Genomic DNA, 144,179 nt, shown 5'->3' on the forward strand with positions numbered 1-144,179 from the left:
TGATTTATTTTTCCCTTTCCTTTTTTTTTTTTTCCTTTTTTATTCTCCTCAGTGATTGTGCTGGTTTCTAAGCATCAAAACAGTAAGGGCATCAGGCTGAATCCTGATGTGACCTTGACTCTGTGGATGGAGCATCTCTTGTGTCTATGAGCTTGTTCGTTTGAGTGACTAACTGATTATGCTACTCCGGGTTAAGGAGAGACAGCACTGTCATGCTGGCTGAGAGCAACCACGGGTCTGTAGCTAGATTTGCTCACATTGAGTGGAATTCTTAGTCTCAGGCTAAAATAGGCACGGTGTTTCTTACAGATTATTTTGATTTTTGAATAAATTTATATTCATGCTGTCTATTAAAATGATCACAGGATATGCTGCTTTGTTGTTCATTGCAAACATATGTAAAGCAATTCATTATTAAAACTCTAGTAGATTGCTTATTTTTTCTTTAAAAAATTATTTTTAACAACTTTATTGAGGTATAGCTGATATATAAAATCTGCACATGTTTAGTGTATACAATTTGATGATAAAACCGATACTACAATCGAAGTGATATAGTCAATACATCTAAAAGTTACCTTATGATTCTTTGATTGTATTTATTTATGTAATTATGCATTTATTTATTCTGTGATGATAAGAACACAACATGAGACACATCCTCTGAACAAATTTTTAAGTGCACAATTCAGTGTTGTTAACTCTAGGCACTATGTTGTTTAGCAGAACTCTAGAACTTACTCATCTTGTGTTACAGAAGTTTTATACCCTTTGAACCACAACTCCTCATATCCTGCGTTCCTCCAGGCCCTGGCAACCACCATTCGACCTTCTACTTCCAGGAGTTTGGCTGTTGTAGATTCCCTTCTCTAAGTGGAAGTAGCAGTGCATGTTCATCGGTGACTGGCTTATTTCACTTACCATAATGTCCAGATTCATCTATGTTGTCACATATCGCAGGATTTCCTTCTTTTTTTTTAAAGATTGAATAATAGTCCATTATATGTATAAACTACCTCTTCCTTATCCATTAAGCTGTTGACGGACATTTGTATTGTCTCCAGGTCTTGGCTATTGTAGATAATGCTGCAGTGAACACGGGAGTGCAGATGTTTCTTTGAGACCCTGATTTTAATTCTTTTAGATAAATATCCTGAAATTGGTAGATTGCTTTTTGATTTTTAATCACTACAAAACTATCTTTAGAAAACTTGGTAGAACATGCAATACTTATAAGGAAATCAGTTTGACAAACTTCCGAAGAATCTGAATAGTTAGGTTTAGCCCCAAAGCTGGTCTTTCTCTGTTTTTTTTTATCTACAAGGCATCCAACTTCATAGTTTGTTGCATAGGTTTCTGTTGGTTATGTATTCACTTTAGTGACTAATGAATTTGTGAAATAGATAATTAAATTTTAAAAACTGTTGCATTTGTATCTTCGAACAGTTGGCTAATTGTCTTATTGGTCTGACCACAGAAAAAGCAAATTCTAAATAAAACACATAAATATATATGCATATATTATATTATAAATATTATGTATTATATTATATAAATATATAACTGTACATTATAAACATAATATAAATATGATATACAAATATATTCTAAATAGTATGTTTTATATATAATAAAGCATTCATATTATATATAGCATACTTATTTATATTATATGTTATATAAATATATACATATAAATCACATACAATTAATTACATATTATTTAAGTGATCTATCTTTGTGCTGCTCATTGAGTTAATAAAATGGATTATTTCACTGAATTAACACACATTTAAAGGAAGAGTGGAAAATTAACAATTTAATCTTTTAAACTGGATCTTTCTCTTGGATTTGTTTTTAATTGGTAGCTATTTCTCACACCTGTCTGTATTCAGATCACTTCCAACTCAAATGATTGAACTGAAAAAGCAAGACTTAATCACAGAGAAGCAAGTAATGTATCTCCTCTGCGCATTCCTGTATCCTTGGTTCACAGACAGTGCCTATTACACAAGAGGTGCTCAATGCATATTTGTTGAGTGATTAGAATGAATTCTGTTTCTTGTATGATTTAGATTCTTATCAAAAGCACTCTAGGTTTTTTAGCTGAGGTGAAGTAGTTGAATCCTCAGGTAGATATTACTTAGAAATAAGTAGGAAGTGTAAATGTGCCACATGAAAAAGAGTAACTGTACTGAAAATAAAGTTATTTTGCATCAGGACACTTCTATGAGCTTTTGAAAGCATTTGCAAGGCTGTGGTTTTGGTGAAAATATATATAAAGAGGTACAAAAATGAAGTTAAGTTGGACAGAATTTTGAAAGCATTTCAAAAATCAGTTTGCAATGGACTGAAGATAGCTAGCATCTGTTAGAGTGAATTGAAGGTTCCAATTTTTACTTTCCGAGTTTGAACGAGTCATTCTATAATGCTGGCATCACATTTCAAACAAAGTGTTACATCAATTAACTTCAAGCAATCTGTGCAATTTTTCTTAATCTTTCCAACAAGGCTACATAAATCCTATTGCTAACAAGGTCAAAGCGTGCTTCAAACTGAAAGCAAGACCACTGTCTTCAAACATAGGAGAGCATGAACAGATTTTCTACTCTCCATATTCACTACTATTTCATGATAGGATAATGTCTTGAAAACCTCTGTTACAGTGGGTAGGGGGTTTATCTCAGTGGTAGAGTGTGTGCTTGGTGTGCACGAGGTTCTGGGTTCAATCCCCAGTGCCTCTGTTAGGGGGAAAAAATAAAATAAAATGACCTTAAAAATAATTAAAGTCTATGACTCACTTGAAAAACAAGCACAAAAGTCTCAGTGGGAATCCTGGTTTACAGCTCAGATTTAGCAAGAAAGCAACCTGTCAGCAGATAGGAGGGATGTCTTGGAAAGCTAAATGTTGCCTGAAAAACATCAGATCTGCTTGTAAGTTGATTCATCCTTTCTCTCCCTCCATTCACTTTCTTCCCCTAGTGGGTTTCATATTGGTTCAAACATCAAGAGACATTCTATATCATCTAGGCCTACACTAGACTATTCTTGAAATTAAAGTTAAATTAAATTTGCATATCTGGCTTTTAGAGTTTCTCTTTCAATGTCCTCTGCCTATTTCATAAGGAATTTTGATCCCCAAGTGAAATTATTTTTCATATCTGTTAAATAATTTACTCTTTAACTGTTTTGGAAATGAAAGTAATGACGTAGAACCCAGGCTTAATTTCATCCTTACTGTGCTGACTGCTACCGATAATCAAATGAACTGATTACTTAACCTTCTAGAATGGTCTCTAAATTTGCCATTAATGGAGAATCTTTCATAAGCTAGTAAATCAGAAAGTTCTTATCATAAAGAGTTTGTGGAAAATGAAAATTGCCCTTAGTATTTCACTTCTGAATTACTTAGGAAGGCTGATCATTAACATAAATTAACTTATTTTCAGTGACTAATTGGGAACAGACTCATCCCTTCGTATCCCCTGGGGACTGGTTCCAGGCCCTCCTCAGATACCAAAATTTTTGTGTGCTTGAGTTCCATAGTTGGCTCTCTCAATCCACTGTTTGGCATCTGCAGATTCAACCAACTCCAGATCGGACCATGTAGAACTGTAGAATTTATTGAAAAAAACCCATGTGTAAGTGGATCTGTGAGGTTCAAATTTGTGTCATTCAAGGATCAACTCTACTTAAACAGACATTAAATATATGATCATATTTACTATGTGATTTCAAAAAAAAAGGACTAGAACACAAAGAAGAATGAGAAATTTTGATTTGTTTTTACATGTAAAAATGTACAATCTAAGGAGTTCCCTTCCATTTTCTTGTTGATTTCCTCCCATAAAATAACAGAACAATTTAAAAGCTAAATAAAAAAAGATGTGGATCAATACTGAAGGTCTTTTCAGAAGTATTATTAAATTTCAACTAAGTATTAAATCCCAAAATTGTGTTACTATTATTATCATCATTATTATTTAAAAATAGAAGTAAAATGTGAAAATAACATTAGTCATAAATAATCATTAGTAGCTAGGGCAATATTCACAATTTTTTGCTTTATGATTTTTCTTTAAAAAATATAACCCTGGATAAGATTTATTGTCTTCTCTAATTCTTCTCTAGAAGTCAATATTATCTGTTGCATGAAGAAATTCTTAAAATGCCAAGTTGTTTTTTTTCAGTCAATACACCTATATGTGTATATCCAGCTATTATTTTCACATGTGTTTGGTATATAGTGAACAACCGATTTAATTTCCCAGACTTCCCCTTTCTTTCACATGGGCTGAGGACTATTGTACCACTGGGGGGAGGAGTGGGATAAAATTAAATTGAAGAAGTTAATAGTGCTGGCTGAGTAAATCAGGTGGAGAGAAAATTGGTGGGGATGACAGCCAGAGTGACATCACTTCTTTGGTGTCTTTGCATAAACCACTCTGTTTTCAAGATTATAAACTTATGTATTTTAGGTTCCCTACTAATATTTAAATCACAATCCAATGCTTTATCGAAGTCTTATTAATTGCTCGTTTAAAATGTCTGAGTTTAATTGTATTTGTAGTATTATGAATACTAGCAATAATGGTAGGGATGGGAGTACATTCATAACAAAACTAGTAGTAGTAATATAAGTTATGATGTATTAAAAGTTCATCTTGGCCAAGAATTGTGCTAACTTTGGCATTCATTATTACTTGTATTCATTCACAATGCTTTGACAAGTGTTAATATTTAAATGAAAGCCATAACATATTTGAAAACCTAATGGCCACTGAGGAAACCAGCCTGACAAGATAAATATTCTGTATTGAGTAGAACTTTGATGCTTTAGATGGGTATGGCTTTGAGAATATTCTTGAAATCCAGAAACATCAGTTGACTACCCAAAGTCATTAGATAATTAGGGAAGATTTAGCAATGGAATTCCTGACCTGTGATCATCCCCTCTTACTGTTTCATAATCTCTGATGAATAGTGCAATGGTTACATTTTGTTTGAAGCCTGTTTATAAAACTTATTCTTCAGATTTGACTTTGGAAACATTACATTAAAACTCTTGTCTCCATTTCTTCATCTTTAAAATGCGTGTTATAATAGTATCCCCCTCATAAGATAATGCTAAGAATAAAACTGGTGATGATTTCATGACTATTAATTCACTAGAACAGTGTCAGACACAGAAAGTATTAGCCACTACTGTTCTACTGTGAACATTGCTTTAATTAAGTATACAGCTAATTAATATCCAGGATCATTTAGTGGTTATTTGCCCATAATAGTCAAATAACTACATTTGTTTATGTAACTGTCTAATGGCCTTAGATATTTAGCACATGTTAAATAAGTGGTAGGAATGGAAATACAGTCAATCCATTTTCTATTTTCACTGTCAGTGGCAAATGCAAAGGAAATGTAAGTAAGAATCACAAATGATTTTTGTTTTTAATTATTCTTTTCTAATTAGTTGTAGATTCAAGATTATAGTAGCATATAGTAAGGGTAATGTTACAAAAAGTAGCTGCTAACTCTGGTCAAATTATTAGTTCTTGATGTGCAAACTAAAATATCCAGGAGACAGAGAAAGCGCTAGCTATAGGGTAACCTCAGGCAACAGACCTTATGACTTGCTGTGAATTCTTAGCACATAAATTGAGAGAATTCCTCAAAGTATACGTATAGTGTTCTGCATAAGTGAGGGAAACTGCATCTTTAAAATATGGTGAAGGCACCTTTGTCTTCCTAATACAGCTGTTAAGCACTTCTTCTATATTAGGACAGATGTGATTTTTATGGAAAGGAACTGCAGGTCTCGTTTCTCAGGATCCCCATTAGTAAAATGGAATTTCTTTCTCAGAGTAAAGAAAAATTCCTCAGCAATTACCTTAATAATTTAAGCAAAAATCTACCTACCATTCTAAGCAGACAGGGGACTAAATTGCAAAGACAAAATTACAATGACGTCTAATTTTCTTGTGATCCTATATGATCCTTTGTATTTTCATGGGGGATAGTGCTGTGCTGAGTACTTGAGGAGTTTTCAGGAAAAGGAATGCCCAAGACCTATTTAAAGTTCAAATTTGATACCCACTTGAAAGAAGATTATAACAAGTTACTAAGTAACAGACTAATCACCATCTCACTTTAACTAAAATATTAAATTTGAGCTCCAAATGTGGCAGATTAGTTATTTTGGTTGGGGGGGGGGGAGGATATGGGATGACTGATTAGGGTCCTGTGGTTGGGAGGGTGGGCCAAAAGATCTACACTTTAGTTTTCTGACTTTCAGTAAGTATAACTTCACAGTTTTGATCTAAATATATTCAAAGATTCCCAGACCACCTTTTGCAAGTGCATTTATCTTGAGCAACCTATACTGGTTGCTTTGTTCCAGTTGCCTGTTCTCTCTCATGGCTCAGATTCCATGCATTGCAGGTAAATCAATGTAGGTTGGATCCTCTTTTCTCAAGGAATTTATTATCTAATTGGGGAACTAAAGATACAAGAAAGTAAATAAAATTTGTGAAATCACAATATATATCTGTAAAAAGTGGTGTTTATAGCACAGAAGAAAAAGAAGTCAATGCCAACGAGGAATGATTTCTTAGAGGAGAGGGTATCTGAAGGGGGAAAAAAAGCATTTAGACAGACCCTGGATAGCTTGTTCTATTTAGGCACCAAAACTTCTTAGAACTTAGTCTTTAAATAGTCCTATTATCTAATTTTGCTATGCAAATAATTCAAGCCAAAGTGTTGCCTTGTTCCAATACTAATTATTTTATTTTTCATTAAATATTTAATTGATGATTAAATCTCTCCATTGTAGTACATTAAATGTCACCTACTTAGTAACAAATACTTAGGTAATACATATTTTGTAAAATTTATATTTTTGTAGGTCTTTTTTATAGCAATATGGAAAATGAATATTGTTTCATATATTAGAGTTTTAAATATCTAGGCCTAATAAATATTTTTTAAAATTTAGTTATTAATTTGTATTATATATGCTTTTCAGTCTTGCTGTAATACAGACAAAAATGATTACCTTCTATATTTTTAGAAAAAAATAAAAAATATCATTTGCAAATTGTGTCACTAAAAACATTAATTTTTCTTCTAGAAATGGAATATTTGTAGGTAATAAAATATGTTATCATATGTTTCTTTGACTGAAATATGGGTCAAGAAAGTGGCTTGATATTAGATATTAAAAAGAATAAAAGAAGACAATTTTGACCACAGTCAGTTTTGTGGTACAAAGAATATCATTCAAAGGTACAGCTCTAATTTTTTCCACCAAAGTTGAGAAACTACTTTCAAAAATATAATTCTAAAATATTGCTTATTCTAGTTGAGTCTTGAGTCAAAAATAGATTAGAATTTTAAAGTAGGGAATAATTAAGGCTAATTTATGAAATCTTTCCTCCCTGCTCCAATTCCTCTTATCGATTCTTCTCCTTCTTTTCAAAATATGCAGTGGCTGAGTATAATTTCACTGAGAGTAATTTTGTCCATAACAAAGGCATCATGGTTTTTTGTTTGTTTGTTTGTTTGTTTGTGGACTGCTACTCAATGGTAAAGTTTTGTAAGTTCCTCTTTAAATATTACTTGTAAGAGGTTTTGTGTAATAAGCAGGATTGTCTAGAAATGACCTCTAATGTTACTATGGGTTGCTTGGGCAAGAGCCCAACTAGGACCGTGATTTACTCCAGTCTAGAGGCCTGATAGTCCCATTTCCCAAGGGTAATGAAGCTGTAGAGTAAACAACTTCCAGTTATTTCTCTCAATTTCCAAGATGCTATTTTACTAATTGGCTGGATTTCCCAGGTCTACAACTCATGTAGACAGCTGATACGCTAAATGCCTGGCTCCTTCACTTAAAGTTTTCATCGTATGTTTGCTTTTTAACAAGAGTTGTGGATGATCGGAGACCTCAAACTCACCCTCTTACTGGTTTGTAAATGTCTCCTATAAGGCTATGCTTGTTCCATGTCACATAATCTGGGAAGCACCCTGGTGCACATTAAGAGAAGATCAAGAAAGGATTCATCTCATAAGAGAGCAAGAGAAGTGTGTATTCTTTATATAAATAAGAATTTTTTTTAAAAAATTGAACAAAAGTATATTCTATATATAATATTAATAAATAGCCAATAGATATGATTTAATTAGAAATTAAAACTTGGGATATACATATATATATAATATATATTATATATTTGTAGATAATTATATATAAATATAACTATGTTTTATATATATATATATATAAACACACACACGTAGTATCTGAGAATATTGGTAAAACTAAAACCAAACCAAACCAAGCAAAGATTATACCAGATCCCTTTTAAGTGTCACACTCACTCCCATTCTTTGATTTTCTTGGGCTCACCAGCCCCCGAGCTTTCTTGGGGGCTCAGAGAGAGCTTTGTCCATCCTCACCACAGCCTCATTTTCTAACATCACTGACCATTTTAGCCTCTACCAGGGTGAAAGTGAGGCTTCGGTGAAACCTGCGTAAACACTGTGGACCACACACCTGGGCAAAGGCTGCTGTCAGACCCTAGAATAAGGTTCCTTCATCGCTTCCAAGACCTGATGAAATGCTGCTCTCCCTCCTTCTCTGCCTCACTTCCCTTTTGGCTTTGCTCTTTATGGAGTGATCTTTCTTCTTTATTCCATGATCACAATAATAAAAACCTTGGCTCGGACTAAACCAGGGCAAAGACAATGGATACCCAAGAAGAAAACCTGACGCTTTAAGTAGTCTATATTGAAAGACCCATGTCTGTTGAGAAGCAGGGGTCAAAGACATTTTGGGTTTACATCAAGCTTTTTCATCCAAATGTTCCCTTCTCTGATGACAAAATCCCATTTTTTTCCTTATCAGAGATCTATTTGACTTGGACCTAGAAGTAAGTCGAAAAATTTCATGCCAGATAAGAAAACAAAACAAAATAATTTGTGTAGTCATCAATAAGAAATGAGAAAGAAGGGAGTAGTAAGAGTGCATTTTGAAGCTTACCCTGAGTATTTCATTTTGTTTTCTCACCTGATTGCCTAAGGAATATGTGAAAGATAAGCAGAAAAAATAGCGTTTGTGGTTTATAATGACTTTTGCAATATACAGAGAACAGAGAACTTTTTTATGTTCTTGTAATTCTCTTAGGCTGCCCAAAAGCTTTAACTTAGATACTTCAATGACATTCTAAACTAAGCCAATTACAAAAATAAAGTTTCTAGAGAAAACACATAAAATGTTTCCCTTAAATTCACACCATTTAAATATACAAGATTTCCTATAGTTGGCAAAAAGTTAAGAAATTGAAAGGAAAAGATTTATGGATGAAAATCTATTTAAGGAGTTTTGGAAATATTATTCTTCCTTTTGCTAAATTCTTAAATCCTAATTAATGCAATATCAGATTAGCATTTTAAAGCAAATCATCACAAAGCAAAGAACTATTAAACAATGGTGAAGTCACATTAAACAAAACCGTATTTTAGTATACACATCATATGTCAGAGGGAAAGTTATCTTATGGAACATTTCTAAAATAAATAGTTTTGTTTCACTGCTATGACTAGTGAAATTTCCACCAAAAGTTTAAAATGTGATGTGATACATATTTCATGCATATGTGTTTATATACATATATATACACACACATACAGATATACATACATATGTTTGTGTATGGGAAATGAAACTATTTTTATGGTTTTTGGAAAATCATGGAAAAAACTTAAAATATTTTAAATTGAGTATTGTAAAATAACCTTGAATGATTATTTTGTGATATACTTTCAATCACATCTGCCTAGGACCACATTCTCCTTCAGTTTCTTTCTTTGAAATCAATGTCTGTGAATGCCCATTTTTCATGTAGAAAACTTTGAGGGAGAAGTTAATATTTTTAAAGAAAATGTATATCCCATAATAACTTAGATACTTGGTTCTAGAATGCCTAAAAATTAGGTGGAAAAGTATGTCATATGGCTGTTATGTAAGAAACTTCAGTTTTCATGGTTCAGGGTCCCTTTATTATATTTTCTTCCTAAAGTTTCTCTTAGGTTCCAGTAAGTACTTTAAGAAGTTCTTTCCACACTGTCTTAAGGCTGCTTATCTATTACGGTTAGCATAATTCTATTTTACATATTACCAATAGGACTTGAGAATTCCCGGGCTAGCCATCACAGGAAGAGACATTTGATTAATGGTCCACTGGGTCTCCAGGGTGAAAATTGCAACAACAGAAACAATCATTAAATCAAGAAGTTCATTTTCATCTACTGCCTCGTATGTATTGAGGTTACTTTGGAAAATACAATATGACAAAATAGAATATATCAATAAGTAGTAAGCAGACCAGAGTCATGAAAATAGGATGTATGAAATAAAAAGTTCTAAGTCTGAATTCCAATTTTCCTTTTACTCTAAATCTGTGCTTCACAGCTCAGTTTCCTCATTAATAAAATGGACTTTTAAAATATAAGTCTCCTTTGAGAATCTAAGAAAAATAACTGTAAAAAGTTATTTGAAACATTAGAAATGCAATAGATAGTATTTTCATGACAGAAAATAAAATCATAAAATATGACTTTAATATGGAATGCACTTCACAGTATATGACTAAGTTGCTAAAGAGAACTTCTAGAAGGTTTGTTTTGCAGAGAACACTTGGGAGTGCAGCCAATTCAAAGATGTACTGAGACTTCTCAAAATAAAATTCATTTTTTAAATTTTTACAGTGCTCATCTTAGAGCCCTTCTCTCTTTCTAAAGTGCTCTTGTGAGATTTGCCTGCCTTTCATCCAGCTAAAAAAAATTGGGTTACAGTCTTAATTGCTTGCTGTCCTCAGGCCATGATGGAATGAACATGTGGCAAGAAATCCCACTCTTCTAAGTAAGCAAGAGGCGGCTTAATAAAATGTTTTAAATAGTTGAGAAATGGTTTTGACTTTGAACACATGAAATTTTGTTTTGAATGTGATTATAATGTTTAATTATAATTAATTAGATTGCTGTTTCGATTTTTACTAATTGCTTTTTGTTAATTTGTTTCTTTTTTCTTAAAGAATTTATGAAGCAAAAATCTGTGACACTCTTTTAGGTGTTATGTCTCTGAAACTGATTGCGTAGGCACCAACTACCTCCTCAAAATAAAGAAAATAATTCAATAATGAAATACATTATGTCAACATAAGTGTGTGTGTGTATTCATGTGCGTGTATAATTCCAAATTAGGATTAGGGACTTAAAAGAGAGTTAAATTGATTGATACTAAAATCTGAAGATCCAGTTGAGGGTTTGTTTGATTGGATTGTAGAAAAACACTCCAAGTAGAGGGGACAATATCATCTTATAATAGAGTTGAGAAAGTAAAGGACACTTGGGTCTTCCAAGAACGAAGGAAATGATAAATAAGGTTGAAGTGCAGAGAGTGAATGAGGCAGTGGCAAAAGATGAGGCTGGAGAGGAAGTAGTTGTACAAACCCTCAAATTATCTTCTATTTTATTATGTTTCAAACAATGTAGAATGGAAAATTATATTTAATGATACATTTTATATATATGTGTGTGTGTGTATATATATGTGTGTGTGTGTATATATGTATGTGTATATATATATAATGTATATGTATATTTCAATGTCTCTGATGTTCCCATGCATTAAGAATAAAGGAGTGAGCTTAAAAGACAAAGTCCTGGACTTCAGGGATTTTACATTTTAGTGGGCTGGGACAGCAAGTAATAATAATTATAATAAATAAACAAATACATGATATCTCCGTTGCTGATGAGTTTCATGGAGAATGATAAGACAAGCAAAAGCAGAGAAAGGAGTTCAATTCTTGGGGAAGTTGCTCCTGACCCTTTGTCAGGGAAGCCCTAAAGGGGAAGGAAAGACTGAGATAAGGTCAGAGAGATGTGTAGGCGGCCGGTCCTATACGGCCATATAAACCATTTTATGGACTGTGGCTTTTACTCTGATGAAATAGGATGGCCTGGAGTCACTTTGAGCAGAGAATGACATACAGTGACAGATGTCTTCAAAGGTAATTTGACTGCTGTGATTCTCACTCTATCTGGACCCATGAGGCTCATTTTCAGGTCTAGGGCTGTGCTGAATTTAGCCAGGGATAGAGGGATGGAGGAGCATAATTGAATCTTCCATGGTTAGTATATTTGAGAGAAATCGTACCTAAAATCCTATACACATGCTCATCACATACACATACATTTTTAAGAGATAGCTATGTTGTTAAAATTTTTAAGAAATTCGTAATTAATAGTAGAATTTTGGTTTGGTAGACTACTTAAATTTCAATATCTAAAACAGATTCTAATAAAAGCAGGCATGAAATAAATTACATTTTGAAGAAAATGATAAATCCAACCCCACAGACAAATACATAATCATTTACACACATTATATTCTCAAGATTTGATTACTTTTTCACGCCCAAGACCTCTATTTCCTATGTTAGAAAAGACTCTAAAAGCATAAAAAGTAAAAACATTTACCAATTTTTATTTATATCCTATTCAAAAAGAAAAAGCTTAGAGACTGATGTTATTAGTGCAAGTTTTAATACCCTGGCCCTCCTCCTTCCAGACATATGGGAGGATTGCAATTTCCCAGTTTCTTAGCATGTCATAATCAAACGGCTTGCTTTGGCCAACAGAATGTGAATGGAAGTGTACTAGTTATCTACTGCTCTTTAACACATTTTTCTAAAACTTAGATATTTAAAACAGCAAACATTTAGTCTCTCACATTGTTATTGAGGATCAAGAAGCCAAGAGTAGCCAATATTCTGGCTCAGGGCCTCTCATGACATTGCAATCAATTCCTGAATCATCTGAAAATTGTCTGGGCTGGAGGATGTATGTACAAAAATGCCTCACATGGCTGTCAGCAGATCTCACTCCTTCACTGGCTCTTTGGAGGAGGCCTCATTTCTTTATCAAATGGGACTCTCCTGACACTGCAGCAAAATCTCTGAAAGCAAGGGATTGGAGAGAATGAGTCTGACCCAGATGGAAGCTGCAGTGACTCTTTATGACTTAATCTCTGGATGTGACCCACTATCATCAAAGTCTTTTTTGTTGGTTACCCGGCAAAGTGGTGCTGACCCCTTTAGACAGGGGCGATATACAGGGTATGGATGCTAGAAGACAGGGGTTTTATGGGGCCATGTTGGAGCCCGGCACTATCGGCATTGACCAGCTTTATCTATATGCTTAAGCATCAAAGAATAATTATAAATTTCCCTACACTGCCTTCCCTCTGTAAAGGCAATTACCCTTCAGGGTTGAAAAAGCATCAGCCTGGGGTTTTTAATGAGAATAATGCAAAGCAGAACCCTCTCCACTGTCCCATCCTGTGCACACTCTTATCACGAACATGTGGAGTGAAAGTAAATGTAATTTTCTTTTAAGCCACTGAAATTTTCACATTGTTACCTTAAAATTGCCTAGTCTATCCTATCAGATAACACACAGCAGGAGGTGAAATTTATTTTTTGTCAAGAGAAGTAAATAATATCTGCTTTGCAGACCATAGAGTTGGTCTCTGTCATGATTACTTAACTCTGATGTAGTATGAAATCGGTCATAGACAATATATAAACAAGTGGAAATAGCTATGTTCCCATAAAACTTTATCACGAAGGTGGTGGGGCAAATTTGGCCATCAGGCAGTGGTTTGCTGCCCACTGGATTAGAGTGTAAAGGAGCAGGGAAAGGAGTGGAATGCTTATTATTTTCTTTTTCCTGTTTACTCCCCATTTCTCTTCGTACTGTCACCAGATTTCAGTAGCAGGAGGAAATAGCCCTCCCTATTCTGTGAAATGTGTATTGTTAAGACATGCCATATTTTTCCAGATTAATAATTTGATAATACATTTTTCACATCATGAAAGACCAGATATTATGATTTTGCATATAATCGTAAGTACTATTCTTTTATTCATACCTGTTACCAGATTGGTTTGGAAGAGAGTTTCTTAAAAAAACATAAAAGCACAACAAACCAAGGAAACAACAATGAAACCGTAACTTGTGTTTTATTTCCTTATAGATAATTTTATTCTGGAAAAAAACAGTTTTCAAAATATGTTACTTTTTTTCACTAGCTATGGAAACCTAAAACTAACCTTTAGAGTGAATAAAAATAATTACAGAATCATCTAGTTTAATGATCAGAGATCAAATTACTTAATGATAAACAGTTCATTTGCTAATGATTATATTGCGTCTTTCAAACTCCTCTGAAACTTCCTCTTTCTGCACAAGACTCTTTGAAGATTTCCGGAAACTTTGGGGCCTAATATGTAGCCCTTTTCTTGAACTATTGTGCACAAAAATACAAGTCAGTATATACACAATAAATTATGATAGCAAACATTTATTGATGCTTACAATATGCCATATCCTAAGTGGATAAATTCATCTTTACTGTTATGTGAACTAGATACTGTTACCATCTCTATTTCACATTCAGGAAAACTAAAGCACAAAGGCTTGAAGTAATTTTCCCAAGCTACACAACCAGTGTGCCTTAGCTAAGGAGCTCCATGGGCCATGTTCTTCATTACTTCACTAGTGCAGACTCCCGCGCAGTGAAGCCTGATGTAACTGCTACTGGGTGTGTGTGTGTGTGTGTGTGTGTGTGTCTAGGAGTTATGGGGTAAATCAATCATCAATGGCACCAATTACAAAAAAGTACACTTACACTGAATCAAGAAGCCTTATATAAGTTTTGTGGATGGTAAGTTTTGTGGATGGTAAAATTCTCTATCAAAAATGATGGCATTTGATAAAATGCTCAACAAATTTTAATGCTCTGTTATTTGCTTAATTTTTCAAATTATAATCTGTAAGTCTTTATGAAAAAAACAAGCTAACTAAAAATCAAAACCTTGGGATTTCTAGCTCAGCCATAAGGAAATTGTAAACATCTAAGAATCTCAAACATCAAAAAGGTAAACTATACCATTAATCTATATTCTAAATTGTAATTAGCAAGTATAATTAGCAAGCAATATTGTAATGATAAGTATTTCCATTTTAGATTTATTTTATAAGGAATTATTTTACAAAAAAAGAGCACATTTTTTCAATACATAAAAATATTTAAAGTGTTTGGTTTAAACTTAAGTATAATTAAAATCATGTACCAAGAAGATAATAATGGCTTTCTCATTACTGTAATTTCATTATGTTTCTTATCATTTAAGAAAGTTCTTCTGACTATTTCATTAACACATTTCTATTACTTGCTTTTTAATAACTTTAAATATATAAACAATGTTGAAAGAAAGACAAATGTATATTTTCTTTTAGGTACTGCATATAAAAGAAAAATATTTTTGCATAATGCTTATTCACTTTATATTCAAAATCAGTGATTAGACAAAACTGAATGTTTAATCATTTATTGTTTTATACTGTAAAATATCTTTTATACACATGTGAAAGATATCACAGAATAAAATGACCACATGGCGTTTACTGCTCGTCTATGCTTTAATTTCCCCCACCCCTGAGCTGGTGTTATAGGAGGACATATCAATCACCATTACTTATTTTAATTATTGTATTTAGATATGGTTTAAATATTTAAACAGAAATATGGACCGGCTTCATAAAAAAAAGAGGAACTGATATAATAGTATATTTTAAAACAAAGGTGGAAACAAAGCAAACAAAACAAATTTCTATTAATCTATTTTTACACAATGAAGATTTCAGGGAAACTTAGTTCTTACTTAGAATTGATTTAGAATTCCAATTCTAATTAAATGCAGTTATATAATGAAAAAATATTGTTAATGATGGAAACTTCTAATTCATATAGTTGTGAACATTTTCTTTTCATCTGAAAACTAACTAGAGAGGGTCAACAAAATCCCTTCTCAAATTGTGTTTTCTTCCTTGAGTTGAAAATATTAGATTAGTTGTGAAAATCAAAGTGACTATTTTTTTATTTTTTAAAATACATTTGTAATTGGACGAATCTTATCTTTGAAAGTGATTAGTTCGTTCCAGATCCAAGGAGACTAATAAACACCATATGGAGAAATTCTTATACACTAATCAAAAAGAGACTGAAATTTAAACATGATGTAAAACTAGTCAACATGCAAAATCAACATTTTTTTTACAATTTTTTATTCAAAAATTGTTCAAGTAAGATTAAGAATGAATTAAGACTTTTAAAACATATTTATTTTTTCTCCATTTTTAAGAATATCAAGCCCTTATTGTGTCTAGCTCCTTCCTGTCACTGGACCCATGAAGTAGCATACTAGAGCTCACTTACCCTGGCTGATGGCAGCCAAACGTGTGCATTTCTTTTCAATTTCAGCTTCAAAGCTTTCAAATGTGCAAATTTCCATTGGCAATGGTGTTAATATGTACACCATGACATTCCCAATTCTGGGCTTTTTTCTTCCTCCAGAGAGCTGGCTTTCCAATATTTCCTCGCTTATCACTGGATACACTGCAGCAAACAAGATAGACAAGGATACCTTCATTCTGAAGCCTGTCTTCTAGTAGAGGGATATGCTAATTAATTAATTAACTTGAATTAATAAATGTTAACTTATTTGAATTTAAATTTAAATAGGCACATGTGGCTAGCTACTATCAAATTGGGTAACACAGATTTATATAAAGAAAGATGATACAACAGCATTCCAGATATGAACATAAAGGCACACACTAGAAGGCAGGAATCAGACTGGAACATTCTAGGACACATAAGGTAAATGCTGGGAAATCCTAGTGGGAGAAAAGGAATCGGTGAGAGATTAGGTGAGGACAGTTGGCTGGGCAATTTGAAGGCTCCTTTAAGGTTTTACATAATTGTTTGCTTCTGGCAGCTATATGTATCAAACTTTGCATTTAAAAGTTAGTAAGCATTTATGTCCCTCCAAATAGCACATTCTTGGCATCACTAGGAATTCAATTTGCTTTGCTCTATTTTCATAGAAAATGTACAGGAAATAATAAGATATTCTAACATGCAGAGATCTAAAATAAAAATCCAGTGCACCAGTAAAATCAGTTTGTTTATTATATATAATGCATAATGCTAACAGTGAAAATTCTGTTAAACTGTCATTTCTTGATCACAAATCATGACAATCTCTGTCTTGATCTCATTAAATGAGTTGAACGATCTTTTGAAAATATTATTATTATTCTTAATTAAAAGATGAGTCTGTGGTTCAGAGGTTAAGGTGTTCATGCTCATGAAACAAACTGTGGAAAGATTTATAACAGGCTTTCTGAAATTCAAGACATATGGATATAATGGAGAGGAAGGAGAAAAATATAGTTATAAATATAATTACAAATCAACCATTACAAGTTAAATTGTAAATAGCAGCTTAGATTTCATTTTAAAGCAAAACTATTAATATATTTAAATAATTGACTATTCATGTCTTTCCTTAATAAACAAAAATTTGGGATCTATTTTATATGTATGTATGTATTTATGTGCTTAATTATTCCTCCCTTCCTTCCCTTTCTCTCTCTGCCTTTCTCAATTGATAAATAGATGGCAGATAGACACACAGACAAATAGACTAGCTTTGGTACTAACAATAAGATGAGAAAAGATTTTTAAAAAGCTTATGAGTGGGTAATTAATAATGGACTTCTGGCTATTCTAAGAAATCTAGGGGCACATCTGTTATGTTGTAAGAAGAGATAACAAGCCATTATTGATGCTGGTTAGTTCTCACAAAGAATGGATATGAAGTTCAGTCGCTGATGATAGTCAATTAGAAGGTTAGTGTCTGTATGAAATAGTCAAACACTTTACAGAATATTAACACTGGAAAAATTAGAGGGAACAGAGAAGATCCTTAGAGAAAACTGATGGTGGACTGCATGTATAATTACTTTGACTGTGAAAGTAATTATTAATGGAAAGTTGAATAAGCAGAATTTAGGACATGGAAAAATTCATCACATATTTATTATTTCGATTTTTTTTGAAGATATCTTAATACATTTTGAGATCAGTTAAAAAAAAAGTTTGGGATTCTAATTTGCAGTTTTAATTCCCAAAGACCCAAATACAGTTGGCACATACTGGGAAAATGATGAATGCATTATCAGAAACTTCTATTTAAAAAAAGAGAAAACTTTATAAAAAGCAACTGTATTTGAAATTACTTTCACATCGGAGATAATTTGAACAGAGTCATGTTATGGTTGGCTTACAATGGGGCTGGCTAATCAAGAAACCCAAATTATAGAAGTAATGGAATTAACTAAGTATAATCCACTTGAAAGCTGAATCCCTGTGAGTTCTGTTTGTTACAAGCAAACAAAAATCTGTTTGAAAGAGGAACTTTTTTCTGTTGTAATATCAGAGAAATGAAGGTCAACTTATGTAATAATATATAAAAATGACTCTAAAAATCATCCTTTTTGTATATGGGTTATTGTAAAAACATTTCCATCTTTCAATGCTAGTTATGTTGTTGGTTCATATTGCTTTCCTTAATTAAAAAATGTTATTTATACTGTTCTTCAATATAGAACTTCATTGCACTGAACTCTTTATGTAAACTTTACATACAGGAAACCAAACCAAACAAACAAGATGAAGGGGCTATGGGCCAAGCATTTTCTTATTATTTTGTCTGGATTAAACCTGGGCATTCCACAATAGAGCTTTTCCATTCAAGATATCAAACTGTAAAAAAAAATTAAGTTATTATTATAGTCCTCACCTAATTCCTACATAAACTGACAGGCAAGAAGAGCTAAGGTTAAGCCTTCTGATTGATTTTTGGGAAGCAGGTTAGTAATAGTGTTTGTTCAATTCCTTATGAATAAGGATTGTTTTAATAAAAGTGTTTGCCTATAGATAAAACATTCTGCTCTATTTCCTTTCCTCTTTAGACTTGATGTGGCTCATCCTCTCATATTTGAACTGCTAAATGAGAAATTTGACATATTTAAGGTCAAGTATTTTTCAGTCATTAAAGATCATCTTCTTGCTCTCTGTGATTGTTAATTCATTAGTTTGAAATAATATGAGGGAGTTGGCAGATGATAGAAGTAATGCAAAAATTTGTCCTTTTTAGCAAAAAAGTACTTTGCAAATACTATATTGCTTCTCTCCATTATAACATATTTAATTTTTTGTATGTCTCTAATCAATTGCACTTTTAGTTTCTGAGACAATTCCTTTAAAAAGATAGTTTAAAATTACTGGAAAAGAAATAGAATTCTATTACCAGTAATAATACATTAGAAAACATTGTTACTAAAAAAAGTATTGTAACATGCAAAAGTAACAGTTCCTCAAGGTGATACTGATGAACATCCTTTATAAGAATGAGTAGCAGAGCATTTCTTGTCTTCAGTAAGTACCTGTGTTACTGAACTTCAGTTCAGCCGCTAACTATTCAAATCCAATACTCAAGAAACAAGTGTTGGTTGGAAAAGAAAGGCTGCTTTATTCAGGCCAACAACTGGGGGAGATGTTGGACTCATGTCCAGAAATAAACTCCATAGATTCTGCTGGACCATGAAAGTTTTTAAAGGGAGAATTATTCCAGGATGGGATCAGAAACTTTCCCATTTCCTACTGTATGTAGATTTTCTTCTGATCAGTTAGTGGTAAAGTAACAGGGCAGTGTTTCAGGAATCTTGTGCTCAGCCTTAAGTTACCACCCTCCACCTGGGTGAGGGTCTTAATTTCTACAAAATAACACAAAGGTGTTGTTACGTGTATTTATTGAGAAGGGAAGGAACCAGGACCCTGCCCCGAAGCTGCACTACTGTTTTTCGACTTCTCCTTTGTTTCTGCATCCCTTCCCTTCTCCGATTAACAGCTGTTTGAATCTACCCTTTGGAACTCAGAGAAGGTCAAGGAGGCTGAACAAAGCCTATTTCCTACAAACAAGAAATGGGGAACAGACAAAGGATTTGTACCCAGGAAGTCCCCACAAGATCTTGCTCCATTTCACTTATGTTGTGTCTGAAGAAAAAAAAAAAAGGCAGCGGCAAAGGTATATTAACGCAATATAATAAGGGCCATGGCATATTAATGCAGTATGATAAGGACAATGAACTGCCTTCTCTTCTCATTCATGTTCTATGACACTTCCTATGGACAGGAACTACTTTCATTTCAAAGTCCAGATGTGACTTTGAAATCTAGACTATAAGAGGAAGCACTGAACCCAACTGTAAGTCTCCAAGAAGGAAAAATGGAATGAGAAGTGACTCATAAGCATGTGAAAGCAAAATGACTAAACTTTCAAGAATGAGGAAACAAAAATTTAGCAGGATCAACTTCAGTTTAATCGAATACTTTAGATCTTTTTCAGTAACAGAAATCTTCTGGACAGTGATTGTCCATATACAATGAAGCAGTAAAGAGATTTTTTTCCTCACAATGAAATAATATGGAGAACTTTGGGAGGGAACAAAAAGTATGACATTGACTCCAAATTGTTTTCAATACAAATACACATCTTAAATTCAAAAGTTAAATTTGAAAAATGTTGCAATATTATTTCTTGAGGGAAACTTATATTCATTCTTGAAATAACTATTTCTTTAGAGATATAGAACTCTCAGAAGTTATTTTGTGATAGTATTTGTACTGTGTGGTAATCTTTTGGATCCCAGTTCTGGATCTAAAGATGCTATTACCCAAGTGTTTCATGGTTTTGCTACTTAAATCTTTATCAAGGATTCTTTATACATTCAACTTTTAGAAATTGATTTCATGTAAGTTTTACTGTCATCTACTCAATAAGGAAAGTTTAAAATGAGTTTCATAAATTTAAGACATCAGTGTTTTCAAAAATATTCTCACTACTCTTAGTGTAGAGAAACCTGTATGGACTCTCTCAAACACAGGAAGGAAATTGCATATTTTATGTCTTTAGCATATTGCTTTCTACCAGGTCGGGAGACTATATCAGAAAACAGAACATCTTAAAAAACAGTGAAAATCTATGACTACTTTATCCATTTACCATTGCATTAACCTGCATGTATCCAAATGTATTGGAATATTTGTTTATGTTATGGTCTAAACTAATTTAAAATTTATTGTTTCTAATAAAATCTTAAACTTGCCAAAGCTTTTGTAACATTTTGTCATTATACAAGATGGAGTAATGTGTCACTAAATGCTAGATTTGTCTTTTTAACTCAATTTAAAAATTGCAATGTGCATTCTGTGACAACAATGTTAAGAGTCTAGTGTAATATACTATCTGCTCAATTGTAATTTTGTTCAATGAAAATTTTAATCTGAAATAATTTTTCTAGGATTTATAGATCGATAATTCTGAATACCTAATATTGAATTTCACTTGAAGTCATCAGAGCACAATGAAAATTTTCAGCCAAATGATTGTCTGCATCACCTTCTTCAATCACCATTAGACCACAGATTAGTGTTTTCTTCTCAGATGCTCAGCTATGTTTTGTGGCTGATAGTTGACAGGAAAGTTAATGGTGCTGAGAATCTACCATATAGCAGGCCTATAATCCCAGGAGCCATAGCTATTAATTCCTTCACCCATGGCATATGGGTGAAGCTCCAAAGAACTGCATAAGAACAGGGTACTTTTTCACTCTTGCATCCCTAGCAACTATCAGTGTCTGAAAGCAGAAAGCACTCAATCAATTTATAAGTAGATGAATAAATAAATGAATGATTATGAATCTGATTGGTACCATTAGTTTCATGAAATTCACATATATAGTGGTCCATCGCAATAAACTTCCTAGAATAGTAAACTTTATATTCAGACTGCAGTTAATAAAAATAACCTTTTCATCTATGTTGATTAAGTGCATGCAATCATTGTGTTACTTCACGAAAATTCCTACAGAGTAAATTTGAAATTCAGATTCAAATGAAGAAATATCACTCTGTTAGTTATACTGATGAAACACAATTATAATATCATCTTATGAAAGGTGTCATAAAACGTTACTTATCACATTTAACTTATGTAAAGTTCTTCTGCTGTTGATAGCAGGGTCAAGTAATGTATGTTGATACTTCATATGCAAACAACTAATGCAATATTTTGAATGGCATTTAAGGGCAAATAAAGACAAACAATTACAAGGAAAATAAAAAAGATGAAGCCTGTTTTATCTAACCATGATGGCAACAGTTCTGTCTGGAGTTTTTACATGATAACACATTAGAAATGAAACAAATGTAGTCTCCACACAAGACATAATTTAGGAAAATGGAAATAATATTGATAGTATAAATATAATCCTGTAAATGATTGATGTTTTACTTCTTAAATTATGAAAAAATATATTCTTCTGGGCTTAAGTAAATTTGAGTCTGTCTATTTCTGGCTGAGACAAAATTAAGCAAAAATAACTTTATATCTTTCAAGTTTACTCTTCAACTGCTATTCAGCGCTCTACATTTCCCAGGTGTTTTTGCTAATCTATTAAAACTGGTAATTTTTGGACAACCTTTGGGGGAGAATTAACAGAAGTTATTCAAATTCTTTCTCATCTTTGTTATTGGATTAGAATGTATGTTAGTGGATACTAATAAGTTATTTACTGAAAGGTTCATTTTGAAGAAAGGGGACTGATTACAGTCAATGCTTTTCAAGTTCCTCGCTTGTATCACACAAAAAAGCAGAACGTAAAAGCTTAATCTCTGGATAAGGCTGTAATTGTTGGTGTTTCACTCTGACTTCAGTTGTCAATTGCTTCAGAATAAGTACTCCAAAATGCAGTGACTTAGAACACCATCATCTTACTATGCCCTGCGGTTCTGTGGGTCCAGTGGTGACAGCTCCCCTCTCCCTTTCATAATGGCTGCATGGCTACAACTTTCACTGTGACTTTTCTTATGTGCCTAGTGTCTTAGATGGGGTAGCTGGAAGGCCTGGGTCAGTGGGGTAGCTGAAATGTTTTTATTTAGATCACATGTCCAGAACCTTTCTCACTATCCACTCGATTCTTCTCTAAGTGATTTTTCCATGTGACTATGTGGGCTTCTTACAGCATGACAACTGGATTCCACCAGGCAGGAAGTGAAGCTTGCTACTCTCTCAAATGCTTGAGCTCAGAAATTCCAATTTATTTCTTGTAATCCATTCAGTTGGTCAAAGCCAGCCAGAAGGATGGTCCATATTCAACAAAAGGAAAAATTAAGGTTTATCTCTGGAAACTAGGTACAGAACACGTCCACAGTAGAGGGGAGGTGCTATTGGGCAAATTCTTTGGGGACTAATTTGCAAAACCCAAAGCAAAATTTTCATCAACTGTTCATTTGTATGATTTTGTGAAAACCTGAAAATTATTTAGCTTAATTTCATTAAAAAATATTTAGCAATATCTTACTTGTCTTGTATGTCTAGGCTAGCTTTTGAAAATTTGGCATAGAAGACAACAAATTTTGAATAAAAAATTTTTAAAATAAATTATGTGTTTATACTTATAGTTGTTTCTCACTATTACTTTTGGGAGTTTTAAAATTCACTTGCAAATAAAACGATAAAGCTTAATTGTTATTAATGTTAACATTTAATTTAGAAAAATCTACAAAATAAAAAGCAACATTTAAAAAATTAAGAACATCTCAGTTGCTTCAGTAGGTCAAAAGCAATTAAATTTCCACTTTTCACATGTCTACTCATTTTTTCTTATTTTTATAAAGCTCTTCAAAAATATTGCTCTTCATGGTCTTATAAGCATATAAAGACACATTGACATCAATGTCTTTTGCCCTTCAAACATTTTCCTTTATGATGAAGTCATTTTGGTAAGCTCTAAATAAATCGATGGACCATAAATATAAGGGCAACTGACCAACTGAAGAATTCTTTCTGTATTCAGTAGAAGTAGTTCCTAGGGTTTTGTGCTTAATTCACTCCATTTTGCTGGTTCATAAACCATGAAAACACCAATTTTATTCAATATTTTTCTTGGCACACTGACTGAATACGTTTCCAAGAAATTAGATATATGATTGAGTTATATCTGCTCTTTGAATGTTCCTTTTTTCATGAACATAATTTCATAAATTTCCAATAAGATTTTATTTTTAGACAAATATGAAAAATACCTATTGTACACGCTATCAATGCTTTTAAATCTTTGTATCTCTCACAATAAAATTAATAACAAAGGGAATATTAGCTAAACTCTTCTGCCTTTGCAAATCAGGACATTTTTAGGCAAATTTTAAAATGTTTCAGAGAAGACTTAATTATGAGTAAAATAATTCTTGCCACTTTTAGACTGCAGAAAATATAAATCCTCTTCAGCTCATGCCATTGGAAAAGTTAGTTCCTTCATTATGTTTCCTGACTTCTGTCTCCCTTTATGTTCCAATGTTTTTAGGCAGTGACTGTGTGCCTTTCTTTGCACAATCTTCAGTGTTAAGACTTGCTGAAGTGTGATAAGGTGAGAAAGGGCACCCAGACAGCATAAAGGTGGTCAATAGAGCAATCACTAGAGTATCATTAGTTGTTCATGGATGGAATTCAGAAGGATCATAAATTTGTCTACAAAAAAAAAAGTTCACTATTCTCTGATTGAAATTTCTCATTTCCTAAATAAAGGTAGGTAATAGATTACAAATGTATTATGACTAACTATTACTTTTCACAAGTATAAAACATATTTTTGTATAAAGTTATTGCCAATTGCAGATATCTCAAAATAATAAATTGACCACCACTTTGATATTATGGTAGGTTTTAGAAATACTATTTAACATTATTTAATATGTTAATGAAGAAATACATATATTAATATATTATGGTGTAGATATTTGCATAACTGTAGATTTTCTATAAAACGCATTTTTCATGAATTTACAAATCAAAGAAAGAGGCACATGGATGAAAAACAATTAAGAATTCCTGAAATTCTCTTTGAGCATTGTCATTAACTGATATTTATCATTCCTCTCTTCCATCATTTATTTTAGATTTCTTACTTGCCTTGTATAAATGCCTTTCCTGATGGAGTTACCTGGATTTTTATTTTTTACTTGCCTTGCCCTTGGCAGGACATATTTCCTGAAATTACCCTTTAAATATCATTTAACATAAAAATAAATCTTCTATCTTATCTCTAAGCAAAATTTATGAGATGTATTTTCAAAATATTTCCTGACACTGCACTTTCCTATACATCTTGTATTTTTCAATATAATATGTTACTAGCAACTATTCTAATTTTTATGGCATCCATTGTGAATTTTCATTATCCATGCCATATCAGGCATTAGGATTTTGTACATTATCCCTGATTCTCACCATCTTCAATGTTATTACTTTTGTATGAGATGCTCTCTTCTCTTACCTGGTTATTGCAAACAGAGGCCAAGCTGAGCTTCCTGTTTCCAGCCCTATCTTCTCCGTACAACTGCATAGCACCTAGAGATTTCCTTCTTCTGAATGAGTTGAGTCATGTCACTGCTTTCCAAAATCACTGCAGTGTATGCCCATCTCATTCATATCTAATAGCCAATTCTTGCAACAAGCAAGAACGTTTTACATAATTTAATTTTATGACTTCTGTCTGGGTAGCTGCAACAGTGTTTTCTGCCTGTGAGCTCACAAAGGTGAAATCAAAGTGTCAGTCTGGTGGGGTTCTTATCAGGCTTTGAGAAGAATTTGCATTCAAGCTCCCCCAGGTGACTGGCAGAATTCGGTTCCTTGTTGTTGAAGGACTGAGGTCCTTATTTCCTTGCTGGCTGTCAGAGAGGAGTCACTATTATCTTCTAAAGGCCAACTACATTCCTTGACATGTTATGCCCCTTCATCTTCAAGTGAGTGCTGTGATATCAAGTTCTCCTCATTCTTGGAATGACTTTGATTTTGTTTTATTATGTTGACCATTGCAAAAACAACAACAAACTCTGCTTTGAAAAAGCAGAATAAATTAGTTCTGCTCAGTTTCTCTTCTGAGAATTTACTAATTAAATCCTACTAATTAGTAAACTTTATTACATTTTCAAACTCTCTTTGCCATGTCACTTAATACAGTCAAGAGCTGTATGTCTCACCATAGTTATAGTCCTGGGAATTAGGGTTGGAAGTCTTAAGGCAGTCATTTTAGAATACTCCCTGACACAGATGGAAAATGATTAGGAAAAGGGATGTTTTTGCTTTCTATTGCTACATACCAATGTTGTCACAAACTTAACAGCTTGAAATAACACTCATTTATTTGTTCACAGCTTCTAAGAGTCAGGAGTCTAGCATAGCTTATCTGGGTTTTTTGCAAGGCTATAATCAACATCCACCATGACTGGACTTGAATCTGGAACTTGACTATAGAATGATCGGCTTCAAGTTTATGTTGTTGTTGATAGAATTTAATTCTTTATGGTTATAAGAATAAGACCGTATTTTCTTGCTGTCTATTGAGTGGAGACCATCCCCAGTTCCCAGAACCCATACTCAGTGTTTTGTGTCTTGTGTCTCCAGTATAGCTGTTTGCTTCATCAAGACAGGCAGGGGGAGTCTCTTCGCAGAATGGGCACTGCAATCTTATATAATGTAATCATGCATGTTAATCTCTACACCTCATCATTTGTACCTTATTCTATTGGTTAGAAGTAAATCACAAGTCGTATCTGCTCAAGAAAAGATCAAAAAAATACAGAATATACAGAAGGGACCATGGTAGGGGGGCACCTTAAGAGTGTTTTTGTGACAGAGGAACTTTGGAAAGCAAAAGTAAGAGAAGAGAGAGATGTGTGTGCACAGAAATAGTTTGTGTGTGTGTGTGTGTGTGTGTGTATGTGTGTGAGAGAGAGAGAGAGAAACAGAAGAGAAAAGAGAGAGAGGTAAATACATGTTGGGTGTTGGGGGCATATGAATAATTCTATTTGAACCACATCAATACATATGTATAAACCTGTTGTGCTGTTTTTCTCCTTGGTCATTAAACTCTAGATCTTTCATCTTCTCTTGCTTTGGGTAATATAGCTTGAGCTTGATTTCTGTCATTAGCAACTTCTGCCAGTTGGGAATCATAGTCCCATATCAGTAAAATGTTTTAAATAGTAACTGAATATTAAATGACAGCTTATCACTTATACTTGAGCAGAAATAAGAAATAAATCACAAAAGTACTAACTAGTTAACTTGCCATAAAATATTAAGAAGGCCATTTCCTCATTGAATTAAGCGTCTTGATGCCTCTTCTATTCAAAAAGTCATGTTAGAAATGTTAACTTTGCCGTGAGAAAGGATTTATATATTTTAGTCAATGAAAATTTAAATAACCTTCTTCATGTTCAATATTATTCTTGACACTGAAGATAATCCCTGAACACACTTCTAGTAAACATGAGTCTTTGTCTCACAGAGCTGGACATTCAGGAGGAAATTAAAGTGGTTTACTCTTATTCAGGTTAAGGGAGGGGGTTACACTCAGCAAATTCATTTCAGTTTAGAATCCATTTCAATTATCATAACCCATTATGAGAACAAAATGATTGAACTAAAAAGGCTATGGATAAGGTAAAATAATAGACTATTTTCTTTACCAAATTAACTTATTTAACATATATTAGGGAGAGTGTTTGAAAACTACTTACTAATAGTGAAACCCATGGCCCAAATCATCTTGTAGCAATTCTCTCCATCTTTAATGTACATAGGTTGAATGAAATTTTTGGTTTGATGGATCTGTGGTGAGACCCCAAATCATGAACTTCTAACAAGTTCTCGTGTTATCCCAATGCTGCTGAATCACTGTTTAATTAATTGACAAGGTCATCTTAGAGAACTGCTGAGTCACTATTTAATAAGTTTTCTTCAGAGAGTTACTTTTCCTAAAACATAAATGTTCTTGCCAGATACCTTTAAAAAATTCTTGGATATCTCTGTCCAGTGATTGTGTAAGTATCTGGTTAAGGCTTCTGTGTATGGCTTTTAAGGAGCTCATTTGCCCTGGATCTCTTACTGAAGTAGGATGAACCTTCTTTGTAAACTTTCCTCGTCAGGAAACTGTGTGATCACTGCCTGAGGTTACTATGTGAGCAGATGCATGCAATTCCTCTGCTTTGGAATAAAAAGCCAGATCAAGAAAACTAAATCCAAATTTTCTGTCTTTCACATTTTGTTACTGAAACACCTGACACCGTTTCAAAGAGGACAAAAGAAATATCAAGCACCCTAAATTTTATTTGAGAATAATTTATTTCTATAAGAACCACACGTATATAGAAAAGTGCAGTTAAAATCTTTACAAGCAAATCACACTGAAATAGCTTATTGTGTTGATGAAATATTCCTTTTCAGAACAGACTCACAGTTCTGTAAATAGGCTGTATTGTTAAAGATAAAGTCAGTATTTTTACCTTGGATAGCTCATACTGCCTGGCTGTTTGACTAAAATACATTTTATATATGTATACATACATATGTGTATATATATATATATATATATATATATATATATAAAATGTTGGCATTATGTATTAAAAATAGGCCCTTTTAATTATTCTTAAGTTCCATTAAAAACACAAATTAGAACTATAACAAAGGTGGATCTGTTTTAAGAAGATCCAGTTTAAATCTAAGCTCTTTTGTTTAAAATCATGAGATATGTAAAGTGCAAAATTTCTGTCTCAGCTTGTTTCGTGTCTGTGTCCCTTTGAGATTATGAGGATAAATTTAAAAGAGAACAAGTGTTTTATAAATTGTAAATAACTTTATAAGTGCAGAGCATTATCTTATTATTGTAATATTTGAAACTGGGGAAAATAAAATAACTCTTAACTTTAACACTAGCTAATTGCAAAATGCTGTACCAGTATGGATTCTAAATGTTATCGATTCACTTAAAAGATTCTGCTTCTGATTTCATGAATTTTTACATAATCTAAAAAAGTTATGCTTCTTTACAACTACTAGACATTGAACAAAAGCAACAAACTTTTTTTTGAAGCTTGTAATAAAATCAAGAAAAGTCTCAGGAACCAAAAGCAAAGCACAAACCAAAGAAAGTTTGGTAGCCATTGACTAAATAGAAACCCTCCTGAAAAAGTTTACCAATACCAGAATCTTAGCAGCCCAGAGTAAGGGAGATGCGACCTTATGACATAGTTCCCTATGGCAATATCACAAGGTTAAAAGTCTGAACAATAGCCTTTCAGAATTCATGGACTGCAAAAGGACACACTGGCAGCGAAAGGGTAAACATTAAAAATCTACCCACTACAAAGATGACAAAATAAGACCTTTATTAGTCTTAGCTGTGTGAGAGGAGGCTACTTTCCCAAGAGAATATGAAACTATAGCCATATTCTTAGTTATATTTGGGCTTTAAAATTTTACTGGAAAATCTAGGCCAACTAATAGTTTTTAAATGTTTTCAGATTGGTAGCACGCCGCAGCAACTTGGCAGCTGCAAACAGAAATCTTCTGTTAAGAAAAGTTCCTTATCAGTATAGGCCTTAGGAATTCATTTAAGATCATGCAAATATTAGCTGACAAGCCCAAATTTCAAAACATGAGAAACAGTCATAAAGGACTGAATTAATGTGCATAAACTGCAAAATACATTTAATTTAAAAGTCAAAGACAGAATTGAAAATATAAGCAAAGGAAAAGAATCTATAGCAGATTCTAGGACAGTTTTTAAATTACCCAATTAGAATTAGTAGAAATTAAAAGTATGTTCATTGAACTTAAAAGTTCAATCAATGGTTTAATCCAAGGATTAGACACAGCTGAGAATCAGTTCATTGGAAAATTTTTGATTACAAGAAGGATGGGCGCCCATAGTCCCTGCATTGTTCAAGGGTCAGCTGCACTACTAGCAGTAATATTCTGTACTAAGAGCAATAATTTAGGTTCTCAAAACTTAGCTTGCTTTGGAATCACTTGGTGGGCTTGATAAAACATAGACCGATTGCCTCACTTTCAGAGTTACTTTTTCAGTGAATCTGTGGTGGGGTCCAATAATTTACACCTCTAACAAGTTCCAGGTGATGCTGATGATGCTGGTCCAGAGATTAAATTTTGAAAATTGCTTTTCTACAACATTGTGAGGAACACGGTGTGATGCTAGGAGAAATGAATAAACATTGCAATAAGCGAGTGTCATGGTATATACATACATATGTACATATACAATGCACATATGTATGTGTGATCTCTATGTATACATACACACACATATATTATGATATTGAATTTTAGGTCTGTGAAAAAAATTGTTGATTCAAAAGTTTATTTTTCTTATTTTATGAGAGATTTGGGGCTAGAACTCATTAAGAGAAAGAATTATGAATAGTATATATTCCTATGATAGAAATCTAAACTAATTCATATTGATACTGCATTTATAATTATCGAATTGTTTAATAGTTCTAATACAGAATTCAAATCTAGATATTCCTCCCATTTTATAATATAGAAATGTTGGCCCCTTTAACCATATCTCTCAATTGTATCTTTTACAATATAGCTTTATAGCATGTTTCCTTCACCTCATCCCAGGATAGAAGATATGATCAATAAGCATGCTTCTTACTGCCTTTATAACATACATGCAAAACAGTAAAATCTTAAAAGTGTAAGAAGTAAATTTAGAGAGACTATTTTTAAAGTGTAGGGAAGAGACGACCCAGGATGCTTTAGCATGCACCGGGATGTTGTACGTAGTTTGAATTTTTGAGAAAATGCAATATAATGTTGACATCTATTGGGTATCTTATAAACTGCTCGCTTGAGGCACTTCAAAGTTTCAATATTAGATCACACTGCATTCAAATTCCTCTCAAACATCTCGTATCTGTGTGGTTTCAGGTTTCATATGCAGGTCTTTCCTCCAATGTGAGTTGATTTTTGCATGGGGTGTACGGTAGAATCCAATTTCAGTTTTTTGCTCATGGCATCCAGGTTTCCCACCACCGTTTGTAAAGAGAGTATTTATTCTCCACTCTTAATGCCCTTGTCAAATATCAGTTGACTGTAATATGCGTGGGTTTATTTCTGGGCTTTCTATTCTGTTCCATTGGTACGTATATCTGTCTTTATGCCAGTACCATATTGTTGTAATTATTATAGTGTTGTAATATTGTTAAAATCAGGAAGTATGATGCCTCCACATTTGTTCTTCTTTCTTAAGTTCACTTTAGATATTCTAGATCTTTTGTGGTTTCACATGAATTTTAGTATTTTTTTTTAAAATGCCATTGGGATTTTGAAAAGAATAATATTAAATCTGTACATAGTTTTTGGTAGTACAGACATTTTAACAATATTAAGTATTTCAATTTATGAACGTGGGATGGCTTTTTATTTATTTGAGTCTTCTTTAATTTTTCTTATCAAGGTTTTATAGTTTTCAGTGTACAAGCCTTTAACCTCCTTAAGTTTATTTCTAAGTATTTCATTTTTTTTGATGTTATTGTAAATGGGATTGTTTTCTTAATGAGTCAAAGGAGTTTTAGATTAGTGTTATCTCACAAAAAATGAGTTCTGAGAGTTATTTTAATTATACATTATAACTGTTCTCTAGAAGTACATATTAATCTATACTCTACACTTGTGACTTTTTTTCCTTCATGACATACACTTATTGATCAGATGAAGAGTAATTAAGATTGGGGAAATTATTTACCAATGTATATGCTAACCACTCAGCAATGCAATTGAAAATCTTGTACAATTATACAAATGTAAATAAATGGATCATTTATCCCATTACATTTGTAAGTTTGGAAATAATTTGCATGCTTTAAAATTTAACTCAGTAGTAGAGTGTGTGCCTAGCATGCACGAGGTCCTAGGTTCAATCTCCCATACGTTTGTTAAAATAAATAAATAAATAAATAAATAAATAAATAAATAAACAAACCTAATTACTTCTCCCAAATATAACTATAAAGGATCATATAAGTCAGTATAATTCAATATTTAAAAAAATATAACTTTATATTTATGGGAGAACAGTTACATATTAATATAATACTTTAAAACTTCTGTTGATACAAATTAAGGATTATATTAATTGTAATCCTTATATATAAATATAATATAATATATATAACTTATATATTGGTAAGTATTCATGTTGTATAAATATGAGTATCTTACGAAAATTACTAAAATGATAAGTGCAAAGGACATTCTATGATTTCTAAACTCCAAAATAGATTTAAGTTGTTTTAGAGCTATCTACATTAAGGAGAAGTATATCATAATTAAATTATGGAAATTCAAAAAACATTTAACAGTGGTATAAATATTTTAACTTAATAGTAAAGCTCAGTGGAAACTATGTGTATATCAATGTTTTGAATATAAAACAACTTTCCTTGCATAGCACTTACACACTATAAAAAAGCTAGAACATTAACCATTCCAGAAGTAGAGACATTCAGTCATACCAAAACACAGCCAATTACTTTGTTTTATTAATTAAAACTTTGTTTTTTGTGTTTCATAATTTCAGTTTTTCTCAAGATCATGAATGTAGAATTTTTAACGACTTTTGACATTTAAAATATCCTGTTTTCTTTACAACGAAAAAATTTGCTAATAAACAAAGATTTATGCCATACCATGTTATTTTACTGTCTCATTGAAATCAATGCTTGTTAAGGATTTCTTTAAATCATAAGGTACCATGGACATTGGTCTTGCTTGTTACATATCCTCTAATCAAATGTGGACTTGCTTGCATGAGATCTTTATCTGCTAGAACTTCACGGCCAATGTCGCATTTAGAGTTCATTATTAAAGAACGACACTGCCCTTCTTCACATGTTTCACTAGAGGAGCTGGAGCCTTTTAGTGCCCAAGTAGAACTCAGAGCCTTGTCTCTGACTGCACTTTTAAATGAAGATAAGATGTGTTTCAAATCACTGCTGCTTCACATCTTTACTTCAAACCTATGGTTCCAAACATTCTTAGTCATTGATATGAGACTATAAATCGTCAAATTCAAACCTCTTGTTTTATAGTTGAGAAGAACGATGCCAAGTAGAGAAAGGTATTTGTATAGAACACACATAATTTGATCACGGGACACAGATGTATGTGTGCTCTCCCTACTACCTCTTGATTTGGAGCTGCAGTTTCTGCTACCGGACTCAGTTTCCCTGATGCTTCATTTTGATCTGATTTTAATGATCTGATCCCCTAATTCCATCAGACTTCCTTTTTCATCCTGTCAGGACAGAATCCACCATGCCAGATAATTTCTATCCATTTAAATTTGGGAGTTTCAGTGACATCTTTGTTCCAACTAGTGCACAATGAACATATAATAACTCTTGTCATCTCTGAATATTTATTGAACAAATGAATAAATGCATCTAAATCACCAAATGGATTTGACTTTCTGCTAAATATTGGCTTCGAAACTGATCTTTCACAACATTAGGGAACTACTCTGTTGGAACTAAAGAAGATTGAACTATACAAGCACACATTTAAGTTGACTTAAAAAGCTCTGCAATTTTAGGTTAATTAGATACAATCTATTTCTTTTAAATATTTTTCTTTAAATTTTAATATGCTCAAAATTATTCTCAATGCTGTAATTTTCATTTAAATAACCTCAAGACGTTGAATTTATATTCCCAAACCCAGGCATATGCAAAGTGTTTTTTAAAAGTTATACTGTGCTTAATAAAATAAGTTTTATTCATATCTATCCATGTGAAGCTATTCGATTTTGGTGCAGTTTTTTTTTCTTTCTTGCAGTAAATAGTGTAGTTTTTAAAAGTATACTGTAATTAACTTTATATATTTATACTTAAGAATTTTTCATCTGGTAAGCAAAATTGCATTATACACACTGAATAGCAATAACTGTAAAATATTTTAAAAGGTGCATTCCTTTATGTAAATTAGAAATGGTGAAGTTTGCTAAATTTATGGTAGGCTAAAATGCATCTTCATAGTCTCCCTGTAATTCTATGAAAACTAATACCTGAAGAATATGCTTTGAAAAGAATCAACCCCTTAAATGAGATACTTTTTACCATGTATAAATATGAGAATTTCAAGCCTAGAATGCAGAGATTTTCAAGTATTTATATGATACTCTCATTTCTCCTAGAATTTGGCTCTCTAAATAAAATTAACTGTAAATGAGACAATGTGTGTGAAAATATGTGAAAGTATATATTATCTCATCAACATAAAATATCATTGTTGCTATTACTTTTATTATGATTTTTTTGCCTTGACAGAGCCACACTGACCCTATATAATACAAATGATGTGCATTATTCTTTCATCTTTGAAGCAACAATGTGCTCAAATCATGTTTTTTATAAGAGAAACCATCACATTTCAAACTTAGTGTAATGCCATGGCAGTAATAGTTCATCCATTCACTGAAATCCGAAATGAAGGCTATGGGTGCCATTAACTTTTATATCATATTATATTTCTTGCTTTTTGAAAACACCCAAATAAAGCCAAATATACCCCTGATATCGGGGATCATAGTCTCTTTTATTTTTTTCCTTTAATATGTGATGAATGGTCTAAAATCAGAAGTGTTTATGAATTCAGGAAAAAAAAATAACGTAGGAGCTTGATATGATGCAAGTTACCTGGAATAATAAAGTGATATTATGAGACAACACATTTTATAACTCAGATGAAATAGACCAATTTCTTGAAGAACACAAAAACTCAAACCATGGGAAACAGACAATCTGACTAGTCTTAGATCTATTGAAGATTTGAATTAGTGGTTAATGACCTTCAAAAAAGCAAGCACTATGCACTAAAGATGTCACTAATAAATTCTACTAAACAATAATATTTCATATTCTCCACAAACAGTTTCATAAAATAGAAGGAGAATAAACACATCCTATTGTATTTCATGTGGCTAGAATTACCCTCATACTAAAATCAGATAAAAACATTATGGGAAGGGGAAACTATATTCCATCATCTCTTATGAATGTAGATGCAATAATATTAAAAAAAATTAGTAAGTCAAATCTAACAATGTATAAAAATAATTTTATACCATGACCAAATGGGAAATATTTTAGTATGCAAGACTGGTTCAATGTTTGAAAATCTATCATGGTAATCTATCGTATCAACAGGATAAAAAATAAACATCACATGGCCATAAGAATTGATGTGAAAATAAAGCACTTGACAAAATGCAACACCCAGTCATAATGAAAATCTATTCTAAGGATAGAAGAGGACTTTCTCAGTCTGATAAAAACATCCACAAATAACCTACAGCTAATGTTAAATTGAATAGAGAGAAAATAGATACTTTTCCTTGAAAGACTGTGAAAAAGACAATGTTGTTCACTCACCACTCCTATTTAACATCCTACTGAAAGTCCTACTTAGTACAAGATAAGAAAAAAAAAAACAGTAAAATGTGTGCCTATTAGGAAGAGGCAAAACCCTGTCTTTGCAGATGACATGATGTCTATGTAGAAAATCTCAAAGAATCAACCAGAAAATTCCTGGAACTACCAGGCTAGTCTACCAGTCGCAGGGTACACAGTGTTAAGAGTTGATCTGTATTCCCTGAAAGACATGTTGAAATTCTAACTCACGTACCTGTGAATGTGACTGTGTTTGAAAAGAGGTTCTGTGCAGATATAATCAAGTGAAAAAATGAGGTCATTAGGGTGGACACTAATCCAAGATGATTGATATCTTTACAAAAAGAAGGAGATTTGGGCAGAGACAAATAGGAAGAACATTATGTGACAACAGAGACAGAGATGAGAGAAATGCTACCCCATTCCCAAGAACACCAAGGAGGGAAAGCTAACAACGGAAGCTGGAAGAAGCAAGGAATGATGCAACCCAGAGTCTGATGGAGGGAGCTTGGCTCTGCTGACACCTTCTAGCCTTCAGAACAGTGAGAGAATAAATTTTGGTGGCTTAAATAAATTTTATTTTAAGCCACCCAGTCTGTAGTAACTTTGTTATGGCAGCCGCAGGAAACTAATGAACATGGTTTAGATACAAAAGTCAATTATTTCCCTTTTTAAGAGCAATAAATGATTGGAATTTGAAGTTAAAATCCAAACAATTTATAATAGCACCAAAGGTAAAATACTTAGGCATAAATCAATCAAAATGTGGGCAGGTCTAAATGTAAAAGAAAACTGTAAAACTCAGAAGAAAGAAATCAAAGGAAATCTAAACATATAGAGTAATATTCTATGTGTGTAGATAAGACTATTGTTAAGATGCCCATCACTCCTAACTGGATCTCCAGATTCAGATTGATGCCCCAACCAAAATGCTACTGAGTTGTTTTATAGGTTGGACTTGGTAACAGTACACTAGGTAAAATCTAAGAAAATCTGAATAAAGTATGTACTTTAGTCAACAGAAGTTTATCAATATTGGTTTGTTAGCTGTAACAAGTATACTATACTAATGTTAGATATGAGTAAGAAAGGAAACTGGGGTGTATGAGTGCTCTCTGTGCTATCACCGCAAATAATCCATAAATCTAAAACGCTTGCAAAATGTATTAAAGTTTTTCAGAAATTGAAATGTTTGTATGAGCATTGCAAAAATGTTTCTATGATGTAAATCCCTTACGGAGATCTAAAGTTTTAAACACAGTGGAAAATTAGGTTGCACTAGATGAGAGAAGTATAGTTTAAAATATTTATGTAATACAAAAAATGTAGAGAAGAAAGCTTTTTAAAGGTTAAGCAAATAAAATTACAAAATTATATACTGACACCATATTGTACCAATAATCATATGAAGTATGAATGAACCAACCACTCTAATAAGCAGAGATTATCCAACTTTATGAATTTTTAGTTACCTTATAAATTTAAATGTAATGGTTTTCTTACTTCTTTCCTTACTTTTAACTTTTCTTACTTCTTACTGTGATCTATTTACAAATATTTATTAAGGGGGGGAAACTAACTCTGTAAGTATACAGCATGTAATAATGTACAAATTATCTAAAATGTATTTAATTAAATTGAAAAAACATGTTTCACATCAAGAGACTATTTCTAATAGAAATTTTTGCAAAATGCCACCATATTTAAGGCTATTATTAACACTAAGTATGGTTTAGTGATACAATTACTAGCCAAAACCCTGTTATAGGTGTGTTTAATATAAAAGCATATTTTTATGTTACTATTTCCATATACTATCAACCTAATTTCTATTTTAACAAAATGCTAGTGTTTAACTCCATCTACAGAACAGTTATATACATATATACATATATATATATATAATTACTAATTCAAAACTGAGATGAAAATGCTCTCTGTGGATGGTTTACATCTGTCTCACAGTTAAGCGTCCCAAGTCTTACCTAACACTGTAAGGGAGAGAGGTGGTGAGGCAGGCTTACTGACCCTGGGTGATTAACAGCAAGGGAAAGAAGATGCCGGGCTATTAAAAGACAGGTTGTTTCTCTTATCCCACAGCCGGCTCCTTGTTTCCAAGGACATAGCTGTGCAACAAGACATTTTATGTTCTACAACTGCTGCATTGATTCCCAAGGCCATCCCCCAGTGTCTCTTTCTTTGTTCTCTTTCTCCCGCCAAAGTCTCTGTGTTAGGGCTGAGCTCCATGAGAGGAAAGAGCCTATAATAGGACATGACTGACGCAACCCACGTGAAGATCACAATGGCAGAGCTTCCAGTTAAAGGCCCTGCAGCCTGATCTGGGGCTGGAGCTGTCTAGACCGGCTCCCTGGCTAATGGCTCCCTGCTCCAGTGTTTTCTTTTTTCCCTTTTTTTTTTTCTTTCCTTTCCTCTCTGAACAATAAAGCAGCTCTTTTTTTCACTTTGTCCCTCTGCCTCTACAGATAATTCTTTCTCAATTGGCGAGCAAGGACGTACACATTTCTAGGGGGGAGGCTTGCCCGCTCATTTGGTGTGCTTTCCAATTTTGGGTCCCCCTACCTGCTGTCATAACAACAGTACCTGAGCCAGAGTCTAGTACAGAGTAGTTTTTCTGTAAATGTTTGTTGACTGAAGAATTCAAAGACTTGACCAAACAAAGGAGGTATGATTCATATCTCTTCGTGAAATAGCTCAGGAATACAGGCAGATGCTTGGAGATTTTAGCTTTCCCCACCTCCAGTCTCTGTCAGTCTCTGACACCATCCAGTGTCAAAAATACTAACTTTCACAGTAACATGAATTGGAACTCACTAGATACACTCATTCTCGGTTTAAAAGAGCATTTTGTGTTTTTCCATTTATAGCCTTCAAAAGACAAATGAGTTGGATGAAACTGTCAATAATTTATGTACTCAATAGAATATTTATTAAGTACCTATAAAATGTAAGCCAAGTTACAAAAGCAGGAAGTGTATGAAAAGGGGGTCTGGACGGTTTGACTTAGTTTGGTGGCCAGGATGTCTGCTTGATCTGAGGAAGCTTTGACTGGAAACTGAGGAAAGAGAAGACTATAATTAATTTCATTAAGTATGTGAGTGTGTGGGTGTGTATGTGATGGAAGTAGGGAAGGTCTGTACACCGAGGCTAGGGCAGGGCAAAGCAGCACTGCCAGCAGGATGCTTCCAGGGAAATCGAAGAAGCCAGTGTGGTTGGAGAGGAAAACATTGCCTCATGCAAGAATCAACTCCTCCTAATTTTGTTCTCAAAGCATGGAGAACAGTGTCTTAGGCAGAACTCTGCACTGGCCCTTGGGGAACATTGGTTCCGACTTGGATCTCTGTTCCTGCTCAGCAGGTCCAGGGTGTCAGGGATACCGGAGGTGGCCATTGACTCACACAACAGCCACAATGAAGGAAATAAGTACATAGTAGCCAGATGTATAAAAGGCTTTTCAGCTGGTAATAAAAAGTATTAATCTTAAAGGAAGACAAAACCATTACTTACTACAACACTTTCCTCAAGAAACACAAGATATGGGTATGCTCTGTGTTATAAGACCCTCAGCCTCACATGAATGTTGCAAAATCATCAGCTCATGTGGTATTTTCTTACAGGCTTTGAAATAAGAATCTTTGTAAGTTGTATTTGTATCATTTAATAGTCATTTTAGTTCAATTTTTCCTACTGCCCAGATTTTTTTTTAAGCCAAGCCTTGGTGTTTATATGCTAAAATATCTGCTTAACCCACATTTGTCAATGGCTTTTACTCTGCTGCAGAAAAGTCACCAAAGCCCAGGGAACTGAGATCTCCCACACCTCGTTTTGAGTTTTGAGTCCAAACTCAAAAGAGAAGACATTTGTAAGGTGCAACACCTAGGTTTCTCAAAGTTACTAGTGTCAAATTGTAGAGACTAAACTATTGTGAGCTAGAAGAAGCAGTCAGTCAATCACAGAATCAAGAAACCCTTCCACTTAACGAGGTAACTCTCAAGTTTCTACATCTGGGAAAGGATACAAATAATCATGATTGAGTTTGAATGTCTCCCTGCACAGGTACATGGTACTGGAAGCACAAACTTCATAGAGCAAGTGGAGGTATTCCGTTCATTTTAAGAAGCTAATTCATGTAGCTTATATGATGTTTATTTTATTCCTGGGCCTTTGTCATGACTACTGTAAGTGCATACAGCCATGAAGGTCCTTTAATTTTACGTTCAATATTAAACTAATATTTGAGCTACTTATTTCTAAATCCAGCCGAATAAGTTTAGTTAATCTGAACCATCAGCAAAACTGCTCATTTGTTCACCTAAGATACACAGATCATAACCCTACACTGGGTATTTTTTCAGCATTGAGGGAGGTTACAACAGTGTATGTAACAGAAAAGATGGCTGCTCTCATGGACCTAATGTTGTTGTGAAGAATGGACAATAAACAGATGAGAACTTGAATGGGCAAGTAAATATTATGATAAGTGCTATAAGGAATAAAAATTAGTTGTCTGGAGACTACTCTACATTTGGTAGTCTGAAGACAATCTTAGTAAAATCAAGGACCAGTAAGCACATACAAACACCTACCGTATTTGGAAAGAGATGAATTAGAAAGAAAGTGGTAGGGGATGATATCAGAGACAGAAGGCTCAGCCAAACCACATCAGCCTTTTTAGGGCAAGGTGAGGTGCTTGCATTTTATCTTAAATGCATGTGAAAAACACTGGGTTTTATTTGGGTTATTTAAAGTAGTTTCTTTATGTTTCTTTATGACTGCTTTGTTAAAAAAATCATATTTGGGGTAGGAGGAAGTCATCAAAAATAGGAGCCAGAGCATACTTTTCAGGCTGTTACCCCTGGACTGCTGACAGATAATGGTAGCTTGAGCCAGGCTGGTTGAAATGGAAGGAAAGAAGAATATACCTATCAAGGCCAGATTTTAGGAAGAAGCATTAGGGAGTGTGTGAATCTGCAGAGTGAGTAAGTAAGTGGATCACTCTCCCCGAAGTGGACTGGCATCATCCAATCCCTTGAGGGCCTGCATAGAACCAAAAGGTGAAGATGGGAGGATCCACTCATTCTTTGCCAGAGTGTGACAACAATCTTCCTCTCCGGCCTTCAGTATCCCTGGTTCTCAGGCCCTCAGATGTGGACTGGAATCTACAACATTGGCTTTCTAGCTCTCAGGCCTTCAAATGTCACTCGTCTTCCTGGTTCTGCAGTTTGCAAAGGGCCAGTCATGGGACTTCTTGGTCTCCGTAATTTCATGGGCCAATACTTTATTATTATATAGCTCTTATTATATATTATATATATATTATTATGTATCTCTTTGTATACGTATTATAAATATGTCATATTCATATATATATGTAATTGGTTCTGTTTCTCTGTTGAACTCTGACAAATGCAGAGCACTATATATTAGAAAACTGAAAGATAGAAGAGTAAAGAATAAATAGGGTTTATTGGTAAAAATCATCATCTTATGGGAATGTAAATTTTGTGATGTTTATCAAAACACTCCTGTGAAGATACTCTGTAAAGTATAAAAGTCTGGGGTCCAGGGAAGAAAGGTCAAAGATACATGTGTGAGTCATTGACAAGCAGAAGGTAGGTGAACATCAAGTCTGCATATAATTATCTAGGACCCAGGCATGAGCCCTTCAGCATGCCACACATAAGAAATGCAAAGAGGAGAAGGCTCCAGTGAAAAGGATTTGGAATGTTTGACAGTGATGTAGAAGGAAAACTAAGAGACTGAAATGGCCTGATACGCAAGAGAAGAAAGTAAACCAAGATGGTTTGGTCAGTGGTGTCTAAGGCTCTTGTTCTGGTGAGAAATCTGAGCACAACAAACTTTCTATTGCAATATGGAGGCCACAGGTGACCTTGACCAGCAATCTTGCTGGTAGGGTGAGGATGAAGTTCCAACACACTGTGGCTTAAAAGAAGAATACGAGAATGAGGAAACTGAAGCAGTGATGGTGCACATTCCTTTCATAATATGTCCTGTGAATAGGAGGGAATAAGTAGCCTATTAACTGCAAAGGTGTAGAATTTTTTATTTTCTAATTTATTTATTGACATCATACACTATAATTTATTTTTTTCTGGTTGGAATAACCTAGAAGAAAGAGGTAAAAAATGAACTAGGACTTTGGTCCTGGATAAGGAAAATAGGAGATTACATTCAAAATTGAGAAATTAGAGAATTTTAAGGAAGAGGGATAGCTCATTTATAATAACAAGAAAGAGTCAGAGATTGCTGCCCTGACTGATGTTGGTCAGTAGATCCAGAGGCAAAAAGATCTGAAGTTTCTGTATCGATGTGTGCTCTTCAGACCAAAACTGATGTCAGTGGCCAGCTCGATTCTCAGGACCACGGGCTGTAAGAAGTTTGTACCTACCTTCTAGATGTAATGATCTCCATTCCAAACCCAAACCCCCACTCCTCTTCAATTTGCCTGTGTCAAACATTGGGTGCTAATATTTTCTAACTTTTTTTTCTATTTTTTTCTCATATTTAATTCGGTAAAGGTCAAGGGCTGACAAAGTTTAGGAAGTGATACAACAGACATTTCAAGATAAATAGCACCTGAAAATAAGAGTTCCAGCTTGTGTTTGTCGCTAAAGATTTGGTTGAAATGGACAGATTTTAAGCAGAAGATGGTATCTCAGATATGATGGAAGGAAATGATATTTTTAGCTCATTTTTGTATCCCCCACAGGACAAAATCTGTAACTTTACATTTCTTACTACTTCAAGAGTGTTGGAAATGTGATTATTAAAACTAAACTATTTTAACTCTGTGCCTTCAGAAGTTTTTCCTACCTTCTCCAACACAAAAGCAATCTTATGTATCTTTAGAAATACACGATTACAGAGCATGCACATAAATAGATCATTATCATTTTGTGGAGCATGAGGTCACTGATCTCTCCAGAAACTTCACAGATGAGATTTTTTTTCCCCTTGAGGTTTTGGGGATGAGAGATACAGCCTGCTGTGTTATTGTCCCAGTGACTGAAATAACAACAATTATAAAGAAGTTGTAGTAAATAAGCTCTTTAGCATAGAGATGTTCTCTCAAATCTGTTTCCATTGTAAAGATTAAAGATGGTTCCTTCTAGATTCATGGCTTCAAAGAACTGTAGTATTTAAGTCAATTAAGTTTATGTGCTCTTTATTCTAAAAATAAACACTGGCTATGTGATATTCTAATGGAATAACTGTCTAAGAATGGTTTGTTGGTACAATGCAATTCATTTTGGTTATTAAATTTCAGAATTGAAGCCATTTATGATTCTTGCCAAAATGAAATTTGACTTATTCTTGCTGTCAGCATGGCTTGTGCACCCAGGGCCAAGTGGTCAGAATAACTTAATATTTTTTAAATGAATAATTATATATTTCTCATCTTGTATTTTCAAAAGTTTTAAACTTTATTTACTATCAGTTTCCAAATGGCTGATTTAACCATGTATTCTTCCTATTGTAAATTATATTTCACACAGATTGTGGCAAATGGTATTTTCCCAATGGCATATCAATACCATAAATGTGAAAATTGTTGTCGAATCACAAAATGCTTTAATAAAACAAAAATAGAAGTTTTACTTTAGAGATAACTTCAAACTTCATTAGATTTGCAGACCCTTTGAATCTTCTGAAGCGTATGCATTTAGGATACAAAAACAAGACTTTTTCAGTTTTAGAAGGTGACATTAAATGATTAAATCACAATATGATTTTGCTTGCAGGAGACAGAAACCATTAATATTTATTTTCTTAGTTCCTCTTTCACTTGTCAGTTCAATTTCTTTTTCTTTCCATTTGTATTGTAAATCCAAAACACACTCACCCTGTCAGCTAGAAGTACAACTCAAATTAAGGATAAAATGCATGCAATAGGGAAATTTGTCTCTTCTGGACCATGGCTTCCTTTGTCCCCGACCCCTAACACATGCATTGGCTTGCTTTCGTGCTGTCTCTCTCTCTCTCTCTCCCTGCTGCGCCCTCATTCCTCACTAACTTGACTACTTTGAAACAAGGTCAGTGGAAGGATTAGTTTGAGGGCCATGTGGCACAGGCAGCCCACTTCATCTCCTTCCTCTTCAGATTAACTTGGAAAATACTGAAATATCAACATTTACTGACATTCAAAGGCCATCTCTGAATCTTTGAAAAGTCACCTTGTAAATGGTCACCTCATAAAAGGTAAGGATTGAAGATGCTCTGTTTTCATAGGAGGCATAACTCCAGGGCTCTGATAAATATTGTTACAGCTTGTGGCTCTGCAGGGAGGTGACAGGAGAGAGATACTTGTTTATTTCTCAGCTCAAGTTCTTTTATAATGACCACTGCTTTGTAGATCTAACAGCAATGAAATTTCAGGTCATCAGCTTCAAATGCCACAGCTAGCAACAGCTGCAGCCTGGTTTACAAAACAGTTAACATGCACATTTTTTCCAGGTGTATTGAAAATTTGGGTAACTCCACTGGCTTTCTTTGCCATAATACTCATGAAAGTAATATTACAGCAAATAATCATATGTATTACATTTAATAGCATAGTCTCATTTGCTATAAAAATAGTAGTTGTGTTCCTAGAATGTTAAAGTGCCCAGAAACATATTATAAAATGATTTTGGGGGAAAAGTTTAGAACCTAGTAAGATTCACACTTACAAAGCAAGACACTTGCCTTATAATAAAGGGAAAAAAGATTGTTTTTAATGTCTGTGTTTGGTTTTACTGATAGCAAAAAAACAATCTTCATCACTGCAAAAAATAATGTTACCGAGTTGGTCTCTAAAATCTCAATTAACACCAGGACCTCTTCCCTTTCTGCAAGCTACAGTGATGCTGGCAACACACTGCCAAAGCTTTATACTTAAAAATATTTCAAAAGAAAACAAACTCAGGATGTATTCCAAGGCTTTGGCCCCCAAATCTATTTTTTCCATTCCTGGGGTTCTGATCAAAATCATCATATTCAATAATAACCCTGCAAATTGCCGACCCTGTTTGACAGACCACTTAAATCCAACTTTTAAAATTTCTTGTGCTTGAATTTAATCATACAGAGTTCATTCCCTTGCCATTGGCTGGCCAACATATTCAGCTTTGAATTAAACCAACGTGTCCTTGAGCAAAATATATTATTTTATTAGGAAAATTCCTCTCAAAGAGCTCTGTTTTCTCTTATAGTGATTTAGTCAACAAACATAACATTCTCCAGAGCTTTCTGAATTGTTCTATACTTCTGTGCCACAAGGTTGCAAATTGCTCTGCTTGTAGAAACTTTTTGGAACTCTCTCCTTGTGAATGATTTTTCTATGGTTCCTCTAACAAATTACCAGAAATGTAGTGACTTAAAAAGATACAAATGCATGAAACTGCTATAGGGTCTCACTGGGGTAAAATCATTCCTTTCTGGAAGCTTTAGAGGAGAATCCATTTTCTTATGTTTCCAGCTTCTAGAGGCCTCCCGCATTTTTTGGTGGCTTCCTTATTCCATCTTCAAAGCTAGCACTGTTGCCTGCCCCTGATTATCCTTCTAAAGTCTCATCTCCACCTGAGTTTTGCTGCTATCTGCTTCCACTTTTAAGGACTTCTGTGATTACATTGCACATATCTGGACAATGCAGGACACTCTCTCTCTCTAAGAGCAGCTGATTGAAAACCTTCATTCCATCTGCAGCTTTAATTTCTCTTTGCCACGTAACCTCACATATTCATGGAGTCGGGGGATTTGGACTTGACATCTTGGGGAACCATTATTCTTCCTACCATTTCTTGCAAATTGATGAACTCCTTATTTGCATCTGTAGTTAACTACAACTTTCAAAGTAATCAAAAATAGAGCCAGGTGCTTTTTTCTCCCTGGCAAATTGGAGCAGTGAAGTGATGAAGAACCAAAAAAAAAAAAAGATAATTTACATATTCTGTCACAACCATGGAAAAAAAAATATTGGTGAACCAATACTTTGAATGCATCTCTCAATAAACAGACTGAACCTAACTGTTTATATTCTCTCTCTCTCATATCTTTTAGACATAATTAAAAATTTTTTCTTGATGTATTTGATGTTATTAATGTAAGATTGTTGCCTATGTTAGGGTAAATGTTACCACATTTGTTTATGTTCTTGTATATGATACTCTTAATTCTGTCAAATTCACATTTGACAGTACGTTTCTTGAAATAGGGCTATAAATTCATCTCCATGTTTATTGTGGCTTCCATATTATTATGTATTATGTTAATTGAGTTGATGAGTGGATGTATAATTGCCCACCAGTAAAGTTATTTCCACAGCAGTTTGTCCATTAATAAGCCTTTACAAGCTGTGGTCAATATTTATCCTGTCATTGGATACATTTCTGTTTCTCCCCATCTCTTTCAAATAACATTTCAAAGCTCAATGACTTTAGACTAATTTAGGAAATGTTAAGCCAGTCATCTTTACTTTTCATTTCAAGCTTATACACTAAGTGGAAAAAGAGAAAACGAATATATATATATAAAATATTGCTTATATATATTACATATAGACACATATATAGCTGAATTTGAAGGCAGTTGCAGTAAATTTTTATAACATATATTTCATTCTACTTTGCTAGGTAGTCATTTTATGTTCTCAAACATTTAGCAAATAATTTTAAAATTAAAGGACCAGAGTTGCATCTAGGATTGGTAATGATGAATGGGGACTGCCACAGTCTGATGTACAACTGAGATGCTTCTGCACTCAGGCCAGCTGCACTCTTTATTATGCTATATCCTATTGGCAAGGGAGACGTTTTTGAACGTCTTTACTCGTGTCAGTTATAGAGTCTGAAATGGGTGTCTCAGGCTGGAGAAGCACAGTGTCTCAGGGTTGGGCACTGGATTTCAGTGAGAACTGATTAGCAAGCCAATTAGCTGCTTTTTGAAAAAGCGTGTGCCCAGTAGCTTTGTCAAGCCCAGGTGTAAACCTCTTGCAGAGGGTAACTCCAGCTGCGTGCTGCTTCCCTTTTTCATGGTAAGGGAGTAAAAAGACAGCAATTTTTCCTGGGCTACCAGACCTCAGAGATTAGAGGCACTCGTATTAAATCCTAACTCATCTGCTGGTTATAAATGTCAGGGGAGTTTGTCCCACTAAAGTACTTCTCTAACTAGAATTTCCCTTATTGAGATATTGGGATGGTCCCCTCTGGAATTTATGAGACGAGAAATTAGAAATTACAAGCAAATAACGTAATCCACCAATTCCTAGCACGCGTTCAGATGAAGCAGAAATGGACTAATATATACAACATTTTAACTTTTTTCTTTATTATAAGCTTTGCTCAAAGCCCTAGCAGTTAAATTCTCTGTTTCAAAGATTCAGTTACAACTACCAGGAGATCTTATTTACTCATGGCTACTGGATTGAAAAAGCGAAGCTGGAACTGAACTGACGACGGCTAGGTGAGGGATGGTTAAAGCAGCCAGACTTTCCCCTTTCCCTCTCTCTGTCCTTTGATCCTTTGTCCCAGAATTTGTTGTCATCTATGTCTCAGCATCGGGGGCACATGAGGTTCAAGGGATTATTTACTCTCCCCCTTCACATATTACCACAATTCTACCTGACATCTCTTGGCACCTTTTGTCACCTTGATACCCAGCATCCATAAGATACCAGGTGTTTGGGTACCTGTATCCAATACAGCTCTAACAATTCAAAGACTTATTTCTCCAAAGTGCCTAAGTGTATTCAGATGGGCTACGTTTAAAATGAGATCTTGGCTCCACCTCTAATCTTTAAAGTGCTGAGGTCTCGGGACCTGATTTTTTTTTCTCTTATCCATTACCTCATCATGTATATTACAAACTATGAATTTTTCAGTATGTAGTTATTAAATATGTACTATGTGCCAACACAGAGGACAAAGCAATAAACAAGAGAGAAAAAATGTCTGCCTTCATGGCATGATAGTGGAATAAGAAAATAACAGAATTGAGAAAACAAATAAAGCCAATGGTCTATTAATGGGAGAAGCTAACAAGAAAAAAAAAATCAGAGAAGGGCTTGGGAATTATGGGGATTTGGGGATTTTAGGAAGGATGCCCAGAGAAGGTCATCTTAATGAGAAAATGGCACTAGAATGGAAGAATCTAAAAGTGAGGGAGAAAACACTGAGGATGACAGAGGGAAGGAGATCAGACAGTGATATCGTGAAAAACAAAAACCAGATGGTGGGGTCGTGTCTGGACTATTTGATGAACAGCAAGGAAACAGTATGGCTAAGACAGCAAGTGGAAGGCAGAATACAAGGTAAAGTTACGCTGGCTCTGATGAAATATATCCATGGTCATGTCATTACGTAAGTTCAGTTAATATATAATCAAATGCTAACGTATTGAATATGGTATATCATAAAATTAGAGAGTGTCATGAAGAGCTGGAAACAGAACTTCTGTGAAAGAAACTTGAATTTGATATACTGAGAGTAGAGACTGCAAAGCAATTCAAGCAAAAGCTTTGTAATCAAATCCCTCAAGTGATCACCACATTTCATTCTCCTCTTCTTCAACAGAGGTGGTTACATTTGGGCACATGGCAGGCCAGCTAGATTATCTTTCCCCTACTCCTTTATTATTAAGTGTGGCCATACAATTAAATTATCAAAAAAAGGCAGGTATATGGGAGCTAAATAAGCCCTGAGACATACAGAATGCATTATTTCTCATATCTTCCACCATCCTGTATGTCAAACAAACTTGCAAGGGCTTCTTTCTTCTTTCCTCCCTTTATTCTTTACGCCTTCCATTCTTTCTTTACATCCTTCCTCCACCTCTTCCTACTTTTCTTTTACGAATAATTCATCCACTCTGCATGCCAGGTACTTTATTAGCCACCAGAGTTTCAGTTATAAGCCAAACCAGGATCAGTCTTACCTCTACTCAATCTTATAATCACATAGATGAATAGACCATGAAAAAAGAATTAGAGTTAAATGTTACTTTACAACTATAACTAGTAATGAAGAAAAGACATAAAAGATACAATTTTTAGGGTTTATATGAAAATGTCATTAGAAACAAATATGCTCCCTATGACTACTAAGCTGATGACCTCCCTCATCACTTGGTTTGTCCCTATTGCACGTTTATGGCTTCTATTCAGACAGATGAATAGCTTTCATAGATAACAGTTATATAATCGCCTTGCATCTTCATTGTACTACAATGCCATTCCCTGCACAACAGCCAATGTGAAAACGCTGAAGGGAAAACAATGTTAGTTTCATGCAAATTTGACATGAAAGGGCCAAACAGGGGCAGACAACGTGGATTCTTTCAATGTTGAATATAAGTATGGATATCAGTTTCTCCTGGATTCTACCATCTAATCAGGTGTACGATGAAATATCTTAGCGTATTTTTGTCTGTCAAAATATTCTCCATGATATGCAGAAGTAAGGGTCAACAATGGCTGAAGCCTCAGCCATATGAATTGCATGGCTGAAACAAACCACTTGTGAGAAATACGGCTGAGAAAACAAGGGGTCAAGGCTTGGAGGTGATGCTAGTCACCCAGCGTTAGCCTAAGGTCAGTAGATCATTAGAAGTGCCTTAAACTAGAAAGTGACCTGATGACAATAATGTAGCAGCAGCACCAGAAGATGAACATGAAGAAACTGAGTGGGAGAAGGAACTGACCCATGGTGGACCAGCAGGGGAGGAGAGGAGGTGTCAGAACTATTGACGAAACAGGATGTGCCGACTTACACAAGTATGGAGTGTCAGAGAAAACACAGAAGGGAGGGTCTACAGAAACTAGCAATTCCTGTCTTTGGCAATGTGGTGGCTTGTGTAACCTACATCTTATTGGGAGTGTTTAAAAGGAGAAAAATATTTCCTCGCTCATTTATTCTTCAGAAAATTGTTACCCTGAGTGCTCATGTTCATAAACCAAATCTTTGTAGACGTAAATGGGAGATGCTATTATGTATCACCTGGTACAGCCTCTCATCCTGTTATTGTTCTGTTTACATGAATGAACAGTTTAATGTACCATAAAATCCCAGCACATAGACAGAAACATCACCAATCTGAGAGTCAAACAGGAGTTTTAGAATAGTTTTACCTTTGGCTTTAAATTAAAAGCCTAATGTGTTTTCTTCTCCAATTAAGCACAATTGCCAAGCATAATTGACCACAGTAATGTAACTAGTAATTTGGGGACATTCTAACATACATGTGCTGTACACATTTTTAAGTGGGTTTAACTTATTTTTTTTAGAGCTTTAAGCTTAAAAACTGCTTCATGAAAGATCTAATAGAATCCTTCTTCTGAGAAGAGGAGAAAGAATTATAAAATACAGATATGTGCTCAGGAACTGTAAGGTACAACCAAACGGAGAGACCAAACCTAACCCTTACATGGAGCAAGATCAGGCTACAGCTTTGTCCACTGGACTTTGTTTTCAGAATTCACATGAATTGACTAGCATCCCTGTCTAACCTCCTTTCACTCCCCCTCACTCCCCACCAACAGTTAATACTTTTCTTCATTCTGTCCTCTGGCTGCACTTGTCCCAGGAAGTTCCAGCCAATGGTTGAACTGAAGGTCCTAGAGTCTGGCGACTTCTTGTCAGTGTAAGACTCTCATAGGCAGTCGGCTCCGGAGCTCCCTGAAGAACCATCTGAACCGTGGTCTGAGCCTCTCCTTGCCCACCCTGCTTCCATACTCATTTCTCTTTCCAGGTATCAGGTCTGCACTGCAGTTTGAAAAATTGCTTTGCTCCACTCTGTTTTGTCTGCATTTTCTATTTCATAGGCATTAGCCCCAAATAGACTTCTCCAACTCCTCACCCATCTCAGCATCTGCTTCCTAGGTAATTAAGATGTTCATCTTTCACCCACTGCCAATGTGAAGGCATGACATTCCCTAAGAAATTCATGAAACTGTAGTGTATCTCCATAGTTGACAACTTGTACAAGCAGTTATCACTAGCACAATGATAATCACAGAACTTCATAAACTCTCCAATTTAAAATCAACTCTGGAGGAAAGAAGAAAAAGAAAATCTCCTGAGAACGGTTGAGCTGAACTAAAAAGTCTTAAGATTATGTCTTCTTCCCCAGATAGAATGGAGACTTAAATGAATCATTAAACCGAGTTAAATAATAGAAAAGCAAATTTCCAATGCATGCATATGTGAGATTTTATATTGAAAATCTTGTTTTGGAAATAATAGCATTCATCTTTTTTATTGAAAATTATTTTGGAAATAAATGATTGTTCTTGTCAATAAGAAAAAATGAGTATTCTAAAATATAATTTAGAGTTTTAAAAGTATTTATTAAAAGTGTCTTATATTTTTGAAATTTAGTTACCTAATGTATTTTTTTGGTATATAATAAAATTAGATTTTCAGTTGTTTCATATCTCTAATTCATCATAATCTGATAGATGCATAGAAAACAGTTTTTAAAGAATACTTATTGTTAAATCTAAAGTATAGTAGGAACAATTTCATTTTTAACATTGCAGTACACTTTTTTTTTCTATATTTTATAATTTTGTATTATGCCAAAGGCAAAGAAGATTGTCATTTATGTTAGATTTTTTCACCATCATATTGATTTCAAAGTAACCCAAATATAATATTCTAAAATACATTTAAACTATAAATGTTTGGATCAAAAAAGAAAGTTTTGCTTAATATTACTTAAACTACTATGTGTAATTTGGGGCTGATGTTTAATATGCTTTCTAGAAAGACTGTTCATTAGAATATTGGTTTATAATTTTTATTTAGGTATTCATATTCCTAAACCTGATACAGTCAATTATCTCTTATCCATGTGTGGATTCATTTTATCACGTTAGTAGGTTAATTTACTAACTAAAACTGGGACTAATTATTTTAGGAAATATACTTCAATTATTCAGTTAATGGCTGTTTTCCAATATTAATTCACCATAAGCCCCTATCCTTCACTAGAGATTGGTCAATATAAAGATTGTCATTGGCAGTGAAGATAGAGTGGTCCCTTGTGCCCTTTCAACCTTAAATAGGTGTTTCATCATTATCTTAGCACAAATGCAGTCAGGCTAGACTATTTTTGATGCCTAACCATTTGCATAGGGAGCACCATTGGGAAAACATATGGTAGTCAGGATATAGTTGCATTCTCTTGGTCAAAATACTATTTGGTACCATCTAGTTCTTCATGATTCCATGTTGTAACAGATTTTGAAAAAGTGGTGCGAAAGAAATGGTTGACATCTCTTTGTTTTTTGCACTAGCTTCTTAAGAAGTACTGGTTTATTCCTGAATTTTGTCTATCTCTAACATTAAGAAATCAAGCATCAGACTTGGGCTCTTGGTGCCAGTTTAAGTGATTAAGCCATGAAATAACTGTACTTGTTTACCTGAGGGACATTTGATCCGGTTCAGCTCTGCATGCGAGCCTTCTCAATGGCGATGATAAGGGGCCTGGTGAAAAAAATAAACACATAGACAGACAACATCTATATAGATAACAACCTGCCAACTGTGAGGTTGGACAGAACTGTGGTCCTACATCAAGGGGCAATTGTGGATCTCTGGTAGGGCAGTGAGTTAAAAGATAAGGATGCTAGAGGACACCAGATTATATTATCCCTCACATCTACTTCCCTGTAAACACATATGGTGTGTCAAGGTGTCAATTAGAACACAAAGTGGACTGGGGGAGAAGGAGCAGGAATGAACTTTCCATAATGATGGAGTACTTAGGACCTTGCCTTTTCTTTTTCTTTCTTTCTTTTTTTTTTTTTTTTAGATCAGTATTTAGGTTCACTCTCTGATTTAATACCCAGTGGAGGCCAGGGGTCTGTGAATTTGAGTTCCACTGAAAAAACATTGCTACAAGTCAGGCCTAATGACTCCAGAGAAACCAGCTGTATTAATATTCAGGTTCTGAGCTGAGGAAAGGTAATATGCAGGTGAAATGTTGGAGAAATTGGCAGTCGTTCTTCAGTGGTGTGCAGTTTTCTCTAGCTCTTCACTAATGTGTTTGCCTTTCGAATCAAGGAACCTAGTGTATTTTTAGGATGCAATTGTGGTGCAGGTACCTGAGCAGGCTTTCTCAGGAGAGACCCTTTTTTGAGCAAGATGTGATATTTGAGTTAAGATGTGAAGATATAGCATCGCTAGGGGAAAGCAGTCAGAGAAGAGGCAGGTGACAGTATCAAGCCAAGAGATAACTTGGCATCTTCAGTGAACTAAAAGATGAAAAGTAAAATTAGAACACTGCCTATAAACTAGGGAGTTTTCAGGGCTCAGGCTACAAAGAGAAGCAGGGGCCAGGTGATGAAGTGTCTTGCTTGGACATGTTTTAAGCAGCAGAGTAGTGAATAACTTGGTTAGATTTATGTTGTGGAGGCAGCAAATCAATAAGAAGGTGCTTGTAGTAATTGGAAAAAAAAAGACATGATGCTTGTCTGAACTAGAAAACTAGAAAAGGGAATGGAAAGTGAGAACTCCAAGATTTAAGAGTGATCTAACCGATAGCCTGTGTACTGGAGAAGACTCCGAACTAAAGTAGATCTGGTTTCAAATAGCATCTTCATCATTGAATGACATTTGCACTTTGGCCAAGATGTTTAATCTCTGTAGTTGACAATTTACATTGGGAAATTGAAGGTAAAAGCAGTACTTCTCACATTCTTGAAGGAATTCATTGTGATATTGTCTGCAAAGCTCTCGGCACAGTGCCTGGTATAAGTCCTTAAAGCACAATAACTATTTTTACCGTAATCCACTGAATATGGCTATTGATCAGAGGTCTCCATTCAATTTAATGATATTTTATCAGCAGTCATTCTATCTAAATGTCCCTTCATGTGATCTTGTTTGTGGTTTTAATAGAGCAGCATTCGTAATACTATATAAATTATAAAGGGATGGATAATATTTTCCTAAACTGAATAAATATTTACTCCAGTGTTTCTCAGAAATACTTAATTTTATACAATCTGTAGTATTGATTCTCTTTTGCAGTTTAAGTACCTATGTATGGAACAGATTCATAAATCATGCATAGGAGGGTTGATGGTTACAAAACCTACTCCTTAATCTTGAAATAAAAATGTTACTGACACAATTTTGAAAATAACAATAATGGATGGTAAGATACGTAGAGAGTAAAATAATCTTTAAACATTATTTTCTAAAATGGATTAACCATTAATAGGATTGTATTGCTTGTACAGTACTGCCTTGGATCCTTGTTTTGGGGACACTGGGCAGAGAAATATGTATTATTTTTGCCACAGCTGATAAAATGCAGCCTTTTGTTTTGAAAGCTTTCTAGCTTTTACTCTGGGGTTAAAATTTTAAATATGATTTTTAAGTTACGTTCTCCTCATGGGTTGAATACTCTCAAATAAATCCAGAAGTACTGATTACTTGCATTTTGTGCATGTGAGGCCTCTTGCTATGACAAAGATGAGTTTATGAAACCATTTATCTCAGTTGGCAGCTGAGCATTGCCTTCCTCTTTGGCTAATCCAGAGCTGTTCATTCAGGGGGAACAGTATTTGTAATGCTGTTGCATTTACATATTAAAGGAAGGACTTCCTAAATAGGAGATGATTGTTTGCGAATCAAATTGGGGTAGCTACCTTTCCCTTCTGGAACCACAAAGACCATACATGTACTTCTTGGTGGATGATTCTGATTGTTTATTGCAGACTAGCAAAAACACTTATGAATATTATTATAGAGTATAATCCTAAACTGTAAATTTTATTATTTGACATCCATTTTACATATGGTATGCCTTTTTTTACATTCTAAAGGAAAACTTACAGTCTAAATTTGTGGCTCTATTAAAGTTTTTGTCTAATATGACAATAAACCATAATATTAATATCTAATATTTGCCCAAATCAGTTTATATGTTAGAGACAATTCTAAGTGCATTTCATGGATTATGTCACCCAACTGCCAATGTGACCTCATGCAGAATACTATTTCTTTCGCCATGAGACAGCTGGAGACTTGAATGGCTGAGTATATTTCCCTTTGTTAATCTCCAACTACATGATACAACATACATTTCAAAAGGACCATTCTGGCTTCAAATCTTGTGTCCTAAAATATTCCCTATTGCTGCCCAGGAATTATGCAATCACTGTTGTCTAAAAGACTGATAGAAGAGATTCCTATAACCTGAAAGATTTCAAGGCACATTACCAAGTCTATGTTAATTATTTCTATAATATAGATAGGAATATAGATAGGTAAATTTTTCTCAAATAAAATATATAGGAGACTCAGTATTTCAAAACAATTTTGATGTTTTAATTGAAGCTGAGATGAGCCAGCTAATCTTTTCCCCTAGAGCTCAGGCTCAGAAATCTTTGGAAACCAAGGAAAATAGAGTTTTAGCAAATCTTGAGACTGGCCTCTTATTTATCTTCCCTTCTTTAGGAATCTGCCAGTTATGTTCAAAATGGTTGTCCTGCAAAAGTGGATTTGAAAATATAACCTAAATATTTATTGCCCAATTTCCAGTATCATAATCTAAGATGTCTAGTTAAAATCAAACATTCAATGTGTTTTTGTAGCCTATTTGAAAATAGAATGGTGGCCATTCAAAATATTAATTCCTCTAACTTGATACATCTTAAGAAAATTAAATTAAATCTCAAAAGAAGTTCTTATATAATGTAAATATTATTGAAATACTGGATAGTAACAATTCAGAAGAGAACTATATTTAATAAATCCATATCATTTGCCTATCTACTATAAACTTATGTAATCAAGAGAGTAAAGTATCAAAACAAAAAATATCTATGAAACAGAATAGGTTGTGTGTGTGTGCACACGGGCATGTGCATGTGTATGGGAGAGGGGGTGGGTGATGGTGGAGATGGGTGTGGTGTGGCCATCTCTATAAGTATATACACATACACATATAATATGTATGATATACATAAGACATCATATATACATGTTTACAACATTTTATTATTATTATTATTACGGTTTCATCAGTTATAAAATCTATTGTAATTGATGCTTTTTCTCATGCTAGGGAATCATAATAGGTAGAAATGCATTCAGAAAGGCACAAAGATGCTGGTGTAGTCTCAGAAAGGGAACAATGCTGTACTGTACGGACTGACTCCAAAGATGGTGGGAGCAAAAAACTCCAAACAAACAAATAGCAACAAGAGCAAATAATGAGGGCATACCATGACCCAGGTGCATTTTCCCTGGGTCCTTTCCCCAAATTACTCCATCTGATCTCAAAACAACCTTTGATTTGAATAAGGGATAATATTATCCTTACAACTTAAAAATGGAGCAAACTAAGAGCAGAAAGATTAAGACATTTATTTAACGCAAACAAAGTTAAGTTCAGACTTGACATTTAAATCAAGAATGCTTCCCTCTAGAGGTTATAGTCCTTTTTTTAAAAATGAAGTGTAGTTGATTTACAATGTTAGTTTCAGGTGAACAGCAAAGCGATTCAGTTATACATATACACACATACGTATTTTTTTAGATTCTTTTCCATTGTGTTATTACAAGAAATTGAATTTAGTCCTCTGTGCTTATACAGTAGGTCCGAGAAGTTATAGTCTTAAACATGTGGAATCTTGTCGACATCTTAAGGAAGCATTAGTAAAGTAGTAGATAGATATTTTTTAAAATATATAATTCCCAGTGCTGAAAGAGTTTTAAGTAATCTATAAATTGATAAATAGATTCACCATCTTTTTCTTTTTTTGAATCATTTCTGATTCATCTGCCTAGTGAAGCAGGCAGAAATACTCTAAAAGTTTCATCTGTGTTTTCATAGACAATTAGTGGCATATTTAGAACTATGAGTCTAGTAATTTTTATATTATGCACTACCTATAAAATTCTCACCATCTGCCATGGGATCTGAAATACAGTGGTGATGAAACACAAGAATATGAGGAAAATATTTCTGATCTCTTTCGTTGTTTATTTATAACTTTAGTGCAATCCTGAAATTCTAAATCCCAAAGTACTTTGCAAATATTTGCAAAAATACTGTTTGCAAATATTTTCTCCCTTTCCTATAGGCTGCCTTTTCACTGTGTTGATGGTTTCCTTTGCTGTGCAGAATTTTCTTACCTGTTCAGATTTGACTATTTTCTCAGTTGCCTGATGTGTGGGAGTCTCTCTGTTAGTTTCTGGATTTCTCCCAGAGGGACTTGATCAATGTGTAGCTACTCATTTCCTGCATCCAATCCATGGGAAGAGGGTAAGTCAGGAGCCTCCTACCCCACTACCTTGCTGACAGTCATGTCTTTGTTTCCCAAATAGGCAAATATGTCAGAGTTTATATATCTCTTTGTAAATATTTTCAGAGTGGTATTAATAGATGTTATTACAATTCAAGCTTGCCACCAACAACATATAAAGTAACTGCCTTCCTCCAATAGTTTCAGTTCCACTATCGATCATAGATCATTGAGTCACCAAGGACCAGGATAGGCTAGGTGTGCCTAAGTGACAAACAACTCCCAAATCCCTGGAGTTTACATCAAACAAGTTTCGTTTTTTGATCCTGCTATGTATCTACCATGGGTCAGCTGTGATTTTTTTGGTACACTATCTTCACTAAAGGGTTCAAGCTGAAGGAGCAGCCAAGCGCAGCACAACTGTTAGTCTTCACAGAAAAAGGAGAGAAAATATGCCGATTCTTTCCCAGAAGTGATTTACATTACTTCCTCTCCCGTGTCATCAGATTAAACAAGCCATGTAGTTGAGCCTAATTTTTGCGGGGTAAGGAAGTAAAATCTTCTCCCAGGAGGGAGCAGCAGATATAGGCGGGAAGTAACACAGCCCACCACAGATAGCAAAAAAGTACATGATGACCATTTTTTTTTGTTGGGTATATATGAATGTGTTCTTATATTTTTTTATGTGTTCTTTGCTGGTTGTATTTTTCCTTTATAAATGTTTATTCATATCATCTGTGGCATATAAGGCTCTTATTATTCCTTGAGCAGAGTTCATGGCCATATGAATTTTCCCAAGTGCTATCTGGGGACCCTCAGGAGTCTCAGGATGTATTTTAGCAAGGATCCCAGGGGCAGAATTGCCTAGCATGCTGATTTCAGTCGGCTACTTGGCTGCAGAGAAATTGATAATAGCTCCTCAGTGCAGCCTCTTCCCCTGTGAATGATTTCAGGTTGCAGGGAGATTTTGAATGTATCCAGGTCAAAACAAAAACACACCTCTATGTACACTTCCTGACAAACTGCAGGTGATACTAACATATAAAGAAAATCTAATGAAGAATAAAAACCAGACCCAGAATATGGCAGATCATAATTCTGAGCTGTACTAATTCAAATCCAGTTTTTACTGAGGAGACTATGGAAGTCGCCCAGGGTAATTGTGTCATCAAAGAATTTGCTTTCTGAGCAGAAAAGTTTTCTATATTTTGAGTATTGAACACCTCTGCCATAATTTAAAGATTCAACTTAATTTTTTCTACATTTCTAATGTGTTACATTATTTCATGCTCAAATATGGATATTTCAATGTTACAAATTTTCAGATTATTGATAATGGGAGATGTCAAAAAGTACCATGCTTTTTGAAAGTGTTAGTTCTTGTTAGTAACTTTAGTAACTTGTATTTAATTACAGCTGGTTTTATTTTCCTAGATGAAAATATAGTAAACTTTTATTAGAAAATGGAACTTTAAAGCACTAAATGGGAATTAGTAGTAGAAATTGGAATATAATACCTAGGTGCCATTTATTAATACTGATGGTTTTATGATGATGGTATAAAATGTCCCTTGCCAAAATATGCACATTTAATTTTTGAAGCATATAATTTGCAATTGTAATATTTATTGTGACTCTTTTTAGAAGTAATCATCTGTTTTTCACTTAACAATTTTTTCATCCCACCGGTAATTACTGTCACCTTCTTGGTGACAGACCCAGAGTATAGTCTACTGTAGAACACATCTGAAAATGTGTTCTCTGTGAGCATCCCACCTAGTGTGTGAAGGCAAATGATAAATAAGTGAACACAAATATGTAATACATCAGGTAGTGGTAAGCTTTGAAAAACAAACAAAAAAGCATTATAAGGGCAGAAAATGGAGTGATTACTATTTTTATAGCTAGTAAACACTTCTTTGAAGAGAAGATACTTTAGCAGAAAAATAGATGGATTATATCTTGTATGCATTTTCATCTTTACTAAAAATGAATAAAATGACAGCAGAAATAATAGAATGATAATGTCATCTGTTAGGTAAAAATTCATTATTCCATTTTAGTCTATGTTTCCTACAGCTTAATTATGTTGTCTATTTCTTCACAGGAAGCTTTCATCAACATATTGCAAACAAAAATGGTATGTAAATATACATTTGGAATAACTTGATGGTATATAATGTGTGCTGATTCAAATGTTTGAACACGTAATATTTGGAATATTATGTAGAATATAATGAGACCTTGACTGGTATAACTAAAGAGGTGAGAATCAGAATTAATTAGATTTTTACAGTTAAAAAATTCTGTTCAGTATAAGGAATACCTACCTAGTCCTGGTAAAGTTTTGACTGTTCAGAGATGATATGGACATTTATGTTGTTCTTTGCTTAAGACATCTGTTTTCTTTGAAGAACATCTTATGCTATTCTAAATAAGCCACTTGAATGGTAGCAACCAGGATCTACAGACTTTTTAAGGGGAAGCCAGAAAAGTGATGTTTTAAAGTGTTCTTCTCCACTTCTGAGCTACGTTATGAAAGAGACTTGATGAACTGCAAGATTTAATGAGTCTATGATTTGAATGAGGTTTAGATTTAAAAAAAAACTTACTGTCCCTTATGGATAAATGATTTGACAAACATTGCACAGCTAGTTAATTGAATTTATAGGGATGCAAGTTTCAGACACTAGTTAATTGAATTAATAAGGACACTTGGTTCAGAGGTCTTTTTTACAAATGAGTTCTCAGAAAGGCTGGAGGTAAAATTTATGCTTGAAGGAGTCCTGAGTGTGAAAACATTTTATCACTTTATAATAAAACTTTAATTTGTGTGCATTTCTTTCATCATTAAGTTCAGCACGTGGTTCTGCAAGTAAAGACACGTGGTGTACTATTTCCTGAACAAATCTTGAATTATTTAGCAATAATACTCTTGTGCTATAGTTAAAAACGGGGCTTTGCAAAGTACTCGTTATGATTTGAATTGTGTCCCCCCCAAAAGATCTTGGAGTCCTAACCGCCAGTACCTGTGAAGGTGATCTTACTTTTAAACAAGATCTTTGCAACTGATCAAATTAAGATGAAGTCATTAGAGTCAACCCTATTCCATTATGACTGGTGTCATAAAAAGTGGGCATTTTGGACACAGAGACAGATACGGAAAGAGAAGACAAGTTAAAGACACAGAGAAAAAAACATCATCTCCAAGCCACGTTAATTCCTGATGCTGCCAGCAGCTAGGAACAGCATACTGCAGATTTTCCCTCCCAGCCCTCGGGAGGAACCAGCTCTGCCCACACTTTGATTTCAGACTTCTAAATTCTAACCTTCAGAAGTAGAATGTATGAAATCACACATTTCTGTTGTGTTAGTTACCCAGTTTCTGTTACTTTGCTATGGCAACCCCAGGACACTATTAAAGTATTCTTTTAATATTCCAGATGTTTTTCCCTTTACAGCATGTGTTTTCTTTTTGAATATGGCATCTCTTTCAAAACCTTAAAAATTTATACAACAATGATATTGTGCTAAGCGCTATGCTTTCTATTTTGCCCCAACAATTTATTTTTTATTGAAGTTTTAATGCTCACGACTATTTCACAATGGGTAGGCATTCTGAAATACCCTTCTCTTATTAAAACAATATGCTGTATATAGGGTTTTAAAATTCAAAGATTATCAGCCACTTTCTTTTGGAATCCAGCAGGTTTATTTTATTCTTTACCTTTTTATTATCATAAGTTTAATTGGGTAAATGTATTTTGTCCATAATTTTAGAAATTTTAATACCACTTCAAATTCAAGGCATGCTCAATTGAACTTCAATTTCAAAGTAGTATTTCTGAGACTGGGAAAACTCTCTTATTTCTATTACCATGATGGCAGATAATTTATTTTTGTCCACATAGTAAATCTCCCCCCAATGCAATTTTTCATACTTTTTGGCAATGCATCCCTCCCTCTGCCCCTGGACTCAGCAATACTTCCTGTCGCTGCAAATTAATTTGCATTTTATATACATTATTTTGTTTCTGCCTTCTTTCATTTAGCATTGACTTTGAGATTCATCCATGGGGTTGTGTTTATCACTAATGGGTTTCCTTTTGTTACTGAGAAGGATTCCATTGAAAGACATAAGACATTTTATTCATCCATTTATAGGTTGATGGACATTCAGGTTATTTTCAGTTTTTAACTATTGTGAATTTTGCTGCTATGGGTGTTAGTATACATGTCATTGTGTGGAAATATGTTTTCATTTCTTTTGGATGAGTATCTAGGAGTGTAAAGGCTGAGTCATATAGGAATATGCTTAAACTATTTAAGAAACTGACAAAACATTTTCCAAAGAGGTTGTGTAATTATATACTCTAAGCATGCATGAGAGTTTCAGTTGCTCCAAAGCCTCACCAAATACCCGATCATTGTAGCATTAATCATTCTAGAAGGAATCTAGTAGAATCTCGCTTAGGGAGATTTTAATTTGTATTCACCTTATTTCTATTTTTGTTGAACATATTTTTATTGCTTAATGACTGGTTTTACAGTTATTTTGTCTAATGCTTATGCAGACATTGCTTTTATTGAGTTGTTTCCCGTTTTATGATTGAGTTGCAAAAGCCCTTTACACATTTTTGCCTATAAAACCTTTCTCAGACATGTATATTGTAAGTATTTCTCCCACTTTGTAACTTGCATTTTTATTTTCTAAATTTTTAAAAATTTTGATAGAGTCCAGTTTATCGTTTTAATTTCATTTAGCATGACTGACTTTTTGTCCTAAAACATGTTTGCCTACTCTAATATAAAAAGTATATATTTTTTAATTTTTGTCTAGAAGTCGTAGTATTCTAACTTTTGTACTAAAGTGTATGATACGTTTTGAGTTAATTTTGTGTGTGATGTGAAGGAAAGACAATGTTCTCCATATTCCACATAGATACATTCCACATAGATATTTGTTCCAACACCACTGGTTAAAAAAATTATTTCTCCTTAATTGACATGGTGTCTTTGTTGAGAATCAATTGACCACTTATGTGTAAACCTATTTCTGTATTCTCTATTGTGTTCTATGTATTTATCATATTTTACTTATTGGAACACTATTGTAAGTAGTTTAAATCCTCCAATATTTATTCACTTTATAAGTTGCTCAAAAAATTAATAACTATGTAAGGTAATGGAAATGTTAATTAGTTTGATTGTGGTCATTATTTCCCAATGTATACGTATACTAAGACATCAAGCTGTACACTTTAAGTATATAAAATTTTTACTAGTGAGTTATATCTCAATAAAGCTGGAGAAACATTGCTTGTTTTTTGGTAACTTGTCATTTTATACCAAAATAAGAAAAACCTGCTGACTTTTTTAGTGACATTGTATTGGATCTATAATCTATTGATCCCTTTTGTAGGAATTGTCATTTTGGTCATATTAACTCTTCCAGACTATGAACATGCTTTATCCCACTATTTATTTAGGTCTTTTAAAATTTTCATTATCAGCTTTCAGTAGTTTTCAGTTTAAAAATCATTCATGCCCTTTGTTAAATGCATTTCCAAGTACTACATGTTGGTGATACTGTAAACAGAATTTTACAACATAATCTTATGACATTTCATAGAATGCTATGTGCATCCACTTACATAATACACAGAAATTTACAGTCTGTGTTATGTAGGAGGGAAGATGGGCTTTGTAATCTGACAGACTTAAATTTAATTTTGATAATTACTAGCTATGTGTTTTATTCAACTCTAAGATGATCATGATGATAATATCTATTCATTTAATTTGAGAATTAAAGGCAACTTCATGGACACAGAGAATGCCACTATATTTTAAACCCCTAGTTGCAAATGAAGAGGGGGGAAAAGCTTTCCTTTATCACTTCCATAGAAAAGAAAAGTATGTTTTCTTTTTCTGATTCATGAAACAATTCCCATCTCTGCCAACACAGCACTCTCCCCTCTCCATGTCCTGTACAAACTCTCTTACCATTATTTGGATACCATAGCTATCCACATAATCACAGAAAGACTCCTTTTTATGCACATGTAAAACATTATCCCAGCTTCAACGATTTCTACTGCGCACATTCTAAACAAGCATTTTAAAATAATCTGAAAATTTTCATTCTAATGCCTGCTTTTTATCAAACAGAAAAAGTAGACAAGACAAATCATAGGACATATTATAGAAACTATACCTTAGCCCTTTCAATCAATTGATGAGAAAAATAACAAAACATTCTCACTTTTTCTATAAATTGTGTTTTTTGAAGCAACAGTGAATTAATTGAGCCATGGAAACATACAGCACTTCATTGAACTGAAAGGCAAACCATCAATGTGGAAACCAATACAAAGAAAAAAACCCCAAAAACATGTTTTCTAATCCCTGCTTTTATGCCTCCTTTTGCCTTTGATAGAAGACGAAAAACTGAATTTTAAATAAAAATGCCACAGGTATTGCAATATAATATTTCAACCTGTTTTGCATACCAGCAAGGGTTACTAAAAAATAAATATAACTGTATGAGATGCTATCCAAATGGAAGTGGGAAGACAGTGAGGGAAAGAATTCTATCAAGTCTATTATTCAGTAGCTCCTATTCTCATGCCAAAAATGACTTTTATTTCACAGTCATTCAATTTATTTATGAAAGATGTGCTAAAATATATTCTGAGACTGTCCATATCTTATCACTAATTTGTCTTCAAGTCCTGGATCTTTCCTCAGCTTCTCCAAGTCCTGGGTCACACACATGTGCCATTATGTGTGTGTTGGCTACACAATAAAGGGCCTTGGTTTCTTCAGGGCCTTCACTCCACTACGATCAGGGGAGCCAAAATTGACAGGGGTTTTAATCCGTCTTTACCGGCTGCAACTCATGCTCATTGGTTCCAGCTCACACTTGATCTTGCCAGCCTTGCATCTATTTGCCCATCCCAGGTGCTTGCCCTGGGGTAGTCAAGCTTCAGCACCAGTCAGACAGGAAGGCAACCTCCTTACAGAGATGGCCTAACTGGCTCCCACAACTGCCTTGGGTCAAGTCCTTCCAATAAATCTCTCGTTGAACCTTGGCTAATCTACCATATTCATCATAGAAAGAAATTACATCTTTGTAGAAAGTTGTCAAGGATGAGTTTCTAAGATCTGACTGTGTATGTAGTGATTTTAGTTATCTGTATTTTTCTTCTTATCTTTTCCTCAGAGTGCCTACTTAGTAAAAATGACTTTTAACCCTTAAAAGAAGCAATATTTTGTAAATGTATAGGATTTTTCTATATCATTATTAAGTAGAATTTAATATTCTCTGAAATAACTGAATGCTTATGCTTATTCTACTAAAATGTAGATGAAATTAGAAGCATTTTTTTTGTTTTGTTTTTCTGTTAGGTAGACATTTTACTAAATTATGTAAGATCTAATACAGTCTTGCATTGCAATTTCATCCAAAGGGTTAATAGTTTTATTGAACAGATTCACTATAGTTTACTTACTTAGACTTCTAAGAATTAAACTTTGAATGGTCATAGAAAAGATATCATTTCTTTCTCTTTAATATTTTTCAAAGAATATGTTATCATTTTGTGTCATTCTTTTTCCTTGGAGGAGATACATTGTTTTGATTTCATATTGAAAATGAAAGAGGCACACTAGAAAACAAAATGAATTTTGACATATTCTACTCTTGAGAAGAATACTGGACTTTGGTGTCATTGAATCTTATCAGAACAGTTCACTGTGGAAGGCTAAACTCTGAAATTGAGACAGAATTTCAGAACTCTATAGATTTGGGGAAAAATAATATATAAAGAAGCCCCGAAGTATCCCTGTGCTACACCATACTTCTACTGCATGTTCGATCTAGGTTTGCTAACCACACTAAAAATGAGTCTTATATGACAAATTGTTACAGTTAAGAAGCTCTTCAACTACTGTCCCATACAACTAAACTAAACAACCCAGATTATTAACTTACATTGTTAATAAGTGAGACCTCAAAATTTAGAAACTTGGCTTAACTTGAAATTTATGGGAAAAAGAACAAATAAAAACCGTGGCAGAGGTCTATCCTTTTTTCTCCTTATTTCTCTCCCCCATCTCTACACAGTTGGCCTTCCATAATTGCAGATTCTGCATCCATGAAATTCAACCCACCTCAGATCAAGAGTATTCTTTAGAAGTTTCCAGAACATTCTGAAAAGCAAAATTTAAATGTTTCATGATCCAGCAACTATTTACATAGCATTTACATTGTATTAGGTATTATAAGTAACTTAGTGATGATTTAAAGGATAATATGCCTAGGTTATATAGAAATATCATGCCCTTTATATAAGGAACTTTACCATTCAGCAGGACTGGGTTGTCCAATGTCTGCACATTCCAAAGAACGGTTTAGCTCTTGAACAGCTTTTGGGAGATAATCTCTTAAGTCCTTGAAATATCTTGCCTGAGAAGAAAGTCTTTGCTTACCTGGGACCATGGGTGGTGCCAGATAGTAGATGACAACCATGTGATTTATGATAAGGGTCTTGGGCTGTGTGATATTACTTGACCTAGAGAGGAGCTGGATACTGAGCAACTAAGGTCAGCCATGGGGACACTCATTGCATACATGCCAAACCTTACATTATGTCCTATTACTTTGTGATCTATTAATCTTCACTAAGAAGTTAGCTGGTAACAACATGGTTTGTCTTTCCCAATAATACTCACATTTTAAGAGATCCTTTAAAGTTGAAAAGCTCTGAATATTTACTGAAAATGGAAATCCACCCAAGATGAACAACAAAGACGGTGTTGGAAATTAATTCTACAGCGGTAGAGCATTTGGGAATGCCTGGAGAAATTTTTGGTTGTCAAAATTGTGGTGGAGTTACTATTAGAAGAGGGGATAAATGCTAGGGACCTTACTCAGCTTACTACCCCACAACAAGGAGGTATCCAGCCCCAAATGTCCACTGTGCAATGTTGAGAAGATACCTGCTCTACAGTTATCTATAATCATTTGGTCTGAAAGTACTGAATTCCACACTATTTCAGAGAACAGAAGAGCACTAACATATTTCTTATCTAAGACAGAAGTCAGCATATGAGGTTTACAGTTTCTAATGAATAAGCACAAACCTACAACACAGAGAATATTGGAACTACACGAAGCTTAATCACAGGTAAAATCAGCTGATAGGACTTGAGATATGAGCTTAAATATATCCTAATATTTTATTTGGTTTAATGTTGTTATTACAATTTAAAAAATTTCTACTTACTAGGTGAAAATTTCCTATTGTTCATTATTGATAATTAATTTAATTGAAAAAAATGCAGTATTTGCTTACGTGCATCTGGACTATGATTTTAATAAAACAGTGCTTTGTATAAAAAGAACTATCTCAGCTGAAAAGACATTCACATCACTTTAAATCCCATTGGTACTTAGGATGTTTCAGTTAATTTCGCTACGACCTTCAAATTGCAAATTTAAAAATTCCTTTCAAGTTTTTAAATTGTGAAATTAAACTAGTATTGCCCACCATATTTAGACAGGTGGTGAGCTTTTGAAAGGAAGTGTCCTTGCAGAGTATAAAGTAGGCACAGTGAATTTCAGACAATTTTTTTTTTGTCATCAAACACATTGCCGTTCATATAAACGGTTATCCCTTGCCCTCAGTCCATGCACATAAAATTCTGATTGATGTCAACGGGAGCCATGCGAGGCTTTTGAGGGCACTGAAGTTTGAAACTTTATGGTGTTTTCAGAATATCTTTGAAGTCCAGTTTCGGAGGAGAAATACGACGTTTAAAGAATAGTTCTTCAGGGCTTATACTTATCCATTGGGAACAAGTTGAGATCACCTATTTTAAATGCAGTGTTAGGCTGGAATTGCAAAACACAATATGGGTAGTGAGTAGCTGATTTCTAATGGATTGTCTCAGTTGATTTCAATTCTAGATTTATAGCCTTGGGGGCCCACAGTAGCAAACCATCCACCATTCTTTCTGAATATTAATATTCATGAGTTTCTTTCATGCAGTTGCAATAGTGGTAGACTTTATTTTATCCATAGCATTGCTATAAATTATATGCATCACTTTCATTAACATAGTCTACAAAATTCATTAACCTAACAAGTGAGATCCCCTTTGCATCAACAAATTCATTAGTGAATTTCACTTTTATGTTGTGACTAAGTATGTTTTCTAAAACTTCTTCATTTTTTATTGGTGCATATCTTGATAAATATATTTAAGTACTCAACAAATAAAACTCCACGAACTTATAGCAAAAGATGGGGTCATAGAGTAATTATAAGCAACCACACAACTGATGGCAAGTGATGGTTTGTCTCAGAAGATCTTAAGTAAGTCTACTCTGTAGCATATAACACTTATCATTTATAACATAAAATTAAATAAATCAATTGTTTTAATGTGAAGCAGAATTTTTGAATAATCTGTATTTCTTATGTAGCAAGGCTAAAAATATCTAAGCATTCAGTTACTAAACGAAATATAACAAATAAAGAAAAGGAAGGGTTGCTTAATCCCATTCATCAAACTATTTAGTTAAGTTCACAGCTTTTTAAATAAAATGCATATCCTGTATAGGAATAATCAAACTTTTTAAATAAGAAAGAAATTGTCTGTTATCTGATCCCTCTGTATTTCCCCATTTGAAGAGTTAAGTGCCATAAACCAAGTTAAATGTCCTAAATTTTATCTTTCTTAGCCACCACTGGTTTTCATTTTGAAGCATAATTCAGTTGTGCTTAGCTCTCTTGAATCTGTGAAGCTTCTCAGAAAAAAATCTTTGTCATTTTGCTGCTTTAGTCTTATTACTTGCAGGCAAAGCTCAACACTCTTACAATCTCATCCAGAATAAGCCTGACAGTCCATCTCAACCATAACTGAAGGGAAGTGCTGCGGTAGCAGTCAAGAGAAGGGATGTTTCACAGAAGGAAATGAAATGACAGCCTTTCCACCAGGAGCTAACCTTTACATTCTGGAAGATTTCAGGGTGCGTATGCAGAAATCGATATTCAAACAACTGGAAGTTAGAAGACATGAAGTAGAATATAGAAATGGAACCAAGAGATGGAAGCAAGAAGAGAGTGAGATACAATTTAATAACCTTTAATTTTTCTTGATAAAAGAAAGATCGAAAGGTTTTAAGTAGGCACATGATTCATTAGATTCACATGCTAAGTGCTGGATCTAGTTTTATTGAAAGAATGCATTGAAATGAAGGCAGAAGTCTCTGAGACAAGTTAGAATCATCCAACTGAGAGATGATACTGTTCTGAGGTGATGCAGAAGATGAAGTTAACACCTCTAAGAGAAATAGACAGTAGTGAATATCCAGGTGGTAGAGCTGAATGTATTTATTAATTAATTGGATGAAGAAAAAGAAGGAATAAAAGAATCAAAGATAATCTTAGGTCTTTGGCTTGGGCCACATTATAGACAGAAATGTCATTCAATGAGAAAAACAATACAGATGTTTAAATAAATTGGTATTTTGGAGAGTAAAATAAACTTAGTTTTAGACAAATGGGGCTTTGGGACTTCTACAGACATGCAAGCATGAAAGCGTATAACTGAGTACCGTACCAGAGAACACAGAACTGCAAAGCCCATTTCCTTGAGTAATGACTCGTCTCTTAGGTTCTGCTAGGAAGGTCTCATTTGTTCCATCAAATCTACTCCAGTCTTTGCCATTATGCTCTGTGCTCTGGGACTGTATCAGTGGATCCCTTGTGCTCTGGCTTCTTATCAGCTTAAGCTAATAGTAAGAGATCAAAATGGGGGAGAAGCCTGAGGGCCTCCCTTTTTGTGGAACTGACATTAGCTGGTTGCATTGGACTGAATGTGCCCTCCTCCTCCAAATTCATGTGCTGAAACTTCCATCGCCTATGTAATGATATTTAGAGGTGGGGACTTTGAGAGGAGATTAGGTCATCAGAGTGGAGCCCTCATTATAAGATGCGTGCCCTTATAAAAGAGGAAGAGACGGGACATCTCCCACTCTCTCTGAGTGCATGTACTAAGGAATGGCCATGCAAAGACATGACCAGGAAGAGAGCCCTCACCAAGAACCTGACTGTACTAGCACCCATCTCCCCTCCAGAAGGATGAGAAAAACAAAAACAAAAAAATGTTTGTTGTGTAAACCACCTGGTCTATGGTATTTTTCTTATAGCAGCCTGAATGGACTGACGCTGGCTACTGGAAGGCCAGCCTCTTCACCCAGGCACTCTTGTTCCAGGTTTTGATAGCCAACCCTTCCTCTTTTTGTCTTATCAAGTCTAAATTTTATCAGCCACCAGCCAGCACCCCGTTTCTAGCCAACACACACTCCCACCAAATTGCCTCAGGTTTTCTTTTGACATCTTTGTAAATAGTCCCTTTATTACACTTCCCAGATTGCCCAGCTTGAGAGCACCACCTTATTTCTGCCAGGATGTGACAAAACAGAGGCTGAGGTCTGTGTCGTTTTGATTTCTCCAATATCTCCCTTAACAGAACTCAGTTGTCTTCATTTCAGGAGGGAAAGTAACGGGGGAAATATTAGTAATAGAAAACTACATAATACAGAGAATTGCCCGTGGGCTGACATTTTTCTCCTTGTTTCACTAATGTCTGCAACATTTAAAAATTTTACTGTTTCTCAAAGGGAATTAATTATGAAAACAGAATTAGTTCCACTCCACTTGAATGGAGTATAATTTACCCTCCAACCTGTGTAAGGCCAGATGTCCACATGAGGAGGTATATATTGTTTATAAAGTAAGAAACTACCTAGGGAAGACATTTCTTTTATTACAGAATCATAATTGAATGCCACTGAATGTACAAGTCCAATGGAAATCAAAGTTACTGTTTTTAATCCTTCTAGAAATTAACGGATGTCTCTACCATGCTTCAGTCCAACATTTACTGTTTGTTTAAAATATAGTTTAACATTACATAATAATCAATTATATAATATGACAGAATAAAAATCTCTGCACTTATAAGACCAAGGTCAGATCAGTATACCATCAGTATGGCCATTTTTTTCCAGGTTATTTATTTATTTATTTATTTTGGTATTTTTTTTTAATTGAAGTACAGTCAGTTTATAATGTTGTGTCAATTTCTGTTGTACAGCACAATGCTTCAGTCACATGAGTATACATATATTCGTTTTCATATTCTTTTTCACCATAAGCTACTACAAGATACCAAATATAGTTCCCTGTGCTATACAGCATGAACTTGTTGTTTATCTATTTTATACATACTGGTCAGTACCTGCAAATCTCGAACTCTCAATTTATCCCTTCCCACCTCCTTCCCCCTGGTAACCATAAGTTTTTTTCCAATGTCTGTGAGTCTGTTTCTGTTTTGTAAATAAGTTTGTTTGTCTTTTTTTTTCTTTAGATTCCACATTTGAGTGATATCATATAGTATTTTTTTCTCTTCCTAGCTACTTCACTTAGAATGACATTCTCCAGGGCCATCCATGTTGCTGCAAATGGCATTATTTTTTATGGCTGAGTAGTATTCCATTGTATAAATAGACCACAACTTCTTTATCCAGTCATCTGTCAATAGACATTTAGGTTGTTTCCACATCTGGCTGTTGTAAATAATGCTGCTATGAATATTGGGGTGCAGGTATCTTTTTGGATTAGGTTCCCTAAGTGTCTCGACTACAATATTTATAGGCATTGCTATTTTTAAATGTCCATCAAGACATACAAGGTTTGTAAGTTTCTCTCCTCAACTTATCCTTTGACTTGCACTCCCTGAGAATTGTGTGTATTTGTCAGCTTCCCAGCTCTTTTTCAGTGTCCTTGTCATCAATTCCTCTGGGCCCCCATTCCCTGTCACGCTATCCACAGATACTTTCCCATTGGTATTTCAAGATGAGAAGCAATTTATAAATTTGGTTAAATTGAAGTCTTATAAAAACCACATTTTAAAACGTATATGTTGTGTGTATAAAAAGATAACAAATCCTTACAAAACCCCCTATAATGTCAGTATTTCCACATATTTACAAATGAACAAATAGTGTTAGTTTTCTGCAGTGTCTTGATATCCAAAGCACCCAGCTAGAAAGATGTTTATCTGCTCTCCAGGCCAGAGTAATCTTCCAACTAACATTATTCTCAAAGGCACTTCCCTTTTTCATATCCCCTCTAGGATACCAATCTTCAAAGAATTTCAGTTAAAAAAATACATTTAAAGTCATTGGCATACAGCAACTTCTCTCTGATCTTTGAGAGGTCTTAGGAAATACAGAGGTGTTGGCTATATTCTTGTGCTTGGAGGGTATATGGAAGTGGGAAGTGAGTCTGTGGGGCAAAAATATAGGCGCAATAACAAAACTATGCCTCTTAAATAATCCAGTTACAGATAAGATAAATGGTTTGTCAAACTTTGACATAGATGGAAAAAAAGACTTCTGTATAACAGGCTCTTATGATATAGGAATTGCCAGGAAAAATAGTAACTTCAAAGACATGTTACACTGATTACAGGACACTAAACATAAGGATAGACGTAAGTTTGATTTTAAAATGGGGGACCAATTAGGAAATTAGCCATGAGCATCTGCTTTGATTTGTGTATGTGTGTGTGTGTGTGTGTGTGTGGTCTCGCTCTCCTCTATCCATCTTTATTCCATCCCTGTAAAACATACCTAGGGATTAGCTTAGCAACATGCTTCTGACCAGTATACTCATCACAGAGCATGAATAAGGCTCAGTGTGACTTGAAACAGCACTGCCAGACCAGGTCCAAGACAGGATTTCTCAACCTCAGAACAACTGACATTTTCATCCAGGTAATTCTTTGAACAGGGCTGTCACACACGTTGTAGAATGTTGAGCAGCATCCCTGCCCTCCAGCACACGAGAACTACTGGCATTCCTTTCTCCCTCACCACCCATTTGTCACCATCAAAAATATCCCACCGGCTGGGGATGGGAGAGGACACAATCACCCCAGATGAGAACCATGGGTTATAGGATAAAAATATTATTGATAAAGACCTATGCTGTCCTCATTCTATAACATTTGAATGAAAATATTTAAATTCTGCAAAATGAAACATACATGACTAGTCATGCTGCCAGTCAATAAAGCTTTTTTATTGTCTAAATAAAGTCTCATTTTTCAGTTTTAACATTATGAGCAAATAAGAGGCAGCATAACTGAATGGTTGAAGAACCTGCTTTTTGGATCCATATTACCACTTACTGACTGACCCTGGGGAGATCAGCATTTCTGTCTCACAGTCTCCTCACTGGGAAATGGGGACAGTTAATAACCATTATATAATGTAGTTGAAGGATAAAATCAGGTAGCATCTGTAAAGAGCTTAGGATATTGTTGGGATTATAAAGATGCACTCATTGTTTCAAAATAGAGGAACGGATTTGGAGAAGGGCTTAAGATTGCTGACCTGTGTGCAGTTCCAGCCCCACCACTATTTGCATAGAAAAATCACATCACTTCCTTCAGCCTCAGTTTCTTCATGTATAAAACATGGGCTTGAATGATATCCTACAAGTCATCATGTTCCAAATTCTGAGTCTTTGATCATGAAGTCATATTTTTCCAGCAGTCTTTAAAACAAAAGGAAGGATTGCATTGTTATATACCCCATAGAAAAAATATGCATCCGCATGAATATCGCTGCCTTATCCAACATTTTATTGTAACACGCATAATTTCTAGCCACACAGAACATGTCTCAGCTGTATTTACCACTGATGCACTTTTTTCTATTTGCTGCCATTTGCCTTCAGCAACCATTACTCAGATGGGCCTGCTGCTCATAATACTGTCAGGAATGAATACCAAACTTGAAAATAATGCTAGTAGCTGAATTCTCTCCAAGCTGTTGGTAGCTTTTGGTCTTAGTGGTATATCAGCTAAGTCATAAGCAGACAAAGGAAATGGAGAAGTAGTAAATCCAGAAAAATGAGATTCTAAACGGAACACACACTAAACTAAGGTGGGTTGCATGGCAATTTCCAAGTTTAAAGCACGAACTCTAAGTTCTCAAAACTAAAAGGGGGGGGAATAATTATATCTGTTATGTTTCTAGATAAAACAGAACATTTCTGGAGCGTAACCAGCCAGACACCTAGAGAGAGAACATCTTAGATACTAGGAGGTAAGAGAAGGGTGAGAGGAAGACATTAATAATATTTCTTTCCAATAGTAGTAATTTTAACTGCAACTGGGTTTTCTACCCCCCAGTAATGACAACTACGAAAAACCCTCTGAATATGATTTGATTTTCATTCTGCTCAACCTTTCTGAGATACCAGAAAGTCTATTGGAGTTAGATGGTCCAAGACATCACACCTCCCATGGAAAACACCAGCACTTCTAGTTTTCTGCCACGTTCTCACCCGCAAAGCCATCACTTAGCATTCCCCTGGAGCGGGATGCCACCCAGTTGGTGCCTCTGCACAAAGGACAGATTAGAGTAACTTCTCTTAAGTGGTCTGGCCAAAACCAAAAAGATTTGACTCAGTTTGAAAGAAACTGGGGACCCTAAGTGTCTCCCAACCAGCCTGGGTGCCATGCTGGAGGCAGTGTGGACTTTTGTCCACCAACCGATGTAGGTCTCACGTGAGGAGTCCCAGCAATTCTAAACGTTTTATTTTTTTCAGGGGCACTGTTCCTAACTAGTCCCCTTCCTCAAATACTGTAAGTTGTCCCTTAAGGGCAGTCTTAGGAGACCTAAAAGTGTCGAAGGAGAGACTAGCCCTCAGATGAATGTGATGATTTTTCTCAAATCAGGCTTCCCTAGGTTGTGTGGAGTTTCCCAAAGAATAACTGAAGCCTAAGGCATGTGCAAACTGTGAACATTTAGCACCACCATGCGTGTTGAATTAGCAAGTTGGATGAAATTTGTCTCTGACTCTATTTGAAGTGATCAGTGATATCCATTCAGTTCTCAGAAACATTCGATTTGGCATCGACTAATGGGCCGAAACCTAGGGAAGATAGAATTATCTGAGACATCCTGTCTGTGGATCAAGGCAGAGTATATGCAGTTGTTCTTTCCATACCCGGATTAATGCCTCAGGGAATTAGAAAGGTCAATATAAAATATTAAAGAGAAAACTACATAGATTTCTAAGGTGTGCACTGATGGTCAGGAGATCAGTTCCACTGTGGGTTTGGAGCTCTAGAGCATTTTTGAGATTCGTACTTCAGGTTGCCACATTCTGCTGTTTGGAGTCTTGTTGGAGACAGTCTTAATGAACTAAATGCTCTATAAAGGAAATGGGTCTCATCCCAGTCTCTGTTGGTCAGAGTAATCCAAGTGGCCAATGCAGTGTCATATTCACAGGCAGAAGGCAAGACAGTGTAGAAACGGGGAGCAGATGTTGGAGCAATTCACATGTTTCAGCACATCTCGCGAGAAGAGGCACTGCTCTTTGGTTCCAGACTATCTTTCCAAGGATGTGTTTGTAGCGAAAAGCCCTAGTGGACAGAGATAGTGTCTCTTTCCTCAGCAAAGGGAAGATTTTTTTAAACTGTGTCCCTCTTTGCCAAAGGTCAGGTAGGTTTGCCTGAAGCCTATTTTAAAAGATCAGGATTTCTTAAACTCAGGATTTGTTTCCTGTAATGCAACCCCTTACATGTCCAGGTGTCATGTGACACTTCGTTAGTTACCCTTTAGAAACAGGGGCTCAGTGAAACATCGTAAGAGACTGCTGATGCTCTGGGTACCCCTCCTGCTACGAGTAACAAATCATCTTTTGTTACTGGCCTGGCAGTCTTGTTTTCTCCCAGCATCTGTGAAACTATGGTAGACTAATTTGTTAGCATGAAGCAGAATAAAATCTCAGTCTAATTCTTGAGCAGAAGTATTCTTCTGTCCTTCAACCATTAAAGTAGCTTTAATACTAGTGTTTTCTATGTTCCCTTGTGACATGGGACACTCTTCTGCTTGTTCCCTGTTCTTCTCTAACCATTCCGCTGCCACAAGAGTCCAAGATCCAAGGACACCATGGACAGTTACACCACATGTAGACAGAAGAAGCAATCACTACCATATGCACCCACTTTTACTTTTGTCTGATCTTGTCTGTGTTTTGTCTCTTCCACTCACACCTTGGCCCTGTACACCTTCTTACTCTATAAAATTGGTGATACCTCTCCAACTTAAAAGTGACTTAATAAGTATGACAAGTAAATGTAAATTGAAAAGAACTCAATGTTTATAAATACCAAACAATTTATAAGAATTAAAGAAAAAATAAAATGTGCTTCAGAAAGAAAATTTCAAAATTTAATCAAGCTCTTAGGAAACTTGATTCTCGGCTCCTGTATTACCTTATTGAGAAAATCAATTTTTCTGGGAACACCATTTGGGGGTGCATTTTTTTTTTTTGGTGACGTTCATTATGGCAACAATCTAAGCTAATTCTTTCTGAGGTTCTACCACTACTCAGCCTCTGGAGGAGAAAATTTGTACCCTAAAACTTTAGTAGATTGTTCATTTCACATATCCAGAATCAAAACCTGTTTGAACCTGAAATAAAATACTGTTGGTGGTGTTAATTTTGTAAGACAAAAATATCAAAAACAAAGAAAATGTCATGTCCTAGGTTTTGTTTGTTTGTTTGTTCTTACACATGTGTGTCCGTGAGTCTACAATTCAAGTAAATTTAATAGAAACTAGACACAAATAGAAATTTTTACTACATTTGAGTATCATATTTAAATGTTTATATGCATTTATTCACTGTCTTCAATTAAATAGCAAGGTATCTGGGAGCCTCAGGACTGGCTCCTCTTTTGTCTACATAGAAATCTTATATTTTTGACAAACTACTTAGTTTTTAGATTAAACATATTGATTTAGCCACATTTCTTTTATCCAATAGGATATGCTTTTACATAAACATTTATGTCAAAGGAGACACAAACTTCTAAACATCCTGGGGTAAAAGTAAAAGAAAATGTACATTAACATTAGAGATGGTCTTATGTCTTAGTTCAATTATTCTTTGTACAATGTTATCATGTTTTTTTATTGAACAGTCCCAGAGGGGAGACTCATAACCTTTCAAGTTTCTCAAGATCATCTACAAAAGAGCAATTTTAAAAGCATTTTTATCTGTGACACTGTACAGTGCAACAAAATGTAAAATTCAGAAATTACATCCTATGATAAATCTCCCAAGATGTTCCTTTATCACATTCATTGACATTTCTGCAGTACACAGATGAATTTATTATAGAACTGTGCCCAGTAAAACTGAATTAGATTAATGGAAGAGAAAAGGAATCCTAATTCTGTAGAGGCATATTTTGTGAAACTATATCGACTCAACTTTTTGATGGCAGTGTTAGGCAGTTAGATAAAATTGAGCACCGGGCAAGGGGAGAGGAAGGTGGAGGGAGCAACCGAAAATAATAGCACACCTGCGCTCAATATAAGGGGCTCCAAGAACTTTTACTTTCTCTAAATGAGGGCCAGCAAAGAAGCCGGCTAGAATCAAACACTACGGCTTCACAGTAGTGAGAAGGACCAGGCTTAACTGGACCCAATGCACATTATAATATAATTAACATAGCAGTTTGAGCTTCCTCCCGTAGGTTTCTCTGTGTGCATCCTGGGTAAAAGCATGCATAAAAGAGATGAGCGTGCCTGAGCCCAAGGAATGTGAGCTGTCAGTCAGCTTGAGCACAAGGAACCTGAGCCATCAATAATCAATCACAAAAAACGCCCCTAAGCCAGGATATAAGAGGAAAAACAAAGGAGTGGTGCCATTTTTCTTCTCTTGGATTGGCCCGCTCCCAATTCTTGGGGGTTACTATGTTTTACTACCATTTTACTTCACTAATAAAATCTTCTGTTTGTGTCAAGCTGTCTCCCGTTAGACATTCATTTTTTTTCGGATGACTAAGAGCCGAGGTAACTTTTATTCCCCTCCTCCCAGTAACAGCAGGTGTTCTTTTATTTAATGTCATGCTAGAAACTAAAGCAATTAGATTTTGTTATCTAGATATGTGTACAAGTTTTTTTTATCCATTTGAAATGAAATGTATTGTTTAATTGTATTATAATTAATTATGTTACTCTGATACATAATTTAAGATTGATTGCAGGCAAAAAGGCCAATTCTATTTGTGTTATATAAAAATGAAATCCTTCTTCCTAGCTATGTGATATTTTGTCAATAGCATATTTTTAAACGCAAGCTAAGAAAGGATATTATTCAGTACAGATTTATTTTTCTATTTATATGAAGAACATTTTTGATGCAAAAGGAACTGTCAATTTGCCTTTATTGTACAAAAGAAGAATGAGATTCTGTTATATAATTTGCCTAGTGGACCAGAAATAGTTATGGCAGGCCTGGTAAGGGGCTGGTGATCAGTGAAATCATTTTTCTCATTAATCTTTGTGCTTACTTTTGAGGAAATAATTATTTACCTCTGTGTCTAGTGAATTTTAACATAGGCTCCTGAAACTGAACAAGAAAATTTCTAAGCAACTTCCAGAGTCTAACATATATATTTCTCACTAGTCTTCATTTTTTAAAGGTTTTCTAGGTTTTATTTTGAAAGTCTGAAATACTCCTGTGGGTACAGATACATTCAATCTGAAACAAATGAACAATGAAAAACGTTTTAAACATACACAGGAGCTGAATCAGTCACTCAAAACTACACATGCTAAATTGGTGGATAATTCCTTCAAGGAAAATATTCAATCATTAAACAAATGAAAAAAAAAAGCTTCTAAGGCAAGTATTTCAATAGCCATTCTTGACAGCAAAGCAGTGAGCCCAGTTTAGATCATTATTTTAATATTTAGCTTAAACTGGCATCTTCTATTTGAAAATACAAGATCAAAATATTTGCAGCCAAAAGTTATGTTTTAATTCTCTGGAGTATAACTTGTGATTAGTTTATTATATCTAAGCAGAAATTATTACAAAATGCTCACCAAGACCAGCATTATTTTCAAGTAATGTATTTTCCCTGATACATCAGACATAATTAAAACTCAAGAAGAAATGTCCCTGGGAGGATATGTATGTGGCTCCCACTTCGCTGTTCTGCATACAAGCAGCTTGGGAGACATCACTTTCTATGAACCAATAAAAATCTGAACAGACTGAAAACTCAACAGCTTTTTTGGATCTATAGAAGAGGGGAGGACACGTGGCAAACCTCTGCCCCCAAGACTGGAGAGACAGATGGGAATGCAGGGAATCTCAGCCTTCCCAGACAGAGACTCCAGAGCAGAAACCGTGGAGGAAGCAGGGTGGTGGGGAGAGGCTGGCAGGAGATGGTATTAGAGCAGGCAGATAGCTAGATATGAGCGAGAAAGGGGGACGCAGGCCAAATGGCAGGAACTGGGCGAAAAGGAGGGGCACAGGCCAAGTGCAGGAAACTAGACGTCATGTAAACAACAGGGATCCCTGGGCAGAGGAAGAAAAGCAGGAACCTCCCAGTAGATAGGTGGTCTCATATTTTGGAGTGACAAGTGGCCTGGAGACTGACCAAGAAAAGGTAGGAAAAGGCAGGAATCTCCAGTTTCTGAGTAACCTTTTGCTCATTATGCCTCATTACAATAAAATTAGCCTTGCAGAAGTACCCATCGTGCACCGACGCCATAACACTTCTGATCTAGACTAAATAAGGACAAAAATCCCTCCTCCCTTTGAGAAGGTGGAGTTGGGATGATAATCAGGGAACACTACCCCAGACCCTTCCCTCCCCAATGAATATTCCGCCCATTCATGTTTACACCCTAGTAACCAACTTGCCAAAGAAACTCAGGGCAGCCGCTGACCTGAGCCTGCCCGCTCTCCCGTTGAGAGTGTACTTATCCATCCCTTAATAAATCCTCACTTTACTTTCTTAACCTCTGCGTCCTGTCTCTGAATTCTTTCTGCAGTGGGAAAAGAACCTAGTCACTGGCAACAACAGGACAGAACTGAAATGGATGAATTACAGGAGGCTCCATGCAGACAACTCCCAGAGCCAAAACAAGAGGGGGACCTCGTCACAGGGGCCCCTACAATATTACGAGATTGATCTCCAGGAACTCAACCAGGCTCTCATCATGAACGTCAGAGAAAAATCCTCTCCGGCTTCTGGCAGGGGGAGGGAAAAGGAACCATTCTGAAAGACTTCAGATCATTCTGTTCTTAATAAGGCTTGCCCTCAGGGTATTCTAATTAACCAGGGCTGAACCAGCTGCATTTTACCAGAACCCAACTGACCTGAGGGAAGGAAAATACCCAACTCCAGCCATCCTGTCCCACCAAAGGGAGGAGGGGAAAAAATAAAAAAACTGAGAAACCCTTGTGAATGTCACAGTGCAGAGATGCAGTTTCACCAAAAGACTGAAATCAAATCATTAGGTCGTAGGACATTTTCTCATCCTGATCACCTCACCACTGCATCACTAAAAGCCTGCTTACAGCAGTTCCTCTTACCCAGTGCATCATGTCCTGGTACCAAGGAAAAATTTCAAGGCACACCAAGAAGCAAAAGACACAATTTGAAGAGAACAAGCATCAGAAGCAGATGTGGCAAGGACTTGGGAATTATCAGACCAGGAATTTAAAACAGTTTTGATTAATATGCTAAGGGCTCCAATGGATAAAGTAAGCCGCGTTCAAGAGCAGATGGACACTGTAAGCAGAGAGATGGAAGTCCAGGAAGACTGAAAAGAGATGCTAGAGATCAAAAACACCGTTACAAAAGCAAAGAATGCCTGTAATGGGCTGATTGGTAAACTGAAAACACTTGAGGAAAGAATCTCTGGGCTTGAGGATATCTAAGTAGAAACCTTCCGAATTGAAAAGCAAGATTATATGTTCTAGAACTGATCGTATGTGAGAGGTATTTTTAAAAAAGCCGAATACAGTATCAGGCTAATTGGGAAATGGATACGGAAATTTTTTTCTTCCTAATGGTCCCTTGGATCTGTGACTTTCAAAAGACAATAAATATTCTAAGAAGATAACAATTTCCAGAAGAACTGGAGAAAGCAGCTTCACTGCCCAGAAAAAAATGTATGTTTTGGTGTATTATTACATTTGAATTGCTCCACAATACTTAACAACTTAAATTTCTGATTTTGCTAACCTATTTAATTTTTAATTTTATATTGTGATAATGAAAAATTAATCAGGTGGTCTAAGAAAGAAATGGAAAATTTTAGTTGAGCTAAATTTGAGGATTATAACCTGGGAAAAGCATCTCAGAAAGTTCTGAGAACTGTTCCTCCGGTTTGAAATCAAGGCACAGATATAGATGGTTTTTGAGGCAGAGGACTGTACATCAAATAACGTATTCTGGACAGTTTACATAATTCAGGTCTAAGCATCATTGAGGGGGGTCTTCTGACCCCTTACAAAATCCAGGAGGAAGGTTATCTTTTAAGGAGTTGTCTTGTTAACGCTAGGAGAATGTTGCTCTTTTTGGTGGAGCGGGTGTTCCCGCCTGTGGGGGAGGTTTGATTAATAAATACTGCAGATACACAATGCACGGTAAGAGGAGAGAGGAGGCCAAAAGGCAGAGAAGATTTTTCTCTTTAAATTTTTCTTGTCTTGCCATAAAATATAAATTTTATTTTGCAATTGTATTAATATGTCTTTTCCCCTTTTTATACTAAATTATAAATCCTTTGAGAGCGAGATTAGCTCTGTCTTTAACCCTCAGTACCCTCGACATGCCTTAGTTTACGTTAGTCAACCTAACAGATGCTCCTTTCTCTAGATCTAATTCGTAAACATACTTCTCCGATTCTTTATTCCAAAATTTCCATGTTTTTCTCATATGGGCAAACTTTTGTGTTTATAGTCTGTTAAATGTTTATTCTAGTAATTTTATAAAGGAAGCTTTAAAAAGTGTATTATAATAAAGTGAAAATAGTTTAAAACTCTTTATAAAGACAGATAAAATATTTTTAATAGCTTAGACTAAAAATATCAATTAGTATGTCAAAAATTCTCATAGTTTTTTGCTCACTTTTGTATGAATTGGCAGTTAGAATTTTTAAATTTGGACTCCGGAAATATGAAAGATAAAAGTGAGACTTGTGAGGTGTTTTAGAAAATAACTTTCACCACAAAAGACCAAACCTGTAAGATCTTGATGTTTGTCGTGTGAAAATATTTTATTTTCTGAAAAAAAAGGGTAAAATGTAAGAACGCTAAGACTTGAAAAGTGCAACTCATAAGATATAATTTCTATAAATAAAAATGAGGGGTGAAACACCAAATGTTGGTGAGTATGTGGAACAAAAGGAACTCTCATTCATTGCTGATGAGAATGCAGAAGGGTCCAGCCACTTTAGAAGATAGTTTCATAGTTTTTTATAAAACTAAACATGCTCTTAATGATACGATCCTGCAATTTCACACCATGGTATTTACTAAAGTGGGCTGAAAACCAAAGTCTGCACAAAGTTGTGCACATAAGCATTAACAGCATTTTTGTTTATAATTTCCAGCACTTGAAAGCAACCAAGATGTCCTTTAATAGGTCAATGGATAGACACATTTTGGTACATTCATACTATGGATTATTATTCATAATTCAAAATAAATAATGCTTCTATTAAGCTACAGAAAAACAAGAAGTAAACCCAAATACATATTTTCAAGTGAAAAAGGACAATCGGAAAAGGCATCATACCACATGATTCCCACCATATGACATAATGGAAAAGGAAACCTACAGAAACAGGAAAAGGAGAGTGGTTGCTAAGGGTTGGAGGCGGAGCGAGGAAGGACAAATAGGTGGAACTCAGGAGATTTTTAACTCAGTGAAACTACTTTGTAAAATTGTAAAATAGTGAATACCTGTCATTATAAATTTGTCAAAAGCCATAGAGTGTACTACACAGAGTGAATCCTAGCATATATTATGAACTTTAGCAGCTCATCAATTGTAACAGAAGTACCAAACTTATGCAAGACACTGTAATGTAATAGGGGAAACTGGGTTGATGGTAAGGGGATAGGTGGGAGGTCTGTACCTTCCACTCAAATTTCCTGTTTTAAAAAAGGCTATTAATTTTAAACCTTTGCGGTAGAAACAAATGCACAGGATTGTGAAAGAAGATATTTGTATTTTCTTTTAGAAGAATATAATTTTGCATACTTCCATGACTATTGAAAATGAAATTAATTATCTTTTCTCATTGGTTAAGAATCTAGGATCAGATTGTGTCAAGAGGTCTTAACCCTGAATATAACAGAAGACATGGACTTCTCTGTCAGTTCCCTTCAGACTTAAAAAATGACTCAACAAAGGAAAATCAACAAGAAAGAACTAAGAAGTGTTTAAAATATCCAATATTATGTAAATATTCTTCAAACAATAGTAACAGAACGATGAACCTTGAAGTTTCTGTCTTAAAAGTGTAGCTAGAGATCAAAGTAGAATCTTGGACAACAGTGAGGATTCTACCGATATTTGTCCAAAAGTCCCACTAAAACAATCATAATATTACAAACATCTATTGATTAACTACTAGAATATGTTAAATATATTGTAAAAATAGTGTAACTGTGAGGATTGTCTCTGTTTTGTGATTAGAATTATTTAATAGAAATAAACAGCACCCACTAGATTCCATGGTTAACTCCACAAAAATCCTTGATCATTCAGGCCACTTGCTCAAATCCTTTTGTGACTCCTAGAGGCTTACTGAAATGAGCACTTGTATCTATGTAACTAAGGCTTACCATAAACAGTTTGCTATTATGTATCCGTCTAATTCATGATGCCAAAGTGCCATACATATTTAAAAAGTATATTTAATGGCTCTTTAAATACACAGTTAACATTTCAGATTATTATAGTTGTAATAAAGAATCTGACTCTATTTTTGATGTTTGGTTGCTGACAGCCTTCAAGCTCACCCTTGTCCCTTTCTGTTTGTTGACCTCATATCTGGAGAGACCAATAAGAAAGCCCGATCCCTCCCTTGGTGACAGCCCACAAACTCAAACACTGAGACGTCTCTAAAATTCATCCCAGCCTCATACTCTAATTACACAGACATACACAACAGAAGCTGCCAGCAATCCCACAGGCTCCCTTGTTTCATTTTAGTCTAAACCTGAGCCCTTCTGTTTGAGGAGTCCTTTTAATGTTCAGTCTGGGTAGTAAAGTTTATTACACTTTCACTGGTGCCAGTGCATCATTTATCCTGACATCCGCTAATTCTTGCATGGGTGCTGCCCTATATTGATTGCATTTATGATTTGTTTGATGCTCATTATTAAACAAGGAATAAAATGAAAAGCTTTGTCATCTTTCAAGGTAAATTATGAATTCTCTGATGCATGTTAGCTTACATTCTTGTCTTCCTTCCTTTCTTCTTTCCTTTCTCTTTCCTTTTTCCTAATATTTTTCTCTCCTTCCATCCTTCCACATATAGGTAGTAACCTTGACTGCACACAATTATGATAGATATTTGCATGTGAAGTGGAGAGAGCCCAGATACAAATAAAACAACACACTTGCTTTCAGGAAATGCAAAATCTGGAGTGGGGGATAGTTTCATAAGAAGAAAGAAATGAGGACAAAGGCCAAATACATAGTTCTTTTTATAAATCACAGTATCACAGTTGTTCTATTCTTATTTACCCACTTTATCCTCTCATCTTTTAGATTAAAATTTTGTGATCAGAAGTAGAGTTATGTTCACCTTTTTGTAGCCAGTAATAATAATAGCAAAAGTTTTTGCTATGTTATGACCATTCTAAGTGATTTTATTTATTAAATAATTTAATATTTAAAACAACTCTATAAAGGAGACATTATTAATGTTATATGATTAAAATTATGTTATATATTAAAAGCTATTCAATTGTCTTATAGATGAAGAAGAAGTGGGACAGAGAAGCATAGGGTCCCAGGGCTAGTAAATTGCAGAGACAAGATTGGAAGCAGGCAGTCTGACTGCAGACCCTGTGTGCCCACCTGGCAAATTATACAGTCTTAATCTAGACCTCTGGTTCCCAGTTATCCTTTCTCTCTGTCACATAGACATTTTAGTTGACCAAAACATTTTATTTGTATATAACTTGACTGCATTCTTGATTGTATCCTTAATTCATTATTCAGTCATTTTCTAGAAGTCTATATCACTTAATAGGTATTAAGGCTTTGGAATGATGATATTGACTATTTGTGATCTTATTCTTTGTTCATATTTATTACTAAATCAGAACAAACATGCAGAATTCTGTTTAAATGCATATGATCAATATGGAAACATTTAACACAGTTGTCAGGGAGAGAAAAGGTTTCAAATAACTTAAGGTTGTACACATTGGCCCTGGTTTTTAACCAGGCTGCATATAAAATATTCACTGAATTTGTATTCATTATAGAGAATTCTAAATTTCATATTTTATTATCACAGGTTTAATCTAGACAATACATGCAAAAAGTATATAAAAAGTCTGTAAACGCTAAAAGGTGAAATTAACAAGGATTTGATACAAAGACTTGAATTTTTATATTCGTTTTTGTTTTTTTAATCTTGACTAGTACTGTGTTGACACACAAATTACAGCAGCAACTCAAAATCATAAAGTAAAACTAATTTTTAGATTTCTAAAAAATTTCTTGATTAGAATTCACTCCCTGAGAAGATTCAAAACATCTCTATGTGCAGTGCAAATTAATTATGGGAATTCTTATTACTCTTGAAACTAGAAGATGAAAGCATCAAAAAATTAATTGATTAATAAATATCACAATAGGGAAATAACATTATTTGAATATCCTCCTGGCTTGAATCCCAGAGCCCAGTAAACCGATGAGTTTTCATAAATATCAAAAACAATGCACAGGTTTTGTTTTCAATAATCTTTTTATTCCATTCCACACACGAAGCACTCAATTTTTGAAATACCACTAATCATTTTGCCATCATCTGAAATTCTGCAGGAAATACCAGGAATACCAAAGTAGCAGAATATATATATTTTTTCTTTTCTCCAATGTAGTATATATGAGTCCCATCTGCAAAATGTCATAAAAATATTTCAGCACTGATTCCAACATTTGGACAGCCCATCCTCATAATAATTTGCACTAGCTGGTCATCACAAATTCAAAGGAAAAAACTCAGGCCAAATAAATGGTACTTTTTTTTGAACTATTTCCATCAGTAAAATATAAGATGAAGTCGCTCACTCATTTAGTTTCTAGGTAACATCTCGTTTTGAAAAGCTACCTGGTATGTCTTCTGGAGATTAAACCTACAAGAAATTTACACAAATATGAGACCTAAAGTAAAATCGTGAAGCCTCTATTGATCAATATGTGGAGCGTGTTAACAAGACACAGGAGGTAGTTATGCTGAAGACTCTCTCCATTCAGGAGCTTCATGCGAAAGAGAGGCCATTGCAATTTTACCTACTGGCCGTCTTCCACCATTGCAATTTGTAAACTCATGCTCCTGCTCACCTCTGGAGTATGATCTGGTGTCATTTCTGCAATTCCGCACTACCCAAAGAGCACTGTTACTTGGCAACAGAAAATACTGCCTTTCTTCAGTATGGGCATACCCACTTTTTATCCTCTTTGCTCTGTGGTATTCCCTCAGTCTCAATCACCCTGTGTAGTGTGCCCAATCCTAGAACCTTCTGATTAAGGCTTGCCCTTCATCTCAATCACTTTTTTTTTCCCCAAAAATACACTTACTGATCACTGCTCGATCCCATCCATTTTGATTAAATAGGTTAAATGTCACTAATCTGGACTTTCATGGTAATCTTCAGCTGTAATTTTAGAATGCCTCAATTTTACTGAACTTGTTTCTGTTTGTTTCCTCAACCCTCAAAATTGTAAGTTTGGTGGAATTTTAGTGTGAGGGCTCTTTATATCTCTAGTACCTAGCATTTTTGCATGGCATAACTTCTCAATGAATATGACCTTGAATTGGCTATTTATACAATTTCTCTCTCCCTTTTTTTCCTCCTGAAAAAGCTTACTTTCAGGTTTTCATATACAGTAGAGTGTCTTACAAGTAGAAATTCTGTTGAATAGTTTCTATTTAGTCTTAGTTTCATTTACCCAACAAGATAGCAATGTGTAGTTATCCATATACTCTCTCAGATATTAAAAAGTTGAAAATTACAGGCAATGCAAAAGTATTTAAAGATTATTTATATTTTTAACTATATATACTTTTTTATGTTCTCTGTGTGGGGGGTGCTACGAGTTTGTAAGCATGTCATGTGACTGTAAAGCAATACACAAAGCTTATAAAAATGAGAAACTATAACAGATTCATAAAAATAAGTTAAAAAATATAGATTTTAGCCATACTGTATCCCGCAAGGATCTGTGGGACTTAATAGTTTGTTAAAGCAACAGCAACTTGCTGATGATCAAAAGGTAACAGGGTCAATTTAAAAATTAAATCTGAGTAATATCAAAAAGCAAACCTCTTTCAACATTCAGGACCCACCAGGAGACTTTGCATTTTACAAAACCACAAGGCTTCAGATAAGAGCAATTACTCAAGATGTTAGCAAGGTATATTTACGTGAGGCTTCATAATAGTAAAAAGGATAAAATACAGTAGAAGGGAGAAAAAACACTGGAAAATTCCAAGATGTGAGAGACATTTAATCACAGATCCTAGGGTTTGTTCCCAGTCACATAGGTTATAGTTTGTCTCTAGATCCTGATCCACCAATATCTGTGTACAGTATCTTGATTTCAGGAAGGACCCAGTCTTACTCAAAAAGGTATCCTTTATAACCCTCTGCCTTCATGACCAAACTTCATCCTAGAAATCAAGAGACCAAAACAGAAATCAGGTACAAAGTATCATTCTGGATATTTTCTATACAAACTGGATTGGCGGGGTTCCATTCTTTTTGGAAGATGTAGAAGAGAACCATTACATTGGCTGCCTGTCTTCTAGAGGCTGCATGCATTCCTTGACTTGTGTTCCTTCATCCCTGCAACCTCGGCTTCTCTCATCACATCTTTTTCTCTGACACTGACCCTTTTACTCCATTCTGTATGAGCCCTCTGATTACATTGGGCCCATTCAGATAATACAGGATAATCTCTCCAACTAAAGGCCCTTAATTTAGTAATATTTGCAAAATCCCATATACAACATAAGGTAATGTATTCATAGGTTCTAGAGATTAAGGGGTGGATATCTTTGGGGAACTATTCACAGCTGGTTTTTAATTTGTGCATTGGGCATTGACAGAGAGCTCACATACAAATTATATTTTCCATTTTTGAATTCCTATAGACCGGTAGGGCCCTAATTATCCTATACATTTATTTATTGTACTTCTTCTGCCAAGATCCCAGGCCATCTTACTCGACCTATGCCTACTTTTATCTGCAGAGATGTGTTTAATTGCTCATCTTGGAATAGTGTTCACAACCTGTCCCAACCTTCTCCTCCAGCAAGCTGTTCACCTATTTGCTGAGTTTGTGTAATTCATTTTTCTCTCAGAAGATCACTGACCTTCACCTTTTAGGTCTTTTTGCCATCCACAAATCATTTTTGTTTTACTTTGATTTTTACTTGAAAGTGCAATCAACTATAGGTCTGAGTACTTCCTTTTCAACAGAAACAGACTATCTCAAAGGCCCATGGAAAGAACCATGATGGGTAATTTAGGATACAGGTTTCTGATGACAATAACTTTGAGACCACACCCTTGGATTGAGGAAGGATTTCCAGTACTCAAGTGGAGAACCTGCTACTCAAGATCAAGCAGAACAAAAAATTAATTACATAAGAATGAGTAAACTGATTAAGGATAATCATTATTTTATTTGAAACAATTTTTTAATGTTCTCTTTTCTGGACAAAATGAATCTTTTTTTCTTAAGTTATAGCTACAATTTAATAGATTGCATTTTGTACACAGAAGTAAAATATTTTTTCTCTCTGCCAGACACCTCCAGAACTTGGAAAATCTTATTGAGTATTCTTATTTCCATGACAATATAATTATTTGCATAGATTCAATAAGACTCTGTCTTTCTTGTAATAGAGCATAATTGAAAAAATTAATAGTGTAGACAGGGCTTTGAAATGTTATTTTTAAGAATGATTCCTAGACTTAGATATGGTCAGGCAGTTTTATGAAACTAAGGTTGATATTATGGAGCCAATGATTACAAAGCTTTCTTGAAAAAATAAATAAATAAAGTGATCTGGTATATTACAGGGTTTACTTACAGGCTTACAGGGTTCTGAGCCTTATGGGTGAGTAAGGTAAGTTACTTTCTGGCAGGCATAAGAACATTAAACCACTTGAGAGACCCTGAGCTATTAATGCTAGATCTCTGGTAGCATGAAAGACACCACTTTTTGTTCCGTCTATTGAGTGGATTTATCTTGTCTTTTCACAAAGTGCAACTATCAACCAGCTTTAATGCAGCTGTTTCCAGACTGAATGCCAGCCCTCTACCCTTGAATTGTAAACTGTGCTCTTCAGTCACTGACAATGTGTAGGAGTCCGTCTGGCAGTGAGATTAGGTAACTTCTCAGGAGGATGTAGGGTAAGACACAAAGGTATGGCAGCAACATCTTCATGGATGCAATATGTACCCCCCAGGGGTCCCCAGACACAGGTTCCCCAACATTTAATTATGACACATTTTTGTAACATTGTCTGTTAGAATGTTGTTCTGACATATTCTGTAACTTAACAGGTTTTTCAGGTCTCAAAATAATTTTATGTCTTCTCATAACAGTAACTCTTTTAATTAAACACATGCACTAGTTAAATGGCTGAGGGAATGTATTTAGCAGCAGCCTTAAGTAACTTTCTTGCAGAATTCTACCAGTTATTTATTAATGGTTGTCATGGGCTTATTCCAAAGTCTGTGGTCAACCTACATACAAGTGACTGACATTTCAAATATCATTGAGCTTTGCAATACACAACTTCAAAGAAACTGACTGTCGAGTAGATGAAGCTCCAAGAGACATGTTGTTGCTCAGAGTTCCATTTCAAATCAGACATTAAGAGAAATAAATTTATGAATAGAGGGCTATAGAGGACTATGAACATTGCTGGTTGTGGTATACAGATTCTCTAAAATCCAAAGATTTAATAAGTCTTTATATTATTTATTTTGCTTTGGAACTTGCAGAGGAATAGCTGTGGAAGATCTTTAGTATCAATGACCCAAGTAATTCTTAATATTTAAAATCTTATTTTTTGCTGGGCCTAGTATTTTAACCAAGTTTATTAGCCTCCCTTTGAAGATCATATAATGAATCAAAGATAATAAATAACATTGTTTTCCAATTGAATCAAATTTAAGCATTTCAGTATCAGATTGTGGTGATGAACAAGGTAGTTTAAATATTTCTATGGGTGCATAGTAAACATGTATTGAAATCTGTCCCACATAAATGTGTATTTGTTTTTATTACTTTCTCTTGAAAAAAAGAAATACATTAGCCAAAAAGTTAATAGAATATAATGATTCTGACTTTGTTGGTTGATGCTGGAATAACCTGTTACCCATATTTAAAAGAATAACAAATACAACAGTGACAAAAACTTCCTTGATCACTTGATCACACTAATTTAATAAAAAAATTAACTTCAAACATCTATCATAGTAAGTACAAAAATGAACTTGAAATTTGATTATAGAAAAAAACAATAAAACATATAAGAAAAATATATTCCAACCTGAAGGAGATAAAGGTTACATAGCCAGAATACAAAAGCACTGCATATAAATAATAATAGGATAAAAATGGGCTTTGTCAAATTAACAAAGACATGCGTTTCATGGTACTATTTTCAGGAAAAAAAATGGCACACTACATAAATTAAGAGAAAATATCTAGAAATATATTTCTTACTATGTACTCGTATATAGAACAACAACAACAAAACTGTAACAATTGAATAAGATGACATCCTAATAAAACAATGAAAAAAGACTGAACCAGACAATTCGCAACAGAAGACAGGTGTATGGCAAAGACGCAGAAAGATGTTCAATATCATCAGTCATCAAGGGAACGCGAACTTAAAAGCCTATGATTCCACCTTTAGTCCATTAGAACGACTTAAATAAAAAGAAAGGCAATACCAAATGTTGGTGAGGATTATGACACAACTGAACTTCGTTATGTTGGAAAGATTGTAAAATTGTGTATGTACCTTATAATTTATGTGACAAAAATCACGTTAAAAACATGTTATCCTGTAACCCAGAAATTCACTATTAGGTATTCACCTAAGAGAAATGAAAATACATGCTCACAGAAAAACTTTACATACGTGTTTATAGAAGACTTTTTAAATATCAGAAAATATAAATAACCTAAATCATGGTATAGCAATATGATAAATTGCTACTCAGCTGCAAAAAAAAAGGGCAAAAATTGTTTATAATAAAACACTGTGGAAGAATGTCACAGTTTATAATTAATGAAAAAAGACAGATTCAAATAGCAAATATTGTATAATTCCACTTCCCTAAAGTTCTAGAACACACACAACTGTAATAATAAAAATCAAATTAGTGTTTGTTTTGGGTATGAGTTGGGAGGGATCACCTGAAAAGGACAGAAAAAGATATTTCAAAGGCAATGGGAATGGTCTATAGCTTGAATGACTTGGCGATTACATGGATATTTACCTGTGTTAAACTCACTGAACTGTATGCTAAAGATCTACACATTTTATTGTATGTGAAATAAATAATAATAAAATTGACTAAACATACTTCCTAATGAGACACAAATAAGAAGTTGTATATAAATATGCTTCTGCTAATCAAATAACACAGCATAATGGATAAAATTAATTATACATCTTCAGATTATAAGATGATAGCGATCATTCAGCAAAATACTATATCAAAAATAAAAGTAATTCCTTCTTCTACAACCTTAAAAAGGAACAGGGTCACCAGTTGTCTCCCCATGTCAGCCCTCCCCGTTATGGGAAATCATTTTATCACAGCGTGGTAAAAGTTCCCACGACTGCAAAGATATTGATATGATCGATGAAACTGCCTCTGTAACATTCTCCCTTTAGTGTTGACCTTTGGATTGTGTGAAGTAGGATGCATTTCTCCTCATGAGACAACCTTTAAATACAAGATGATATGTGTTAATTGCGGTTTATAGTTTTCCACGTTGAAGGATGTTTAATTCCACTACACCACACATGTACCTTCAAATAGCTAATCCTCTTGGTTTATCTCCAACTTGTCAATATTCTTCTATGAAAACTGGTCTTAAAAATAAACGGCTCAGTCAATATGTGTTCTGAGGAGCAGAGCTCCATTGCTCTGCACTAAACTTCTGTCATCATAATTTTAGACTGCATTAGCTTCTTGACTACCACTGTGTCTGCTCATTGATTAGTAGATTTGCATCAGCAGAAACCCTGCCTACCAGGTAGTGCACTGTTGATCTGTTCTGAGCTAAATATTAGATTTAAGTTTTATCCTTTTACATTCTATTTGATGTTCACAAGTCATTTTTCTGCATTATAATTTAAATATTTGATAAGCTGGATTGTGAAAAACAAGTTTTATATATAAATTCATTTTTTTTAAAGCTATTGTATCAGAAACCTATCCTATCTAGAAAATCAACTTAGAAGAGTAGTCAGCAATTTGGGAGTTGTCTGCATTTTATTTTATATCAGAGGAAATAAAATACATGATTGATTCTTCTCAAACTTTCACTCCCACTTTTTATATAATGCATTTTAAGCAAGTACTTATTTAAACATTTTTCCTGGTGTTGTTCCATTAATAATAATAGAAAAAACTATAGGCTTTTTACCAATCTCAAAGCAGATGTATAATAAATTTTTATAAGCTCTTAACTCTATGCAGTACTTGACTGAAAACTGGCAAATGACTAAATAGGCATCTCTGAGATGCAGCAAATAATAACGCCATCTTTGGCGATTTGCCTATGACAGATATCCACTAAATACATTTTTATTTATTGTTTCTGTTTTTCAAGACTGGATGTAAGAATTATAGAAAATAGAATTTCTGCTTGGTAAATCGATTGCATACATCTGACATTTAGTAATTTTGTGTATGAACCCACAATCTCTCATAATTAATTAAATTATTCAAACTCATTCTTTCCAAATTATACCTTGAGAAAGACTGCAGATAATTTATTCCGTACTTGGAGAAGTGTCTATAAAATAATTATTTTTTATCACAAAGATGACCTGACATTGATATGTTATTAAAAAAAAATTGATACAAATAAAAATCAGTACTAAAGCATTGCATGAACTGAATGTTTGTGTACCCTCACAATTCATATTTTGAAGCTCTAGGCCTCGGTGTGATGGTATTAGGAGGTAGGGACTTTGAAAGCTCACTAAATTAGATGAGTTTATGAAGTGGAGCCTGCGTGTTGGGATCAGTGCCCTTAGGAGAAGAGGAAGAGATGCCAGAGCTTCCTCTCTCTGCCATGTGAGGACACAGGGAGAAGGCAGCCATCTGCACACCAGGAAGAGAGCCCTCATCAGGAACTGATTCTATCTAACACCATCTTGTTATTGGGAATTCCCAGCCTCTAGAATGAAGAGAAATAAACACCTGTTGTTTAAGCCACCCAGTGTATGGCATTTTGTTACAGCAGCCTATGCTTAGACAGTGATTTGTACTAAGCAGTGGGGGTACAGTTGTGACAAAGACCTAAAATTGCGGAAATTACTTTGGAACTGGATAATGTGTAGAGGTTGGAAGTATTTAGAGGTGCATGTTAGAAAAGGCTGAGATTTAGCTGTGAAGGGACTGCTATAGGCCATTCCGGTGAGAGCTCAGAAAAGAAGAGAGCTGAAAAGAAAACTTTATTTTTTTAAGAATACATAAATAATCCCAGCCAGGATGTTGGTAAAAGTGGTAAAAGCCATTCTGATGAGATCTCAAATGGAAATTAGAAACATCTTAGTGCAGAACTGAGCTCACTTCTGAACACAATGAGAACAAATAGGAGTAGCGGACTACTTTAATTTAAAAATAAATAAATAAATAAATAAATAAATAAAAATTTTTAAAAATAAAAAAAAGAACAAATGGGAATGGTTGGGAATCTGTGGATGGAAAGGTCGTAAGAGGAGACATCGAGGGTAGGAAGGAACTCTTGCTAAACCGACTGAATAGAATTCTTGGTGAAGGCAGGACCGGACCATCAGGTATAAAAGGTGGGGAATGAGTAATCGATCAGATATTGAAGTGGCTCAGTTATCAAGTGTCGGGATTCTCTTTAAAGTGACTTATCAGGATTCTTGCTAAAACTGAACTATGCAGATTCAAAAAGGACTAGGGTGAAGGTCAAAAAGAGATCTTAGAGGAGCTTGACTAAAGTTTAGTCAAGGAGAGAATCTTCGTACAAACCAAGTCCTTAATGATACAAGACTTTTTTTCATTAGGGCACTTTTTTTTTTTTCCCATTAAGGACCAGCTCAACCAATCTGCTGAGACTTGGTAGTACTGGATATTTGCCATATGGTGACATTTGGCAAATGATCAGATATTTAAAGAATGACCAATCTATACATTTCCATATGAGTATAAAATTGTTCTCTAATTCCATATAAATATACAATTGTTCTCTATTGATTCTTGTTTGCAAAATAAGTCTGATCTCACTACATTTGCCTTGATTATCTAAATAAATATAACAATAAAAAAAGTAGAAATAGACCACATAGGCCTTTTAAAGTTTGCTTTGCTAAAACTTTTCTTAAGGAATCTCAGATTGAACTTCTAAGAGTTCTTCCAGATTAAAAAGCCAAGCCAAGAACTTACTACCAGACTTCACTTGTAGCATTAATAGATTTGGATGAATTCTTTGCTCAGGGTGTCCAAAAAGGCCTAAGTCTCTCATGCCTGCCAGAAAGTGACCTACCTTACTCACCTATAAGGCTCAGAACCCGGTAAGCCTGTAAGAAAACCCCGTAGGATACCAGGTCACTTTATTATTTTTTTTTCCAAGAAAGCTTTATAATCATTGGCTCCATAATATCAACCTTAGTTTCATAAAACTGCCTGATCATATCTAAGTCTAGGACTCAGGCTTAAATATGACATTTCAAAGCCCTGCCTACACTGTCAATTTTTCTAACTATGCTCTATTATAAGAGAAACAAAGTCTTATTGAAGCTATGCAAATAATTACATTGTCATGGAAATAAGAATACCCAGTAAGATTTTCCAAATTCTGGAGGTGTCTGGCAGAGAGAAAAAAGAAGTATTTGCTTCTGTTTACAAAATGCAATCTATTGAATTGTAGCTAGTTATAGATAACTTAAGAAAAAAGAAAAATGATTCATTTTGTCCAGAAAAGAGAATATCAAAAAAAATAGTTTCAAACAAAATAATAATCATCCTTAATCAGTTTACTCATTCTCATATAATTAATTTTTTGTTCTGCTTTATCTTGAGTTAGCGGGTTTATGACCCATCAGCGTCTTCATCTGAGTTCTGGAAGTCCTTCCTTAGTCCAAGGGTGTGGTCTCAAAGTTATTGCCATCAAAAGCATGTATCCTAAATTACCCATCATAGTTCTTTCCATGGGCCTCTGAGATAGTCTGTTTCTGTTGAAAAGGAAGTACTCCGACCTGTAGTTGATTGCACTTTCAAATATGAATCACAGTAAAACAAAAATGATGTGTGTATGACAAAAAACCTAAAAGGTGAAGGTTAAAGATCTTCTGAGAGTTATTTGACAAGGACATTAGGGTATTTCAGTGGCATATGATATTTTAAAATGTGAAAATGATTTATGTCTGATAACATTATACCAGACATCACAGATAGTCTGGGTGTTAACAAATTTCTAGGAAGTTTATATACTTTCTGAAATATTTATGTTGATAAGATTTATCCATGCACATATATAACCAAGGAAAAGGTAAGCATCTCATTATTTTCATGCAATTTTACATATCAAACAAACCGAATTATTTTTAACATTTTTTTTATAAGGTAAAAGCACAAATCTTTTGAGATTTTCTAGATGCCCTCTGGAAAGCCTCAAGATCAAGATCTAGGCTTCATCTGGAATTTGATTTTGGAAAGGGAAAATTGTCAAAAACATAAATAAAAATTTAAGCTCTTTAAAAGTGAAACATGTTGATTTCCCTAAATAATCAAAGATATTATAAGGCTAACATAAAACACTGAGTATTTATCAGTGCCTGGCATTAATTTAGGGGAAGCTCTTAATCATTATGGCTCTGTTCTTTCCCCCCCTTTTTTATTTTCCTCCCCATATTCCCATTCCTTGTATGTTACACTTTTTGTAGTTATCCCATAGTTTTTGGATACTCTGTTTTGTTTTTCAGTCTTTCTTCTCTTTGCTCTTCAGCTTTGGAAGGTACTCTTATCACACCCTTAAGTTCAGAGAAGCTTTCCCCAGCTATGTCCTTGTACTGATGAGTCCATCAAAGATGTTCTTGGTTTCTGTTAGGGTGCTTTTGATCTCTAGCATTTATTTTTGATTCTTCCTTAAGTTGCCATCTCTCAGCTTACATTGTCTGTATGTTCATGTATGTTGTCTACTCTCGCATTTAATCCCTTAACATACTAATTGCAGGTTTTATTTTTTTCCAGATTCTTGCTCTGATGAATCCAACATTCCTTTCATATCTGATTTCAATTCTGCTATTTGTTCAAAATGTCTTCAAACTGTGTTTTTGCCTTTTAGTATGGCTTGTATATTTTTGTTGAAATGTGAACATAGTGGACTGGCTAAAATGGCAAAACAATTAGGCACCTGTAGAATACATCATTTGTGTACAAAGGTTTAATATATTTAACTTCAGTTATTAAAATTATGTTTCATAATTAATAATATATTTAATCCTATTTATTAGAATTACATTTTCAACAATAATTCAAACTTTGAATTAAGATGTAATATACGCTTTCAGGAAGCCTGATCAACTTTTGAAGTATAATAGCACTATGAAAAATTAATTTCAATTTTCAAAAACAGTGACTATAAATAACTCTCTCTGTTATTTGAAACCCTTTTATCTTTTTTAGCTAACCGCAGCCTGACTTTATTACTAACAACACAATAGACCACTAATCATTCTCAGTGAGAAAAGACTATGAGTGACAAAATGGGGCACATTTTTTGCTGAATAAATAAATAAGAATATTATTTGATAGTACAAATTGCAGTTTTTTTGTTCTAGTAAGATAATAGTTCAATAAAGATCTCAAAAAATTTACTTGATGTTTAATATGTTTGAAAACATAGATAACAATGAAAACAATACATTCTATTTAGCATTTTAGTGTAATTTTCCCAGTAGATCTTCTAAATAAACCAGATGAGTTAGTGAGCAAGAAAAGAAAAAGTCACAGAAAGTTTTGCTTATAAACTTCTCAAGAAAAATGGCCAGATATAAGAGCGATCTGGCTGTGACATCTGTCACCCCATTGATCACCAAGGTTGATTCGGCTGATCTGGCTGGCTAGGCGGGTGTCCCCTTCCTCCCTCACCACTCCATGTGCATCCTTCCCAAAGCTGCACGCTGGTTCGAAGAGGACGACCATCCCCGATAGAGGAGGACCGTTCTTCCCGGTCAAGGGTGTAGGAGTAGCTGCATTCCCCTGCTAAAATCTCCAACAAGCTCTCAAGTAAAATGACCTGTACCAAGTCAATTGTTGCTAAGGCTAATATTGCTAAATATTGTTCAACATGGCCACATTTGTCATGTTAATCCCTGATACTAACATAAAAACTTTACAACCTTACAGAGAACTTCTTGCTAAATATGTTAAATATGTTTTCAGATTAACCTGGTGATATATGATTATTAACAAGTTCTAAAACATTCTTTCAGGAAGCTAAAAGGAAAAGAAAACCTAGTATGATTTGGTTCACAGAATTGTTCGTTAGATAGCAAAGATAGCTTACATAAATTTAAGCCTCTACTTTGTGTAATGGCAGCTTGGGGAATGTTAATCATTTTCAGTTCAGAGAAACCATTTATAAAGTAAAAACAATTACTTTAAAGATACAAATAACAAAGGAACATTTTTAAAAAAATAACAATTTCAACAATTTTAAATTTGAAAACTCCCAAAGGCAATCAACAACTTGAAAGGGATGCATGAAAATAGTTACTTTATGAGTAACTATGGCAAGTTTTGTTGCCTTTTTGATAGGGGTATGAAAGAGGAACTTAAAAGTAACTGGGAAATTATTAAAGTGAAAGATCTTAGAAGGACTAAGATAATAAATTCTTTACGCATTCTGGGATGGAAAAGCCAGGAGCCCAGTGAAAATTGAAAGCCTGGGAGGCTTGAAAACTTGCTGTGGCTGTGAATGTATCCTTTAATCCACATGTTTCTCAACTGGAGGAAAGCCTAAGTGACTTGAAGAGTCTGAGCACAGTCTCTGAAAATCCTTGCCTAACCCTGAACCATACCCGCGCAGGGGCCATCACTGTGGAGTCCATCAACAGAGACATCAACCAATGAGTGTAAACATGAGGGATGTAAATTGAAAAATTTGAGTCCAGACATGTTGATTGCATAAGCCAATGAGAATTTGATTACCTTCAAAGAAAGCAGAATAAATTTATTAAAAAATGCCCAATCTTCAACAAAAAAAATTACTAGACCTGTAAAGCAATGAGGAAGTGTGACTCTTATTCTGAAAAGCAGCAGTCAACATTAACTTTACTGAGGCCCAGATGCTAAGTTTAAGAGCCGATACTTCAGAGTTTGTGTTAGTAATTGAAAGAATCAAAGTAAAAAAATGGTGAAAATTAATTCACAGATCAGAAATCTCAATTTAATAAGGCAACTAATCTTATTGAAAATTTAAAGATGAAAAATACAATACATTATATTAAATTGAGTGAAAGTACAATAATGACATATTTATTAGATAAGTCTAATAAAGATTTAAGATGACAGAATAAAAAATGCATTCTCTCCAAGAATATAAGATCCCCTGATGCATAGTAAGGTCTTAAAAATATGTCTTTATTGAATGGATGAATGATTAATAAAGGCCTAAGGAATTTTACTGGGGTGGCGTTTACTTAGTAAGCACACTGTTCTTCCTTAGAGTGTAAACTCATTGCATGCATATTCATGGAGTTGAGAAGGTAACTAATGGTACATGAGCACTACCACCAAGGACATCCTTTGTCCTGTCATATGTATAGAAAGAAAAGAATGTTTTTGCCCAACTCTAATTTTCTGTACTATTCTCCATTTAAAGACTACCAGTAATATCATTTCATGGGTATGTTTCAAGAAAATTTAATGCATGTATTTGCATCTAAAGTTCATTTCTTTCAGCTTTACTGTAGCAAAATTTACGTAAAATAAAATTCATTCATATAAAGTGCTCAGTTTGATGAATTCTGATAGATGTAGAAGTGTGACCACCACCACGATCCAGTTTTAGAGGACTGCCATCACCCCCGGGTGTTCTTTCATACGCCTTTGCAGTCAATTCATCCTCTGAACCCCAGTCCCTAGTGACGAATCACCAGATTTCTGTCAGTATAGTTATCCTCATATGGTTTTATCTAAAGGAAAGCATACAATATGTAGCTCTTGGTGTCTGGCTTCTCACTTAGTATCAGTTTGTTTAGATGTATCATGTTATTGTTGATCAGCAGACTGGTTTTTACTTCTGGGTAGTATTCCATGGTGTGGATATACCACATTCTGTTTGTCCACTTATTAGTTGGACACTTCAGCTGATTCTTTTGGGGCAGAGCTCTTATGGATGCAATTTCAATGAATATTCATTTGCATATCCTTATATGAACATAGAGTTTTATTTCTCTTGATTATATAGGTTAAGAGTACAAACGCTTAGTCATGTAGTAATTTTGTGTCTAAATTAAAAACCACAAGCGCCAAACTGTTTTCAAAATCATGCTACCATTCTCATCTGAATCAGCTAAGTGGAAACAGCCAATATGACATCTTAAGGCAGTTCCTGATGGTGTCAGATTTGTTCAGCGGGAAAACTGGAGTGGGAGGTCTGGATTCAACCAAGTCGGCACTGCAGATTTGCGTTATTCTGATGCTTAGAATACTTTGATAGTGGCCTAATTAAATACTGCATGGATCAAATTTGACAGCTATGGTTTAATTCCACGTCAGTCAAATCCGCTGGAGGTCTGATGTATTCATGAGGAAATTTCCAGGAGCCAAGACCATAGAAACGAGGGAATGAGTATTAGGGGGGAGATGATTTCCTATTTGTCTTTCATGTTACTGCGTGTCTTCCCAGCCAGGGGCATCGGCAACTTTATTCCAGACTATTTTTTGAATCATATTTGGTGTAGCAAACAGCCTTGGAAGGTAGAGGTAACGCCTCCCTCAGGGACAGAGGCAGATGTGTATCCTGACCAGGATGATACAGATGATGTCTCTGTCCAGGGCAAAGATTGAGCACGTTGGCCAGCAGCACGTTATAAGACTGGAGATTAGGCATTAGGGGCTCCTCAGCTGTGACACAAACCTGCTGTGTGTTTGGCATCACCTGTACCACTTTACATCATCCCCATGACACTTGGAGGCAAAGAGAACAGATGAAACATGAAACTTAGGTTGTCTACTGTGTTGTGAGTAAAAATGTCTTTATCTCTGACCCAGGGGTCTAAGTCTTCTGCCAGCACCTATGGACCCAATGTCACAGTAACTTACCAGCATGTCAGTAAAGGAGATTCTCAGACCTGTCACAGTTCTTGACATCCTGATATCATTTTCTTCCCGAATGGGGAGATAGACACTTATACACGAATGAATTGGATATTAGTCTTTCAAGTGACACAATACTGTGAAAAAGAATAATGCATAATAAGGAGGATTGAATGATGGCAGTGCTATTTTATATAAGATGGTCCAACACTGAACAGAGGCTTAAAGAAATAAGAGTATGAGTTATGAGAATATTCCAAACAGATGGCTGCTTCTTTATGTAAATCCTCAGATTGTTTTAGTTGGAAATATTTTGTACTGTTTGAATTTGGTTAATCTGAGGCATGTATATTAGCTTTCTCAAAAACAAACTAAACTAAAATTAAACTTAGTGGCAAAAAATAAAACAGACTGAAAAGGCTTCGTGGAGGGTCAGCTAAAATGCAGTCATTCTAGATGGATAACTACTTAGAAATCTAAGCAAATACATAATGAAATTGATTTTGCCATTGTTAAAAATAAAATATTTTTCTTAGATATTTTCTCTATGTCCTAGTTTATATCCTCAGGTTTCAGTTTATATTTAGTTGATAAATTTGTGTCTTCAAAATGATGTGATTAACATGTGTGGTCTTATTTTGAGTATATGAAATTACCACACTGATACAAGTCACACTCTGCTCCTCCTATTCTTATTAGGTGAAATTGCACTTTTTGGAATAAGTCTCAGTAAGAATATTTTCCCTCTGTTTTGTAGAAGGAAGAAGAGTGATTATTGGACAAAACCTCAGATCCCAGGGCATAGAAGCTATTGGATTACAGTTGTAAATTTCACTACATTTTCTGCATTCTGATATACATAAGATATTGCCAGATCATTATTACTGTTTTGAGCAAGTGAGTTTTCATAGGGTTAATGGTATTTTGTACCATATATGCTATTTGTCATGACTGTTTTTTGTTTTGCTTTGATTTAAGAAAGTAAATGTACAGGGAGATGGTATAGGTCAAGTGGTAGAGCATATACTTAGCATGTACAAGGTCCTGGGTTCAATTCCCAGTACCTCCTCTAAAAATTAATAAGTAAGCTGAATTACTCACTCCCCCCAAAATATATAATAAAAGCCGTATTTCCACATACTTAAAAAAACAGCAAAAAATTAAGTGTATAAGATATTTTATAATCTTAGTTATATTGTTCTATAAATTCTAAGATTATTTAGCATTTTATCATATTCACAATGCATTTATTCACTAATTTTACATTCCTTTTTATAAAGACTTGTAAATGTATTGATCTATTTATCTTCCACTGCAAAGCTTTAGATATTTAAAATTCTTCTTGCTTATTTCCTTAAAACTGAAGATCATTTTTCATATAAAACATGAGATGATAAGAATATAATGAGAATTTGAAGAAATAAGCAGTTTGTTTTTAAGAGGAAATGCTTTATAACTTATATTGAATCTGTTATCCTAAAATACATGCTTTTGGCTGAAATGAACATGGATGATGAATGACAAATCTCATTCACCGTGGGCCACTTACATATTTCAATCCTGGGTATCTTAATGATATATAAAAAAAAAACTGTTTAAATCTGTTTTGCTTTTTAAAGATGTCCTATTAAATATGTTACAGAATTTGGAAGTTTTAGTATTTGAGTAGAACACACAGATCCCTTTCCTCTAACACACACATGCACACAATTTAAATTTTTTAACAATATTAACAGAAATGACCAATTAGTATTTTACCAATGCAAACTAGCAGACTTCAAGTGCTTTGGATGTCACCTAGCTGATTCAGCTGGAAATAGGCTGGCATGGATATATATGTTTTCTGCCCTAAAGTGGTGAAGAAGTAGACTACTCAGGGCAATTTGGTGGGAAAAAAAAGTGAAGAACTGGAAAACTCTTGCCAAGACCCCCTGACCTGTGGAGCTGACATGCTTCAGCTCTTGGTGAACTTTCCTCTCTGCTCTCCATACATCAAACAATGGCTGAACATCTCCTGCATCTCAGAGTATCTTCATGCTTTTATTAAATTTTGGAGTCTATCAAACTCTCTCTTTTCTCTGTGGTAAATGCCTATTCTGGGTTTTTGTAGTTGTAAAAGGATGTCACTCTCAATAGCTAATGGATCTGGTCACCTGATTATAAGTCATATTGGATGCTAAGTCTACTAGCCCCTAAGGAGCAGTCTGATCCCAGAACTCTGTCACTGGCTCCTCTTTGGGGGTCATTAACTAAGAGAAAATAGTAAATGGAATAGTATTCCATAGATAGTCAGAGATAGTGAAAAATGCATGAACTATACTCTAGATGAAAGGAGAGCAGCTTCAGCGTGTTGAGGTCCAAGAATAAAAAGCTATAAAGGAGAACGACTGGGAGGGAGAAACTGAACTGGTGTTTTTTGTGAGAACAACAAGATGAAAAGTTTGTGTATTGTCCTGGAGGTTATCCCAGTTTCTGTATGATGACACTCCGTGTGGTACAAGGATGCAGTGTTTTGCAATTGCTTTATGGTCTTTTTATTGCTCTCTATGAGTTGTTTAGATTATCGAGTAAAACTGAGCATTTGTTTTATATTTCTGACAATGGAAAAAGCTTAGCAAGCATAAAGTTGTACAAATTTGGGAAAGCAAGGGAATTTTAGATTGTAGGTAAAAAGAGATAAACATATATCTGGCACATGCAATGAGGCATACTGAAATAAATACTGTTCGCTCAAAATTCCAAAGTTGTAATTTATCATATATTGCCTAATTCTACAAAGACACAAATAGATGGTGGTGGTATGTGACAAATTAATCTAAAATCTGAGGAAGTAATTGAAATCTGTGTATGTGTGTCTGTGTGTATACACATCTATATAACCTCATCATTCTGGAAACAGTGTGCTGCTGTGACCTGGGCACAGTGCTAGAAGTATGAAGACAAGGTGAAGATAAGAAGAAATAATATAATCATATTAATTATATAATAATTTTTATCAATGCTGATTTTGGCAATTGAGAATAAATAAATATTCTCAAGATAGGATTAGGTGACTTAGGGTCCAGATAAAGCTGAAATGTAATTGAGTTGATAGATTGACAAGTTGTCCAATTACCTAAGCTACGGCTCCATTCTGTCTTCTGTTTCCTCATCCTGGTCATTCTCTCTGCCACAACGCCTGTCAACCAAGCCTTCTCCACTCTTGCTTTCAAGTTCAGAAAAATAGCTTATTGCTTTTTTCCTCTTAATTCCGTAGAAGTAATGGAATTTTGTTGTTATTAGCCCCAGAACTGCAATACTCCTTTTGGTTTAATAAATCTTACACTTTGATATATTAAACTATCTTCAAATAACCCGATTGATTCATGCCATCATTTCTTGCCAGGACTGAAATAGAGTAATGGACCACGATATCATACATCCACTGAGAACTAAGTAATTTGGTCAATTGGGATAATAAATAATTTTGAAGGAAAGTGAATAATTTCTTTTTTCTGGAAGTGGTTCTGAGAAAAAATATAAAAGTAATAACAGAATAAAATATTTTAAAAAAACTGTAATCTCTTTGAAAAATATTTTGACTATTTTTGGTATTATAAAGTGCCAAGATGAATATGACATTCTAGGAGTACAACGTTCATTTAGGAAGATGTTATCCTTTTTTGTTTCCATGACTACCTGTTTAATAGAGTAGGAGTCTCTTCAAATATGGTATTTTTCTTCTACTTCAATGAGACCGCTCTCTTGATAACTCTGCATCTTCTCAGCACTGCTCTATTCATTTCACAGGCATCTGTTTTTAGAACAAAGCCAGGGGTGCACATATGTTTTACTCTTTATTTTACCTACATGAATCCTGAAACTAGAAATAAGTATTTTGACTACAATTAAGATAGTGAAAATACATGGTTTAAACCCTGCCTTTCACTCCATTTCAAAAATTCCCCAAAGACTTGTATAGATATGTCACTAAACTGATTACCAGATGGCCACAAGGAACATAAAAGGGTGCTGGATGTCAGCAAGAAAATGTAGACTAAAACCACGATGTGATACCAGTACATGCTTATCAGAATCACAGAAGAGAAACAGCCACAAAAATCATGTGCAGGCTAGAATGTGAAGAACATTTACTTATTTTCCTTCTGAGCTTTTCCTGTTTCCTCCAACTAAGCCAAATAAAGTGTTTGTTTGTTTGTTTTTTAATCTCCATTGTAATGACAGTGTCAGGAGCACAATGGAGTTTCAGAGGATATTCAGCCAGTTCCTGATTGACTAACAGTCCCATTTGTTTGGGACATCAGTTCATTTCTCATGCAAACACACACACACACACACACACACACACACACACATACACACACACACATACACAAACACACACACATACACACACACACACTTCTGCAAATCTCATTGTTCTAGGTGTCAGTTTATGTGATTGTGAGTAAAGTAAGAGAATGACTCCAAGGTATGTGGAAACTCCTAGAGCTGAGAGAGATCAACTTATCCTAATGTAAGGAACCTCACTTGTTCGGTCAGGCTAAAGGTGGCCGGGAGTTGCTGAACAAACAATGGGCCACCTGCTTGGTATAGGAGGAAGAGAAAGCAATCAGCCTCCAGTGGTGTGATGTGGGCATGCAGTGAGAGTCCAGGGGAGCGCAGAAAGCCTTCAGAGCATGAAGTTGTGCAGGGGCTGCAGAAGACGTGGCAGCCTCATAATGACTCCCTGAGCCACCAGCAGCTACTCATGGGCTCCACTGAGGGCTGTGGAACCCACAAGCTGGTCAGGGGCTCTGGTCTCAGAAGGATGAGGGCTGTGAAAAGGTGACTTCCATGCTGAGGCTGCAGGGTCAGAGGGCAGAGTAACCAGATTAATAGTCTCTTCTGGGCAGGCTCCACTGGATGCCTTCATGCCCACAGAGCAGGACCCTCTCACCCCCAAAATGGCAGGACCTCCTCTTTTTCCTGAAATGCCCCTCCTTTGGTCTCCCCTAAGGATGTTTAACATCCTATTTACTTTAAAGGGTTAATACTTAAAGGAATTTCTTTGTTTATCACAGAGCATATATGAAGGGTACTCTTAGAGCGAAGGGGCAATCAACTGACAAAGTGATACAGGAAGCCATCCAGAATTCTCAGTTTCAACTAGTGAGCAGCATGGAGCCACAGTAGTTATACTGTGTTTGTCAACTGGTTAGAACTAGTTTTTCCTTTTATAGCTCTAAAGAAAGAAGGGAGGAAAGAAAAAGAGTGAATGAGTATGTATTAGCTTTCAGGGAAGCCATAACAGAGTACCATGGGCATTCATTTTCTCACAGCTCTGGAAGCTTGAAGTCTGAGATCAACATGTCAGCAGGCCTGATTCCTTCTGAGGTCTCCCTCCTTGGTTTGTAGATGATAACGTCCTCTCTGTGTCTTCACATGGTTTTTCCCTCTGTGAATGTCTGTGTCCTAATCTCCTCTTCTTATAAAGATACCAATTTTGTTGGACTAGCGCCCATGTATATGACCTCATGTTACTTTAATTAGCTTTTTAAAAAACTTCTGCAAATAAAATTACATGCTGAGATACAAGGAGTTAGAATTTTAACATAGAAATCTTAAGGATACACTATTTAGCCCATAACATAACTATTTCTGTAATGATAAACAATTCTGTAATGATCTATTTAATATATATCCACTAATTCAATCACTAACTCTTACTCTGACATTATCTTCCCAGGTATTGGAATTTCCATCCCCATTTTCAGTCCTGCCATCACGGTGGGAAACGGCTAGATGGCAGTCATACTTTCACTGAGACAGTTAATATTCCATTACATTTAAGTCATTTTCTTTTACAAATTACTTTTAGTTTATTTTCAAATTCACTTTCCCCAAAGGATGGGACGATGTAGTCAAATAGCATTCAACCAGCATTGAAGATGGGCAAGACTATAACTCAACCTTGTTGATTTCCGTTATAAAAACATGTCTAAAATGTTCAGAGTACTAAGAAGAATGGGAAAACAATTAAAATTATCTAAAGGTAATACATGAAATACAATCTTGGAATTAAGGATAGTCATGATATTGGCAAAACATGGGAGATAGCTTTGTAGGAATATAAAGTATATAATTTTACCAATATAATAATAAATAATTAGTTAATCATTCTACAATCTTGGTTTCCATCATAGGGAACCCTTCATAAGTAGTGAATCTTTCTTTCCTTGTTCCATAAACCTTCTCATGGAAGTGGAGAGAGTTAAATCTCTTCAAAGTAATATATTAGTCCTGTTGCTGGAGTTAATCTTTCACAGACTGTGAACAAAGAGTATTTGGTTTCCTTCTCGTCCTCTCTACTTAGAAAGCTGGGAAGCAGTTGTTTGAATAAGTCGTCTTATTGAGCTTTATTTAGCTTTTTTCTCTGGTAGAACATTCCAAGATTTGCTAAGAGTAAAGAGTCAATAAGCTTGCTTGGCTCTTAAAAAGGCTTATTTTGAACCCTAGTGTTTGTCAATATTAAAGAGATACTTTTGTTCTCTAAATTATTTTTGTCTTATTCCTTGACTGACTTAGAACTCAAGTGGAGAGAAAGATTCGTCATTTATGTACCTCAGGCTCTTAGTAATTATCTATGATTTCTGGCCCCCAAAGTTCAAATGAAAAATGAAAAGACCTATAACACATACAATATAACAACAGAGTTAGAACTTTACAGTTTTTGTTGTTGTTGTTGTTGTTTAAATTTCACAATAGCAGCATTTCATTCAGAATTTACAGGAAGACATGATTTCTTTCAAGATAAATAGAGCTTAGGTGGGAACAAAGATTCTTGGCAAATTACTCTGGAAGCTGCTATATCAACCAAAAATTATTAAAAATTTGATTGCTAAAAACACTCCTAGGGTAACTGCTTAACAAATACTTGATAAATTAAGTTTTTCTGTATGATTCCCTGAATATACTCTGCTTTTTTTCCTCTAAAGATGATGATCTCTTTAATTTATCTCATAGTTTGTTATTTATATAATTTTATTAATTATGATCTGTCAAGTGGGTAGGGAGAACCTAGGGAATATCTACAATGCATATAGAAAAAAATATTTATGAAAGATTTATCTGATTAGGGACTGCATCCAAATATACAAAGAACTCCCAAAACTCACCAGTAAGAAAACAGCCCTTAAAAAATGGGCCAGAGATCTTAACTGACAGCTCACTAAGGAAATGCATGATGAGTTAAGTAATTCAATAATATCATGAAGCAGATGTTAGGAGGAGAGTGCTAACTGGAAGGCCAGGACACCCAAAGAAAGCACAAATTAAGCCACATTTGAAATGATATTTTGCCTATCTGGACACCACCAGTCATAAACACAATAAAAAGAATAAAGGTGCATGACCACAAAGCTGACATCAGACTAATGGTGCAGACTTCTCTAAGAAAATTGTTTTGAGAGAGACTGTACTTGGGTTAGGATCTGAAGAGCATGTAAAGTTAAACAAGAAAAATAGGAGACAAGGGTGGGGGCGTGGATGACTTTAGGAAGAAGGCCAATTTGGCATCCCAAACATTTAGAGTCTAATTGTATAGGTAGCCTTTTCCATAGTAAAATTTCCCAACAAAATTATATTTTTCATGTTTTGTTATTTTTCAGCTTAAGTATGAGATTCAGACATAACTTCTACTGTTTATAGGTAAATGTCTTTTTATGGGTTTTTATCCCACCTGGAAAACCCTGTGTCAAGTGGAATATTACGATGTGTGTGGCTCTGGCAGCTATAATTCTAGGCTTCTCTGGTTGATAAAAGCACAGAGAGATTCAGGTCCCCACCCATGTTGCCCTCACATGGACGTCCTTACTGATCTGCTGAGAATCCCAGAGTACAACCTAAAATAACAAAAATCAGAAAACAAAATAAAATACAGGCACACATGCGTGTGCACACACACACACACACACACACACACACAAAAGCTCCCTAGTAAATTTCAGACAATACAGACAATGCAGAAGAAAAATTCATATTCATCCCACAGCCTGTCTTACTATCTATCGCTCTAACTGTTCTCTTTTCATATGCCCAGAGGTTGCATTTTTCTTATGAAGATCTGCATCAACATCACAACTCTACTGAGAAACATTTGGCATGGGGTAAAGCGATGAATTATGCCAAATGATGACCACAGATATCAGGTCTTGAGGATACACGGGGTCTGAGCCTTCCACGTAGCACTCATAGAAGATATCCTACAATTTCCTTTCCCACTTGCAAGGTACTTTATTTAGTTTAATTTGCTTTACCACCTTATCAGCCCGAATAGCACCTTGAAATTTAAAGATGTGCTACCATTTTTCCAGATTTTGCATTTACATTGGTTATTTGAATTTCTGTATTATGTTTTTAATTTTTAAAAAAATTTAATCGTAATGCCCATGGTAACAATGACATTTGGAATCAGCCCATAACCTTTCAGGATTGCTCTTTACATGTCATTTTAGAGAATGCATAAGACCTCATCCTGTAATGCAAATTTTATGCTAGATCAAAGTCATCTTCCTGTTGAGCAGAAAAGCTCCTGATATCCTACCTAAAGCTGGCTGAATCTTTTTCATACAGGATTTAAGGATATATTATTTTTGAAATGATATATATATGTATGCATACATAATTATATATATTTATCTTTGCGCATATAATTATATTGCCTAAATTGTGTATTTACATATGAATATTTTACATACACACATTTTATACATTTCTTATACAGTTAGTCACAGGTATGCTTTACTGTTGGTCTTTTCACTATCAGGACTAACACACAATGAACAAATACTTTAAAATTTTTTAAAGAAAAATGATATAAATATGCTCTGTTTCTTAACTTTGGAAGATACAAAGAGATATTATGTTTGGAAGCTGCTATACATTATTAAATCAAATTTGTTGTTCTGCTACGTAATCTTTTCCTTCTTTCTCTTGATGTCCCCATTTATTTTGAAGAATGAGTGAGAAAAGCTGCTGTTCAGGCAGACAGTTCAATTTATAAACCACTGAGGAAAATTTCCCTTCAGTAGTGTGAACAAGATCACAGAATGAGATTCACTGTAAGCCTTATTTTTATAATGATTTTAAATGGAACAGATGGCAGTTTACTCCTGTTAACTTTATGTTGGGCACATAGAATCGTTTAATTTTTATATCAATCTTCCTATTTAAGGTAGACTATGTTAAATTATTGATATGACTTGCCTTGTTTATTTCTTTAAGCCCTCCTCTATTTATAATTATAAATTCGGTGTTTAAATACAAAGCATGATATTTGGTAATTAGAAAAGTCTGTTATGCTCATGTGTTTTCTATGGCATTTTATAAGCAAAACTCAATTTCATTACCCATTGAGATAAACAATAAAACGTATTAAATTCTTCCAACTAATCACAATTAATCATAAATGTAACCCTAGTGAGTCAGTAAGATTCCCTGTATTAGTTCACTAACACAAATAATAAAATGAGAATCTCAGTGTTCCACAAAATGCATTCTTTTGGGTATATGTTCACTTCTTTAAATCTGTAATTTGTTACTTATATGTATAGTCAACCTTTAATTTAGATATTGAAAAAGATAAATGCCAAGCAAAGCTGCTGTCAGAAGTAATCAAAGTGTCAATTTATCGAAGTATTGGGTAAATTAAATCACTAAAAGTGTTCCCCAAAGAGAATATGAACAAGGTCAGGGAATTATGGGAAGTACGCAAGGTGAGAGAGAGTTTTTAACTCCTGGGACCTGGTTATTGTTGCCTTTGTCATATCAAGAACAGATAAAGCTCTAAAATTAGGGGGAACTCCAGGTGTTTATCAACATGACTGAAAAACAGAATATTCTGTTTGTTTTTCCTTCCAGAGTATCCAGCTTCCAACTGCTTCCGGCCACATGTGTGTTCCCATCTGAATCTGAGCCACTTCCACTTTCCCTGGTATTACTGCAAAAGCCTCTCAGATTTTCCTGTCTCTTAACTTGCTCCCCTCCTTGCTATTGTCACCACAAGCATCAGACAGATCCTTTTAAAATGAAGGTCTAAGCATGTCAACGCTGGGCTCAAAATTGAAAAATAGCTCCTCTTTACTCAAAGAAAAGACAGTCCCACCCTCTGTGATTCAGCCACTACTGACTCCCTCAGTGAGTTGATCTCCTTACAAATTTTCCTTTCACAACGTACTATAGCCACACTGGTTTCTGGGTCCGTCAATGAACCGGACAACATCGCTGCCTTGTAGCATTTGCGCTGGCTCTTCCCAGGGTTAACTGACATCTCCTTGAAATCTGCTCAGACTTTGCCTTCACAATGAGGTCTAGTTCTCTGAACTCCGATTGTAATCACTAAGTTCCTGTTTCTCCATGGCCTCCCCATTGTCCTTTCCCAACTCTGTTTTATTCATACAAATAACCTTTAATGTTTGATATACTAGACAACATATTCTTGTGTTTATAATTTGGTGTTCTATCCAGCTAGAATAAAAGCTCTGTCAGGGCAAAGACTTCTCTCATTTTTACTCATTGATGGGTCCTAAGGGCCTCAAGAATTTCTGGTATACATGTGTACCTCAAAATTATTTCATGTGGAAGAAATATAGAAAATACTTTTAAAACACATTCTGAGGAAGTGTTATATTTTTCTTTTACTTCTAAAATATTTAACTCATATAGAGATGCAAAACTCACTTCAGTGTAATATAGAGGCAATTTGATAATGGAAGCAGTTTCATGTAGAGGTGATTTAATTTATAGAGATGTTACAAAATTGTTAGTTCTGTGTTGAAAGGAAAAGGGAGTTGTCTTTTGGTTTGGTCTGGTTTGTTTGCTTGTTATGAGAAGAAATGAAGCAACAAAAGGAATATTTAGTTAATCTCAGCAATTAGAAGCAGCTGATACCCCCAGGGTGGCAATCTGAAGCCTACACCAGCTGCTGCATTTTGCAAAGAGATGTAGAAGGGTTTCTATGTCAGCCAAGGCCAGCATTGCCAAATGGTGTGTTTGCTGGGCTGCTGGATTCCAGAATTACCTAACTGCTACTGCTGCTTCAGCAATTCTAGCCATTTCCAGCAACTGCCTTGATACTCAAGCCAGAATTAGAGAGATGCTCTCCTTGTCCACCTCCCTACGTCCTAGTGACAGAAATGAACAGAAATTCTCCGGAAATACTACCCCAAAAGGTAGACACCAGTTCTTGTCATAGCCGAAAAATAAGTTTACAGCTGGGAGACGGAGCACTGTGTGGTGAAAGATTTGAAAAGATGTATTTAGAAAAGGAAAAGTGCACCCCCAAGAACGGGAGGCAGGCTGATCCAAGGCAGGAAAGGTGGCAGTTTTTGTCCCCCTTTCTCTTACACCGTCACTTAGAGGTGGTCTTTGATTGATTGATGGCTCTTGTCCCTGGAGTGCTTAGTCATGTTTGGCCCCTTTGCACACGTCCTTACCCAGGGTGTACACAGGAAAACCCATGGGGGCAGGGGGTTGGGTGCTAAACCGCAGTGTTAATTATAATAGAATGAGCATCGGGTCATGTCCAGTTAAGTCCTTTCTGCTACCACGCATTTCAAGCTGTTGGGTTCTAACTGGTTTCTTGCTGGTGCTCATTTAGAAGTAAAGTCCCTTAATGCTGAAGGCTGGCATAACATCATCTTCCAGACCATCCTGTCTCTCCTCCACCTATCTGCCTGGCGCCCCCACTTATCTAACTACCTAACAGAAAGGGAGCCTAAAATGTATGGTTTGTAGACGTCCTCATGTAGCAGAGAAAGCTTGGTATCAGACTGAGAGACAACGGAAAACAGCCAACTCAGCGAGGAATTACTTCTAACAACTAAAACCAAGTCTCTTTTGGCATATACCAGAACAGTGAGTTATGGGGAATTTTACATGTGAGTTATATTTTTTCTCTCACTTTTTTTATTACATAAATATACCTTCAGAAATAAATAACATTTAAAAACATGGACGATTTTTGCCACGTGAAAGCTCTGTCATTGTTTCACTGAAACCAAACGACGACTTTCACTTGGGTTCCCTTGTTTCGTTGCAAAATATGGTAGCTCTAATTGATCTCTTCATTTTTCTTCACACGTTTTCTATTTTATGATGCTCGATTAACATTAAACAACATGTTCCAGGCCATCAGCTTTGATGATTTTTTTTTAAAGATTAAATGTTTTCTCACTAGAATGATTTCCTGAGATCCCACAGCTTTGGTGGACACTTCTTTTCTTCATCAATCACATGTAAATTATGTTTTCTAGGATAGTTAACATAGTTGGATGTTTCCTGAGATGTGTAAAAGCAAGTCTATTTTCTCACTAGGCAGAAGTAAGATACACATGGAAACACTAACATGCCAAGCATGCATACCAGAAAACAGATTTATGCATGTTGAACATTTATAAACTTTATTATACGCAGTTTCCTTACCAATCTTCGAATTCTCCCTACACAAATCAAAAACTTTTCATAGTCTTTCTTTGAAAGAAATCTAAACTCAAAAGTGAGGGATGAGGATCTTGTGAAGGAACGTGTCACCTTAAAAAACAAAAAGATTACTAGTCAAAGAATAATTCAGAATCACAAAGTTTAAAATCTTTAGCTAAACAAGGGCATTTCAGTAAACTGCCGATGGAAATTAATCAATAGTCGATCTGTGAATGAAAGAAGTGGAAATTTTATCTGAGCCAAATTCAGTGTTTGTGACCTGGGAACAGCAACTCAGAAACCTCAGAACTGTTCCACTTCTTAGATGTCAGTGTGACCCCTTACAAGATCAAGAAGGAATGTCGTTTTTAAGAAGTTGTCTTACTGATTGATGTTAGGAGAATGTTGCTCTTTATGGTTGAGCAGGTATTTCTGCTGATGGGAAAGGTTTGGTCAATGCATAATGCACATACACAATGCCCAGCTGGGGGACAGGAGGCCAAAGGGCAGAGAAAAAAATTTTTTTATGTTTAAATGTTTTTTGTCCTGCTGTAAAATATGAATTTCATTTCACATAGTGAATGTTTCAATAAAAACTCTTAAACAGAACACCAGAAAGCCCCTCTCTCAGAAAACACAAGTTGGCAAAACAGGAATCAAAACTAAATATTAAGATCAACAAGAAACTCACCAACTATTATTATTTTTGGATATGATTTATTCTACATGTTGTTTTATCCTTAAAAGAAGTTTATTGTAATTCAGGATGTAACACTTTATTTTAATTTTATAGGTAAATTGATTAGATCACATTTAAAATCAGTCTTAGTGTAAATCTTCATGAAGAGACCAGGGAAGCAAAAATGAAATAAAAATGGAAGCAAACGAAAGCAGAACAATAATGTCTTAATAAGAAAACAAAACTTCCATGACATTCTAAGAAACATGGCCCCTTAGTAGGCTTTTGTCAGTTATACTAATGCCCTGCCTTGTTTGTCCATTTCTGCAGTTTCCCAGGACTTGACCTTCCTCCTGCTTCCAGCATCCATCAGGAATTGGCTCAATCTGAATTCTTGGGACAATTTGGTAGCCAGCTAAACCCCACCATGCCTGTAAGATCATACCATTGGGCAGAGTGCTCAGAAAGCACGAGAGGCAGTCCCAGGGCATGGGGTGGTTAGTTTTTATGGGCTGGGTAATTCCATAGGCTAACAAGTGGGAAAACTATTCCAACTATTTTACGGAAGGGGTGGGGATTTTCTGAAATTGGGCCCCTGCCTAATTTTTGCCCTTTTATAGCCAGATTCAGAAATGTCATGGCACTTGTAGGTGTGCCATTTAGCATACAATGAGGCTCAAGGTCTACTGGAAGTTGAATCTTTGGCCGTGTTGCGCTTAGTCGGTTTCAACCAGTTTATCAATCTTCAATTGCTGTGCCATTCTTTTAATGGTGGTGCCCTGCTTCCTTCTTTCCTGTCTCAAATTTATTGTTTTTAAAAGGGTTTCCTATATCTAGATAAGTTCTGTTTTAACATTTTATTATTGGCTCTTGAACACTTTCTCCAAATTCACAATGATGATCTCTTTAGCAAAGCAATAGTTATTTAATTTATAAACTTAGTATAACAATTTGGGCTTGAGATCTGTATCATGACCAGGAGGTATAGGAAAGACTTGAAAACAATGGAAATGAGGAAAGCACTTCTAGAGAATGAATTTATGTTACTATGTCTTAGGTGTAGTAGTGGAGAAAAATTGGAAATCTGCTAGCTGAGATACAAGTAAGGGAACTATAATAAAGTAACACAAAAATATAATGCTTTGGGCATTTTATGTCTTTTAGTAGCACAAATTAAATATTATAAACATTTATTTTTTTTCTCTTTTCTGTGGTATGAATCCAAGTATAAATAGCCAGTGCTGGAAACAGAGCTTAAAAAGTTATGGTCCCACACTCTTTCTCTCTTGTTTTTTTGCTGTGCCCATCAGATGGCCCTGGCTTTGGTCTCAGCATCACATCCTCACTGTAGTCAGCCGGAAGAAAAAAGAAAAAGGGGACAGTGTGTTCCTTTCCTTAAATGGCATCACCTGAATATTGTACCCAGAACTTTTAGCCCCTTAATGAAGGGTCAGAATCTAGACCTTAATTCGTATGTAGCCGGAAGAGAGGCTTACAAATACAGTCTTTAGCTGCAGAGCAAGGGTCCGTCCAAAACTTATATTAATAGATATGTTTACAATCCATATTGGGGGACAAATAGGAATCTCTTCCATAGTAATCATTGTTGTATTCTAAACTAAAAAATACACTAGTTTGTAATTACCACTTAACCTAAGTTGTATTTAAGGGAGATCTGTTTGTTTTCCCTAACACCTTGTTTTCATTTTCTAGTTTTATTATGTGTTGTCAGTATATTTTTCTCTTTTGAGAGTTTATTCAGAATTTTTGTATGTCCTAATATGTAATAAATGTATGGGTCTTTTGCATCCTATTGGAGTTGTCGTAGAAAATGTATTATCTTTTCTCCAAGGCATTTTTCATATATAGCTATTGTATATGATATTCAAAACCTCTATACCTTTTCTCTTGAATTGTTTTATGTATAAAAGTTTTTCTGAAATACTCCATTATTTCTTTCACTAAGATAGTAATCATTAACGAAGAGACAAATTAATTAATATTATCCGGATTTATATATAAAATTAATAAATACTTTTTAGTAAATATTAATAACTTTTTAGAAGATTAATTCTGCTTCAGTGATATAGCAATGAAGCCTGAATATGCTTGTTTATATTCATTGAAATTATATTTTTTGTCATACAAGAGAAGAAAAACTTCTAACTCCACATTTTGTATCATAAAAGAGAAACTAAATAAATATATATATATATATATATATATATGTAATAAAACAAGAGATAGTAAAAAAGCTTTAGTTCAAGGCATTTACAAAGAGATCATTTAAGCATACCACAGAGTGCTTAAAAAAGAAATCTTTCACATTCTAATTAAAGTAGCAAACTTCACAACTTGAGTTACTCAGCTCATTTGTTTCTTGACTTCTTTATTTCAAGTTAAATACTTCTAAGGTAGGTCATATAATTCAGTGACCTTTAAAGTAAAATTGAAATATTTGATTTTACTGCTTTTCTTTATCTCTTTTTCTCTCAACACATGCAGCCTATAAATGCCAGTAGAATTAATTGCCTAATTAAAAGGAATAAAAACATTGCCTTTTGAAAGGTTTCAAATTTGTATACCCTGCTGTGGGAACTTTGCTTGCCTACCTGACCTACATAGGCTGCACTTCTAAAAGAAAGAAAATAAGAGGTCGACTTCGGAACACATATTTAACTTGATAATGAGTGCAACAAGACTGCTCTATAATTTTATATTATTTTATACTTAAGGGCTTAATCTGAAGTCATTTTGCTGTTTAATCTTTTACCATAACTATTATATATGCTTTTTAATAAGATCCATTATATGCTTTTTTTTTCTGGATACAATTTAATAATATGGTAGCAAAGTAGAAATAAAAAAATACTAATTGTTGTTAGATTATAACACAGTGGCACATATTTCCCAGTAAGAGGATTAGGCGAGTCTGATTCACAGGCTGCATGATAAACTGCATACCCAAGCATTATACAGAATTTCTTTTACCATATCTCTTGAAGAAAAGTAAATATATATAGTTAGATCTGCTTTATATTTATTTTACTTTTTAGGTAATCTTCTTGTCTCTGAGTAACATGGGTTTCAGCTATATATAGTATAGTCATGTCAATTCTATAAGGTCATACTATAAGCATTAAATGCAAAGGTGTGGATATAAAGGCAAGATGGCCAGGTTAGAAAGAGTTGTTATGTTACAGGAAGATGGAAGCAAGAGAGATTTTGTGATCAACTGCGAAAGGAAGAATGGGCCTGTGACCTAAAATTTAGTTAGATATCTAAACTGATGGTGCTACGCATGTATCAAGGGGATATTAAAGGCTTTATTTCTCATATGATGAGGATTTCTGGAGAGAGTGCAGCAGGCTTCCAAGCAGGTCAGAAAATGACTTGAGGAAACAGACAGAGATTATTAGCTTGCCTTTTATCGCAGTTACTGTCGGGGACAGGCCAAGGGCTCTTGTGTATGTGGTATGCCCTTTACATGGTTTGACCTTCCAACTGGCATCAAGGCAGGGAGCTAGGTTGTATTGCTGGCTTGCCAAGATGTGGAACAGAAGAGGGAAGGGGAGGAGTGAGGCATGAAAATTATCAACAATAAAACAAAAAATGAATTCAGACTCAATTACAACTCACCTCAATATATGACTAAACTAAAATGGGCCATTATTCATTTTATTGTATTTGAACTTGTTCAAGTAAGCCATCGTGATGCTCTGAGAGAGTGGTAAGGTGTGAAAGTTTGATTGAATACCTTGGACATGGGCTGTGATGACTAATTATGTGTCAACTTGGCCGGGCCATGAGGTGCTTAGATATTTGCTCAGACGTTATTCTGAATGTTTCTAAGAAGGTGTTTGTGGATCAGATTAACATTTAAATATGGTAGATGGAATAAAGCAGATTGTCTTGCCTGTTGTAGGTGGGCCTCATCGAATTAGTAGAAGGTCTGCCTAGAACAAAAACACTGACTCTTCCTAAGTAAGGAGAGGCCTTCCTGCCCAATGACCTTCACACTGGGACACTTATTTTTTTTTCTGCCTTCTAACTCAAACTGAAACATCAGCTCTTCCTGAGTCTTGAGCCTGCTGACCCTTAGACTGAAACTACACCGTCAGCTCTTCTGATTCTTAAGCTTTTGAACTCAGACTGGAGCTAAACATTTGGCTCTGTGAGTCTCCAGCTTGCTGACTCATTCTGCAGATCTTGGGACTTGCCAACTCCATAGTCACTACTTAAAATCTCTTTATATTATATACATGTATACATCTTACTGGTTCTGTTTCTCTGGAGAATCTTGACCAATACTTGAGTCCAATATTGTGTATTCTGTGAAGTGAAATGAGTGTCTTGATCACTTCCAATGATGTCTAGCACTCCAAAGAGGGTAAAGAGTGTCTTAATAAGATTAGTGTGGCTTTGGGATGTGAAGAGACGTGTGAGACTTTGATTATATTATGGGCATTTGTGATCAACAAAATTCCCAAAATTCTTTTTCCCAGAAGGGAAAACCTTAGGTATGAAAATTCTGTTGCTATCATCTCTCTGACCGGATGGCCAGATCATTGTCAGTGAACTAAGATTCTGTAAAAACATGTAGCTAGAGACAACTGCTAGCCAAGATATTCAGACGAAATTGGGCATGTTCAGGGTGGTATGGCCACAGGCAGCCAAGACATTCAATGTTAAGACAACTGTAAAATCTGACTAATTCAAATTCATTATCTATCAGGGTCATTGGTCTGTAGTTTTCTTGGGGAAATTTTTCTTTGGCTTTGCTATTAGGGTAATACTGGCCTCATACAATAAGGTTGGAAGTATTTCTTCCTCCTTAATGTTTTGGAAGAGTTTGAGAAAGACTGATGTTAATTTTTCTTTAAATTTTGAGTAGAATTCACTGATAAAGCCCCAAGTCCTGAGCTTTTTTTGGGAGGTTTTTGAAGACTGATTCAAAATCTTTACTAGTTATAGATCTATTAAGATTTTCTATTTCTTTATGTTTCAGCCTTGGTATGTTATATTTCTGAGAATATCTACTTTTTTGGCATATAATTGTCCATAGTAGTCTTTTATAACCTTTTATTTTTATTTAACATTTGTAATATCTTCTCTTTCATTTCTGATTTTTTTGAGACTCATTTCTTTTTTTCTTCGTTAATTTTGCTAAAGGTTTGTAAATTGTCTTATTCTTTTATAAAAACCAACTCATTTCATTAAATTTTTAAACTGTTTTCCTACTCTCTATTTTATTTATTTCTTCTATATTTATTTCCTTCCTTTTGCTAACTTTGGGATTATTTTGTTCTTTTTTTCTATTTCTTTTAGGTGTACAGTTATTTATTTGAGATCTATTTTGTGTTTTAATTTTGGCATTTTTCAGTATAAACTTCCCAGTTAGTATTGCTTTTGATGCCTCTCACAAGTTTTGGTATGTTTTAATTTCATTTGTTTCAAGGTATTTTATGATTTCCCTTTTGATTTCTTCCTTGATCTATAGGTTTTTCAAGAGAGTATTAATTAATTTCCACATATTTGTGAATTTTTCAGTTTCTTGTTTTATTCCATGTTGTTGGAAAATATACTTGGTATGATTTCAACATTCCTAAATTTGTTAAGATTTGTTTTGTGACCTAACATTTGATTTATCCTGCAAAGTGTTCCAAGAATGCTTGAGAAGAATGTATACAGGCATACCCCAAAGACATCGTGGGAATTCAATAATTATTTAATTTCCCAATGTATGCTTTATCATAAAAAATTGAACAAGTTCATATTATTGGATATTTAGATTATAAATAAATTACTATAAATAATACTGCACTGGACATCTGTATGGCTAATTTGTTCACACTTTCTCATTATTTTCTTAGAAATATATTTGCAGTGCTCATTTATCGTATCAAAATACAAACAAATTTCCCAATTGTACTCCAGGTAATTTATCCTAGTTTACACGCCCACCATAGTATTTGAGAGATTTAGTATCCAATAATTTGCCAATACTTCTTATTGAGTGCTTACACTGATAAAATAAATAAATCTGTAGAAATCACATTTTCAAAGATAATGCATAAAATCTATGTTGATAGGTGTTGAAAACAACAACAAGGTATTGGTATTTTGGGGGCTTTATAACTAACACATACACTATTGTAGGGAAAAAGACTAAGACAAATTTTCTTGTGAAATTCTTTGTTATTTTTAACTGAAAAAGTAGATTCTGTTATATTGTATTTTCCTCTCCTGAGAGTACTGAAATATTGGTAGCTGCTCACCAAGGAGAACATCTGAAGAGGAACAATTATTTTTGCAGTAGACATGAGATAGAATGTTAATGAGCTAAAACTTAAGTATCAAGATAATCCTCTGGTACACAGTGGACTTTTTTCAATATGCAGCAATAAAAATCATTTACACCTCTTTCAAGGAACTAAGAAACTCAGAAAGAGACATCTACATTATCTTAATAATAACAAACCTGAACAATAATAACTATTACAAATGTATTTAGCCCATGTGTCTCTTAGTCACCAGTAAACATTTGAAAATTATGTCTTATAGAATATTGTTAATATAGAAATTAAACAAAACTATAACTGCAGACCATGTGATTTACTTGATTCATGACAATGGAAGTGGATAAACTGAAATTGTAGTCTAAAATGTTGCATGTTATTTGAATGAAGATTAAAGGACATACTACCACCTAGTGGCAAAATGTGTTGATCTAGGAAAACGATTTTCATTTTTTTTTTCATATGAATACCAGGCTGATGTGTGAATATGTTATGGCTAAATGAGGTGTGTAGTAATTAACAAAATTGTGCATATGTTAGATTCTTAACTGCTACAGACTTTATTCTATTTATTTTAAAAGTTCAAGCACCTTCACAGGAGGGAGATAGATATTATTGTAGATGTGACTCCAGGGAATTAAAAATAGTAGCCTAGTTTCTCATCTCTCGGACCCCTGCTTCTGTTACTATATTCCCTCTCTGACATTGATACTCCTGTCTTTCCTTACAAAAACTCTTGAGATTATAATTGGGCCACTTGGATAATTCAAGATAATCTTCCCATTTTAAAATTCTTAATCATGCCTGCACTGTTCAATTTGGCATGTAACATATTTACCAGTTGTGGGAACTAGGGTGTATATATCTTTGGGAACCAATTATTCTCTCTACCATAAATTGGTTAACTTTGAATCTATTATTTTTTTCCATTTGTCCCATCTTTCTTTTGTTTCTCCTCTTTTCCTGCCTTCTTTAGGTTTGAATATTATTTTATTTTCGAGCCCATTTCAACTCTCTATCTAGTATTCTAGCTCTTTGTATTACTTTAAGGTTGATTTAAGGTTGTAACATCTTTATGTTGTTACAAAATAAGTCTTTTACAACAGTATACTTCCACTCTTCCCTGCAAACCTTTGTGACATTCTTCCCATATATGTTATAAACTGTAAAATACATAAGTTTTACTTTAAACTTGTAATTAGGCACGCAAAATTTAAGTTTTATAGTTATAGCCACGCAAAATTAAAGTTTTATAGTTATAGCCTTGTTGCCATTCATAGTACTCTTTATCCTTTGTATAGATCCAAGCTTCTATCTGGTGACATTCTCTTCTGTGTGAAGGACTCCTTTGAAATGTTTGCAGTGCAAATCTGCGGGTTACAAAGTTTTTAAGTTTTTATACTTTGTCTTCATTTAATTTTCTTTTTGAAATATATATTCACTGAGTAAATATATGTAGGTTGACAGTTTTGCATTGTTTTATTTTGTTTTGGTTTTTCAATTATGTTGATCTAATTTGATGAAAGAATTTTTTGTTTTGGTTTGGTTCATTTTGGTTCTTTCAAAATACTTATTTTAAAAATATTTAAGATTTTTCTACTAATATTATTATTTATATAATTTCTTGGTTAATTTTGGTTGAATATGTATTTTTTCTTAACTACGGAATGCGTCTTTGAATACCTGGCAATTCTGATTGATTGCCGGATCATATAAATTTACCTGATTGGGTGCTGAATATTTGTATTCTTAAAAAATATTCTTGAGTTTTGGTTTTGTTTTCTCAGATGCAGTTAAGTTACTTGAAATCAATTCGATCATCTTGGGTCCTGCTTTTATGCTTGGTTTACGCAATGTTTAATCTCTGGCTAATTCTTCATGACTACCAGGGTAAGATCCTTCTTTATATTCTACTCATTCTCATTGTCCATGAATTACAAGGTTTTCTACTTGCCTTATATATATATTTTTTTTGGCATAGTTCCTTCTAATATTCAAATTTTAGATAGTTCTTTTTCTGGCCTCGGTGGATTCCTCACTCATGTGCCCTGAATGATACTCAGATTGATAATGTGTGATGAACAATTTGCAGATCTCCAGACTTTCTCTCTGGGCAGCTCTCTCTTCCCCAGCACCCTGGTACTCTGTCCTAGAAGACTCCGATGCCTTGGTTTCCCTGGATTACTACCTGAATTTATCAACTGAAGTGACTGTGGATACTTCCTGGGTTACTCCTGCTTAGGTTGTAGGCTATAAACTCTCTGGTCAGTAATCTGGGACAATTTTAAGGCTCATTTCATTTTTTTCCCAACTCTTAGGGATCACTGGATTTCCTTGCCTGTTAATTGTTGTTTTGTGAAGCAATGTGTCATATATTTAAATCAGTCTTTCAGTTGTCCCAGGTGAGAATATGGTCCCTATTATTCCCTAAGAAGAATTACTTTCACATTTTTTTTTTCAAATTTAAGTTTGAACACTTTTAAAATTATAGCAAATTTTTGAGAACACAAGCAACATCCATCTACTTCTCATTTAGATTCATTGATCTTTAATATTTTGCAATATTTTATCCTCAATATATATTTAAAATTTTTGCACCATTCAGAAAAAGTTGTGGGCATCATGAGCTATTGAGAAGAAGGAAAATCACTTAGACTAAATAGCAAAAGTATTCTGTTGTCCTAGTGATACAAAAGCAAACATTTCCTGATGCTTTGGCTTGTCAAAACAGAGGAAATAAATTTGCCAAATCAGTAGTTGAGAATCAGAAGCCAAGTGCTGAATTAATTTGTTCCAAGTTAGATGTTGACATCTAAAAGAGATACTCCAACTGGAGTAAAGTACTGTTTGATCAAGTTTATGAAAGTAGTTTTGATAGAAGATGATAGTAACACAGAAAGCAGAGCCTAAACATGCAGGGCTCTTAAATGATTTGATCAAATCTATATTTTCAAGGGCCTAAGAAGTTAAATATTAACAGGGTTTGAACAAGACATTTTCGTATTCATAAATACTCTTCTTTTTAGAGAATGAATTTAAGGTTTCAGAGGGGCAGCCAAAAAAGACACAGTCATACACTGTAACTATAATCTAGGAGGATTATCATAGTGGTTCAGTGTAGGTTACTTGTCATGAGGTTGGAGAAATATAGAAGTATTTGATTAAAAATTAATGAGAAATAAGGATCAATTGAAATCAGAGATTAGGTAGACAGACCAGATCCTAATCACTTTTCATTCAAACTTCAAGGAATTAAAGGGAGAGAGGAACTGTTTCTCATTGGTATTATTTTTTAATTTTTAGTTTTAATATACTATTGGAAAAACAGTTTTCAGTAACGTCTGTACCAAAAGACTGGAATTTGCTAGAGCAAACTTCTGAAATGATTAAAATAAATAAATTAGTTGTGAAAGTGTTGAAATACAGCCTCCCACGTAGCATTATGGGGAAAAGTTAATTTATCATTATCATGCTTAGATGATTAAATATAATTTGATCTATTAGGAGTGCTAAAGAAATAAGGAATTGTTATTCTATTGGGGGGCATGTACAGACATCCCTATCATACATATGTGTAGAGTGCTATAAATTAGTTTCTTGTAGATTATGTTTGGAATTTATATTTTTGTTTATGCTCATGTTTTAGGCAATGTTGATATGTATTTTGAGATGTGTCACTTGTGGTTTATCTAAGTTGCTTTCATATGAGGGCTTAAAAGTGTATGGCCAACTTGGTACAATGCTTACTTCTGCATTAGTCAGAACTTATTTTTGTAAATTTAAAATGATTTCCTACTTTATGTTTCCTTCCCATCATTGGACTACAGACATTACCAATTCTTTAATCTGCATACTGCTGAAAATAAATTAAATATCCCATGGGTTTTGTATGCTTTAAAATTGTCTCGAATCATTTTTTCTCACTTAAATTTTAGATTAATAGTTATTTCTGTAGTAGCAACACAGAAGCAAAATGACTTCTAAGATAAGTTTACTTGGCAGAAACATGTACTTTCTTGCTTAAAGAATAGTGAGCAATGTTTAAGATGCTCATTCATGTTGGTTTACAGATTAATGCCTCCCTGACCATTCACCAGTGCATTTGAAAATTAACACCTTTGTGTAGCAATGAACTGAGACAAGTGGTGCATGGTGTTTCTCTGAGATTTATCACTTCCACATATCTATTGAAGTTTTCATTAAATTAAATGGTTTTTACTTACAATGGGATTCACATAGCTTCTTCAGTAGACTTGAAGTTTCTCAAGTAAATAAAAATGGACTATGTTGTACACCTGAAACTAATATAATATTGTAAATCAACTATACTTCGAGGAAAAAAAAGAAAAGTACTTGAATTCTGAAGATAAATTTTGCCCTTAAAATCTTAATCAAACTGAATACCTTGAAGTCTCGCAAATACCTGGAAAAGTTATTACTAAACCCCAAAAAGTATTTATTAATAACAAATGTTTCTCAAACTATGATTATACTTGCAATTTTTTTGTGAAATTCTTTAAAAATTTTGTGAGTATTTAGTCATTACTCAAATATTACATTTTATTTTATTTATTTATTTTTTTTTACTGGAGATACTGGGAATTGAACCAAGGACCTTTTGCATGCTAAGCCTACTTTCTACCACTGAGCTATACCGACCTCTCAACTGTTACACTTTAGAGAATTTTTTATACGTCTGTAAGAGTGCTCCAGTAACTTATTGCCAGTCATTGTGCAACATAATTGTATTAAAATGGTTGTTTACATACTCAAACATACACATATGAAACATATTGCAAAATCATAAATATATGCAATCTTAGAGAAACATTATATTATGTCTCAGAAAAATAACTAACAGCTTCAATAATGGATAAAAAAATATAGTTGAATGCAATTTTCCAAACTATAATCAGCATAATCAAGCTTTAGTATTTTATGAGTAAACATCTTGAATTTTGTAAAGCCACATCTTTATGTACAGTGTGATGTTATCTGCTTCATTATCATTATCAAGGTTGACTTGATAAGCTGTAAAGGATGTGGTATGGTAATGAACAGATAATTGCAGATCAATTGCAATCAATCAACAGTTCCCTTAACTTCCCAGAATTTTCCTCCTTAGATTATTAAGTTAGATGTTATAATGTTGTCACTTAATTAATTCAGATCTGATGGGCCATTTTCCTAGCATAATTTTATACCATGACCGGATTTTTAAAGTGAAATTAATCAATTTGTTGCTGTTTCAAAGGAAGCAATGCATTCAGTTATTTTAATGCCTTAAACATTACATTGATTTTAGTAAATTCTTTAAATAATATGTAAAGAAACCATTCACCTATATACAATGTATCACTATATAAAAAAACATACCTAGAAACATAGAGAATATTTTATATATGAAAATAATGCATATGGATGTTAGTAAGTCTTTATATATTTGTTTAATCTACGAACTACATAATTATAGCACTTACCTTATTGGATTATTTTGAGGGTAAAAGAGATAATGCACATAAAGTAGTTTACACATACATTAATTAGCTAAATCCACAGATGGACAAATTTTAAAAACCTTAGTGGCTAAGAAAATAGAATTGACTGTAACCACAAGACCAAGCATAACAGCTAGCTGCTGACTTCAAAGACCACATGGAAGATCAAGGTTGGAAAGCAATGATAAAGAGCAGCCATAGACTGATAAATATTTTCAGAAACAAAGAGCTGTTCTCTAATTATGTTGTTGAGTTCTTTTTTGTTTGTTTGTTTTGTTTTTTGTTTTTTGCTTCTCTTGCTTTGACTCTTCGGAGTTTGGTAAGTTTTTCACCCCATCAGTCTTGGCTTTTTCTATTTCTTTAAAAATATACTATTGTTGGTAACTTATCTATGTATTTCTTTTTAGAGGTTGTGTTTAGATTGAACTAAACTAAAATAAATGTTTATTAGATAATTTGCAAATTTAAGGAAATGTACTTTTTCTGATAACTTTATTTGCTCAAATGGGAATGATGGCTAATAAATAGGTCGATCAAATGATTTCCCTTGAGACTGAAACTAAAGGTGGATAAGAGTTGATTAGAGGGCGGAGAAAAACAGAAGCACTCCTTAAGGAGATGAGCTCCATTATTGGTGGATGTGCTGTTTGCTAACAGTCTTTATGGTTTTAGAACTGTAAAGCTCACTGATTTTACCTCTTTCTCTCTCTATCTCAAACCACCTTCCAATTTCTGTTGTCCCTATGACCTTAGTTAGGTGAAACAGCTTATTACTTTTGACCAAATTGGTTTTGTGAGTAAATATATACACATATACCTCCGTGTGTGTGTCCATGTATAATCAAATACTCAAATACTTGAAAATGGAAAGCGATCTTTTAAGTCAAATCTTTGATTTGTTTTGTTTTGCTTTGTTGTGAAATGAAGAAATTGAAGGAATGAGAAGTTAAATTTAACTTTTCATTGGTGTCAAGATATCCCCCCATTGGCACTTGTTTTTCATTTCTAAAATTCTTTGATACTAAAAGTTATTGAAAATAAAATTTTCTATTTCTGTACTTTATTATTCATCTATATAGGATAAGGCTACATTCAATAAGAAATCACAGATAATTTTTTGATAAAATATTTTAAATAATATTTAGAAAAGAAATGGTAGTTGTATTATCCAAATGTAATTCCCAGTACAAGTGTGTTGGTAGAATGAGGGAAAGACATTTCCCAGAGTGAGTACCTGACATTATGAAAGACTCATGTTTGAGAATGAGTAACAGGTTTGAGTAATTTATGCAAAAGTTGGATAATAATCTTGCACATTACTAATGCAGCTTGCAATTTTAGCAGGCTTTCTTTCTCTCACAGTTGAAGATGAATTGGAAAGGTGCCTTAATCATTTCCACATTTGAAAGGCCTGATTTTCCTCTGTTGGCTGGCAGCTTCCTGTAGATCAGTCTGTTCCTGTCCAGATGCACAGAAAGTAATTGGCAGGTCCATTTTATTTGTTTCTTCCTGGCCTTCAACTGCTGTCTGCATCCATTTTCTGGTTATGCTTTTAGTATTTGACACTAATGCCAGAAAGTGGTCATTTACTCTTTAGCAAATAAGATAATGGTATATAAATGCTGAAAAAAATAGACCTCAAAACAGGCAGTTCAGTATTGAAAGAGCTCTAACTCCAGATTACTCTCATTCGCTCATGGACAAACAGCTGCTAGATTAACAGAATTATTTTAAAAAGTCAATTTTCAGAGTGTAAAACTTGTTAGTAAGCATTATTTCTATAGAAAACACATGTGATGGTTGTCCGGCACATCCACTGGGAAAAGGGGGAAGGCAAGTTGTAAAAAGCTGAAAGATCAAGTTGGCATTTTCTACAAAGCACGCATTCAAGTGTACTCCATAAATGCTGGAGAGGTGGTGGGACCAGAACAGGAGGCTGCACGGCTGGGTCCAAGTGTGTACTGGAACTGGTCCTGACCGACTCATGTAGGTAAATTTAGGGAATTTCACAAGTAAGTTGTTAAACATATCCCTCCTTAAAAAGTGAATTCTATTGACTTAAATTTAAATAAAATATATTAAAAACAAAGGTAGTATGCACACGAGCTTTTCATCTCTACTCCATGTTCAGCAAGATTAGTTTTGTAGCTTGACATTATCTATAGTGATAGTATTTACACCATGGAAACAAGCAAAAATACAAATTGGTACTAACACATATTGGCTTGACCCTTGACCTTAGATTTAGAGCTTAGAAGTTAGCTTCCCGTGCTGAAAAGATCTTGCAAGTGAGAACAATAGAATTTCTGTGGCCAAAGACAGCAATTAATGACTAAAGGAGTTTTAACAATGGGACTTGGAAGTGGAATTAACCAACATAAAAACATATTTAAACATTGAAGACTAGGAGATTAATACTCAGTGGGAGAAAAAAATTGCAAAGCATCTTACAAAGTGCTGCAACCAGTACATCTTCTTTCCTCATTGAGCTAGCCTTCCTCAGAGACAGGGTCATGACTGTAGTATATGCATAAATAAATAAAGCTGATCTATATACTGGCCATGCATACACAGTTATTAGATTAAGCAAATCTTTTATAGCTTCTGCCCTTCTGGACTGATTATCCTCTTGGTGTCGAAGTAAAATAAAACAAAATAACAAGCAAGTGGATAAATAAATATGTCATAAACTATAGAAAGAACAGTGAGTTAAAGAGTAGAGACTGGTATAAATGAGTATCATTAAGATGGGACTGCAAATTGGATTAAATAAAGCAATTATTGAAAGCTTCTGTCAGCAAATGATACCAATGGGTGTTCTAGTCCCTTCTTCCCCTTACTAAAACTTAGATGTCACCTGAATATTTTGATCTAACTAAAAACTTCTCAAGTGTAGGCTTTCTTTGTCTCACAAGTCTCTACTCTAAACACTTAGTTCCAGGTAACTCTGTCTCTGAGCTTCAGGAAAGGAGATTTCCTCACAGACAACCCCTCCCATTTCCAAATCATTCATTTTTAACTTCCCTGAATCACTGGAATTCTTGCCTTGAGATTCTACCATCAGGTCCCCTTCCTTTCCCTGCCATCTGCTGGCCACCCCATCTCTGCTCCTGCTTCTCAGAACCTAGTCATTCACAGGCTCCATTATTTGGTGTTACTGGGCTGAACTGTACACCCCAAAACTCCTATGTTGAAGTTCTAAATCCCGGTACATCAAGATGTGATTGTCCTTGGAGACAGGGCCTTTACAGTGGTAATTAAGACAAAATGAGGTCCTATGAGTGAGCTCTCACACTAAAACTGATGTACTTTTAAAAAAGAGATTAGGTCATAAACACACACACCCAGAAAGCCACATGAAGACATCAGAAGAAGACAGCCATCTGCAAGTCAAGGAGCCACGCCCTCAGGGGAAGCCAGTGCTGTCAGACCTTGACCTCACACATCTAGCCTCTGTACCTGGAGAGAATGCAGTTCTGGTATTTAAGCTACCTAGTCGTGGTATCTTGTAATGGTAGTCCTAACAGACTCCCACAGCTGAAACTGAGACAGAGTCAACAACAAAAGTTGCAATCGTTTTTAAATCTCTCCTAAATATCTCACTTTCTGGCAACCACCTCTTGTACCTTTTATTTTTTTAATTGAAGTATAGCTGATTTACAATGTTATGTTTGTGGTGTACAGCACAGTGATTCAGTTATGTGTGTATAATTTTTCATATTTTTTATTATAGGTTGTTACAAGATATTGGATGTGCTATGCTGTTTTTTGTTTTTTGTTTTTTGGTTTTTTTGAATATGTGGTAGTTTGTATCTGCTAATCCCAAACTCCCAATTTATCCTTTCCCTCCTTTCCCCTTTGGTAATCATAAATTTGCTTTCTGTGTCTGTGAGTCTCTTTCTATTTTGTAAATAAGTATATTTGCATCATTGTTTTAGATTCCACATATAAGTGATACCATAGATTTGTTTTTCTCTGATATACTTGGTATGATAATCTCTAGGCCCATCCATATTCCTGCAAATGACATTATTTCATTCTCTCTCTCTTTTTTTTTTAAACATCTGAGTATTATTCCGTTGTATATATTACATCTCCTCACCTCCTGTATTTTAAGTCAATTCATTTACTAGGTCTTCCCCAAAAACTTTGAATTGATTAAAACTACCAATTTATTGAGCTATTAATTTTTAACTATTCATTAGCCTCCTCATGTGCTGATATTCCTCTTAGCTTAGATTCGATCCTCCACTTAAGAATGGGTTGCTTTACACTGAATATGTTTTCTAAGGAAAAAACAGTTACAGTTTTATTGTTGATTGACTCCTACTGAGTTTCTGCATTTATATACACAAATACAATTATTTTGTTCCAACTTATGCCAAATGCTTATTTCTGCATTAATTGATAGGATCATGCAATTTTGCCTTTTTAGCTTATTGATATGAGAGATTGCATTAATTTATTTTTAAATGTTGAAACAAGCTTGAAACATGGGATAAATCCCACCTGATCAGGGTGTACAATTATTTTTATACTTCTTTGGATCTGATTTTCTAATATTTTGTTGAGGATTTTTGCACCTATCTTCATGAGAAATATTTTTAAAATTTTCTTGAAGTATCTTTGTCTGGCTTTGCTATTAAGGTAACGCCGGCCTCATGGACTGAGTTAGGACGTATTCCTTCTGCTTCTATCCTATGAAAGAGATTATAGAGACTTGGTGAAATTTCTTCCCTAAATGTTTAGTAGAATTTATCAATGAATCTATCTGGGCCTGGGGCTTTCTACTTTGTAAGACTATTAATTATTGGCTCCATTTCTTTAAGGGGGAATAAGCTTATTCAGATTGTCTATGTCTTGTGTAAGTTTTGTGGATATAGAATTTTTCATAGTATTCCTTTATTATTCTTTTAATGGGTAAAATAAACTTAGTGTGAAGATTTAAAAAAATAAAGTATAAGGGTATCATTAGTGATATATTCTTTCATTTTATGGATTCTAGAAAATAAGAATTCACAATGTTTTTCTCTGTGAAACCTGTATCTTTCCTCAGAAAAGATTTGCATGAAAACAGGTTGCTCTGCTGCATATGCAAACAGATAGGTGAATAGGAGGCAGGAAGTGTCAGAACTTAAAAGCAATGCAGAGAGCTCATAGTGTTTGATGTCCCATGTTTGCTACCTACCAGACTTGAGCATCTGGGAAGAACCTGAACGAAGTAGGTATGTGAGTATCCAGGTCACTGAGATGCAAGGCTCCAATTTACCCTCCTGGCTTCACAGCCTCAATACCTTTGTATGTTTTATCATATTTTCTCAAAATAAGGTAAATGTCTGCAATCTGAACCTTTTTCTCGAGGCTTCAATAAACCTGGCATAAACCTGATTGAAAGATTATATCACTGTATTAGCAAGAAGACTCAATTTCGCCACTTCAGAGTGTGTATATAAGTATTTTGTTCAGAAAAGGCAATAAAAAACATTTTTGGAGGTGCTCTGATTACATATTTTCTACTGTTTAACTTACTCTTCCAGCCCCAGGCCCAAATCCCTATCAAAAACTCAAAATACATAAGTCAGAGATTTGGGAGTGAGATGAAAGTGAAAAGTAATTTCCTCTTTACTGTCTTAAAATATAAATTAAAAATTTATATATAAAAGTCTGAGTTTATCTTTACTCTTGTACTAAATATGACTCCAGATAAATAATACAACTAAAGTGCAAATTAAAACTCAAAAGTACAATTGGGGAGTATATTTTAATGGGGACGATCATTCTAGCAAGATACAGAATCAAGAAGCCTCACAGAAAAATATTGAGAACTTTGACTACATAAAAATTTTGCATAGGTTAAAAAATGTGACAGAAAAGGTGTAGGTAAATTGCAAAAGATATCTTCATAATATATTTTAAACAATGGACTCATTTACTTAATCATACTGTAATTTATCATATATCTGTCAAGCTTAAAAAAGATCAGCATTGAAAAATCAAAGCAAAATAAATGTGAGAATGCATTATGATGGATTGGTTGTCAGATATTATTAAAATAGAGTTAAAGTAATAAACTGTCCCAACTCCTTAACTCTTGTTCAGTTCCCTGTACTAAGTTAATGTGTAAAATATATTAAATAAGAATAAAAAGAAATTTGGATAAAGGTTTTCATTAAAGTCTCTTTATCGCTTTAAAGTATAAGAAAATACTATATCTATAAATATTTCTGACAATGATAATAAATATTAGTACCATAAATCCTTTATTATTAGCACTGACCCATTCTCCATTTCTTCCAGCTTCCCTAGAGAGTTATTGTCATGGGTTGGGTAAAGTGCCTCTGCACTGCATACACTACCTTTTGCTCTCCATGATCTGCACAAGTCAGCAATAGCTATCAGTTATAACTTCAACAGAGCATATGTTTCTTCTGTATGAGAGAACAGTAAGTATTATTTCAGAAAAATCTGCACAAAAAATAAAACAAGTCTACTGGAGAGACAGAAAGATCCCACATCTCTAAAGATCAAGAAACAATATTTTCAGTTATCAGTATTGATATTTACTACATGCTAAGCACTGTTTCAAACACATCATAAGTATTAATTGATTTAATTATATCTCTCTTTAAAAAAGTACAATGTTAAGTACCCTTGTAATTTTTTGTGACCTAACCTTTCTAAGTCCCATTACACGGTGAAGCCTGGCAAATAGTCTCAAGACTGTCTATTCCTACCTATGGTGAAGGTCCCACAAAATATTCTGAGATAAACTTGGCATCTATTTTAATTGCATTTCTTTTATAATTAGATTATTTAAAAATACACAAAATGAACTTATTTACAAAACAGAAAGAGACTCACAGACACAGAAAACAAACTTATGGTTACCAGGGGGGTAGAGGGATAAATTGGGAGTTTGGGATTGGCAGACACAAATTATCATATATAAAACAAATAAACAACAAGGTCCTACTGTATAGCACAGGGAACCATATTCAATGGCTTGTAGTAACCTGCAATGAAAAAGAATATGAAAAAGAATATATATTTGCATAACTGAATCACTATGCTGTACACCAGAAACTAATACAATATTGTAAATCAACTATAGTTCAATTTTAACAAGTTTAAAAATTCGGCAGTAAAGTTGGCACTTGTTTTAATTTCACTTATTTTATAATTAGATAATGAGATTATGTGAGAATTATTATTTTACACTTAGTCAGATGTTTCTGTTGTTTTAGCTGATTGTCTTGGGAAAAATAGGCTGGATAGGAGTTGGATGTAAAGGAGACATCCATTCTATTAAACCAGCGACAATGCTGAATACGTACGCAGAGTAATTTAAAATAGGCAAATATTCCAAGATCCTTCCTAAGAATAATACATTGTGTTAATCTTTTCAAATCGCTATGATCTTGTCTCTTTTTATACATATAAAACAGGGATATTTTACGGCATTAAGTTTTAATTTCATAGTATTTTTTCTTTATGTGTTACCTCCGTCCTTATACTTGTGAACTACTTAATGCAGGAAGATTACTCCTGAAGAGAAGATCAATTAATCAGTGAACTTTCTTGCAAATGAAATTAGTTGAAAACATATTTTATATGTCGATGTAAAATTGCTATTCCAGAACTTGAGTTAGAATATGTTAGTTTTCCTTAAAATACAGAATATATTTTAAAATAAGGAAAAGGATGAGGAAGCATAATATTGAGATGGCATTATCAGTAGATTTTCATACAAATCTATAAATCATGCTTCAACTCTATGTATTTAGCACATTCCAGTGCTCCCATTATGTTTGAATAATGAAGCAAAATTGCATATTTCTACTGATGCATTGCTCTTTTGAAAGGAATACATTTGAGAGATGACTTTGATTTGCAATGCATACAATTTTATGCAAATATATAATTTAACCATAGCATACAGAATGCTTGTCAGCTGGAACAAAAATAGTTCAATATCAACTATCAAAAAAACCATGCTATTGTGGAAAAGTATTCAAATAAGTGTGATGTGTGAGAAATGTTATGCTTTGGTAATTTATCAGGACAACAGATATATTTAAACCATATACAAATATACTTTTCACACACATTTAACCTAACCTACTAAGTTTTAGCACATAAGCTTATTAGTTTAAATAGTTTACAAAGTCATCTTATATTACTAACATTAGTAATAATAACTCAAGTTTTTCCCAGAATAACCATTTTTTTAAGCTGTGATCACATAGTGGAAAAAACGTAGGGGAAATACTTGGATAATATTATCCTAAAATTATTATGATATTATTCAGTAACAAATGTCTTCATATAATTAATTTATTGGTAAATATCCAAGTAACTTCCATATTTGCTGCAATATTTTTTCAAAACTTCATAATGAACGCCTCTTTATTTGCAGCAGTCCCGTATGCTGATACCACATCCTACCAGGAAATATCAAGACTCATCTGATCACTAGGCTAATTGTTATGATCATAGTTCTTTTTTTTTCTAATTAAATCTATCCAAATTCATATTGAGAGCAAATTTCCATCATCCACTCATTCACTCATCATTCATTTGTCCAGGAAACATTAACTGGAGGTTCTCTACACGTTGGCACTCCCCTATATGCTGTTTCTAGCAGTGAGGCAAACCTCCAACTGCCCTATGCCACTTACTTTCAGTGGGAATAGGCAAATATTTAATGAAATACACATTTTAGCTACACAGAAGTTACAAATACTATAGAACTAAGGCAAGGATGAGGAACAGGTTTTCCAGAAGTCAGACAGTTTATTAAGATATTACATAGGGGGATAAAAGAACATCTAAGAAAATACTTTATCAAATAACAAACGGAAAGTGATGATGATGTAGTTCTGTGAAGTAAGTGCATTCAAAGTATATGAAAAAGAAGGTGCATTGTTTCTGGATTGGGGGCATAACTCTATTAAAAAAAAAGGCTTCATAGAAGTGAGTGAGAGAGAGAGAGCAGTATATCAAGTAAGAGAAATAATTCGGGGATGAACTGTGCTGGTCACTGCAGTTCACTGTATAGATTTTGTAAGTAGGAAGGCACGAAGGGTAACTATTTGAGGGTTTTCTACACGATGTGACTTCTGTTTCAACAGCATCATTCTGATTGCTGTGTTAGGATAGACTATAAGAAAGCAAGGCAACCAGTTACTAGATTCTCTTGGATGCTGAAAAACATCATGCAGATTCTCCATTGGAGAAAACTCCTTGAAAGCACTCATTTTCCCACTTCTCGAGAGTGTTGTCTGCTGATAATTTCTAGATCAGTTGGTGCCAAAAATCTCCCTTGGCTGAAGGAGGATGTATCACCTGAGGCAACACATGGTACCCGAACTTCAGTTCAGTGCATCTCTGCAGGGTTATCCCAGTCTAGAACTGCCTGGAGAACTGTTAGAGACCTCTTGTAACTGAATCACAGTTCCCTTTTCTCCCTCTACCTGATCATGCTTCTAATTATTTTTCATGAATGTTCTAGAGCGTACTCATCAATAACTGTCTGCAAAAATCTCCATTGTAGAGTCTATTGCAAAGGTAACTCTGCCCATGACAGATACTACTGCAATAATCGAGGCAAGAAATGATGGTGTGACTGATGACCTTTATGTTGATAAATCCTGTGATGAATACTTGTCCATCAGCAGGGTTTGACACCAGTGGTTTCTTTCTTCTCCTGGAGACAATTTATTCACTGGTCTTCAGAATACTAAATTCATCTCATTTTCCACTTCCATATCTGGTCACCCCAGGTCAATTTCTTGGTTGATTCTTCTTTACACTCTGGATTCTAAACATCACAGTGCCTGAGTCCAGTCCTTCATTCATGTCTCTTTTGTACTTCTCCTTACTCCCTATAAATTGATAACATTTCAAATTTCTTAGTTACTGAGATTAAAGTACTTGCTGTTATCATTGATGCTTCCTTTTCTTTCATACACATATTATAGGCCTTTCAGAAAACCTTGTCCACTCTATATTCAAAATGCATTTGGAAGTCCATCCCTTTTCACCACACTGCTGTCTCCACACAGTCAAAGCCACCACCTTCCCACATCTAGATTATTTTATTGGTTTCCTAACTCATGCCCTTCCTTCCATTTTTGCTGGCACTGCTGAAGCCACAGCTGCCCTTTGATACTTTAAATCAGATCTTGACACTTGTATTTTCAAGTTTTCCAGTGGTTGACATTGGACCAAGAGTAAAAACCAATTATTTTATTATGATTTACAAGACCATGATGATCTGCTCCTGAGATGTAACTGTTAATTTGATTAAGATTTATTTTCTGTAGGCTGTCCTCCATGAAGAGGAGCTGGATACCTGAAAAACTCTATGGAGACCAGACACTCTACATAGAAAAAACAAAGCTCTATTGAGCCCAGGTCAAGCACCAAGATTTCATCACAGACTCCTCATCTTGGTGGGATTTGTTCCTGTGTGTGGGATGTGTGGGTCTTCCTCAGGGAAGGGCAGTGCTGGCAAGATGGAGCTGGGGGGAAGATACTGTCTTATCTTATTATTATACCTCAGAACTGATACCAGGTGAGGAGGTGGTGATTCCTTAGTCACCTGCCTTAAACGAAAGAAGATCTGAGTGCCTTTCTTGAAATCTGTCATCCTGCACTTCTTGATCTCTGTGCACTGCCCCCAAATTGAGCACTGGGAGCAGTGACCCACACATCCACAGATCCTGTCCATCTCCATGGCTCTTCCTCAGAGAACACGGCTCAAGTAGGTCAACACGTAGGCTGCTTGGCCATCAGTGCTTGTCCTCAGGGCAGCTCCCTACCTTACTTTGTAGACTTCACCACTTTCAATCCTCCTTTTTCCTTCAGTCTGCTCCAGCCTTACTGTCTCAATGTAGATATTTGTGCCTGATACATAAGATCACCTCTGAGGACCTTTGTTCTTCTGCTCCTTCTACCTGAGATGTTCTTCCTCCAGCGAGCTGGAGACCTAACTGCCTTGCTTGCTTCAGAATTTTAAACAAAATACATTTCTCAGAGAGGCCCTCCTGTTATTTTAATGTGCTTTCTCTGATTCAGTTCATTGTAATTTCTTCTTTACCATGTATCACTATTTAATTTCAGAATTGTGTGCTTTTGCTTCTAAAAGCCAGTATCTTTCTCAGAGAACTCTCTATGTCTACCTGAGCCTAAACTGCAATAGCCAGCAAGACCCAGAAGTGCCTGGTAACTTCCATCTCTCCTGGTACAGCACTTAACACATAACTAACATGTGTGGGAGAATATAAATCCCAACAACCTTTTCTCATATCAGGACAAATGTGTAGTCTAACTTATATCCCAGAGCTCAGCAGCCTTGCCTGAGATTCTGCCCTTTTGACTTTCTCGCCTTCCATATCTTGTTTTCCACATGTCTGCCTTTATTGGTTTCCCTAGGAACATTTTCCTATTAAAAGGCTTGCCAATAAATATTTGTTTTCTATCTGCTTCTGGGAAACCTGACTCAAGACAATAATGGAAGTGATTCTAGGGAGTGGAATATACTTATATGATTCTGAAGTTGGATCTCTCATCGATCAGATAGCAACGGGTTGACCAATGAATGGTACAAATTTTCAGCATATTGTGTTTTATAGCATTACAATTGGTAATTATTTTATGTGTCATCATCTGGGATGAAGTACAAATGTAAGATTCACTGTATCATGCTGTATCTTTAGCATTAGAGAGATATGGGGGAATGGTAATTACAAGGACTATGGAATTGATTATTTTTGTTCAACACTAACACATTAAATAAAGAAAATGATAAGCTCAAGTAAGTCAATTAGGAATTGAATTCATGGTAGAAGAGTTATTAGGTTTCTATGTAATCATTTAAGAGACCACATGTTCCTGCACCTGAAGGGAAATTGATGCTGATGATTTGGCCCAAGATCTGACTTTAAGAGTAGCAGAAGTTCTAACTGAATTGTTCTAACTGAATTGTTTTCTCAGTAAGTCAAAATCAGAGTCACAAATGAAAGAAATAGAACCCCGAGACTTGGAATGGGAATATCTGAGTAAATGGGCTCAAAACTGTTGAAAAACCAGTTTCCTTGAATCCTCTAAACCTGCAGAAGTGGCTGACTTTACTATAGCAGATCCCTGGTCACTGTGAAATGGATTCATCTGAGGCAGATTCCTTGCAAAACAAAACTGCCCTCCACAAGGTCTTCCACATTCCCTCTTGGCCATTTAACCAAAACTTGTTATTCAGTCTCACCATAGCCTACAGAAGTTCTGAAACCTGTAAGTGAAGAAAGAGATGGAGTTGTTGGAGCTGGTTAGCATGTACCAACAGGAAACAAACAAACAAAAAGCAATCCTGTGGCTACGACTTGCAAGCTCTAGGCCAAAATATAAAAATGAGACACAACATAGTCATATGGAGTTTTGTGGTTTGGAGGGAACATAGAATTCAGTGGATTTCAAGAACACCTGGGACCAGCCCTAGTACGCTGTAGGAGTGGCTCCTGGAAATGGTATGGGCCATAATGAATGGAGTGAAGTTTCTAGATGTGCCATGCTAAAGTGTGTGGAACAAATGAAGAAGCTGAGGGATCGGTCATGCTAGAGTGACTGTGTACTTCAGGATGTCCCCAAGGACACTGGCTTTACAAAAGTCATAAGGAATATGCTTGTTAAAGGCTTGACAGTGGCGGTTGTCTCCAGCCCAAGAATGATGAGTAGGCAATGATGCTTTGGAGCTAGTGTCAGTGTCGATGTGGAATTCTGGAACAGCAAAGGCTAGATGCTAGCAACTAACCACTACCCAGAGATAAGGAGCAAATAATTCCCATGACAGTCAGCAGCATCGATACAGTAACTGAGGGGCATTGCTCTGCAGGGATCTGTGGTGATGGCTAAGAGACCATCATGGTTCCTAGGAAAAGATATGAAAAATGCCAACAAGAGTTTCTGTATATGTATGTGTGTGTCTGTGTGTGTGTGTATGAATCAGCTCAAATTAGGATCAAGAGGTAATATGGATTTATATTTATTGGTTGACCCCAAATTATAGTAACTCTATTGTTTGCTAAGAATTATCAAAAAGACATATCTACATATATCTCTGTTGAGATTTTATAATCTTTTGGCCTTTTCTCATTCAAGGATGCCTATGCAAGGGGATGCATTGCTTCTTTGTGCAACTGAATTATTCCCTCAAAACACCATTTGAAATGTTAGCAAATAGCATTCTTGATTTTATGGTGACCTTATTGGCCAAGATATAAAAAGCATTCAGTGGACCATCTTTAGCATACATAGCTCATTGTTATTCATTTCTTTTTCAAAATACATCTATTCCCTTATTCTGGGAAGATGCTAAAGAAGCAAATATAACCAAACCTATGACCTGGTAAACAGGTGCCAACGCAAAGTTAGCCACATTTAGTCATTTGTGTTTCTAGGCTCCCAGAAACTCCTTTGTTATTTATACCTTCCCTTTTGTTCTGAACTCAGTTCTGGAACAAATGGGTAAACCTATATATTTCTTGTTAAGAATGTTGCTAAGTCTATCTTATGATAAAAAATATACCTTACATTTTCTATACAGATGCATTCAAATGAAGCATTTGTAAAATTATACATTTTAAAACTGAGTTGAATCATACTGACTAAGTTGCATTCAATCTCCATTCCCTGGCATTCCTAGAGAAGTAGCGACCGACAGAGAAATATTTCATTTTTGTGGCAGTCTGCTGAACACTAGCTTCGCACATTACTAGTATTATGTCAGTCTTGAAGCTATTTTTCTGCATGGAAATTGACTTTACACACATTCATAACGGCAGCAGGAAGCCCACGTGTGGCTGCGGAGATGCGTGCCACTTCACAGCAAAGATTGAAATATACCCACAAGATGAGCCTTCTTGACAAAACAAGTGCTTCATACTGAAGCTTTTAAGATGTAGATTGAATTTCCATGGGGAAAGACTCTGTCTACCTAAACAGTAGAATTCCAACCTAAAAAATAATACAGAAACTCACTACAAAATTTGAAAGAAGAAACGTGTGTGTCCTCAGTGAGTTATAGTTTGCTTTTAGTTAGAGATTAAAAGAACACATGAACTTTCCCATAACTTTGGAAATTGGAATTCATATCAATGTTACACTTTGGAACACCTGAGTATACTCTCAAATTAAGAAAACATTTTTTTTTGTAGTCCTTTAAAAAATAACTTTTGGATTTTTCTCAATGTGTATTGTTTCTTAGGTCAGTCAAACCTTATTATAGTAGTTTTTATAAGAGTCCTGTTTAAACGAAGCTGTCTAATTTCTGAGTGACTTTTATTGACTTTCCTGTTCTTTCAAATCAGAGACATTGTTTTCTACTGAAAATATATTTTATGCATTGAAAGTTATACTTCATTAAATACCCTGATAACTAGAGAGTGAGTAAAATGAAATGGTTTTAGAAATATTTTAAGGAAGCAATTATTGAATACATATGTAATGGGAGTATTATTGATTTGAAATTCACATACCTATCCATGTATCATAGCTAACTGTGTATCTGTACTTTCATCCAACTATCTATGAAAACAAAAAAGCATGGCTCATATAATTAATAGGGAAAAAAAGTAGAACTGTAAAGCCCAGTTAAATTCTGTAAATTAATATTTCAATTATTTTAGAGTAAAACATTTCTTGAATGGCATGTTTAAATATACTTTGGATGAAGACTTCTAAGTTTTATATATATAGTTGTATAGTTTCATACACTGTATGAAAGAAAAATAGATGTGTAAACACAGTGTTAACTTCTGAGCTTTCAAAGGTAGACCTGATGAAATATAAAAATATTTTTGTGACATAGATTAATTTCAAGTTAGCATGTTACAGAATAAACTGAAAGAGGCCATCAAATTATAGAATAAAGATGTGTTCATGTGTAATCTATTTTGTGATATTGATGTACTACAATTTAATAAAGAGGATACTTTCATTATCTTTGATGTATTATAAAAACAGAAAGATGGCATGAGAAAAAAAAGGAGAATCTTGTATACTGCCCTTGTGTATCACAAAACTTTGCTTTGTGATTTGTACACTACCATGTTTAACATGGTTCAGAATCATGGACTTATCAAAAGTGTGAATACCCAAAAGATAAAAATATGAACAGTGAAACAAAGAAAGATATAAAAACACAAGAAAAAAATCCAAAAGGAATTAACATAGGGTTTAAAAAAACAAAACAAACAACACAAAAAAGTTATTTATCACAAATAAATAAATAAACAACAATTAATGACATCTTCTAGTTATAAAGGAATCCTGAAAGTGTCAAAGGAGTACAAATACAGCTGGTTAATCACCTGAGTGATACATAAAAGATGAAGATGAATTGGATCAAAGGCCATGAAGCAGAAAAGAATTTGGAGTCTACTCTGATAGAAGATCATTTGTTATTGTTATTATTAGTGACCTACAGCTAAATCCGTAAACAAAGAAAGATGATGACCATATTCTTGTGCACAGGTTTAGATATCCAGATTGTTTTTGTTTATTTATTCATCTATTCATTGAATAAGTATTTACTGAGGTTTCATCATTCATCCTCTGTTGTAGGCACCAGGTACTTAAAATCAAATGAGGGTTAGTGTCTAGAAGATTAGTTTTTAGTGAAAGAGACAAATATGAAACCCTAAAACCCTTGTGCTTTAGGTAGCTGTAGATAAATGAACACAAAAGGAAGGGTATGAAAAATACAAGAGAGTCAGGAATTTTCTTAAAGATTACAAAGCCTTGACAAGAAAGTAAAAGCAATTCATGAAAGAACTAGAGAATTCTGAAAAAAAAAAAATTAAATACCACATTGCCGTGTGAAAGTGTTTCAAAATCAAATTAAACAATGAATTTGTATAGTGTACCTAGTTAATGGGATCGTAAAGGGCAGATTGCAGCGTCTGGGCTCTTAAATTTTATAGGTTAATCTGGCATCCAGAATGGCTCGTACAGATCAACAGCCAGTCCTTCATTGTTGGGTGCACTGGGAATACAGGAGGAGTCCTGAAGCCATTAGAGATTCCGCTCCCCTCCCCCGCCCCGATACATATGACCAACTATTGTCAGAGTTTAATGATATAGAAACAGCTCCTCCCATTGACCTTGATATCAGCCAAGGTCATGGTTACAGTGACTCACCTCTTCCTTTTCAAGGTTTTGATTTTGGAAAGGAGTCCTCAAAATAATGGTAATCTGTTGCCAGCCATTGCCTTTTTGTCTCTTAGGTAAGTAATAAAAGACTAATCACATCATCTTTGTTCTGCTTTTGCTACCTGGGGAGTGGTGAACCCTGGAGAAGATGGAGCATTTTGAGCGGGTTTCACTTCTTGATGTCAGGACTTAGCTCTGGCCAGCCCTCAGGACTGCATCTGCTGGAGGCATTTCCTCTTGTAACCCGTGATCTAGTCTTTGATTCAGTGGTCACTCCTTACATGCAATGTATGTGGTTTTAGTTGCTACGTGTGAAACCTTTGGGAACAAATATAATTGAATCCCATAAATACTTATGTTTATAAGAGGTCTTTAATCATCACATATTAGCCTTTTATGCAGAACTCACACCCCCTTCTCTTAACCAAACTACAAAACAAACACACAAAAAAAGCAAAGTGCAGTGCCATTGTTTCAGCAAGTTAGCTGGTATAATTAATGAGAGTTTTACAGGAAGATAAGCATTGTTAAGCAATAAAACAGTTTAAAGTACTTTTCAAATACACCGTTTAATTTTGAGCTTACATTGCTAGTGTCTTCAGCTCTATAAGTCCACTCCAATGGTAACTCGCGCATCCCCGTAGGAGCTCATTACTGGATGCACTGTGCCTCTGGAAACCTCAACTCCTGACCTTGATTCTGCTATTTTATGGGCTGGCGTAGCCAAATAACGTTTAATAGCTTTTGCGCAAGCTTATCGTCAACAGGTTCAATAGCCTTCTGAAGGATAAAATTTAAGAATCCCTGAATGACCTTCAGCCCAGATGTCCAGTATACTGGAAATAACAGCCGTGTAAGAGTGCCTTTGAGCCTCATTGGCGGGACATTACAGTTAACCACGAACACTTCAGTAAGATTCCAGTGAATTTATGTCTCCCAGTTAGAAAGACTTCATGCACTCACCTGCCAAATTTCTATGCTGATGGTAGATCTAAAACACATTTTTTCAGGAGCCTCCAGAAGTCATTGTGAGGAGACAGCTCTCCCAAGGACCTTAGATATTAGAAGATTATTAGATATGGACATTTTCTGCCCAAACTTTCCCTGACTGCCACACTTTCTTTTGTCTCTTGCTAGCCTTCTTTTCATTCTTATTTTTCCATCTTTCTGTTGGTTTTAAGTTTTCAATGGTTAAATTGGTATTCTTAAAAGTTTTTTTCTTAACCTTGTTTTTTTGTGCGTCAGAAAGATGAAGGGCATTATATACAAGCCTGCTGATACTCAAACCTTGTTACAGACTTGGAACATTGGGGTGGAATACGTTTTCTTCAATGATTTCAGGTTGGAAGAATCCTGGCTTAAAAGTATTGTTCAAGTCCTCCTAATAATTCTAGTTTCCACCCTTGTTGTATTCACAGGGTTCTCCTTTTGCCCTGTACTTTCTCTAGAATCTTAAAATATTCTAAATAGCAACTCATTTAATAAATAATTGAAATTCAAGTACAAAGAGTAATAGTCGTGAGAAGCTCTGATACCAGCCATCACCAAAGAGTCGGAGAGTTCATCTGATACTAGTGGTAGAGATTTGGAAGAATTAAGAAAATTTGTTAAATTATGAGACTCAGTCTCTCTTTTGACTGAAAGGAGAAACTATAAGTGACCCTGAAGGACTGAAAATATCCACTTAACCTCATTATGACTTTGTCCCCTACAACTTTCCTTGCTCACCTCTGATATTTCATGATCTTAACCTCTAAATAATTTCTTCTACCCTCTTAGTGAGAACTTATCATAGAAATAAACAAAAATTTTAAAAAGCTGTTAAATCCCAGGACAAATTCCTCTCTCGTCTGAGGTCCATGTTGGACCAACTATTTCCCCAAATTAGCTGAACCTTTTGATAAAGCTCTATAGAATACTTTATCTCTTCGAAGAGATGTTTCATTGATACAATTGATATATAACATTGTGATAGTTTGAGTTCTACCATAATGATCTGATACATGTACATGTTGTAAAATGATTACTACAATGAGTTAATATCCATTCCCTCAGATAGTTACCTTGTTTTTCTTGTGATGAGAACTTTTCAGATACATTCCCATAGCACCTTTCAATATGGTGTTGCTAACTGGAGTCACCATGCTGTCCTTTATCTCCTCAGCATTGTTGATCTCATAACTGGAAATTTGCACATTTTGACCACCTTCACTCATCCCCCACTCCCCATCCTAGCCTCTAGCAACTACCAATCTATTCTCTATATCTATGAGTTCAATTTTTATGTTGTGTTTGTTTTACATTCCACAAATAAATGAGATTATATGGTATTTGACTTTCCTTTTCCTACTTATTTCACTTAGAATAATGTCCTCAAGGTCTATCCATGTTGTGGTAAATGGCAGGGCAGGAGTTCCTTCTTTTTATGACTGAGTAATATTCCACCAGAAATATATATATATATATATATATCTTTTTTTTGATGTCTTGACTATTGTAAATAATGCTGCAATGAACATGGGAATGCAGGTATCTCTTTGAGATAGTGATTTTCTTTTGAATATATACCCCAAGGTGGAATTGCTGGATAATATGATAGATCTATTTTTAATTCTTTGAGGAACAACTATACAGTTTTCCATGCAATTTGCATTCACACCAACAGTGTACACAGATTCCCTTTCCTCCCATCCTCACCAATGCTTGTTATTTCTTGTTTTTGTGTGTGTGTGTGATAATCATTCTAATAGTTGCAAGATGATAGCTCATTGTGGTTTTGAATTACATTTCCCAGATGATTAGCGATGTTGAGCATCTTTTTGTGTTGGCAATGTGTATGTCTTCTTTGGGGAAAAAAAAAAGTCTATTTGGTTCCTCTGCTCATTTTTAAATTTTCCTTTTAAAGTTTAATAACTAATAATATCTAATAAATTCACATTTCTTTCCATGAATATAAATCAGAAACAATTTAGAGTAAGCTCAAAACTATCCAGGACACCAGTGACAATAACAGGTCATATTTTTACTGAGCATCTCCTGTGAGCTAGACCCTGCACTAAATGTCTGAACGTGCAATTTCTCATTTAATTGCTTTGTCAGAAGTGTCACAGGCTCACTTGTTTTTCACAGCTGACAATGATGCCATTATGACATCTTACACTGATTATGTGTTTCCGAGCCTTTGCCTGGCATTCCAGCTTGTGTGTCACGTTTGTTTAGTGCCATTGAATTGGTCATACCAATATATACCATATGCCTATGATCAAAAGTGTTAAAGGAAAACATAAACAGAACAAAATACTTTCATGTAAATGCTGTGTATTAAAGGACAGAATAATCAACTTTTAGGCAAATATTATGCTTTTAAATCATATGTTTCTAAATTAAAACATCATGGTTCTTTTAAACCAATGTCCATATATCTATATAGAGACAGCCTGCAACATTTAACTTGCCAAATGGTGCCATGTGTGGAAAGTGTGTATATTTTTAAAATAATTAAGCAATATTGCTAAACAATGTAAAAAGTTCAGTAATCTGAGTCTTAGTACCAGGTATTAGAAATCATATAAAAATTACTTATAACTGTTAAAAAAGCAGTAATGGATTTACTAATATCTTGTGAAAGAAAATATTATATATTAAAAGAAAGTCTGTTAAATGAACGCTCGTAGTGTTG

Source organism: Vicugna pacos, chromosome 1 (assembly GCF_048564905.1).
Source record: "Vicugna pacos chromosome 1, VicPac4, whole genome shotgun sequence".
NCBI lineage: Eukaryota > Metazoa > Chordata > Mammalia > Artiodactyla > Camelidae > Vicugna > Vicugna pacos.